Source organism: Hylobates moloch, unplaced genomic scaffold (genome assembly GCF_009828535.3).
Source record: "Hylobates moloch isolate HMO894 unplaced genomic scaffold, HMol_V3 SCAFFOLD_4, whole genome shotgun sequence".
Taxonomy (NCBI): domain Eukaryota; kingdom Metazoa; phylum Chordata; class Mammalia; order Primates; family Hylobatidae; genus Hylobates; species Hylobates moloch.
Window position 1 is genome coordinate 6,696,433 of NW_026652279.1, and position 144,179 is coordinate 6,840,611.

The following is a 144,179-nucleotide window of genomic DNA, read 5'->3' on the forward strand; positions in this document are numbered from 1 at the left end:
TGGCTGCGTAAAACAGTTGGGTTGTTTTCATAAATATTTTCAGCCTTCAGATGTACCCTCCATGTCTCAATCCTCCTGCTAGATAAGAAGTCATAATGCAGACATGTCTTGGATCAAAATTCTGGCACATGCACGTATGTTTAATAGCCATTAAGCACAATACAACAGTAACACATATACGTTCTTGTCAGCTCAGGGAAGTCCCACACTGTCTTTGGGATCTTGCATAAACCCCTGCAGAAAATGTTCACTCTGCCTAAGACAGAGACTGTGACTCTCTGGTGGCTAGACCATGGCAAGTGATAAAGCCTTCCGTGAAGTGGGAATGCAGGACTCTGAATAAAGAGATTAGGCTTTTCTGATTTACACACTTTGTTTGTAAAAGTGAGGGGTGGTGGGGGGAGGGGGCTATGCAATTATTCTAGCCTACAACATAATTAGCCATCATCCATTTTAACAATGAAAAAGCATTTCTAATTTTCCTTGTGCAAATTAAAAAAATCTATGGTCTCGATTATAATGGCGACATTCAAAATGTCTGAGTAACTACCTTTGCAGTTAGAGTCTTGCTAAGGACGCTTCAAATGCTTTCTACATTTACCTACTGGGTAGGCTAATGGTAGTTTATACATGCATGTGTCCATATACAAAACGCTACCCTGTTTATGTTAAATGCTAATTAAATTTAATCACCACACCGATCCTGTAACACAGTCTTAGGTAAGTTTGGAAATCCTTTTGGGAATTCAAATAACTCATAAACATGCCTAAAGCTCTGACAAGTCCTGCAAAAAGAAAATGCACCTTGACTATATCCAGAGGATTTCAACTTATCTGGCCTCAGAAACCTCAGGACACATGCATCTGAGGAAAATGATGATTCTGTATTCAGACAGCAACCTACTAATCTAAACAATATTTCCAAAGTCAAGACAACCCCTTACATATGAATAAATGAACACTCCAATTCATAAATCACCCTCTCGTGAATTTAGTGGGTGAGAATCTGTCCCTAACATGGTAAAACGAGTTTCTGAATCAGCAAAATTCAAGGTCACAGCAACCCCTCCTTGAGGGCGCAGTATAGTATCTACTAGGGATGTGCTATGATAAAAAACAAGGCATCTACCATTTAATTTACTCTTCTTAATAATATACAATGGAGATATTACTATCATCCTTTTAAAACAGAGGAAATGGAATCTTTTTTAAGAGACAGGGTCTTGGTCTGTCACCCGGGCTGGAGTGTAGTAGCATAATCATAGCTCACTGCAGCCTCAAACTGCTGGGTTCAAGTGATCCTCCCACCTTAGCCTCCTGAGTAGCTAAGAACTACAGGCGTGTGCCACCACACCCGGCTAATTTTTAAATATTTTTGTAGACCTGCGATCTCACTATGTTGCCCAGGCTGGTCTGAAACTCCTGGCCTCAAGCGATCCCCTCTGCCTTGGCCTCCACAGTGCTGGAACTACAGGTATGAGCCATTGTACTCAGCCAGGAAATACAATTTTTGAAAGACTAAACAAGTTTCTAAAATCATTGCACAATTAAGTAGCAGAATTAGAACAAAGAGTGGGCCTGTTTGAAACCATCAACTATTAACCACCATGCCATACTTTTGAGGAGCAGACCCCACACTTGTAACTAAGCACTTGAATTTATCACTCCTGCAAGTCAAGACTTCACCTATGAACCAGCTGCCCTCTGCCAGCCCAGCTTCGTGTATGTGCAATCTCTACAGTTGCACAGGGCCCCATGTTTGGTTTAGTACTTTGCTTTTGCTATCTTTAAATACTTAAAAATTTTTAAACAAGTTCCCTTATTTTTATTTTGCACTGAGCTTCACAAATTACAAAGTCAGTGCTACCCACAGTACCTAAGCTATAATGAATACAAAGCTTTAAAAGCTGCGTAGAGTTTAGCTGAAATTGTTGCCCAGTCTGAAGGAAAGTCCTAGGAGCTAATTTTGGAAGATGCTGTTCAGTCCTAGGTTATGAAAAAAGGTTCTGCCCTTTTACAACTCTAGCAGGAAGAGCTAAGCTCCCAATATTCCGTCCATTAACGTCCCTGGTGAGAGTCTTCAAATCTCACGAGCAACAATGCAAGAATTTCCCAGCCTCCAACATGTGACCCACTTCTACATTATTAACTCCAATAAACTGACCAATTAAATGTTTTTCTGGTCACAGAACTTGTAATTATGTGGTTAAAGATGCTTCAGATATGTCACATTCTTTCACATTGTAGCAGAAACTATTGGTTAAATAACTCAGCCATATCTATCTTCCTTGTCCATTCTGCACAAAAGAGACTGGAAAAAAGCTGGACACTTGCTTCTTTCCCATCCTCCTTTGCAGCGAAGCATCGCTGTGTGACTTAGTTCTGGCCAATGAGATGGGAAGGAAGTCTTCTGGGATGCAAAAAGCTTTTTTCTTTGTTAATAAAAAGGAGAATGCCTCTACAGGAACAGATCTTTTTCAATACCACTCTGTTGCCCACTTTCGACATTGATGTTGTTTGGAGCTACAGCACCCATCTTGAAATAATAAGGTAAAACACATCACGATGAAAAACCAACAGCTGAATTTAGAGTAGACAGGATGGAAGGGACCTGGTGACATTGTGGAGTAACTGAACCAGTGCTGTGGACTGCCTAGTTAACCTACTACTTGTTTAAATCTCTGATGGGCTATATTTTTAAAATTTTGTAACCAAAGTTATTCTTAGTCTAAGCATACAACTTTGAAAAATGTGATCCCTTTGACAAGATAACAAGCCTTCCATTACCTGCTGCAGGTGGCCCAGTTTGCTGGCTGTTGTGGGTAGCTCAGAAAAGGACTCTAAGGCACCCTGACCCTCCCTCTGCTTTAAAACTCAACACCAAACTGTATTCATCCTTGTGGTACTGCCTGTGTCTTAATATGCATCCCAACACCTGGCACAGAGCCTGGCACTGGCAACCTCTCAGGAAATTTGCTAAATGAACTGATAGTGTAGCATTCTGTCACTTTCCTCAGCGACGAAAGTCTAATTCTTCAAAAAATTTTCCTTTTGCAACTGAATTTAAAAATGAAATACCTACCACCTACCACTTAAAGTTTTGCTAGGTGATGGCTCACCAAAAAAAAAAAAAAAAAAAAAAAAGGAAAAATACTCTTGTATGATGATTGAGGAATACTGAGTGGAAAACTGATTGGTTTCTACAAGGCGTCATTGGTCCTTGCCAGTGGCCAGTAGGATGTGGTGGGTGTGGTGTGGTGTGGAGTGGAAGAGAAGTCAAAGGCAAAGGCTATGGTGCCAGAATACTTGGGTTCAACTCCCAGCTCTGTCACTTACTGAATGGGTGCCTTTAGCAAGTTTTCTTTCCTCTCTGAGCCTTGGCTTCCTTATTCTAAAATGGGGAGAGTATCTAAGAAAGGTTGTAGGAGGATTAAATACATGAGAGAATGAAAACCTGTAAAGTGCTTACAACAAGCATGATACTTAGTAAGTATTCAATAGATTTTAGTTATTGCTTTTCATCTCAAGTGCTACCTGGGACTTACCTCTCAAAAATTTTCAGAGCATTGAACACATCTAATATCTATCTTAGAGAAAGCATACGATAAATATTTAATAAAAATTAAATTAAAAAAACAGTAGGTAACCATGGATCACCTCTAGAGATGATCATCGTATCAGACCTACATAGTATGTTAGAGCTTGGGGTCTGGAGTCTGATGGCCTGAATCTTCCTCACAGTCCAGCTTTCAGTTAACCTCACCGTGCCTCAGTTTCCTTAATTGAAAAACAAGAATAATAATAATGCCTTCCCTACAGGGGCTTTAGAGAAGTGAGTGGGTTCTGCAGTGTCTGACACAACAAGTAGTCCATAAAGGTTAGCTCTTTTTAATCCATCCCACAGGAAGCTCTGATGTGCTACGCTGGGTAGAAAAGTATATTTTATAAAAATATCCCTGTTTTGCTCTCTGAAACCCTGTTGAAACCTTTTGACATTCAGCTATATGTTAAGCACTGGGCAAACTTGGAGTTCTTCCGCCAGCTGTGTAACTGTGAATCTTAATGTGCTAAGTATATAACATACACACATCACCTCTCAATTAATAAAGCAAATTGTTCCACACAAGGGTAGCAGAGTTCTCATTTGCAATCTCAGATCTAATTAGCTCTCTCAATACAATTTGCAAGTTGGATCCAGGCAGATCATTGGGGAGCACTTGCTCTGGTGAGCTAAGAGGAACTGTAGGCCCATTCTGCAATTTGCTGCAGATACTGCATATGGTAGCAAAATGGTGTCTATTTCTTCCCCTGTGAAATCCTAAAAGCAGCTCTTCCCAGCTGGCCACAGCTACGGGCATCTTCCTTCCTTCCACAGTTAGAAGAGGATTGTGGGGGTTTAGTAACAAAATTTATGGAGACTGGTAAGGCGAAAAGGAGCAGGTGCAAAAGAACATCTTACACAACGGGTGAGACAGTCAACAAGCAGAACCAACCCTCACTGAGATTCCTGTGGCACAGACAGAGAAATTAAAGGGAGGCCAAATGAATATCATTTGTGGACAAGAGGTAGATCTCTTGCAGGTAGATGACAATGGTGTGTGAAGGAACTTTATTCTAGGACAACTAAGCATAAAGAAATAGTAGGAAGCAGAATCCCAACTCAGAGGGAGAGGATGTAAGAACATTTATTACATTTCCCTACCCAGTGTTCATGCTGTCCCTGTTTTGATAGCGAAACCTCGGTGTCCTTTGAGGAATCTTCTAGGTTATGTGTTTAAGGTGTTGCAGAAACTGTTCCCTCGACTGGTGGGGGTGGGAGGGACAAATGACCCAGGTCCAGCCAGAGGGAATTTTTTCAGCTTTTGCTGAAGTAATTTAGAAAGTCATTTTCATTCTCTGTGTAAGCTAAGCTGGCAGGATATGCCCCCAGGGCTGCTGGGGACATCCCAGAAGGAATCTGCTTGAGAATGAAACCAATGCAGAGGAAGGAGTGAAGAGGTGAAGAGAGACAGGTCGGTTGGATCATTGTTCGGGAATCTGCATCCAGCCAGCCATGCATCCCCTGGACTTTTCAGTCACAAGGCTGGTAAATTACCTTTTTACCAAACCCAGCTGGAGTTAGTTTCTGTCACTTCTGACTCATCATTGAGGTAAATGTGAAGACATACCTATTTATACTATGTGGCACTTTTCCCTCAATCACCAAGTCTTTAATGGGATCTCTATCTTGGTCTACGGTGACCATATTTTCCCAACCACTTCCCTATAGAATCAGGAAATCTGCTCAAACAGAATTTTACTAATAGAATCGTGGAACAGAATGTTCGAAAATCAGAACTATTCTGAAAATCCGGGACATGTGAAGGAAACACGCGTCCTAAGAGTCATAATCACACAGTCTTGTTACCCGAGTGAACTCCTGAGGCATGCATTTCAAACTCACATTTCTCCATTTAGTAATTGGGCTAAAAATATCTTGCTGATACTGTCTGGCTACAGAGTGAAACACACTGCTCAAGGAGCCCTTGCCCCACCTCTAAGCGAGCTAGTCAATGTTTGGACCCTGCAAAGAGTCCCAGATGGAGAATTCAGCCCTCCTGCCATCTTGGCCATTTAGGAGTGACTCAGCTCAGTAACTTGGTTCCTCAGCATCTCAGTAGCTACTTGACCCTGTAGAGGTGACATGCTATGCCTTAGAAAGGTACTTGTAGGAAGCATGCAAAGCCACATTTGTTCATTGCCATCCTACGGTCTATACATTGTACATGACCACTTCAGAGATGATCTATCTTCAGTTCTTATGAGTAGGCAGTTGGCAAGAGGAGCATAATACTTTAGCTTCTGGTATAACTGATGGAATTATTATTATTATTATTATTATTATTCTGGAGATGGAGTCTTGCTCAGTTGCCCAGGCTGGAGTGCAGAGGAATAATCTCGGCTCACTGCAACCTCTGCCTCCTATGTTCAAGTGATTCTACAGCCTCAGCCTACCAAGTAGCTGGGATTACAGGTGCCCACTACCACACCTGGCTAATTTTTGTATTTTTAGTAGAGACAGGGTTTCACCATGTTGGCCAGGCTGGTCTTGAACTCCTAACCTCAGGTGATCGGCCTGCCTCGGTCCCCCAAAGTGCTGGGATTACAGGCGTGAGCCACCATGCCTGGCCATTATCTTGCTTTTGGGATCAACATGACGATTGCTGGATTAAGCACTTACTGTGTACCAGGCTCCATGTTAATCATTTTACATTTACCAGTTAAATATTCATAAAACCCCATGACATAGGATCTACGGATGTCCCCAATTTACACATGAGGAAACCAAGACTCAGAGTAGCTGAGCAAAATTTACACATTAGCAAATACTGGAGCCAGAGCTATATTCTAGGGTCATCCCCTCTTCCTCCCGTAGACCATGTTCTTAATGCTTACTATTATATATTCAGACTCTTAAAAGACCTTTGCTACTTTTACTTTGGACCATACATTTTTTACATTTTTAAAAAATTTTCCCTGCTTTTCCTGAGCTGTAGAATTTTTATTTTTATAGCTTGAGAACTTTTAATAAGAAACTTTGGAAGTAACTGATTAGGCCCAAACATAGCAGGAGTACACAACAGTAATATTTAGTTAGTGCCTTCCCTGTGCCTGGCACTGTGCTGGACTTTGGGAATACAGCAGAAAACAAGGTCTCTGGCCTCATAAGCAGCACAGATAGAGAAGCAATCACAAACGCAGGCCAATTGTGTTCTAGGGGAAATCAAGGATTAGAAAGTCAGATGCTTTCATTCTGGTATCTGCTTGCCGTAAGGCCAGGTGGTGACAGACACTTGGCAGAATTGTTTGCCCTTTGGGACCTCCGTTTTCTAATCAACCAGGGTAAGCTAGATGATCTCCAAACCTCCCTCCGGCACTGCCAGTTGTTGAGTCTCAGATTCTCTTCCTGGGTTCTTCAAGAGTAAGCTATGTAAGTAAACACATGCTAGAGTATAGTTGTCAAATATAGTGAATATCAGAAAAACCTGGGAGCCTGTTAAAAATAAAAACCTCCAGACCCATAACCAGAGAGCTGGATCCAGAAGCTCTGGGATGGGGCCAAAAATCTGCATTTTTAATAAGTCTCACAAGAGATTCCCATGTACCAATTCTGGTTTGAAACCCTGGTATTCAAAGCAATGGCAGCACAAGGGACCTTATCAGAAATGCAGACCTGGGGCCCTGTCCCAGATCCACTGAATCAGAATCTACATTTTACTTTCTTTCTGTATGGATGCTAAGCTGGTAGTGTATGTGCCCGGGGCTGCTGGGGACAGTCTATGGGAACGATGCTTATGTACACTGAAATGTCCTCAGAAGGGGTCCAGCCTGGTTAATCTCAATACCATGATCAACACTGATACCAAAGAAACCACACTACCCCTTATCTATCAGTCATTAGTTTAGCTTTTCTGATGGGAGGCTTTCCGAACCAGGAGAAATGTGCAACTGCTTCTCTTGAAAGCATGGTCTGGAACAGTGTTTTTCAAATTACATTTGGCAGAGCCTTAGGCTTGAGTCTTGCAGGGCCACCTGGGGATAGGGATTGTGTGAGGCAGCCTGGACTGAGCTGGCCTCCAGGCTACAAACTCTATTTCAAACAGAACTGCTCCTCTTTGATCAGTTTTAGAAACTGGGATTACAGTTTGATTCCCTTTGAAAAGAGAGTTTTGCTGCTTTAATATTTTTCTCCATCAGCATGCTGCTCCACAGGCTCCATCAATGCCATTGGTACCTTTCCCATACAAGCCAAGAGATGGGCTTAGGGAATGAACCTGCTTCCCTTTTCCTCTGTGCTTCCCTTGGGGACAGAGATGTGACCTTCAAAATGTCAAAACCCACTCCTGTTCCCAGGAGGACTGTTAAGTTACTCTCCCTATTCTATTTTAACGTTCAATGACCAAGGCAGACGCTAATGTGGAAAATTCTGAATTCGTCTCATTTACCATTCCTATGTTTGTCCTCTAACAAAAGTTCCGTATATCTTTTCTTATAAACCAAAAAGTTCCCACCAGTCATTGGAACCTTGATATTTAAGGTAAAAAGCAGTAGTCTGGATCTTTCTTTTTAGACCAAGTGTTTTGGGGATATCTTCAGTGATTAGTATTGCTTGGTGGTCTAGATTTAGAGCCTCGGAATTCACTTAAGTGAGAAAGTGCAAGAGACCCACTGGAATCTTGGGAGTAGGATCCAGGTATCAGCACTTTATTTCAAGGTCCCTAGATGATTCTAATGTGTAAATGAGGTTGAGAGCCATTGCCCAGTAGACTAGATTTGGAAGCACTGGAAATTTAGTCCTGTAAGACACATGCTCACCAGTCCTCCTCCTTCCTTTCTTGGTCCCCTCTCTCCTGTGTCAGGGGATCATTTATTCATTCACTCACCCATACATTCATTCACTCAACAGTTACTTAAATAATCATCTGCTATGTACTAATTTGGAACTACAAATTAGAAATTCAAAAGTCTTGTCCTTGTAGAACTAACAGTACTACAAACAAAATGATAATTTTTTAAAAGGTTTTAGGTATAAATATGTAGCTATAAAGAAGGCAAAATAGAGTGTCGGTATAGTATGCAGACATAGCCTCTCTAAGAAGGTGACATCTGGGTTTAGGGTTGACACCCAAATTCTAAGACAGGAGGAGCTACAGGAAGATCTGGGGGAGCAAAATCTTAAACAGTAAGAGTAATAAGTGCAAATGTCCCCAAATAGGAATGAGCCTTGTATATTCAAAAGACACATAGAAAGGTCAGGGTGGCTGTAGCAAAAGGAATGAGTGAAGAGTAAAGCACAGAAGGAAATGACATCGTGTGGCAGCTGAGAACCAGACTGCATAGGTCTTTACAGACCATAAAAAAGATAGTGGAAGAGATAATATCTTAAATAACTTTAACAGTGGGAAAATATCTACTCAAAGACCGTACCAGTCACATGAATCATGGCCTATATTCTAATGCAATGGTTTTCAGTTACATTTTACTTGAGTTTTGGAGGAGGAGGAGCAGAGTTGGTACTGTTCTTGGGGACACATATGAGAATTGCCCAGAAGAGGAGTTCTTTCAAGTTCTATGGCACACATCACCCGTCTTCCCCATAGATGTGTTTTTTTTTTCCACCGTGCCCTAATGATGGGACCCCTACCCATATTGAGCAACTACTCCTCACAGGAGTGGGATATATCCAGTGGCATCCAAAACCAACCATATTCATGCTTAGGATTTTCATTCACCCTAAACTGCAGTCCAGTTCATTCGCTCTAAGCTTTAGACACCTGTACTCTCTGAATCTCTCTACCAGGAGGTCCCACAGCACCTCAAACACAACAAGACCAAAATTCAACTTATCTTTATCCATAAAATGGCTGATTTCTCCTCCTATAATCCTTTATGTTGTTATCAATATGACTCTAAATTAGCACGTAGTGGATGTTCACTAAATAACTGTCACATGAACAAATGAATCAACTTCTGGACCCAAGAGAGAGCAGACTAAGATAGGAAGGAGGAGGGCTGGTGAGCATGTGTCTTACAGGACTGCATTTTCAGTGCTCCCAAATCTAGTCTACTGGGCATTGGCCCTCAACCTCAGCAGCACATTCGAATCATCTAGGGACCTTGAAACCAATATTGATGCCTGGGTCCCACTCCCAGAGATTCCCATGTAATTTGTTGGGATGTGGCCAAGCCATCATGAGTTTTCAGAACTCTCCAGGTGATTATCATGTACATCCCAATTGAGACCCACTTATTAGTTGTTACTAAACCTGAAGTGATCTTTTCCTGGGCCTCTTGCATCTTCTTTCTTAGTTGAATTCAGTGACACTCTAAATCTAGAGCTACCAAATATTGCTAGTCACTAAAGATAGCCCTAAAATGCTTGGTCTAAAGAGAGATCCAGATGTTGATATTACCTTAAGTATCAAAATCCCCATTGACTGATGGGAGCACTTTGATTTATAAGAAAAGGCACATGGGGCTTAGGAGACAAACTAGCATGGTATATGAACTCTCCCTTACCGCCTCCCTCACCCTTTTCAAATTTTCACAGAAGTCTCCCTCACTACATGCAGTCTTAGAATAGGAACATAGTTTATTTTTGTAAAATCAATCAAATTCACCAAATATTCCCTCCTTTGCTGTCATTATTATCATTTTTATCTTAGCAGGCTGCAAATATCCTATGAGCACAAACCAATACTGCTTTTATATCTGTTAAAAGAAGGATCAAAATTGCTGCACCATGCCTGCTAAACACCTGCAGGCCTTGGAATCACATAGGCTGGAGTTCAAATCTCAGCTCTATTATAATTTAATTGGACTGGAGAAAATCACTTAATCTCTGTTTCGTCATCTGTAAAATAAGCATAATGATAGAACTATCTCACAGAGATTTAGTGAAAATGAAATAACAAATATTCTTGTTTTCTGTTGAGGCATAAAAATTACCGGCCAGGCGGGGTAGCTCATGCCTGTAATCTCAGCACTTTGGGAGGCCGAGGCGGGCAGATCAGGAGGTCAGGAGATCGAGACCATCTTGGCTAACACCGTGAAACCCTGTCTCTACTAAAAATACAAAAAAATTAGCCAGGTGTGGTGGCAGGTGCCTGTAGACCAAGCTACTGGGGAGGCTGAGGCAGGAGAATTGCATGAACCTGGGAGGTAGAGCTTGCAGTGAGCTGAGATTGCACCATTGCACTCCAGCCTGGGCGACAGAGCAAGACTCCATCTCAAAAAAAAAAAAAAAAAAAAAAAAAAGCAGAACACATAAAACCTCTGCTCCTCAAACGCTCAGGGAAACTGATTTGAGTAATAATAAAACTCTGGGCGGGGCACAGTGGCTCACGCCTGTAATCCCAGCATGTTGGGAGGCAGAGGCAGGTGGATCACGAGGTAGGGAGATCGACACCATCGTGGCTAACACAGTGAAACCCCGTCTCTACTAAAAATTCAAAAATTAGCCAGGCGTGGTGGCGTGTGCCTGTAGTCCCACCTACTTGGGAGGCTGAGGTGGGAGAATGGCTTGAATCCAGGAGGCGGAGCTTGCAGTAAGCCGAGATTGCACCACTGCAGTCCAACCTGGGCGACAGAGTGAGACAACTACTCAAAAAAAAAAAAAAATTACCCCAATATTTAGTGGCTTAAAACAATTGATCTTGTATGGTTCTGGGAGTTGATAGGCTCGGCTAGGTAGTTCCCCCTTAGAGTCCTTTACATGGTTGCAGGCAGTTGGCATTTAAGCCTGGATCATCTGATGGCTTCTTCACTCACATGTCTAGTGTCTGGGCTGGGATGGCTAGAATAGCTGATGGTGTCTAGCTAGGTTTCTCTGTTCTCTTGTGGCTACCTTGGGCTTCCTCACAGCATGGTGGGCTCAAGGTTGCTGACTTCTTATATGGCAGCTGGCTTTTCTCTGAGTGAATGTTCCAAGAGATAGGAAGTAGAAGCTGCTAGTCTATTAAGCCCTGGAAATAGTCACAGCATCACTTCCTCCATATCCTCCTGCTCACTGCCGTTACAGTGCTCAACTGGCTCCAAAGGGAAAGGTCAGAGACTTACCTCTCAATGGCAGAAATGTTGATAAATTTCTGGCCATGTTTTGTCCACCACAATGTATAAAGCCTATGGTGCAATGTCTGGCACACTTTAAGTTATAGTATTTCAAACAGAATATATTATAATAGTAACTAAATATTATCCTAATTACCTTATACTAAAGTCCCTTAACATTTTTATAAACATAATGGAATATAGTATCAGCAACTGTGGGCAGGAGGGGACAGGAAAGAGTGATGATTATAATCATTGAAAAGAAACATTCACCTCCTTGTCGGAGGCACTGAGTCACCCTCAATTTGTTGGGCACCATGGGACTGTAGGAAGTTGCTGTCATAATCTTTCCAATGCAGTCACTGTGAGGTCGCATAGAGGAAGGGGCAGCCAGGGAGACTCATCTCATTGCCAGTGCAGGATGTGCTGAGTGCCTTTGTGTAAAAGGTGGCACCATCAACAGGGAACAGGATGTGCCCATGTTGACAGTGAGTCACTGAGTGAAATCATGGCTGCTAAGTCTCTGATGCCTGCCAGGCTGAGAGCAATGAGATTGGCCCAATGTCCTATCCCCTCCATGGAGAAATCAAGGAAGTTTAGTCTCAGGACATATATTCAGAGAGGAGAGAACTGGCTGTTTCAACTACTTTCATCATATAAGAGTATTGTATTAGTCCCTTTTCACGCTGCTTTGAAGAACTGCCTGAAACCGGGCAATTTATAATGGAATGAGGCTTAATTGACTAACAGTTCTGCATGGCTGGGGAGGTCTCAGGAAACTTGCAATAACAGCAGAAGGGGCAGCAAACATATCCTTCTTCACATGGCAGCAGAAGATAGAAGTGCAGAGTGAAGTGGGGGAAAATCCTTTATAAAATTCTCAGATCTCCTGAGAATTCACTATCATAAGAACAGCAGGTGGGAACCACCCCAAGATCTAATCAACTCCTACAAAGTCCCTCCCCCAACACGTGGGGATTGCAATTCAGATCACAATTCAAGATGAGATTTGGATGGGGACACAGAGCCAGACCTTATCAAGTATTATACTGGATTCTTTTTAGGGCAAAGATGATTTACTATTTTTCTTGAAATGTACTATGATAAAAAAATCAAAATGAGCCAAGCTAAGGAAGTAATATACTAGGCTTAAAGATAATTCTTTGTGATGACCAAGTTGGGTTTGTCCCAAGTATGTAAGGTTAATAGACATTAGAAAAGCTAACTGCTATAATTCACCACATTAATATATTGTAATAGTCTCTAAAGGTGACCTTTGGCATCACATCCCTATGAAATTCCTCACTCACTGAATATGGGCTGGCCTGTAACTTCTGTATCTAATTGAACATGGCAGAAGAGAAGCTTTGCCTATTCCAGAAACATGCCTCAAGAGGGCTTGGCAGTGTTACTTCTACACTTTGGGATCCCTTAGCCACCATGTAAGAAGTTCACCTATCCAGCTGGGAAGACTTTGTAGAGACCACGTAGAGAGAATGAGGTCTGAGACTACATGGAAAGGACAGCCTCAGTCATTTCATTATACCAGCTATATTGAGACTTCTAGCCATCCCTACAAGGCACCAGACATGTAATGGGCCATCTTGGACAGTCCCACATCCAAATTAAACTTCCAGATGTTTGCAGCCCCAGACACTGTCTCACTGCAATGGCAAGAGAGCACCCAAACAAAAGCAAAAGAACCATCTTGCTGACCCTTTTCACTCGCAGATTTGTGAAACATTATAAAAATGGTAGTTATTTCAATCCACTTACTACTTGCATAGTTTGTTGTAAAACAATGGACAACGATAACATATTAAAAGAAAAAAATGTATAAGGTTATCTTTAAGCTTACAGAGAACCCATTTGGAAAAAAAATCTACATTTATTCATGATTTTAAAAAATTCTGAAGCAAAACTTGGGATCAGAGAGTTAATTTCCTTCATCTGATAAAAGGTATCTACAAAAAATCCACAACACCTATTATACGTGATAGCAAATTCCCATTCTGAGATCAAGATAAAGACAAAAATGCCCACTATTACCCCTTTTTATCAGAATTATACTGCAGGTTCCAGTCAGTGCAGTGAGGCAAAGAAAAGAAAAAGCATAAAGATTAGAAAGGAAAAACCAGAATTGTCATATTAAAATGATACTATTTTATATGTATGAAATCCAAAAGAAACTTCAGATATATTATTTTGATTAAGAGATAAAATCTGGATAGAAAATCAATACACAAGAATCAATTATAGTACTATATACTAGAAACCAGAAGATAAACAATTAAAACGACAGCATTCATAATGGCATCAAAAAATATGCAAGACTAAGTCTAACAAAAGAGTTGCAAGACTTCAGTAAAATTATAAAATGTTATTAATAGGTATTAAAGAATACCTAGATAAACGATCATAGATTGAGAGCCTCAATATTGTAAATATATAAATTGTCCTCTGCTGAAATCACAATGAAATTCCCCAACTTTTTTGCACACAACAGACTGATTCTAAAATGTATATGGAGTTTCAAAGGATAAATAAGAGACAAGAACACTATGAGGGGACATCCCCTACCAGGTATCAAGAGTGACTATTAAGTTAGAATTAACTGCAGTCAGAGATAGGCCAAAATACCAGCGGAACATTGCAAGTTCAGAAACAGACCTGTGTTACAGCCATTTGCTGTATGGCAGCGGTTACACGGCAGTTTGGTAGGGAAAGTACAGACTTTAATAAATATTGCCAGGAAAATTGAGTTTTCATGTATTTTTTAAAGGAGAAAAAATCACACATCTATTTTACACAATATAAAAAATGATTTTCACACATTTTTATTTTTCAAAAGATGAGAAAAAAGTTACACCTGTTTCACACAATATACAAAATAATCCAACTAGTTTAGAACAGAAGAGGATAATAGGAGAGGATAAACTATAGAACTCAGAAAATAATACAGAGGAACATTTTCATGAGTGAAAAGTAGTAAAGAATGTCTTAAAACACAAAAAGTGCTGACTCTAAGGAAAAGGTTATAGATTTTACTATATTTTTAAAAAACTGCTCATCAGAAAGATACTATTAAAAGATTGAAAAGATGAGCCATCGATTGGGAGAAGATATTTGAAACCTGTATAACCAACAAAGCGCTCCTTTTGAGAAGATATGAAGAACTCTTCTAAATCACAAGAGGGACAACACAATAGAAAAATATCTGCAAAAGACTCCAGTCTCTTCCTTTATAAAAGAGGAAACTCAAATGACCAATAAATTCTGTACATGAAAAGGTGCTCAACCTTACTATGAATCCGGAATGTGTATATAAAAACAAAATGAAATACTCTTGCTTATCTAATAGTTGACAAATCTCTTTAAATTGAAAATATCAAATGTTGAGAGAATGTAAAATATTGGGAACCCTCATACACAGCTGGTGTAAACGGCACTTTTTTTGTTATCTACTCAAGCTGAAGACAACTTATCTTCAATTATTTCAATCTTGGGTGTATACTTTAGAAAAATGGGTACACACATGCCCTAGGATTATTGTAGCCTGTAATTGTGCAAATCTGAGATACCCATCCTGCATAGAATGGAAAAATTATGGCACATTCATACAATGGTATGCTATGCAATAATGAAAATGAACAAGTTACATAGATAAGTTTAACAAACATATATTGAACCAAAGAAACCAGACACAAAAATATGAATCCATACCCATAAAAGTTCAAAAATGAACATTTTGGGGGATTCATTGATAAGACGTAAAATTAAAAAGGAAACAAGGAAATCACAATGGTGGTCCCTCCAGAAGAACAGGAGGGAGTTTTGATGGAGAGAGGCTCATTGACTGCTGGCCACGATCTTTTACCAGCTGGGGTTGGTAATTATATTGGTATTCATTTTTATAATTATTTCAACTAACTATAAAAATGTATGTATACGTACTTTCCTGTGTGTTTGTTATATTTTATAATAAATGAAGCAAAAATAGTACAAAATCAAGGATGCATACACAAATATTTTGTTATAAAGTATTAACTATATGTTTATTATAGGGGGAAATCCCATGCTTTGAATCACTACTTTGGATTATGTAAAAGAAGGGATCAAATACATCACTGCACACAGAAGAGAGGTTATACAGCCTCTAGAAATTATAGAAAAATATTTCATGGCTTCTAAAGATAATTGAGATATATATTTAGGTGGGAGATGATGTTTATCATACATTATGCACAGATATTTCAATATTTCAAAACAAACTTTGAATGCTAATGCATGAAAAAAGATTGGGAGAAACACATTATAATGTTAACTATGATTCTATTTGGGTGGTGACTTTATGAGCAATTTTTGTTTTGTTTTGCTCATTTGTATAGTTTTAATTCTGAGCAATGAATATGGATTACTTTTGAAGGAAATAAAAGGAGACAATATATTCTATTGGGAAACAATGATGAAAAAAGAGCCTAGAGATCTCAAAATGGAAATAAGAAATGTGGTATTCGTTAACATGCGTGTTTGGAAAACACCTGGAATCCTACCAGCTCCGATGAGCCCATTTGAATATAACTTTTCCCTAACAGTGGCCACCCACTTGGTTCCCATTTCCCAGCAGGCGTAGCTCTGATAGTGAAATCAAATTCTGGCTGTCTGCTTTGGAAGTAAGTAGGGCAGTGGGGTGGGGGAAGGTGAAGGGATCGTCTGAGAACAGCCTGCTCCAAATTGAAAGGAAGTGAAAATCCTCCACATGTTGCAGGGATTGCTGGTAGATCATCCCCCAGTTCTCCTCCATCTGTTCTGCTGCCTCTTATAGAAATCAAGACAGGAAAAATGAAATGTACCTAACACAGGAAATGAGGGTAGTCATTTGAATGATACAGTACCAGAACCCTGTAAAGTGTTTTGGGTGGGGTGGGCATTGAAACGAAAGGCACCAATCATAGTGCTCAGATCTGATCTCACACTGGGAAGAAGTAGGTACTGAAGACACCAAACGATGGTGAGTGGAGAGAACTCCAGAGTCAGCACACACACATTCCCAGTAGCTGGGGGGGTTCAACAGCTGCATACCTGTTAGCTCCTCAGGGTGGAATTTCCCAACTGCTGACCCATGGTATGCTGGTTTTCCCTATGCTATTGATCCCCTCAGCCCTAATGGTAATGGTCTCACCTCTGGGCCAGCACTTCTGACAGCAGGCACTTCATAAATTAGTAAAATAGAGGAATTCACAGAATATTTTTATAGCAGGTAAAAAAGTAAGAACACATTAAGTGGAAAAAATATGTTAATAGCCATTAGCATGCAACTACTATGATTTTTTATTATCCTTTTCCATGTAAAAGGACATATAAAGAACTAGGAAGCATTAGAACTACCATAGATCATCCTCTCATTAAATAAAGTCCAAAAAAAAAAAAAAACAAAACAAGGACCAGGGGGTGGGAGTTGGAGAGGGGCTTATAGGTCAAGGTACTATTTTTCAATGGAAGGCCAGTTACTGTTAATAGGTGTGCTATAAAATAAAGAGGAGTCAGATGAATTTGGGGAAAACCAAGTTTTTTAAAAGGCATATGTCATTTCAGGAATTCCTAGGGCCTGCAACTGACAAAAATACATTGTGACTTTCCACAAGTAGAAATAGCAAAGAATTATTGGGCTAAAGCTTTTTGACCATAGAATATCACCTGAGGAATACACTTTGCAAACTGCTACAGTAATCTCTCACTGCTGCACCCACGCTTCACTGAATGTGTGATACAGAATGGGTTTTGATCCTCTCCCACCTGATGATATGGTTGTCCCTACACTGGCTTTTTTCTTTTACTTATGGCAAGCGATCAGCCTGATAAAGCTGAAACTACTAATGGGCTATTCCAGGGCTTTCATCCACCTGAGTCCAAAGCCTTTGCAAAGTGACTTCCCGGAACTCAGAGGCAGTCTGTTGCTGGAGCAGTTAGCACTTCGCCAGGAAATAGTTTGTCTTCGTTTTCAGTGTATTTTTCTTTTCTCAGAAGAAAGAAAACAAATAGTCTCAAGTAAATGAATAGAGGAACGTGCAGAATTCTCTTTAAGATGGCATCTCCATGACTTTGCCAAATAAACGAAGATATATTTTAGACATGTATACTCGCTTTACATATAACTGTGATTTCTTGTTACTTTGCTGATTTTCTTTGAAAATGGAATATAAATATTCAGTAACAGGGATTGTTCTGTTGATGAAGTCCAGTTAAGTTGTAATAAGAACTAAATTGATTAAGAACATAGGGCTAAGAATCACGTAGCCTCTTAATCTCACTTTTTCTAAGCTTCCAGGTAGCCCTTTATTTTGCAGTAATGGAAACTCCAGCCATCTGAGCAGAATTCATATGAAGTCTACATGCCAAAAGAAATACAATTTTGCATTTATTTTCTGTTTCTACTTCCACTTGGAAAGTATCTTTTTCCCCCAAGAAACACATTTAAAAGGATCTAAAAGGGGCTGTTTGGGGCCAGAAGCAGAAAAGGAAAGACAATGGAGAAAAAAAATATTAGCTCAGCTTTTCCAGACTTGAAATAATGTGTGATTTTTGCAGTTTCTCCAACTTTTGAGACTGGGTCTGGTAGAATGCTTAATTCTTTCAGCTGGCGAATCACCTTTCCTCTATGGGGATATTAATGCCAAGTTAAAATTTCTCCATACAAATAAAGAAAAAACATTTGAATACAGCAGAGCTGGGACTAGATTGATAAATAAAATCATTCTGTCCCTACCCCATTAATTCTCCCTTTCACCGTTTGGAGGTCCTGTGGGCTGAAGCAGTACATCATTTAAATAGTACCTTCAGGTGTTTCACTGAGACCTAATTAAAATTGATATTGTCATCTGGTGTTGCCTTGGGCAATTTGTCTAGCTCTATGCAAATTGCAAAACAGAGCTCTTCATTAGGACTTTGTCCTTCTTCAAGAAACTACCCAAGATCTCCTTTAGGTGCTCCAGAAAATGATTTGGCCAGTTGGGGAAAAAAAACTTAAGAGTCATTACATTCACTGATTTCCTTGGGAAGATATCCAAGTGGTCCCTTTGAATGGATCGGCTGTGACAGGTAAGGCGGTATCCCCCAAGACTTTCATTCCATAACCGAATTTAAAAAAATTCTTACGATTATTTGTTCTCACAAAATGTATGTATCAGTCTCATACTATGAACCTTGGAAATAAGGCTATGTATAGGCAAAAAGACCCCATCCTTTGGTGGAGCTCAGACTAGCAGGAAGACAGACATCAACTAGTAATTAACAATAACACATAATGAAGGCATCAGGAAGAAGGAACTGGCGCTGTGTGTTTAACGTAGGGGTCAGGAAGGCCACTTCCCTGAGGAAAGAAAATCAAGATACCTCCAGAAGGATACTGAGTGGAGATGGGGCTGGAGAGGGTACCACACTCTCCAAGTATGTGCTGTATATCATCAGAATAACAGAGCTAGACATTTGCTTTCTATCCTTCATGCTTTCATTCAAGTTTTGCCTTTAGATTTACAAACTAAAGACCAATTTCTCCTCATAGAAGACTACTAATAAGTTTGTAGCTACGGTCCTTTCTTTTGTGTTTCTTTAGAAAGCAATGATTTAAAAATAAAACCTACCACTTATTAAATGTTCACATTGTGTCAAGCCCATTGAATTCTCACAAATGTTTTCATTTCACCAACTTTTGAGAGAAACTGGAGTTCAGAAGTTTTACTCAACTAGGCAGTGGCCTAGCTAGGAATCAAAGCCAGATCTGAGACATTCAAGTGTCCAATTTTAACCAGTTTACTGGGGTTTTCTTCATGTTCACATCTACAAACCACTTCATCAAAATGATGAGGGGAGTGTTTGTTAAAAAGACAGAGTTCCAGCCCCGCTCCGTGCAACACCCCACCCCCCACCCCCGGCAGCTGTTTTGAGTCTGAATCTCTGAGGATGTGGAGTGGGAATTTGCAGTTCAACAAGTTCCCCAGGTGCTTCCCACGCATTTGAGAATCAACACACTCCACACAGCTATGCACTTGTAAGATGGGGGTGTGGGGGAGACAGACCCCTGCTAAGGCAGTTTACTGTACTCTTGTCCACGATCTTGGATTGTTCTCTTGGCCATTTGATGAAACACTACAATGCAGAATGGTTATGATTTTCAAACTGCACATAGTTGAGCCCCACATTTTGGCAAGATATCTAGGCAGGGCTCACAGAAGAGCTGCTTATTCAGACTTCAGCCAAGCTGTGAAAAGTGAGGCCTTTTGAGAGGAAGTGAGATAAGACAAAAACTTAAAAAAACAAACATTCTGAGGCCGGTGTTTAAAAAGCCATTGGCAAAATCTATAGCCTAACTAGAAGTGAGCTAAATAAACACATTACTGGGCCATCCAGGAAACATGAAGCAGATGCCTGGAAGTGGGATGTGTGTTTTCAACCTGGGTAGAAATATCCCGGGGAGTGATGATACGGAATAGGACACAAAGTTCAGATCAAAACAACAAGGGAGATTTGCAACGGGCAGTGCACCCAGGATGGACAGGAGATGTTCCAGTCAAGTGGTTCAGAGCAAGTTCAAGATAGGAGGGAGACCTGTGTCCAATCTCACTTAAACTTATATGCCTTAATTTGTGCCTCCTCATGGAATTATCTTATGGCCGCTATTTGAAAAAGGAACGGCAATGGAGACCTAGTGGCTAGGGCCAAAGCTTCATAGCTTTTGAATAACGAAAAAATTGTGGTGCTGCCTACTCTTTCCCGTTACATAATATAAGATAAAAACAATACCAATTCAGCAACATTCCAAGTTTTCCTCTGAGACTCATTCAATGCTTTTTTAGAAATGCAAACTATCAATTTCTTGAAGAAAAAAAGGATTTTGTGTGCTTGGCTAATGCCCTCCACACAAGATTAATTCAGTCAGACAGTGTTCAGTAAAGTGCTTAGCAAACTCCCTGGCACAGAGGAGGCACTCATGCATTGCTAGTTATTATTATTTTTAATAATAGCAACATATGTTGGCAATTAAATTTACTGTGGTTTCCTTCCCTTTAAAAGGACGCTAAAGCTCCCCTTCTGTGGATGCATTTTTGCTAGTGTTTTACTATTTGGTATTGTTTGAACCTGGCTCTGCAGTAGTGGAAGTTGCCCTTAACTTTCCGTGGAGGCCTCTGTCCTCAAATTCAGATTCGAATTCTCTGGTACAGTTTCCTACAGAGCTCTTTCTTTCCCACAGTTCCCTGTTGCATCATGACATTTAATTAGTTACCATTTTTGCTTGCTTTTAATTAAAGAAACACTGTGCTCCTCCTGGAATCATTCACTGAATGCCACCTAAATTCTTGATATTTATTTGGAAACTTGCATTTTGCGGGGTTTTTGTAATATGAATATTTGATTAGAGTAATTCAAGGCTCTCTGTAAAGAGAAGCTCCTACCTCTTCTTTCCAAGTAGAAACCACACTGAAGGACCTGCAACAACGTAGAACTTCCTATCATCCGTGATGACGCACCAGCCTTTCCAATTCCATTATCTAGAGCTGTGGTTCTCGATCAGAGGCAACTTTGTCTCTCGGGACATACACAATGTCTAGACACATTTTGATTTCCCTGATTGGGAGGTAGAGGTAGGTAGAAGCCAGGGATGCTGCTAAACCTCCAAAAACGCACAGGATAGTCTCTCACAACAAAATTCTCTGAACCAAAATGTCAATGGTGATAGTGCTAAAGTTGAGAAACCCATGTCTGAATTGCCCCTTAACCTCATGACCAAATATGTCTGTTTCTTGGGATTGTAAGCATGCTAAAAGAAAAAGCTGGCTGGGTGTGGTGGCTCATGCCTGTAATCCCAGCACTTTGGGAGGCCAAAATAGGTGGATCGCTTGATCCCAGGAGTTCAAGACCAGCCTTGGAAACATGACAAAATCCCATCTCTATTAAAAATACAAAAAATTAGCTAGGCCCGGTGGCATGCACCTGTGGTCCTAGCTACTTGGGAGGCTGAGGCAGGAGGATTTCTTGAGTCTGGGAGGCAGAGGTTGTGGTGAGCTGAGATCACGCCACTACACTCCAGCCTGGGCAATAGAGACTGTCTCAAAAAAATAAAAAAAGAGCTAAAAAATTAATTTAGATTTTAACAGGGTACACCAATAGCTTTCTAAAGCAAAGTGCTATCTACTTTGTAAAATCAAATGTAAAACATGGTCCATTTACAATACAAATGATATCTTTTATACGTAGAAAGTATTTTATAATATGCAAAAACAGTCACATATCACATTAAAGAATTATACCTGGCATAACCATTTTATAGAAAGAAAATTATTTTTACCTATTGCATCCCTTGAAATGGCTTTTCAACTTGTTGTAACACCTTAATTATTGAGGAGTCACCAACAAATCTGTCATGTGTCAAGTATTCTAGAAGGAAATAAAGGCAGGGTGTAGGCTACTCATGTGTCTCTCACTGGTCATGAGTGAATGAGTGAAATTTCCCAGGAGGAAATGGAATTTTAGGGACTGACTTGCAATTGGTAAATTATATGGTACGTGTCACAATTGTGCCACATGCCTGATTTATAAACATCCACATTTTTGAAGGGCAAATAATGAATTAGAAGTGATTTTCTTTCCTGAATTACCTTGTTTTATAGAAACTCGTACTGAGGGGGTGATGGTCATGAAAATTCCCAGCCTCTGATCTACTCTTTGTATGGCTTTTACTGTGCTGTGATCCATAGAGCACAACTTGAAAATTTAGTAAAGAAAAGATCAGGGAAATCAGATGCTGAGCTGTTGTTCAGGTCCCCTTGGCAAACTAAAAATATATGAATATAAATGTGTCAAGTTCATTAGACACTCAAAGGGCTCCCTTTGATTCTGGAAATGCCTTAAGGGCAGAAATCACTGAGAGAGAATCAGGCCAGAGACAGGGCTTCAGAAGAGTCTTTGCTGAATGTGAAATGAGTTCTTGTCTCATTCAGGACTGGCACTGAACACATTACTTTTTGAACCCTGGCTTTAGGAGGAGGCAGGCTTGGGATAAAATGTCAGTTTGACTGCTTGCTAGTTATTGGAAATTGTTGAAGTTACAGAATCATGCTGCTCCCTCATCTGCTAAGTAGAGATGATACTTCTTGGGGCAGCAATGAAGATTAAAGTTGTGATTTAACAGGCTTAGCATGGAATTTGAAATCCTTCTCAAAGGGGCTGTGAAGTTCTGATTTATGGTCTTTCTTGCTGGTATGATCTCTTTTTGTGATACTTCTTCAGTGTACATATATATTCACTCTTCCCTGAGACCAATGCCACTGTCCTCAATCGGACCCTTGACAAGTTTTACAAACCTCCTGTGAATGTGATCAAACCCTACCTCTACTTAAAAGCCTTCAAAGACTCTCATTTTTCTAAAAGAGCATCTTCCTTTGCCTGCCCATTCAGTGTTGGGGCTCCCTCTCTCTCACACTCCCTGTTGCTGTACTTTAGTAAAGATAGTATACATCAATGTTCATAGCAGCCCATTCACAATAGCCAAAAGGTGGAGACAACCCAAATGTCCATCAACAAGTGAATGGATATACAAAATGTGGTATATTCATCCATTGGAGTATTATTCAGCCTTAAATGAAATTGTACACATGCTACAGAATGGAAGAACCTTGGAAATATTATGCCAAGGGAAATAAGCCAGTCACAAAAAAACTAATATTGCAGGATTCCACTTAAAGGTGGTACTTAGAATAGGCAAATTCATAGAGACGGAAAGTGGTTACCAGGAGCTGGGATTGGGGGAAGGGGAAAGGGAGAGTTATTACTAAAGGGCACAGAGTTTCCGTTTGGGATAATGTAAGAATTCTGGAGATAGATAGTGGTGATGGTTGTATAACTATGCAAATGTACTATGCCACTGAACTGTACACTTAAAAATGGTTAAATAGTAAATTTTGTATATATTGTTCCACAGTAACTTTATTTTCTAAGAAAAATTGTTTAAAATTATGCTTAAACAATTTTATTATCATACACTAAATATTAAACTCATTTATATAAGTTAATTTAATGCTTACATTAATTAATTTAAAGATTTTTAAAACTCTTGGAGGTCAGCGATATTGTCATTACCAATAAGGAAACTGAGGCCTTTAGAGGTTAAGTAAGCCTAAGGTCACACAGCCAGGAAATAGCAGAGCTGAAACCGAAACCCAGGTATCAAATTCCAAATGCTTAATCGCCATGTTTACTCCTGTACCTAGTTTCTGTGTATTGACAACTGTCATATTTTGAATCTCTAGCCCAGATCTTAGAACAATGATGAGAATATTCATGCTTAATGAACATTATTTTGAGTCTCTTAAAAAAATTGGGAAGGAGTTCCTATCATCCTGATTTAAAGATGAGAAATATGAAGCATAGGGAGGTTAAAGAACTTATTCAAGTTCATCCATCCATGGCAGAGCCAGGATTTAAACCCAAGGTAGTCGAATTTAAAGCTATATCCTTAATGTAATTGTTTCCAGTAGTCCACAAGTAGCTTATCATAAAACAAACTTTTTTCCCCCACATTTTTAAGTTTCTGAACTGGGGATCCATCTCACAACGTATTCCTAGTTCGGTGTTTTCTCTGCACTTTAGTTTGATGAATGGTATCTGAAGAACTCGGGAAATAAAGAATGTAGCAGATGCACAGGATCAGTTTGTTAAAATCTGATCTGCCTTATGATGACCAAAAACTAGCCCTTAGGTACAGATCTAAATAAAAGAATCAGGAACTCGGGTGAATTGTGTGCAGGAAAGAATTTTCTAGCAGCCCTCACTGAGACGCCCCTGAGGTCAGGAAACCTTGGCTATCCAAGAACAGACTTAGAGAATACGCCTATGTGATTTTAGAAAGTTTAAGCCCTTCTGGTGATCATTAAAAAGTCAGGAAACAATAGGTGCTGGAGAGGATGTGGAGAAATGGGAACGCTTTTACACTGTTGGTGGGACTGTAAACTAGTTCAACCATTGTGGAAGACAGTGTGGCGATTCCTCAAGGATCTAGAATGAGAAATACCATTTGACCCAGCCATCCCATTACTGGGTATATACCCAAAGGACTATAAATCATGCTGCTATAAAGACACATGTACACATATGTTTATTGCGACACTATTCACAACAGCAAAGACTTGGAACCAACCCAAATGTCCAACGATAGACTGAATTAAGAAAATGTGGCACATATACACCATGGAATACTATGCAGCCATAAAAAATGATGAGTTTATGTCCTTTGTAGGGACATGGATGAAGCTGGAAACCATCACTCTGAGCAAACTATCACAAGGACAGCAAACGAAATGCTGCATATTCTCACTCATAGATGGGAATTGAACAATGAGAACACTTGGACACAGGGTGGGGAACATCACACACTGGGACCTGTCATGGGGTGGGGGGAGGGGACAGGGATAGCATTAGGAGATATACCTAATGTAAATGACGAGTTACCGGGTGCAGCACACCAACATGACGCATGTATACATATGTAACAAACCTAGAACTTAAAGTGTAATTAAAAAAAAAAAGAAAGTTTAAGCCATTCTATTTACATTTTGGTTACCCCTATTGTAGCCACATTTCTCTATGGCATGTGCTTCTTTCCCTTCTTAGGGGCAGTCTCTGCCTCTATTACTAAGAGCTGAGACCCTCTGTGGCCCCTGGTTCTTTTCATGGGTAGCACCACCTTGCCTCAATTCACACTGTTGCTTATTTGCCAGTTCTACAGTTGCCCTCAGCGACTGCAGAAAGTAGGACTGAACATCTTGGAGTTCAAACACAAGGAAAGATCTAAATCTACGACCCCCGTAAAGATCCTAAGAGATGCTGTGGAATGCAAACTCCATCAGTGAATCAAATCTGCTGTGTTCTGAAACAGTTATCTAACAACCATGAATCATTAGGCATCGTAACTGAGAGGTGAGCCAATTTTCCTGCTGTAAAACCAGCTTTTCACAAAAATAGGCATTCTTGATGTCATGGGTAGAATTAAATGACCTGAATGCAACCATGCAACAAAAGAAAGATGGGCTAAGACCTTTTACCACTGATTTTTCTTTCTTGGAGAATGTCTTGCATGTTCACAAATTCAGATCTGGAGAATTTACTTGTAATAATAATTAGACATTACCATGACAACAGCAATGTTTAAAAATTGCTAGTAGCAAAAGAAGTCACTTCCCAAGGAAAGATTTTTGTTGAGAAAATAGATGTAATTTCTCAAAGTATACAAAGTAATATATGGCTACCTTAAAATATCCTAAAACCTTTCCAATTATTACTGATAACATAAATAAAAAATGCAGTAGAAGCAGGAGTGGTGGCTCACACTTGTAATCCCAGCACTTCGGGAGGCTGAGGTGGATGAATTGCTTGAGGTCAGGAATTTGAGACCAGCCTGGCCGACATGGTGAAACCCTATCTCTACTAAAAACACAAAATTCACCAGGCATGGTGATGCATGCCTGTAATCCCAGCTTCTCAGGAGGCTGAGGCAGGAGAATTGCTTAAACTCAAGAGGTAGAGGTTGCAGTGAGCCAAGATCGCACCATTGCACTCCAGCCTGGGCGACAAAGCAAGACCTCATCTCAAAATAAAAGATAAAAAAAGCAGTAGAAATTTCAATGTGATGGAGTCACAACAAATTTACAGATTGACCTGATATGTGACTCTGTTTTTGCATACTATAAAATATCTTATATGTATAAAAGATATCATTTGTATTGTAAATGGACCATGTTTTACATTTGATTTTACAAACTAGAAAGCACTTTGCTTTAGAAAGCTATTGGTATACCTGTTAAAATCTAAATTAATTTTTTAGGTTTTTTTTTGGGGGGGAGGGGACAGAGTCTCTCTCTATTGCCCAGGTTGGAGTGTAGTGGTGTGATCTTGGCTCACCACAACCTCTGACTCCCCCACTCAAGAAATCCTCCTGCCTCAGCCTCCCAAGTAGCTAGGACCACAGGTGCATGCCACCAGGCCTAATTTTTTGTATTTTTAATAGAGACAGGGTTTTACCATGTTGCCCAGGCTGGTCTTGAACTCCTGGGATTAAGCGATCCACCCGCTTCAGCCTCCCAAAGTGCTGGGATTACAGGCATGAGCCACCGCACCCAGCCAGCTTTTTCTTTTAGCATGCTTACAGTCCCAAGAAACAGACATATTTGATCATGGGGTTAAGGGGCAATTCAGACATGGGTTTCTCAACTTTAGCACTATCACCATTGACATTTTGGTTCAGAGAATTTTGTTGTGAGAGACTATCCTGTGCGTTTTTGGAGGTTTAGCAGCATCCCTGGCTTCTACCTACCTCTACCTCCCAATCATGGAAATCAAAATGTGTCTAGACATTGTGTATGTCCCGAGAGACAAAGTTGCCTCTGATCGAGAACCACAGCTCTAGATAATGGAGTTGGAAAGGCTGGTGCGTCATCACGGATGATAGGAAGTGCTACATTATTGCAGGTCCTTCAGTGTGGTTTCTACTTTATAGGGTGAACACACTTTTATCCTTCTCCTTGACAAATCTGAAAAATTAAATTGAGAGTTCTGTAAAGTGGCACTGAATTACGTGGCTGACTGCTGAGGCTTCTAGAGGATTAGCCATACTTGACTAAATTAGCATTTGGGATTATGTCAGCATGGGAACTCAGAAAGTAAAAGCCAGTGAGGTCGGGCTTTGATTCCTGTGTTCTAAGTGCTTTTTAATTTTGGTGTAAAAAAAGACAAATGGCTAACAATGCCCACATTTAACTCAACATCACACACACACACACACACACACACACACACACACACAGACACACACTCTCTCTCTCTCTTTCTTTCTCTCCCTTTCTCACTCTCTCAAGTTCCCAAGTTTATATGCTCATTTTCTAGGTGAGACAGCAAAAATTCAGAGCAAATAAGCCCACCAAACAGCAATTTCTTTTTTTTTTCTTTTGGAAACAAAAAACCCCACCAATTTCTCAACCTCTAGGGAGAACTTTATCAAAGTTATTTGCTGTGACTACCTATTAAATGATACCAAGATCTTTGGAGATTATCTGTTTCAGAGATATGTGAAATATAATGTATGTGTCATGCCTAGCATTTTGATTACATCTCTCCCTTAAAGGCCACTAAAGACTCTGTAGTTTAGTTAAGGCTTCAAATTTAAAGTGATCAACAAAAGCATAGATTAAGTGACTCATCTAAGGTGATGCAGATGGAAAATGAAAGACTGAGAAGTGAACGCCAAGGGGATTTTAAAGTTCCTTTTCCTGAGTTATTTTTATCCGTAAGTTCTGTCTTCTGCCCTTTTTATTTCCTCATTCTGCTCCCCTTAGCTTATTTTGTCCATACAGTGTTTGGCTCAAAATAGATGCTCAAAAAATATTTATCACTCAATAAAAGAAAACCTCAAACCACAGATACCATAGACAATAAATCAATTTCCTATTGAAGATATTATTTGCCTTAGAAGACATTGTAGCTATTTAAAAGCAAAACTGCTGATTGGCATCACTTTAAATTCATGGCCACAGATCTCAAATATATGTTCAACCAGTGCCTGGCAATTCTATTGTGCAGGGCTTCCAATTCCCTACTTTCTCCAAAACAGTTCACAAATAAACATTAGAAATTTCACGGACATCTTTGGTGTACAAATACTAAAATAAAACCAAGTTTGGCCCACTACAGCTTTTAAAACGTCTGCTTGTGATGGAGCATATCCACAAACAGTGGGATATGTAAAAGCCAGTCAAAAATCTCCACTGGAGCTTTCAAATGAACAGCTCCTAAGCCCCCACACACTGCCATTTGAAAAAAATAGATGTCATGCCTTCCTTTCTTTTCAGATATTCCATGAGCATAAGCATAGAAAAATTAGAATCTCATTACACTTGTTACTCTCTGCCTTCTCCATTCAATCTTATGTCAAGGAAATGGAAAAGAGACTCAGGCAAGTATACCTCCTAATATCCTTGCCGGAGGAGCTCACTGCCATGGCAACCTCATGCACCACATGTCACATGGGAACACTTGCAAAATCTCAGAAGTTCTGCACATTGCTATAATCACAGATCAAGGCACTTTGTATACTCTGTCTCTGACAATCGTCAGAGCTTGAAGCCAAAGTAATGGCCTTCCAGCTTACCTGAGTATACTTTCCTGAGAAAGTATACTTTGCTATACAGTCAGATTCATATAGTATTTCACTTTCATGGTAGCTTTGACAGAGGTCCAAATGAGTACATCCAATGACAAAGGAACAGATACATAAATACATCTCACTTTTGCTTCTCTGCCTTGCAGTACTTCAACTATTTCAGTCACCCATTATGTCAATTCCCTACCTCCATCGTACTTTCTCAACCATCTTTTCCTTTGAATACAGTGTGAGCACTGCAGCTGGAGTGATATTTTTAAAATGTGAATTTGACTGTGTCATCTCTCTGATTAAGACTCTCCAGGATCATTCCACTCTCTGGAACTCCTTGGCTCCTGCTTCCCTCTCCATCTCCTGCTTGAGCCACTGTCCCAGTATGTTCTAGCCTCCAGTTACCCCAAGCTCTTCCCTGTCCTAGAGTCTTCATGTGAGCATCCTCCCAGCCTGAGAAATTTCACCCCTGACTCATTCTGCATCTGTCTCCATTCAAACTGTGCCTCTGCAGACACGTCTCCCTTGAGGACTTTATCTACATAGGTCTCTCCTTTCATTCTTCATTGATGTACCCCAATTACTTTTTTCATAGCAACTGTCTCAGTTTGCAAATACTTAACTAGGAATAGTTGTATTGACTTATATATTTCATCTTCTGTCCACTCAAAGACTATAAGTCTATGTTTATTTCACCCCCCGATGTAGAACAAGTGTCTAACTGTGCCTGACATGTAGTAAGCAAAATAGATGTTGGCTAAATGAATGAATGTATGTCATTAAAGAAAGAGGATAACAGCATTAAAGGGACACATTTGCCTAAGAGACCAAATTTAAGCTTTCTGCCCAGCAATTATATATACCCAATTAGCCCTTTTTGTCTTTTTCTGCTCTGCCTTCTTGCCCCTTAACAAATTTGGTATTTATAGGAACTCAGGGATTTTCAACATAGTAAGACCAAAGGAAACCCCAAATTTGTCCATTGCTTGTTTCATGCCCAGATTTTTGACCCCTGCATATTTTAAGAAAAATCTAACTTTGATTCATTTACAGTTAGTGAAACTATTTCATCTAATTGCCTCATTTTTTTTTTTTTGTAAATCGAAACCTTCTTTCACTGACACAGGAAATCATATTTTGTCAAAACTAGATGAACATGAAACCAGAGAGACTTGAATTCTATTGTAACCTCAAAAGCCACAAAAATGGAAGGAATTTGGGAAGTCAAATGTATCCCTGTGCCTTGTCTATAAGACCTAAAGTTTTGTTCATCTTGTGAAGATTTGTGTGTTTCCAGTTTCACCCCTGCCATAGTTCTTGGTACAGGCACGTGACATGATGGGGAGATTCCCACTTTAGAAGGCAATTTTCACAGTAACCCCCTTTAGCCTTTGAGTTTCTAATGTAACCTTTGAAAACAGCTGGTCCAAATTCCATCTTGTCCCAGACCCACACAGACCTCCTCTGCATTATGTTCAATTCGAGGACAAAGGAAGTTCAGGGAGGAACACTGAGCAAGATGTGATTTGGCCAAGTAATTACAGCCACTTTGCAAGCAGCCACCCAGAATGCAGATTTTATTAGCTTTTGTTTTACTTATTGTTTAGAAAAGCCTTTTAAATGACTTATACATCTATATACATTTATACTTATTTTTTCAAAGCTGAGATGGAAGGCTTAACCCTCCTGCATACTGTCTGACCCATGAAAATAAACCCTTGACATTTATGAACGATACCTCCTCATGACCAATTAATCCCCATACACAAAGACTACTACAGTCCTTAATTCTCCCCAATGAAGTATAACATTTAATTAAATAATTTGCCTGACAGCTTCTTTGAATGAGAATTGTATATAAGCAATATAATGTAAGAGAAAAGAAATCTAGCTCTAAATCTGGAGTCAGACAACCTTAGGTTTAGACCTTAGCTCTTTCAGCTATAAATTATTGACCTCAGTTTTCTCATCTGAAAAGCAGAGCTAAGTAATAGAAATGTACACTTCAGAGTTACTTTGAGGCTCAAATATTTTAAAGGCAGGTAAAATACTTAGTAGAGTCCCTGGCATAGTCCCACATTTGAAAGCTATGAGAAAGATATTTCCATGCACTCCTAGTAGGAATACAAATTGGTATAACCACTTTGGGAAACTGTACAAAAATATTGATTGAATTTTAAAGCTTGTGTATTTCAAGACCTAGCAAGTCCACTTCTGTTTTTACTATTTACACCACAGAAACACTTGCACCCAAGGAGACGTATACAAAATACTCAGAACAATGTGTTTTGTAATAGTGAGAGACTGGAAACAGCCAGAGAGTTCTCTCGCTTTTAAGTAGGAGAGGCTAATTCCTTTAAGAAATGCCCCTACATATTTCAACAGGTTAACATTTTGAGGTGGAGGTTCACGGGTAGCCTTCAATGTGCTGATTCAGTGACCCAACTTCCTGTGGCTCTGCTATCCCTAGGACCTTGGAAACTTCTGCTAGATCCTTTGCATCTAGTTAGCACATGGAGGATGAGAAAGGATGTGGAAAATGTCACGAAGTTTCAACAGATTGGGCCTGGGAGTGCCATATATCACTTCTGTCCACAGTCCATTGGCTAGAACACACTAATTTAGTCATAGTTAATCATGATGTAGTCTAGATGCAGGTTCAGGGACATAGGGAACCAGGGCTTTGATGAACAACATCTCAGTTCTGACACAAATGCAAGATTAAAATAATGAGATAGGTCTATGTTTACTAACAAACGGGGCTTCCAGGACATATTCTGTGAAAAGCTAAGCAAGTGACATGTCATAGGATGGTTTCCTGGGAAGCAGACTATGAGATGGAAGTTACTGTTCTGGAAGTTCGTTAGGAAAATTCTTGGCATCAGCATCTAAAAATGCAGGATCGGGCAAAGGGAGAAGCTGAGTTATGATGTGGGCTCCACAGCAACCTCAGCCACCCCACAGGCAGCTCTGAGGCTAGGAGGATCTTTCTGAGTTGCCCCAGTTTTGGCCAACATGGCAAGACATTTAAAGTCTTACAATGAGCTTGCATGGGAGCTAGTACATTGGTACCAAATGGAACTGGATCAGTCACTGACTATTGCCTGTCTCTGCAGGGGTGAACATGAGGGTGAGGGGGCTATTGCAGCAGAGGTGGTCCAAGAAGGGGCTGAGAGATGCAGACAGTCTGCTGGAAGTGCCCCCTGATGAGGCAATGGGTCCTTCACTGAAGGATGATTTGGGCAATGCGTAACAGTGTCACCCCACATAGCTAAACTATGTAGGTAGGCTATTATTCCTGTAAAAACAAAAGAACATGCTTATTTTCTCTAAATTTCTATGTAAATTCATAGAAAAAACCTGGATAAAAAACTGGACATTTTGTATAATAATAAGTAGATATCAGAGTGATGCGGCTCCTTCTGAGTACAGAGGCACGTCTGAGAGATTGAGGGTAAATGTCAAAAGAAACTTCAACCATATCTGTAACTTTTAATATTTTTGAACAAAGAAAATGAATTGCTATTTTGCTTACCTATATGAATTTAATAAAACTATTGAGGTGGGTTTATTGTACAAGAATGTATGATAAGAATATTAACCCAGACAATATTCTAAATGTGGCAGGACCTTCCATTGCAGAAGCATCACATAAAAATAGCTTTTATTTATTTGAAGATTGATCGACTTTCCTTCTTTCTTCTTCCTCCCACAGCTTTTTGGCCAATTCACTGCTCACTAACATCTCCATCAAAGGGTGACTGGGTTGGGGCACCGGGTGTGGGAAGGAGAGGAAGGAAACGAGAATCGGCAGTTTCCATTACTTGCTAGCAACTCTGGTAAATAGGTTTAGTAGGGGGAAATGTTGAAAACCAGTTATTCAGATTATCTGGGCCTGTCAACCATGCATGTTACACCCTCCTCCCATTAGCATAGACTCAGGAGAATTGGCCCTAATTGCATTTGCAGTGATAGTGACTGAAACAAGATAGTTTAATGATTTTGTGGCTCCTTAAACTGATTTTTTTCTTTCAAATGGCACATCCCAACAGAATACTTTCAGGAAAAAGGCATTTTCTACTTTATTCTCACCTATTAAACATCTACACATCTTTCAGGATAATGGATAGTCTAGACAGACCAAAGACAACTTCTTTGAAATTGAAAAAATATATTTTATCTTTTATTTTGGTCTGGCAATAGAACAGTTTATTTGGGATATCCAGGTAGCAATAAAAAACATAATACAATCAATAAGAGACATTCAAATATTTGAATGTCACTCAATATTTGAGTAAATATTTGTTGAATTTAGAGGATTTAAGAGCAGAGTTATAATACTGGCATTTAAAAAAAATCTTCTAGGTTTTAACTGTAAAAACACTGAGTTTTGACCAAACAATTCCAGCCAATTCAATTTAAATCATTTTTTTTTCCTGGAATTAAAATGCTGTGTTGAAAAGAAGCTTGGAACAAAATTTGAAAGACTAGGATTCTAATTCAGATCACCACTTTAGTTAGTGATTTTGAGACAAATTTCAGACTCTGACTCAGTTTGTTCAGCTACAGATGACTGTATGAGGAAAAACCCTACACTTAATGTTTTACACATATTTTTATATTTATAATTTTTACCCCAACACTTATATTGATGAGCTGTATTGTAGAAGGCTTTCACTGGTAGCAAATGGAACTGGATTTTGACCCAATCACATACTGGTTATTTGATGTTAGTGAAACTAAGTGGCCTCTCCAAGATTCTACTTCCTTATTTGTAGCATGAGGTCACATATAATTCATGTATCACTGGATTGTTGTGAAGGTGAAAATGACAAAGTGCATAACATCATGCCTGAGACATAGCAATCCCATAATAAAAGGGAGTTATCCTCAAATTTTAGCTATCCCACTAACAAGATGCACTCTGTTTTTCTCCTTTTCTAAGGAAAAACACACATTGTAAAGTAAGAATTCTTCAAAGACAACTAGAAGACGTCTGGGAATTCTGAAGACTGAAAATTCCATGAGTTCATAGCAGTGTTCACTAATTCCACTGGTCTAAAGACAAAAAGGAGTCAACTGCGTGCCCAAACTCATTTCTGATGATTTCTTCCATCCTACCTTTTCTGCCTCTCTGGGGGTGGTTATGCCTGTGAAAAACATCGAAGCTGTCAGGAACATAGTCGGCTTTCAAGATTGGAATGTCAAAGTAGAGTCTTCTTTCCCTCAGACCAGAAGAGGCTTGGTTGGTTAAGAGTTTCCAGATCTAAATGGAGACAGGACTGGGATATAGGAGCTTGTACAGATAAACAGCACCAACACTTGGGTAAGTGATACACCAAGAGAGATCAAAATAGGGTAGCAACACGATCCTAAAGCTACATGAGATAAGAAGCCAAGAGACCCTGTCTACAGGCTGAAAATGTGTTGCAACCAGAGGCCAACTACACTCAAGAAAATTCTAAATGATGTAATTGGTCGTGGACACTTTCTTGTAAAAATGATCAATTTTTTGGGGGGGATAAAGCTTAAAAGCATGGGATGTAGCTCCATTAGGAAATATGAAGTGAGTTGGTATATTCCAGGTAGGTTAGACTGGGATAATTATAAAATCGGGCTGATTTTACATAGAAAAGAACTTGATTCCTAAAGGTGTTGAAGGACAAGATGGGGACAGTTATTAAAGTGTTCAGGTGCTGTCCTTTGTAGTCTGTAGCCTATTAAAATAATACACAACTGAACACAGACCCAAGGAAAGGGGTTCTACTCATCGCTAGAATGTAAACTCTAAGAAGATAAGGATTTTGTCTGCTTCATTTACTGCTGTATTCCCAGCTCCTAAAAGAGTGTCCAGCACTTAGTATCTGTTGGTAAGTACCTGTTGAATTAATTAACCAGTGGTGAGACTTTGGAAAGCAGCTAGTCCATCTGTAAGATTGTTTCCTCATCTGTGAGATGAGTCAGTTAGATTAGATGTTTTCTAAGCTTATTCTAGTTTTAAAATTGTATGTTTCTATCAGAAATGATAAATGAAAAATGTCCATTCCTTTTTCAACTCCATCACCCATCTCACATCTTCCTTCAGTGCCTATGTGATCTGTTTGAGTATAACCAGGTGTAGAAAAGTACTAAGTGATATGAGATGACTTCGATAGTCCAGGGACTCTCTTTTCCCCCTCTGTAAAGAGTCATTTGCTTAGTTTAATGTACATTATAAAAACAGAATTCGTTTCTCAATTTCATTTGTAATCATACTATAGTTTACTTTTCACATAAATTTAAGGTACAAGGAAGTCAATTTAAAGAAAATATTTTAAGTAAATTATAATGCAAGTTCTACACAGATGTAGCACAAACCACAATGGTAGGACACAAGCAATTGCTATTTGAGAAATAAGCCTCTTTGTCAGTACTTATGGCACATATCTTAAAACCCGACTTTCACTAGTGCTTTCAAAGGAACTAAGTCACAATTCAAGTGACCATACCATTTAACTGAGGGCCCTTTATTCCTGTTTATGGTAAAACAATCGCCTTACTTGCACTTTTAAAAAATATACTTTTTCTGCTTCTGACCATAATGGGCTGACTGCCATTAAAGAGACCATCTATCATAAACAATTAGAGAACTGGATAGAATATATGAAGCCACAGTTTTTGGACAATAGGCAGCACAAAACTATGATCCCTGAGAAAAAGGAAGGAAATGAGGTGATGCCTATAATTGCCCTGATTTTTTGCCTGGAGATACTGTCCAAACTGCTACTCTGGAAAGGAAAACCCAGGTGAAACACGGGGCCTCACCAAGTAGAGGAGACAGGGATCAATATTGGGAAAGCTGAAATGACTGGAATTTGTAGGGCAGAATATGGGGAAGGAAGGAGCTATGTAGGGAAAGAGCTCAAGAAAAACGCACAAGGGGGTTGGGTGCGGTGGCTCCTGCCTGTAATCCCAGCACTTTGGGAGCCTGAAGCGGGCGGATCACAAGATCAGGAATTCGAGACCAGCCTGACCAACATGGTGAAACCCTTTCTCTACTAAAAATACAAATATTAGCTGGGTGTGGTGGTGCGTGCCTGTAATTCTAGCTACTCAGGAGGCTGAGGCGGGAGAATCGCTTGAACCCGGAAGGTGGAGGTTGCAGGGAGCCAAGACCGTGCCACTACACTTCAGCCTGAGAGACACAGCAAAATTCCATCTCAAAAAAAAAAAAAAAAATTAGTCGGGCATGGTGGCAGGCACCCGTAACCCCAGCTACTCAGAGGCTGAGGCACAAGAATCACTTGAACCCAGGTGGCAGAAGTCACAGTGAGTGAAGATTGCATCACTGCATTTCCAGCCTGAGTGACAAAGTGAGACTCTGTCTCAAAAATAAAAATAAAAATAAAAGAATATGCAAAGGATGTTCTTGAGTTTTTGGCTGATTATGAAACTATATAGGGTAAGACTCCACAAGTGAAAGAACAGTACTTGGAAAGACAATTACTGAAGAACTATCAACTGAACAACTACCAGATCTCCTCCTGAACTGAAATATACTCAAGTTCCAGCCAAAGTGAGACACACTATTGAATTTATGCATAATTTAGTAAAGACCCCAAAATATTCATGCCTCAGTAGTAAAGCAAAATTGTCCCTACAATAAAAACTAAAGTAGCTCCCCCTTATCCACAGTCTTACTTCCTGGAGCTTCAGTTACCCACAGTCAACTTCAGTCCAAAAATATTCAATGGAAAATCTCAGAAATAAGCAATTCATAAATTTTAAATTGTACACTGTTCTGAGTAGCATAATGAAATTTTAAGCCATCCCACTCTGTCCCACCCAGAGCATGAATCATCCCTTTGTCCAGAATATGCTACCCTCCCATTGGTCACTTAGGTTATCAGAATGACTGTGGCAGTATCACAGTGCTTATACACAAGTAACCCTTGTTTTGTTTAATAACAGCCCCCACATGCAAGAATAGCGATGCTGGCAATTTGGATAAGCCAAAGAGAAGCCACAAAGTACTTCCTTTAAGTAAAAATGTGAAAGTTATTGACTTAATAAGGAAAAAAAAGTCATATGCTGAGGCAGCTGAGATCTACAGTAAGAATACATCTTCTATCCTTGGAATTGTGAAGAAGGAAAATGATATTTGCTAGTTTTGCTGTCGCACCTCAAAATGCAAAAGTTACCACCACAGTTCATGCAAAGTGCTTAGTTAAGATGGAAAATGAGTTACATTTGTGGGTGCAAGACATGAACAGGGAGGCATTCCAATCAATAGCAATCAGGTTCAGGGGGTACTGTCCTCAGTTTCAGGCATCCATAGGGGGTCTTGGAAAGTATTCCCCAAGGGGTGGGAGGGGGGGCGGCTACTGTACTCCATACTTGTTCTAATAAAACTTTTTAGAAATCTCAAAAAGATTAAGCTAATCTACATGAAATTTAAATGCTTGCTAGAACAAAGCACAATGCTCTTTAAAGAAGCAGAACTAAATCCAGACAATCAATACTGTAACACAATGTTCAGCAACATCCAACAAAAAAATTACTAGACACACAAGAAATTAAGAAAAAATGTCCTTTCCATAACCAGGAGAAAAAGGCATCAACAGAAAGAGACCCAGAAGTGAGAGAGATGATAAAATTAGTGGACAAGGACTTTCAAATGTGTATAAAAACATAAATGCAATGAGAGAAATGGGAACTGTAAAAAAGAACCTAGTGAAACTTCTAAAGCAGAAAAATATCTGAAGTGAAAAAATTCACTAGATAGTTGCAATAACAGTTTGATATTGCAGAAGAAAAAGGTCAGTGAGCTTGAATAGAACAGAGAGGAAAGTATAGTCTTTTCAACTATTAGTGCTGTAACAATCAGACTGTATTGAAAAAGACTAACTTTGGTTCCTACCCCTTACCACACACAAAAAGTAAACTAGACACAGATCGTGGAACTAAATGTAAAACCTAAAACGATAAAATTTTATGACCTGGCCATAATGGATTTCTTAGACTATAAAAAGTACTAACCAAAAAAGACCAAATTGATAGATTTCCTCAAAAGCAAAAACTGTTGCTACTGACAAAGCCCATTAAAAAATAAGTCAAAGATTGAAAGAAAATATTCACAATGCACATCATAGAGTTGTATCTGGACTATAAGAAGAACTTTTATAATTCAATAATAAAAAGACAACCAAATTTTTAAGAGGAGAAAAGATTTGAACATATACTTCACAGAAGAATGTAAGGGTCAGTAAACACTAAAAGATACACAACATCATAGTCACCATAGAAATGCAATTTTAAACCACAATGAGATACCACTACACACCTACTAAAATAGCTAAAATGTAAAAAGGCAGATATTACCAAGATTTGGAGAGGATTTAGGAGTACTGGAAATGTCATACATGGGTAGTGAGAGTGTAAAATAGTATAAACGTCTTAGAACACAATTTGGTAGTTTCTTATAAAGTTAAAGACACGCTTATCATATAACTCATCAACCCCTTTTCTAGGTATCAGTCCAAGAAAAATAAAAAACATATGTCTGCTACACAGACTGCTTGTCTACTTATGTATGAACACTTGTTGAACACAATATGAATGAATCTCGAAAATATTTTGCTGAGTAAAAGTGCCCAATCCCCAAAAAGTACACATCACATGACTCAATTTGTTTGAAGATCTGAAACAGGTAAATCTAGTCTTTATTGATAGAAAATATCATGGCAGCTGGGGTTAGGGTGGGAGGTTGCCTGGGCAGAAACAGAGGATAATATTTTAGTGAACTGGGAATTTTATGTGTCTTGATTTTGGTGATCATTATACCTATGTGTGCATATATCAAAACTTAAACTGGACACTTAAAATAGGTACATTGATTTTGTCTCATGTAAATTATGCTTCAATAAAGTTAATAATGTGTGCATATTTATACCCTTCTAGGGAAAAGATACTACAGACTTCCACCCACACATCTTTCATGTCACGCATCTTTTCAATTTTTCTTTTCAGATTTGTGTTATGCTGTCTCTCCTTTCCTACTCCTAGTTTCAGCCCCACCACCACCACCATGCTTCATGACCAGCTCAGACAAACATAATTAGTGACAGTTGTCATGACAGTGAATAACCTCAGAGGTACAAAAAGAAAACTGCACAGACTGTTCCCAATTAGGTGGCAAACCTGTGAAAAGCTTGTAGCATATGAATTGAGATCTACGAATCTATCTATATAATCCTCTCACATTAATGCCATGATGCTTCGTTTAATTTTTGCTTACACAGATCTCTAACAACTCTATTTTTTTTCTTCTGAATAAAAACTAAGAATGTTATTCCAAGTCTATGCATCCGAATGTCATGGGTGCATGGGTGAAGGAAGGCAGAAAGAAACTTGGAATAAGATTCAACAGCTGTAGTCATGCTTTCATTATTTGAAAGCGTTTTTGGACCAAAGATAATACACTGTGGGTTTTGTTGCCAAAGACGTCAGATTTTTGGTTTCAGCTCATGATCCAGAAGCTGAAAGTGTGTCAACTTGGTAATAGTATCCAACAATAATTCAGTTCTATAGTCTTTGTAGAATGATGGACAAAATGAATGTCAACAACATTAAGCAGCCAGAAACCGAAGGTACGTTGTGACCTAGCAGCAAGGAATAAGAGAATCTTAACAGATGTAATTTATAGCATTACTGTTGATGAAGTTAGTAACCTTTAGCAAGGAGACATACAATCAATAGCAGCCTGGCAGTTTGCAGCTGCAGAAATTTATATGGGAATTGACCAGGAAGTAAGGTGCAAGAGGAGTTGGCAGAATATTTAAACCAGATGAAAAAATTTCAGGTTAATTATAAAGTGTCCAAAATGTGGAATTAGAATGATTTCTTCAATTTCCTACAAAATGGACCAATGTTTGTGAAAAGCATCCCAAATGTAAAGAATTATACATTGATAAATGTACAGAAAGAACATTTGGGTGTTTAAACTGTGGAACTGAAAGTGCAGAATGAGAGAATACATTTCAGAAATTCAGTGCACGCACTTACATTTATCAGTGCACCCTCTCTTTCTCTGCTTAGATTTTATGGTATTATTACTGAGATGCTTATAATACAGCCTACTCAATTGGAATATTGTCATACAGAGTTAATCAACAGACTAGGTAAGTGATAAAGCCTCAGAGAAGAATATTAGAGCTCAACTCCAGCACGATGAGTCGTTAACACCCTTGGGAATGTATAGCTGTTAAACAAAACAAGGAGACCATATTGCCCTGTGAATTCCATGGGATCTAATGGGAATTTCAGAGTAAATTTATTTTAAGGTGTGTAGGAAGCCTAATCATTTAAAGTGCTTTTTCTATTCCGAAGCAATTCATCCCACCACATCTTTTCATTTAGTACTCATCAGTTTGCTTAAAAGATTAGGAGGTGAAAGGATGCACTCCAAAAAGAGTGATCCTTCTTAATACTGTGCATTTAAAACTCCTTTCACAACCTCCTACAAATCTGTATTAGCTCTCCTGTCACAACTTAATGTATATCTTTTGGCTTCAGAAAATTTGGGGGTGTTCAGGATGTTTATGTTTTATACTAGTAAAACCTATCTAAAAACAAGCAAAGTGCTCACCAAAAATAGAAGGTACCATCAAAGTGACAAAACAATCAGGTAATTGTGGGCAACTTAGATGCTCACAGGAGACAGGTTTATATTCTCAAACCTGTATACTGCTGTTCAAAATATTCATTTAAAAACTGATAGTAAATAAATCCAACTTTTTCTAATTTTTTTGCTGTTTACTCCCTCATGAGTGTGTCAACTTGAAGTCAGTGATTAATTTTGGAGTCAAGGTCCAAATGCAATTGGACCTGCCTGTAGAAATAACAGTAATACTTCATAGAAGTCTTTCTCACTTTTCACTGTCATATTCAGAAACCCCAAATAGAACATTACATTAAAACTAAATGAGACTAAAAATGACTTTTATGAAAGGGGATAACATTTTTAGCAGTGACTCTTTTGACTTGGGAAGACTGCGAGTTTGAATCCTGTGCTGTGCACACTAGCTCTTTCCATGACACCAACTCTTGTTAGCTGCCTACATTTGTCCCAATAATAATAGCAACCGCAACTACAACTAACGTTTATTTGTTGTCGTCAATGTTCACATGGATATGGAGAAAAGGTCACACATATATATTGCTGGTGGGAATGTAAATTAGGTCAACCTCTATGGAAAACAGCATGGAGATTTCTCAAAGAACTAAAAATAGAACTACCATTTGACGCAGCAATCCCACTACTGGGTATCCACCCAAAGGTAAAGAAATTATCATATCAGAAAGACACGTGTACTTGTATGTTCATCACAGCATTAGTCGTAATAGCAAACAACCTATGTGTTCATCAATGGTTGACTAGATAAAATAGGGTATTGTGTGTGTGTGTGTATACACACACACAATACCCTATTTTATACGATATAAACATACATAGAATAGAATACTATGCAACCATAAAAAAGAATGAAATCCTGCTCTTTGTAGCAACATAGATGGTGCTGGAGGCCACTATCCTAAGTGAACAAACTCAGAAACAGAAAACCAAATACCACATGTTCTCACTTATAAATAGGAGCTAAACAATGGGTACATATGGACATAAAGATGGAAATAATAAACACTGGGGACTCCAAAAGTGAGGAGGGTTGGGGTGAGGGTTGAAAAAATACCAACCTGGTACAATATTCACTATTTGGGTAATGGATACACTAGAAGCCCAATCCCCACCAATATGCAATATACTCATGTAACAAACAAGCACATGTACCCCCTGCATCCAAAATGTAAACAAACAAACAAAAGAATAAAATTGACTGTTGTCTCTGTTCAAATCACTATTCTAAGTCCTTTCCATACAACCCACTGAGTTCTCTGAATAATCCTACTCATTAGTTATTTCCATTTCTATTTTGCAGTTGAAGAAACCAAAGTACAAAGAATAACTTGTCCAAGACCACAGAATTTAGGAAGTAATGAAGCAGGGCTTTGAGCTCTGCATAAAGTGATGACCCGTAAATGCAAAGGGAATACAACAGGAGTGGGTCCGTAAAGTCCCACCCAGAGAATGCCCTTCTGCCAAAAAGTTTCAGATTGAAACAGCAAAAACCTAAGCAACTGATAGTCAGGTATGGTACTTTTCGATGTCCAACTATAGAACTGAAAAGATCTTTTCTATGGTTAGTCTACATGAATTTCTGTTGAAGAAAGAACAAATGCCAAACGTAGGGTAGGGTACTGTTTGACAGAAAAGAAGGAAATTTAGGAACTGCTTTCTGGTGGTATCACTTATTGCTTATTGTTCTCCACCAAAAAGCAACTTTTAAAAATCAGCAACAATTTAAGACTGTGGCTTGCTAAAGAGCACAGATTTTTCTGGTTTATTAGTCTGGAGTGGGGGCAGAGTGGATGTTTGCTTAGCAGGCAGAGAGCTCAGTACTTTACATGTGGCATGGCATGGTAGATAAGGTTAGGAATTATGTCTTTTTTTTGTTGCTTTTTAACAGATTTGGAACCTAGGCTCAAAATGTGCTAAAGGTCACATGGCTACTAGGTGCTAAAGTGATGATTCAAATCCCTGGTTTATCTGACTACAACAGCTCTTGCTCCTTCCATGATCCTACCCTTGCGATCCCACCACAGAAATCCTAAATACAAATAAGGACAGATATCATTGTCCAAAATGAGTTTCGATTGTCGGTTTATCTGTTGAGATTGACATTTTGGCTTCGAAAAAGAAAATTACTGGTTAGTGTTTCACCCTATTTCAACCTCTCTTTCAGCTTCCACATGAGATGATTCCCTTAAAATTTTAATACTTTCAAACAAACCACATCTAGAGATATTAGATTAGCTACATTTTTCAAACAAACAAGGTGTAGGAAGGGTGGGAAAATAACCTGACCTCGTTCTTGAGATCAGAAATGCTTAAAGGCATGTGTAAAAAGCCCGAGGGAGAAATATTCAGTATTTTTCATGAGTTCAGCTCAGGCTCCATCGCCTAATCATTTTCTTATCGCCAAATATTACATATTTACACAGGTGGTTCTCTGATTTAATTGTTTGAAAGCAGTCACTGGAAGCAAAGCTATGTGACTCAGCTTTGGTGATGCACTCCAGCTGGAGTCTGACAGGTAAATAATTACCACTAATCAAAGCCTAGATGAATTCAGGTTCTTCAAAGTCAGATGGGGGAGAAGGGGACAGGGATTATTAATGAACTGTTAGGAATATCGGGAGAAATAAGAGCAGGAGTCTAGTCTCAGATGAAAACAACCAAGAGAACAATTAACATCAGTAAGACCTCGGGTGCCATGTGTATTACAGCACAAAGATCTTTGGCTGGGCTCCGTTATTCCCCATTCAGGCATAACTAGTTTGGGTATCTCAGGAGCCTCTCTGGGTCTATGAAACTGAGTTGGATGACGAGCTAGGTCCTTTTCGGTTCTCACAGGGTATAATTGCATGATTTCCTTAAGCAGAATTCAGATTTCTTGACATCAAGGGGGGAAAATCTCTTTCTCTTGCTTCTGCACGAGTAAATATTGTTTAAAATAAAAATTAAGAATGAACACATTTGCTGCTTAAAAGCAAATCACATGCGATGAGTGCATATTAAGTGAACAAACTTAGATGGGAGGGGGACTAACCATCCCTAGGGGGCCCATGGATTTCAATAGAAATTTCCATGGAGTTATTATGAAGGATAACTTCCCTGAGGCTTTAGCCCCTGCATGATGGATTCAAGAGCTTTACTTAAAAGTCAGCCTGTACTGACTTGTAGAAAGCTTTTAGCCTCTTTTTGCAAGTCATTTTTCAGCTTCCTGGTAATGAACAAAACAGGTCTGATAATTTTCAATAATAATCTCAGGAAATGTGTGGTGTAGGACTGCAGCTTTCAAGCAGTTGACACAGAAATCTAGTTCAGTCAGTGTGGAGAGTGGTGCCTAAAGACGCCTTCTGTGTTTTGGGACCAGCCAGGAGCACTGTATCAGCCACAACAAGGACATATTTTGACTGGTTTTCATCAGTTTGACTCGAGTGGATTTTTTTTTCTTTTTCTTTTTCTTTTTTTTCTGCTTCCTGTAAAAGCATTTGGCTCTGAAGCAGAAAAAGAATTTTTTAGTTGTAATTCAAAGTACTCTTATTGTCTCATAAAATGTGAGCTGAAAGATTTACCTTATGGTTTGGCTGCTGGCTGGAAGTAAGCAAGAGTCCAGTGCATCAGGGGAAAATATTAAATGACCCCTTAAGATTCTCTTTGCCTGAAATTATGGTCCGTACTCTTTTCACCCTGAGCAGAATTCCCAAAAGGTCCTTGTATGAGGAGACCTGGGAGAAACATGCCCTCTTTGGTCAGAATGAGCACCCCAAATATAACAATCCAAAAGAAAAATAGCAACATCTTAAGGAAATGGTTTTGAGTGAGATCTTCCAAGACACAATAGTATGTGCTGACTCAGGGAAACAGGGCGACATGCTGAAAACATTTGCAGGCCTGGAAAATAACTGGTTTAATAATTCAAGATGCTTTTAAGTTACACAAAACTACATAAAAACAAATAAACCTCCATTCCCAAAGTGATGTTATATGTGAGCCAATCGTGAAATGAAAGAAACAGAGCTTACAGTCTGATGCAAATTCAGCTTTGTGAAACTCTTAAACTGACAAATTTACCACCCCACACCACATCCCAAATGGACTAATGGAAATATTCTTTTCTTGACTTCAAAATATTTAGATGAAAAGTGAAATATTTAGTCAATACCCTAGATGTATTTTCATCTGGGTATCATGCATCTGAGTGTTTCCAAGGGGATTTTCCAAGTGTTCCTAGGATATACATCAGTGTGTCTCAACCCTGGCACTAGTAGCACTAGTAATGCTTTGGACTGGATAATTCTTTGTTGAGGTAGTTGTCTCCTGCAAAGTGGGATATTTAGCAGCATTTTTAGTTTCTACTCATTAGACACCAGCAGCATTCCCCAAGTTGTGACAACCAAAAATGTCTCCAGACACTGCTAAATGCAAAATTGCCACAAGTTAAGAATGTACTTCATTTTTACTCATTAAATCCCAAAAGCATCCTATGAGATAGTGTTTCTGTTATGATCCTATTTGTTCCAACTTTATAAATAACTAAATGTGGCTTAGAATGCATTAAGTGACTTGTTCGACTTCACAGTCTACTAAAGACAGGACTTCAACAGAGCCTACACTCTTTGTTCTAATACTGTAGGCACTCACAATTTGACTTAAAGAATACTGTAGATGCTCTATGGTCTATGAGTTCCAAACATACAGAAATAAACACTTTCTTCAAAGAGTCACAGAATGACTCTATTCAAATGTCTTCTCAGTTCAAAGATGTACATTGGAAGTCAGGAAGGACCACACAGTTGTCCATGCCTTGATGTGGGTAGCTGAGCCGTATGTAATTGCTTCCATTTGCTGCTTATTACTTGTACATTCTTTCAGTTACCTGAGTGGATAGCTAAGTCTAAGAGCTCATCAGATCCATCATAAAGCAGATGGTCAAAACACTAGTTGACAGTAAACATACTGTGACAATGGAAAGGGAAGAGAATTTGTGAGATAAGCATGCCTAAGGTTTTCTGTTTACTAGCCCTGGAAATTTTTGAAAATTAACTTATTTTAGCTTCTCATTCCTTTATCTGAAAAATAATTGTAGATATCTTACAAGGTTGTTGTAAGAAGATAGTACATGCAAAGCCCATGATATAGAACTTGGTATGTAATAGGCACTTGATATATGGCAGCCATTATTGTGATTCATTTAATGGCTATGAGACACAACAGGAGATCCCTCTATTTTCATTTTCAGTAATAATCTCAGGAAATGTGTGGTGTAGGACTGCAGCTTTCAAGCAGTTGACACAGAAATCTAGTTCAGTCAGTGTGGAGAGTGGTGCCTAAAGACGCCTTCTGTGTTTTGGGACCAGCCAGGAGCGCTGTATCAGCCACAACAAGGACATATTGGTGCAGGAGAGGAACCTGATAATGTTTACCAAGCTTTTACTACATGCCAAGCAAGAACTGTACCAAGTGCTTTACATGAATTATTGGATTTCATTCATGAAGTTGATTCCTTGCTGGTCATATTAAGCACTCTTTCTTTTGGTTTGTTTACTTGTCTATTATCTTACTTACAGGAGGGCAAGGAGCATGTCTGTTTTCTCTGCTACATACCAGTGCCTTATATCTCAATCAATGTTTGCTGAATTCATAAACTAATGAATCTGTGAAAGAAAGGATGAGCCCCCTAGAAATGATCTTTGACTCTCTTCTATCAAGTGCTCTTGATTCTTTCACAAGCAGCATTTCTGGGATGCATTCATTTCTTTATCATTCCTACAGCCATAGGCCTGCTCCTGACTGTCAGGGCCTTGAGTCTGGACTGTGGCAGCTACATCATAATTCTTATGTGGTTCTAGCTTCTTCTCACTCCCAGCCAAGCTCCTCACTGCTGCCAGTGTAATATTCCTCCCACACCCTCATCAAGAAGCCTCGGATGGATCATTGTCATGGACTAGGTCCAGACAAGCATCTTCCACTCAGATCCAAAACCTCTCATGATGAACCCCAGCTTGCCCTAACCCACCTCACCTTCTACCATTTACCAGTCCCGCCATTTGGTGTATAGTTTGTTAGATGCCTCTCAGTACCAGGTACTGTGTCCTAGGTACACTTCAATCAAACATGCTTCCTGTCTTATAGAGCATAAAATATATTTGGGGAGAAAAGCATAAAAACAATTGCAACACGGTATCAATTCATTTGAAAGGAGCTGCACAGGGTGCAAGGTAGGTTCCTGGGAATGTCTGTAACCCTCACTTGGGAGGCCAGAGAAAGCTTCTCAGATGAGAAAAGATACCACCTGACATCCAAAAGAGCTTTGCTAGAAAAATAGCACAGAGAGAATACATGTGTTAACCCTTGAGAGGAATGAGTATGGCTCTCTCAAACTGAAAAAAGTTATTATCTGGAGAGTAGAGTGTGAAGTCGGTGGAGGAGAGGAGAGGAATGACAGATGCTTTGAAGAAGCGAGTGCCAATCAGAGAGAGGTGCTGTTACCCACTTGAACCGTACTCTGAAGACAATGAGAGATCACAAAGCTAATTTGAATAGGTTAATTGAGATGTTACTGCTTGAGATTAAAAGGTGATGGTACTGCAATGGACACTTAAATAAGTTACCATTTCTTCCTTATAAAATATAGGCTTATAAAACAAATTCATACCCTGGTTCCAGAGCTGTAAAGGAAATGTCAACTACAGTGTAGAAAGCTGATTTTGGCCTTGGAGCCTGGGAGAGATCTGAAGAGCCCACACTTAGGTCTTGCCTGAGCTCTGTCAACACCTTTGGTTCTGCTCTGTGCCTCGGCTTCCTCATCTGTCAAATAACAGGGATTAACTGACTATATGACCTCCCAGGCCTCTCCCAGCTCCTCCCTTCTCTGAATCCTGGCCAGTGGTCATAAGGCTGAAGATTTGCTAAGAAGACTCACCCTTGAGGAGCTTGTTAAATTTCTAAACTCACTCTCTAAAATGCAGGTATTGTAAATGCTGACATTAAAAAAAAAAAAAGGTACTCCAGGTGAATCTCAGGCAGGGATTCCTCAGACAAAACTTTGAGAAACTCTGAGAAAAATGAGTCTCTTCATTTAAACAGGAATGAAGCCTGGGAAGGGCCCACTCCTTCAGGCATTGGCCTGTGAATCATCAAAAGGAGACTCAAACCCCCAATTACACCTTTAGAACGTAGAAGCCAAATAAGAATAGATCATCTCAAGGAATTGAAATTGACAGAATAAAAATTCCCCCTTAGTGCTGTAGTGCTGTGCCCTGCCCCGTGCCAAGCACTTGATCCTCATTAGTGCCTGTCAGTCACAGCCAGCTGCATGGGCAGATGGGCTACATGGTCAGGTTCTGAAGCTAGGGGGCACAACCAGGGAGCAAGGACGCCTTTGGCCTTTGTGGTGAGGAGCATGCATCACAAATGATGACAGGCTTTGGTTAGCTTTTCTAACATCCCATCATTTGGTCATCGATGTTTCCACCACATATCGAACAGGTTTGCCCTTTGCTCTCATGTTGCTTCCCTAACATCTTTTCATTTTAACCGAAACAACATGTCAAGATATTACCATAATATATGATTGAAAATATGCCAGTTTTTGAGAACGTGCTCAAGGGAATCGATCTCCCCCATTCCCCTTGCCTTCCAGCTATGCCATGAAGTAGGTAAGATCAAAATCGAATGCTTCTAAGAATTCATCTATGGAAATCTTTGCAGGAAATGATCCATCAACCTTTGAGATAGGCAGGCCCTTAAAACCAGGGTGATTCCCTGCATACAAAACCATAACTAACGTCAAATTAGAATAAGCCTAACATCTGGTACTCTCAATCAACAGAAAAAAAAAAAGGAACCTAAGGAGAATTAGATTTCAATGGCAAAGTGCAGATTCAGAATGAACCAAGGAAATAGGTGTTCTGACATTAAGAAATATTTCTTGTTGTCACCATCAGAATATTTTTGGCATTGAAGAAGATGACACAATAGCCTAAATAGGTTGAGAATACTGAGCTTTTAAGGAGCATTTGCCTTGATTTTTACTTTAAATTCACTGGACCCTTCTGCTGCAAAGATTAATTTCCAGTGGGAACTTATTCACCAAGATCCAGTACTAATTACTTTGTCAGTTTAACTCCCATGGAGAAGAAAGCTCATATCTTAGAAGACAGGGCAGCATAAGTGGGGCAAAATGGACTTCGGAGGCAGACAGACCTGGATTTGAATGCTTGCTCCACCACTCTCTAGCTGTGTGTCGTTGTCAAGTTGCAAAACTTCCCAAAGCCTATGCTTCCTCAGCTGTAATGGGAATAACAACCAGGAATTTAAAAATGTATTATAAGAATGAGAGAGAGGCTGGGCACAGTGGTTCATGCCTGTAATCCCAGCACTTGGGGAAGCCGAGGCAGGTGGATCACTTGAGGCCAGGAGTTCAAGACCAGCCTGGCCAACATGGTGAAATCCTGTCTTTATTAAAAATACAAAAATTAGCCAGGTGTGGTGGCACGCACCTGTAATCCCAGCTACTTGGGAGGTTGAGACATGAGAATCACTTGAACCTGGGAGGTAGAAGTTGCAGTGAGCCAAGATCGTGCCACTGCACACCTCTACCACCTCCAACTCAGAAGCCTGTTAGAAAATGAGCTTCTGAACCTGGAAAACTGTGCACTATTCTATAAACTCAGCCAAAACAGGCCACACCTCTCAACAATCTCCATAGTAGTACAAAGGTTTCCTTATAGTTTAGTAGCAGGCATTGTTTAATGCAGGGATTTTCAACATTCTATTACCAAAAATTCCATTAAATCATGTTTTTGAAGCTCTTTCATACCAAATAGGTGATATTTATTCAGCAAATTATTGTCTCACTTCTTATTAATCTAAGGTATGAATAATTTTCCCATAGAGGTTTTGAATGAACACCATTCATTCATCAGTAAATGTCTATGCAGTACTATGTGTGATGTGCTGGGGACACAATGCTGACAGAGACCTGATTCCTGCTCACAGTTTGTTGGGAAGAGGGACAAGTGAAAGCCATGACAGTGAGAAACAGCCATGACAAGGCAAGTGCAGAGTGTTAAGGCAATCTATTGAAGAGGCACTGCCTGTGACTTGGAGAGTTAGGAATGACTTTCTGGAGGAAGTACATCAGTCCCAGGACTTGAAGGATAAGTGAGAGACAGCCAAGAAAGACAACACAGGGAGAAAGCTTTGGGCAAAGGGAATGATGTGTGCAAGTCTTTGGAATGAGTGAACAAGCTGAATTCCATAAAGGAAACATTTTTGGCATGGCTGAAGTGTGACCTTCCCAACACATTTAGTCCTGTGCTGCCTCACGTTGGTCAAGTGGTTGATTTCAATTAGGCTTTTTGCGAATATCTTCCAGATGACTGCCACCCTCACAGATCTTCCAGGGTTTGTAGAATCCCAGCTGAGAATAGTCAAGGGCTTTGGTCCAAACAAACCAAGCTAATTTCCCACTCCACAGTTGAGTGTCTACACTGCCCTGGGCAGTGCCCTTATTTTTGAGCCTCAATTTCCACATCTATGAACGAAAGAATAATATCTAGCTTGTCGAGTAGTTCGGACCATTAAATGTATTGATGACTCTCTACTGAGGTACCTAATGGATTCCCTGACACACGGTAGGCACTCAATAAATCACAACCATCCCATTAGCCACTAGTGAGAGCTGAATTCTGTAAATTTCCAACTGGCAAATGCTGTTAATGGTTAATGCATGCAGTCAAAACCCAGGTGTATCAAATTTAGTTTTCTGTTTTTGAAGACAAAAATCCTCAATAATAATGATACACTGATAATTCTCGCTAGTTTTGATTACTATGACCCAGATACCGTGGAAAGCATTTATATTAAATTTTTTATTTAACCCTTACAACCATGCTATGAGATTATTTGTATTTCTACAAAAGAAAAAGCCTCTTGATCTTAACTACATTTTCACATTTGGGGTTAAACAGTTTCATTTCCCTGCACAAGTTCCCAGGGACTTTAATCTGAAAATATGCATTATCAAATCTAAGATAGAGGAAAACAGTCTAAACGGTTTTCCAGATGTATTTGACAATTAAATCCCATTTTGATTGGATGCAAATTAAAATTTCATTGAGATGTACTTTGTGAAATGCTAAAATATTATCAGTGCTATTTTATACCTGAGAAAACTGGGCCTCAGAGAAGTTAAGCAACTTTCTTGTTGTCAAACAGCTAATAAGCACAAGGGATTATGATTTGAAACCACGTCTTTCTAGCTCCAAAAACATACACTTGGCCACTGGACAATTATTTTAACAGAGCTCCAATCCTTAAAAAACATGTAAGGTACAAAACGGTAGGTTGCTATACTAAAACCCTAACAATTCTGGGTAGAACAGTCTGAACAAAAACCAAAAAAATACCTTTGCATACCAAGTCAGCAGTCTTAGTTTTAAATGACAGCACCCACTCCTAGTACCGGAAAAAGGCAAAAAAAAAAAAAAAAAAAAAAAGCCACTCCAGTTCCACACGACCAACCCCTTCCTGCTATCAGGTGATTGAGCCCTTCACACTGCACTCAGCCAAACACCTACCTTATGGGTTCTCACACGTAGCATAGTCTGTTAGTCCCGCATCGCAAAGCTCAAACGCCACCTCTAGTGGCCCCTTTTTTCTAGATATCTCTCCCTATTTTAGTGGTGTTTAGTGACAGCTCACATCTGGTTGTTCCCTCAGCACAGGCAACTGCAGCCCACTGCTCAGCATATTACTAAAGCAAATAATTCATTTAGCCCAAACCTAATAATCCCTCCTCAAAACTCAGAGAATATGAAAAAGAATTGCCCCATCTAGTTCCCTCGGCATTATGGGAACAGGCAAGACTTTCATTTACTTCAGCAGTCCATATGTTTGAAGGTCAAACAACACCTGGGTATTTCTTTGAAATGAACTAATTGAGCCCGGATGATTTAGAGTTACTCTTGCTGAAAGACTCACTGGATCTCCAATGGTAACGCAAGACCTGCTTTTGAAAACTCTGGATTCCTCCAACCCCAGCTTTATCAAATGGCAAAGAATATTTGATGCTGTTCAAAGATTAAGGCCTGGATCAAACGGAGTAAAAAGAAAGAGAAAGGATTGCTTTCAAACTACTATTAAAAAGAGCCTTGGCCCCAGGTGTTCAGAGTGGTAAAGAAATCAGAGCCAGCCAAAGGGAAATCAGGCAGAGGGCCTAGAAAGCAATAGTTTTCAAATGCTAAGTGTGCATAGAAAGCAACTGGGAGGCATCTTGACAATGCAGGCTTCCCACCTGGCTTTTCCCTTATATTCCTCCCCACTTCCTTTTTTTTTTTTTTTTTTGAGACAGGGTCTCGTTTGGTCACCCAGGCTGGAGTGCAGTGGCACAACCATAGCTCACTGCAGTCTCAACCTCTTGGGCTCAAACAATCCTCCCACCTCAGCCTCCCAAACAGCTGGGACTGCAGATATATGCCACCATGCCCAGCTAATTTTTGTAATTTTTTTTTGTAGACACGGGGTTTCTCCTTTCCCAAGCCTAAACCCCTGAGCTCAAGTAATCCACTTGCCTTGGCTTCGCAAAGTGCTGGGATTACAGGCGTGATATGGTTTGGCTGTGTCCCCACCCAAATCTCATCTTGAATTGTAGCTTCTATAATTCCCATGTGTTGTGGGAGGGACCCTGTGGGAGATACTTCATTCATGGGGGCAGTTTCCCCCATAGTGTTCACATGGTAGTGAATAAGTCTCACGAGATCCGTCGGTTTTATAAGGGGAAACCCCTTTTGCCTCACCTCTCTCTTGCCTGCCACCATGTAAATTGTGCCTCTCGCCTTATGCCAGGATTGTGAGGCCTCCCCAGCCACGTGTAACTGTGAGTCCATTAAACCTCTTTTTCTTTATAAATTACCCAATCTCGGGTATGTCTTTATCAGCAGCATGAAAATGGTCTAATAAAAGGTGTGAGCCACTGCTCTCAGCTCTGTTCCCCTTTTAGCCAGTTTTCATGGAAACCTCATTCATAGGAACACACCAAATTAACACATACTGAGACCAGTTTGATTCACATTGGGAGAAATGCATTGACTTCAGCTATTTGTTTGCATCACATGCTGCCATGAACACCAATTGGTTAGTTTGGTTTATGTCAGGTGACTTCTATCTGAAAGCCAAAGGTGGTCTCAAGGTGGAAAATCCCCTCTTTGCCTATTGGCCCTCCAGTTTCACAAACACATAGGACCTTGTACTTGTCTGTATCATTTTCACTGGCACTGTGGTGAAGTATTTCCCCACTGGACTATTAATATCTTATTCTGCACTTGACTGTGAACCCCATGTGGATCCATGCCCATCTTGGTCATAACTGCATTAATAACTGAATTAATAAATAATAACTGAATTATTAATAGTCATAACTGAATTAATAAATGAATGGCATTAGAAACCAGTGACCGGGCTAACAAGAGCTTTCTGGGGCAAATACATTGGGTGATACATAATTTTTTTAAAAAATTGAGAAAATGTATAACCATTTATTTTCATCTTATAATTTTAAAATGTACATATTTATCAAGAATTATACTGTTTGGTTTCAACCACACTCAACCATTATGATTGAGGGAGAGTATGGAAACTGAAATAATAATAATAGAGTTTAATAATAATAATGATCAGAGCTAAGATTTATGAAGGACTTGTGTGTCTGGCCCTGTGCTAGGTTTTGTTTATGTATTACCTCATATAATTGCCTCAACCAGTCTATGAGGTAGGTATCTCTACTTTATAAAATGAGGGGACTGAGAGCTGCCCATGAGGATTCCAATATGCCTGTGCTCTCAAACACTATGCAGAGACTATATGGGAAGGTTCATTCATTCATTCAACAAATATCTGAATATGTACTATTACTATCCTAGAACTAAATAGTGCAGATAATAAACAAAAACACATATCATCTCAATTCTTTTGACGTTTATAGCATAGTAGGGGAGATAGATGTTAATCAATAACCACACAAAAATGACAAATACACAGCTGTTTTAAGTGTTATAAAGGAGCAATATATATCATTAGGAGAAATTGGTCCTAGGCAGCTTTACTGAGCTGAGACCTGAGGGAGGAGTAGATGTTAACCAGAGAAGGAGAAGAAGGAGAAGTGTTCAAGGAAAAAGGAAGAGCTGTGCAAAGGCCCTGTGGTAGGGGGAAACGTATGCTTGATGAGGGAATAAAAGCAAGCTATGAGAGGCTGGAATGGTGAGAGCAAGAGACTGTATATAGCCAGAAAGGTAGGTGGGCCCTAGAGCAGTGGTTTTCAGACTTCAGTATATACATCAGAATCACTTGGAGGGCTTGTGAAAACACAATCTGTTAGACCCCTTCCCCAGAGTTTCTGACTCAGCAGATCTAAAGTGAGACGTAAGATGGTGAATTTCAAAGCACACTACTGGGTGATGCTGATGTATTCCAAGACTACACTTTGAGAACCATTGCCCTAGACTAGGTAGCACCTGGTGAGCTATGGGGCTGATTTCTGACTGTGTCCTAAGAAGAATGAAAAATAATGGAAGGATTCTAAGCTTGGGAGTGACATGATGCAATTCACATTTTGAAAAATGCAGGGTAGAGACAAGATGGTAGAGACGCCAGGGTGGATGCACGTAGATCAGTCCAAGGGTAAGCTGCAGTGCTCAGAAAAGACACCACTGTGGCGTGGCCTAAGGTGATGGCCAAGGAGGTAGACAGAGGTAGATGGATTTAAGAGAGATTTAGTCAGTGAAATCAGCAGAACTTGGTGATGAATAAGGGGGTTAAGGGAGAGATTAGCTGTTTGGCTTCTGCGTAAGCAAGTAGACAGAACAGTGGTGTTGTTCAGCGAGAGAGACCCTGGAAGAGGACCAGGCCTGGAAGAGAAGATCATGAGCTCAGTCTTGGACATGCTGAATGCAAGGTACCTTCAAGGCATTCAAAAGATGGTAAGTAGGGAGTTGATATATGGGTCTGGAGTTAAGGGCAAGATCAAGACTGGAGATAAAACCATGAGTCATCTAAGTATATATGCAACTTGAAACCACGAGGGTGGATGAGATCACTGGGTAGAGAAATTAGAGTAAGAAGAGAGGCCCTAGGACCTCTAACAGCTAATGGCTGGGTAAAAGAAGAAGAACCTACAAAGGAGGACAAGGAACACTAGGAAAAAAAACAGAGAGAATTGTGCCCAGAAATCAGGGAAAGGGAAGAAGCAGTAGGCAATAGTACCAGTGATGCTTGGATGCCAACTAAGATGAAGACTAAAGAATGTCTGTTGGATTTGGATTTAGGAATGTGGAGGTAGGCATGGTGAGAGGTAATTTGGTGAAGGAGGAGAGGAGAAGTTGGGAGTAGGACACCATTGACATTGGGAGGAAGAGAGTGTTTAATCTCCAACCTTCACTTAGTATTATTTTCAATATCCTTCCCTCCCAGTTATAGCCCAAACACGTTATTTTCCCTCCCTATTCACTGCCAAATGAATCAGAAGTTCACTCTCCTTTTTTTACCTTCCACTTACTCTTCCTGCAACCCTAATTTGAATTATGGCCTATGAATATTTTTACTAAATATTACAATTTATCTATTTTTTATTTGTTTCAATACACAGAATAGTTGCAAAAATTTACCTGCTCTTAACAAGAAAGATATCATCTCTGATTCATCACTAAAGGAGATCTCAAGAATATGAGGCTGTAGGTCCTGATCTTATTTCTCTCACTGGCCAATTAACTTTGGAGAATGGGCAATCATGGGACTATTTACTGACTAGACCAGAGTAATGTAAAGGCAATGTAAAGTTAAAGATCTCACAAGTCCTTTACTTATGTGAGAAGTCTGCCTACGTGGGAAAACAATTTACTTTCCTAGTGCAAATCACTCTCTGCTCGACAGCAAATTTAGAATCTGGAATTCAGAGCCTGTTAAATCAGGACACAAACCTTGGATTTGTAACTCTCCACTGGTGCAAACTTGGACAAGATATTCAATATCTCTGAGCCTTATTTTTAAATTTATGATTTAAAAAGCATAACAATACATACCTTAAAATATAATTGTAAAGTATTAACTGCTCAGCATACTTTGTGTTAAACAATTCCATTATAACAGTGTCACTATAGTGGTGCTCAAGCAACCACAAAGGAGAAAAATAAGAAACAGTCGTATAAGAAAGCATGTTTTCTAAATAATATCCTTAAATCCTGAATAATTTGGGATTTTCTATATTAGCCCCTGTAAAACACTTTTAAATCTATTACACTTTCAAATTCATTCACCACGAATTGTGCCCTCTTCAACGATTACTGAACTCATCCAAAAAGGGGTTTGTTGAAGGTGCTTTTCAAAATTCAATACTCCTTTCAGGTAAATGTTTATTTTTTTAAAACAATCTTTAATTAAGTAAAATTAAATACTCCAAAGTTTTTACTATTTAATTTCTGTTTAAATAAAAATAAGAAATTAGGTGGTTATAAAACAAGAGAGAAATACATGAACGGAACTAGTTGATTTAATTTAGCGTTGTGCAAATAAAACAAACATATGAAAAAAAACAGCAAGGAAATCATGGCCTAACACAGTTCCCTAGGCAAAAAAAGCAGAATAGACAATGGAAATTATACCATTCATTCATTTTTTCATTCATTAAATCAGTTCTGAATACTTAGTAAAAGGCCCAGGGCTAGGATCAAAACCAAAATAAATAGCTTTCATCGTTGATTTTGAACTTCCACCTTGCCAGGTACAGCCTTGACTCATTGTTGAAAGTAGATGTAGAGCCAGCAGGTTGGATGCCAAGGAGAAGAGAAGAGGTGTGCTTTATGTATGGGTTCCACGGAGCTCCAGTGGCGCAATCAGTTAGCACACAGTACTTACATGTATGGATTCTCTGCAATTTGGTACAAGAAAAGCAAATAATTACTGCATCAAAATTTCCATATTGAGTTTACCTGCCAATGTCCAAGCCAATGGCAAGAGAAATGCCATTCAGAAAAAGTTCTCCAGCCAGTAGCATCATTGATCAACTCACCAAAATAGTAATAATACTAATGATGACCATGATGATGACTGTGATGATGATGATATGAGTCTTTACCTAGTATTTAAAAGCAATGCACATGTATTTACCTGTGTTATCTCTTTCTCCCTGGCAAAAACCTCAGGGTAGGAAGACTATTATAATCTCTATTTTGTAGACAAGGAAACTGAAGATAGGATAGGTTAAGGAATTTGTTCAAGGTCACTCCAGTATAAGTGGAAGGATAAGACCTAAAAGTATTTATTCTATGGTGTTGTTCTCATTTTAAAATTAACTTGCTTTTGGCTCCAAAATAAATAACCCAATTTGTGGATTTTTTAAATTCTATATCCTTATTTTCCCTACCAAAGGACTCTTTGAAGGTCATAATAATCGCTACAAATCAAGGTTAAAACTACATTTCTCCCCCCAGTGCACCCCCTTTTCTGATCTGCTCGGCAAAGCAGCTCAGTTTTCATCTTAGAAAACTAGCCTTCCCCAACACCTCTCCTGGCAGGGGAGCCCCATCTAATAGGCCCTTGAGTGCTTTCTGTAAATTAATCACTCTGGATCCTGAAGCTCAGCAAAACTTTCTCAGTCTAACCCAAGAGCAGTAACTGTTTCTTGCGCCAAAAGAATGCTCTCCCTCACTGCCATAAAGGCCTCTGGGAATAGCCAAAAGGAAATGGCAGGACTGCTATTCACTGTGAGGTCATCTATAGCACTGGTGGCCTGTAGACCTGAGCAGAAAGGATATTCCTTCACTGGGGTAAGATTTTCTAGCCACAAACTTTTTGTTTTATTGTAACAATTTTTTTTTTCAAGGACAATATCACCTTCTTTAAGGAAGTTTTTGCCTTTCATGGGTCATTTGGAATTTTTGCTGAGATGCAGCCTTGGCTAGCTCAGCATCAGATCCCTGTACTATCTGGGGGGTTATTTTTTAAATATAAGGTCTAATCATTTTATGCTAAGGGGCAATATTCTTTGTGAAATTCTAAAGGCCAGTAAAACCACAAAGATCCTACTTTTCATTCAGCATAGGTTGCTGTGTCTTTAAACCAGAGGTATTCCTAGTTCAAAATGGAATAAATTTTGAGAGCATTTATCATATTCCAGCCTCTGTGTTAAAGGTCATATATATACTATTGCTTTTATAATCCCTACATGAACTCTTCAATGTGAGAATTATTATGAATTCCATTTTACTGATGAGAACATGGTTAAGTAACTTGCTCCAAATATTGACAATTTTTGAAGCTAATGATGGGTACACAGAGGATCACTGAGTTATTTTCTCTAATTTTATGTTTAAAATTGTTCATAATATAATATTGTCATTGTTGTTGCTTTTATAGTAACTTCCCAGAAGACCCCTAGCCTGCAAAGCCCAAGCTCCTAAACATGACCATACTTTTGAATATTGCCCAGTTGACAGTTTTAGCCAACATCTACCTGATGCCAACAAAACTTCCTAGAAAACCAAAACCCAAACCAAAGTCAGTCTATCTGATGTACTCAGCAGCAGGCAACCATCCTGAAATGATTCTTGGATCAAAATTCTTGAGTGTATCACATTACAAAAAGCATTTTCTTGGTGAAAATGCCTAATTTCAGAGCAATCAAAGCTGCATCCTCACCACCAATAAGCTTTATTTATTTAGCATACCATTTGTGGTTTAGACAACCTCTCCTTAATGGGTATGTCAGGCCCAAGAACAGCAAAGATGGCATCTGGCTGCAATCTCAACATAAAATGAGCACCACATTTGCTGTTTCCTGGTTATTTAGCCCTCAACATGGAAATCCATCTTAAACAATGACGGGGGGATCTTTGAGCCTGGGTCTACATGATCTTTTTATTAAACACCTAACCAGCAATATGCAGTTCGTGTTTCTGTAACTGATCACTATTGCTTTTATGGCTTTATTCTCTTGTTTATTAAAGTGACACATAAAATATACTTGTTTCCTAAGTGAAAGCAACACGTTTATTTTCTCCTGATAGAATCTTACAAGACCCTGTGATACATCCTGCCATCCTTGAATATTGGGAAACCAGGCTTAAGATTTATCCTGACACCAAATCTCTCACTGTAATTATGAACAATTTCTAGCTCCAACTATTGGAGACTTTACCCCCATGCCTTGACACTTCATTTTATCTTTGAGGAAACATGAGATTTCTCCCTCTTGCTAAAGTTTGGTTTAAGTGGACCTCAGACTTGCCTGAGGGATAGTTTCTGGAGAAGCATGGAGTTCTGGGAAGCCTCAGCCATCTCTCAGGGGAAAAGTATTGCTTAGTTTGTAAAAAGAAAAGAGAGAAACTTCTCTGTAGAGCTTAAGAACATAAGCTGAACGGGGGAAAGTCTGTTGGGGTGTGTTCTTATCACAAAGATGGCTTATTCAGATAATACTTCTCAGTGGAGACCCCTCTGCAGCTATGGTATTTAAACAGAAGGAAAGCATTTTGATGCATTGAAGATGCTGATAAAGAAGCCATACAACAGCCATTTCCTTGGCCAAATCCATTATTCCATAAACATCCATATCAGATATAAATAATTTAAATATTGAAAAAAATATAAAAAGCCTATCTACCTCTTGCTAAAATAAATTACTAAAACTTGATGTATTTGAGCAAACCAGTTATCGTGGCACTAGGGAGAAAGATGTAACGCTGAACAAAAGTTCACCCCAAACCATGTCCATCCCAGCCCCCACTACAGTGAATGTAAGCAAATATGACATTGGAATTCTCAGATTTGATTTCTTAATCCAGGAGTTTTTAATGCTTATCAAGCCCTATATCTCCTTTCTAGTATGAATATTTGACAACATAACCAACAGTTTGAAAAATATTAACATGATGACTTCACTACAAGATAGAGGAGAAATAGAGAAAATTAACTTATAATAAAATAACATTTTAAAATATAAGTGCTCAGGCATGATTACACTAGAAGACATACTGATCTGTGCATCCATTTATATAAAATCATTGTGGATTTTTAAAAAGTTAGAATACACACAGAATATTGTTCCTTCTTTCACTTTCCATTTGACAGTTTGAAATAAGAACTAAGGACAATCATATATACATGCATAGAATTACCGTGAGTCTGACAGCTACAAACTCAAACCAATTCTCAAAGTGAAATTTCCATGAGTGGTGCTGTCATTGTTGATTGGTGATATGATATTCTGAAATGGTGAACAATGCCTGGTAAAACTCTGAAGGTAGTCAACTATAATCTATCCTCTGTAGTTGCAGTCCTGGAAAATAAAATAATACTAAAGCATTGTGTATCTATATCTGTATCTATATATCTATATCTATCAATCATGTAGTCTAGGTTATACATAAAATAAATATATGCAGGTTTTCAACCACATGAATGTCCAGCAGGACATTTGAAAGTCATTCAGGACTCAGGAAAATTTACTGTTTTCTGTGTCTACTTCACATATTGTAGGATGCCTGCAACTTCGAGACTTGACTCATTAAATGACAGTAGTATCTCCCCAGTTGTGACAACCTAAATCATTCCCAAAGACTTCTGAAAAGACTTCTGATAGTCATATTCCCTTTGAGAACCAATGTCTGTTGGAATTATCAAGCCAATACTCTCCAATGCTTTCCCACAGAATTTGTGCTGTGGTCCCCACAAGGGATGCCCTAGTCTCACTTTCTTCCCAGATACACCCTTTATCCCTTATAGAGCACATACAGTCCCTCACCTTCAACATGGCCTGCCTTTAGCCTGCTGGCTGGACCAGAACTCTCCTACTTCTGAATTCCCATTACATTGATTATTTCTAGGGTTCATATCAACAACTAATTATCTGCTAACCCACGCTGATATTTAAAAGCCTTATGAACATGCATTATTCTCCCAAATCAACAGAAAAGCCCTTGAAAGAAGTCTTTTCAGTATTTTCTATCGCCACAGTGCTATGGAGGCACTGTGAGACCAAGGTTGAGTTAATAAAGCTTAAAGTTTGAGGAAATGGATTCCATACTTCTGGGATATACGAAAATGTAAATGTGGAGCAATCCAGACTGCAACTCAAGCTTCCAAGTCATTTATCCATCTAGATGTAATTCTCACTGTACAAATTCACACCCACTCTCATTCAGATTGCCTAGTGGTGTTGCTCACAACCATTTTGACTATATTTTTATGACTTTCAGGAATTAAATCCATCTACCTTTTCTAAAGCAGTATTTCTCAAACTATACTCTGTGTATACTACCTGTGCAGAATCAACTGGAGATACCTGTTAAAAACAAAACAAAATCAAAACAATACTGGATGCTGTCCCCTGGAATCCATACTTTCAGAAACACTGCTCCGTCTAATGTGTATCCAACCAATTAAGCTAATTCCTTCATCTTAAAAACCATTCACTAATATTTCTTGAATGTGACTAGGCCTTTTCCATTAAATGCAGAATCCAGTCAAAATGATAAGGCAGCCTCTAAGTCCAACCTTATAATCCTGCAGACAACAAATCTCATGAAAACCAGGCAGGCCACAAGGGGTGGAATTATTCTGGTAGCTGACATTTAGTGATGCTGCCTAATTGATTTCAGGGCTTTGGCATTTGCCATTCACCCGTTAGTTCATCAATATTTTGACTATGTCACTTATCGTTTCGCTAGACAAGTTCTATATTTTATTCCCTGATATGCTCAAATACTGTGTGTGTGTGTGTGTGTGTGTGTGTGTGTATTTTTAAGTAAATTTGTGCCAAAATTCCATGAGGAGACAATTGCACAGAGGAAAAAAATCAAGAATGTGAAATTCCCTGAATTATATTTCTTCTGCTGGATTTGAAACTCCAGGGGGCAATGACTATCTATCCTCTTTACTCCTATATCCTCTTTCCCTTCTTGAGTCTGGCACAAATTAAATGATCTCTAAGAATGTAGAACTATTATTTGATCCAGCAATCCCACTGCTGGGCATCTACCCAAAGGAAAAAAATTATTATATTCAAAAGATACATACATATATCTGTCACAGCACTAAGTGCTGCAATATGGAACCAACCTTATTGTCTATCAATGGATAATTGGATAAAGATATATATACACACACACACCACATTTATATATATATATATATATGTACATATATACACACACACATATATACACAGGGGGTGGGGATGGGTGTGTGTGTGTGTGTGTGTGTGTGTGTGTATATATTAACATTTTGCTAGACAAGTTCTATATTTTATTCCCTGATATGCTCAAATACTGTGTGTGTGTGTGTGTGTGTGTGCGCACGTGTGTATTTTTTTAAGTAAACGTGTGCCAAAATTCCATGAGGAGACAATTTCACAGGGGAAAAAGTCAAGAATGTGAAATTCCCTGAATTATATTTCTTCTGCTGGATTTGAAACTCCAGGGGGCAATGACTATCATCTATCTATCTATCTATCTATCTATCTATCTATCATCTATCTATCTATCTATCTATCATCTATCTATCTACCTATCTATCTATACACACACACTATGGAATACTCTTCAGCTGTGGAAAAGAATGGAATCATGTCTTTGCAGAATCATGGATGGAACTGGAGGTCATTATCTAAGTGAAACAAGCCGAACACAGATAGACAAATATCACCTGTTCTTACTTATGAGTGGAAGCTAAATAATGTATACACATAGATGTAGAATGTGGAATGATAGGCAATGAAGACTCAGAAGGGTGAGGGAGTGGATGATGAAAAATTATTTAATGAATACAATGTAAGTTATTCGAGTGATGAATACCCTTTATAAAAGTGTTGATTTTACCACAAGGCAATCTATTCAAGTAACAAAAGTGTACTTGTACCCCATAAATTTATTGAAATTAAAAAATAAAAAATAAAAGGCAAATGTAAGTATGGTTTGTTAAAAATGTATGGAATGAATGCATCATTCATATAAAATATATGGACTGAACACTCAACATTAATGATGAGTGATAATTCATTCACTGGATAAATATTTGTAAATTTCGTACTGTGTAGATTTAGCTCTGCAATGCCACTGCCACTGTTCATAAGAAGTTAAGCATCTTAATAATAACAACAGCTACATTAATAGAGTATTTAATCTGCCATGTGCTATTCTGTGTATTTCACAGACATTACTCATTTAATCCTCAGAAACCCCAAGGAGGCAGGCACTACCACTCCCATTTTGCAGATAAGAAAGTTAATTCTTAGAGAAGTGAAGTGTCTTTCCCCTTATAAGCAGAAGAGGCAGAATTCCAGCCTAGATTTGTCTGCCTCCAAAGCCTGTGCTCTTAGCCACACCACCCTTCTATTCTTAGTTGGGTGATTGGAGGTGGGGATACAATAAAAGACAATGATCAAAGATCTTGGGGTCCCAGAGACATACACGATAAAGTGTCAAGGGGCTATTGGTAAAGGTATAAGGGGTGAATTCAGAGCCAGGAGTGACAATAGAAGGTGGCAATGGAGGTGTAGGGGTTGAGGTCACTCTTGGAAGGAGAATGGGGTACCTCCTGTAAAATGAGGCATTCCAGGGATGGAGGCTAAGGAGGAGGCAGCACTGTACCCTCCAAGCACACAGGTTGGAGTAGAAACCCATGGAGAAGAAACATACAGACTCAGGAGTATATGACTCAGGAGCTTGTAGGAGATTTAGCTGGAAGCAAACCACACCAGGGAAGCCCATGCAGCCCCCTGCACTGATGCCTCAGGAGTATCCTGCAAACAACGCTCATGTTCCTCACACAAGCTGGTCTCCTTTGTTCTCTAGCTTAGCCAACAAAACCCTGTGAGTCATGCCCTGGCCCCCTCATATCTGTTCTTAGCCAGTTGTCTGCAGACACTCAGGAAGGAGGACAGATGAAAGATGAAATTACCTATCTGGGTTTCAGGGCAGGCTGGGCCAACTGTGATAACTGACAGGGAAACCTCTGGAATTCAGATTCAGTTTGGAGAGTCACCAGGAAGTGGATTACAACTAATGAGAGGTTATAAGACTCAACTCCAGCACCATGCGCAGGAACAGCTGGAACAGAGGCGATGGCTAATACAGAACTACTCTCTTGGTAGCTGGGAACACTTACCTGTGGTCCTTGTCTCTTCCTTGAGTCTAGGGAGCCATGGCTGCCATTTCTCCTCCCTGCCTCCTCCCCAGGAAGAAATGGTCTTCAGCCTCCCCTCTCAGGCCTGTTTGAGAAACAGGAGTAGGAGACCCTGCATAGGTATCATGACTGTGTAGGTTTGTGAGCCTTTGTCAGGCTCTGCACAACAAGTTGAATTTCTTGCTCACCAAGAAGTAACACTTATCCTCTAGTAAAAAAAAAAAAAAATTTGAGACAGTCTCGCTCTGTCACTCAGGCTGGAGTGCAGTGGCGCGATCTCAGCTCACTGCAACTTCCGCCTCCTGGGTCCAAGAGATTCTCTCTTGCCTCAGCCTCCTGAGTAGCTGGGACTACAGGCACCTGCCACCACACCCAGCTAAATTTTGTATTTTTAGCAGAGACAGGTTTCACCATGTTGGCCAGGCTGGTCTCGAACTCCCGACCTCAAGTAATCCACCTGCCTCAGCCTCCCAAAGTGCTGGGATTACAGGTGTGAACCATCACACCCAGCCCTCTAGTAAAATTCTTTAAGTCAAATTTAACATAACATGGAATGATAAATGCCCAGGGGAAAGACACCAAATCTATATGCCAGACCCAGTGCTAAACACTTTACCTGGAACCATCTAGTGTAATCATGATTATAACAACCCTACAAGGCAGGTGCCATGATCATTCCTATTTACAGATGAGAGAACTGAGGCAGAGCAAGGATAAGCACATCTGATTCTGCTACAATGCATGTTTGTTCCAACATAGTTGATCCGTGTTATGAGCCACACCATCCTCACCTGGTGCTACAACTTTCCCTAGGATTCCGGATAACCAGCTCCTGCCACTTCACAGTAGCTCGCAAGTTGCAACCCTTTCCACCCCACTTCCATAGGCAAACCCTAGGTCTTTTTCCAGGTGGAGTGCCATATTTATTGTTGTATTTATCTTATGTTTTAGCTATTTATCAAGTGTAAAGTTGTCTACTGTTTTTTTTTAGTGTTAAATTTGGCCTAAAGCTGTCTCCATATCTTGAGTCCGTATGTATCAAAATGCAACCTAACTTACAGGTATATTCTTGTGACAAATAGCTGAGTCTCAGCCCATCATAGCAGCTGAGCTTCAGCCAATTACAGGCTGCCAAATGATCACACCATGTCAAATAAGGCAAACTACCAAACTATAACCAATCAGGCTATTGTTATACCTCCCTTCCTTCCTCTGTCTATAAATGCTGACTGCCCCCCACATTGCTGCATGAAGCCCTCTCAAGCTCTCCTGTGTAACAAGTCAAATCCCTTGCTCACCAAGAAGTAACACTCATTATCTAGTAAAATTACTTAAGTCAAATTTTGGGGGCTTCCCAATTCATGAATCATTCTTTGCTGAAATAAACTCTACTAAATTTAATTTATCTAAAGTTTTTCTCTTAACATTAGGTTTCTATCTTTTTTTTTAATATGTCATTGAAAAAGTTGTTTTGTGTTGTGCCCTGAGCCCCATTTTCCTCATAAGCTCTGTGGTTTGTATTGTCCAATTTAGCATAATGCAGTGATTTTATGGAACATATATGTCGTATTAAAGAATAGCTATTGGCCAAGGTTACATGGCTACGTAGTGGCCCAGCAGGGATTCAAACAAAACTTGCTAGGGAACCCAGCCTAGCTTCTTAATCCCTGTGTCTTCCTGCACTGGTACACATGTTCTCTTTTAATCTTCACAGCAGCCTTAAGAGGTCTTATTATTCCTTTTATACAGTTGAAGAAATTGGGATTCAGAAATTAATACTAAAAGCTTCAATGGAATTAACCAAACATGGTAACTGAAATTTACACTCAAGTCTGTTTACTTCTGAAGCACTTACCCAAACCAGGACTTCAGCAGTCTGTATAGATAGTAAGGATTTGTGCTAAAGGGATAATGCCACAGGTCTGTGCAAATCTTCATTGACAGTTACCAATTCAGCTCTTCCTGACTGGGTAAAGAATGAGTCCTCGACATCTAGAGCCATTATCTGAACTATTTATCCATTCCCTTGCTTCTTTGTTGTTGCTTTTGTTCATTCATCCAGTCCTTCATCAAGTATTGAGTCCACAGATATCATATACCTAACATTTAGATCTTACCTTAAGTATCGCTTTAGAGCTGCCTTCTATAATTCATGCCCTACCCAATCAAGTAGAAGGTTCTTTTATTAATAGCACCCTTTGTCTCCCTTCCGCAGTACTTACCACTAGCAATGATGGTATGACTATTTGTAAAGAGTTCTTGATCATCTCCCCCGCCCTGTGATGGTACATTCAATGAGAAAAGAACACGTCAGCATCCAGTGCCATAACCTGACAAATAGTAGCTGCTCAATAAATCCTTGACTGTTTTACTAATGACCTTAGATCTGGCACTGATATAAAAAGAAGCCCACAGAACATCTTCAACCTAGACAAGCGCCTCTTCAACAAATAAAGTTTTAAAGGTTATTGAAATTCTTGAGCTAGAAGGATATATCCCTGCAGTGAGTTCACAAAGAAAAAGTAGCTGGCAGACAGAAAACTGATCCACAACAACTTCTATAAACGGACCATGAAATAATCAGATTCCTTGGTCTTTTATTTGTTTCTGGATGGAGTCCCAGGCAGGGAAGATAATCTTCGCCTCAGAACAATGTGGCGCATCATCTGTAAATGTAATGAGATGATGAATTATTCCAGTGTCATTATGCTCATGATTTATGGGGCGATATTATCTGCTAAAAGCCCAGGCTGAAAGAATATTGATTTCACTTTTACTGAGACAGCCATTTAGAACTTTTTAAAGACAGCAAATGATTGCTTAAAAGACCAACTTCAAAAAGGCCAGTTTCAAACTGTTCAGTGGGGAGAGGTAGGGAAGCAGAAATGGTGATGCAGCTGCTTTAAGACCCAGGTGAGCAAAGTTAGGTCCTCCTGCTCTACATTCTCCAGCAACACCTTGTACTTCTCCTTTGCAGCACGTGGCTGCACGCACAGGATTTTATACCAGATTATTCTTTAGGAACCTTACAGGTTCAAAGCTGAATTTTATTTTGTCTGGGGAAATAATTTTCTGTCCTTTATCCCAATTTACTTTGAAATCCAGGCCAGGTGCGGTGGCTCACGCCTGTAATCCCAGCACTTTTGGAGGGTGAGGCAGGTGGATCACCTGAGGTCAGGAGTTTGAGGCCAGTCTTGCCAACATGTTGAAACCCCGTCTCTACTAAAACTACAAAAATTAGCCAGGCGTGATGGCGGGCACCTGTAATCCCAGCTACTCGGGAGGCTGAGGTAGGAGAATGGCTTGAACCTGGGATGCAGAGGTTTCAGTGAGCCAAGATTGCATTGCTGCATTCCAGCCTGGGTGACAGAGTAAAACTCCATCTCAAAAAAAAATAAAAAAATAAAAAAAAAGAGAAATCCAGAGGCAGCAGGTTGGTGCTATTTGGTAGTAGTAGTGGTGGTGACAGAGAATTCTTCTTTCTCCCTTAGATGAAATAACACTATTTTCTAAATCACATACTCTTATGCTGGTAACTAATTAGGCTTCCCCTAGAATATAGAAAGACCGTACATAGTGAATTTTTTAAAAGGGAGAAATGACAATATGGAACAGGATTGTAGATTTGGATCCATGCTAGTGAATTGGAAAAAATATTTTTTCTGTAGCATCTTATACTCTACTGCTTGGTTTTCTACCACACAAAAGGATGGATGGAAATTAGTATGTCAGGCACTTACTAACCATATTTATTTAATCCTCCCAACAAGTTTTCAGAGTAGCAATGATTGTCTTCTTTCATAGATAACGAAACTGAGGCCTGGGGACGGTAAGTCCAAGTTTATAATAATGGTTGGCAGTACCTGAATTTGAACCAATGGCTTCTATTTCTTTTTTCTTTCTTTTTTCTTTTTTTTTTTGAGATGGAGTCTCACTCTGTCACCCAGGCTGGAGTGCAGTGGCATGATCTCGGCTCACTGCAACCTCTGCCTCCCAGGTTCAAGCAATTCTCTGCCCCAGCCTCCTGAGTAGCTGGGACTACAAGTGCCTGCCACCACGCCCGGCTAATTTTTTTGTATTTTTATATTTTTAGTAGAAATGGGGTTTCACCATGTTGGCCAGGCTGGTCTTGAACTCCTGACCTCATGATCCACCCACCTTGGCCTCCCAAAGTGCTGGGATTACAGGCGTGAGCCAGCGTGCCTAGCCAGGACTCCTATTTCTAAACTGAGTTGGCTTCTAATCCCAAACTTAACACAACATGGTCTGAAGACTAAAATTTTCTCCATGGTTGAGAACACCTGATCAACACAGAACTGCTCGCTCTTCCCAAGAAATCCCTTCCTGTCTCTCAGCTCGTAAGATCAAGTGTTCTCAGCCATCGAGAAAATTTTAGTCTTCAGACCATGTTGTTTTAAGTTTGGGATTAGAAGCCAAATTTTTTTTTCCTCTGCTTGGTCAATTATGCATAGCTTTTATTCCTTGTTTTTCTTTAAGGCTAGTCAGCTGAATAAATATAATCCCTTCTTGGTCTTGTATACCAAATATTAATTCCTTTTTTCCTAGGTTAGGATTCTCTACCATAAAATGAACATCCTGAAGTTGAAGGGGATCTTATAAAGACTCTACCTTAGGCACCACAATTTGGTTATGCATGGGCTGAATATAACCCCAGATGTGTTTTTCCTTATTGTAGTTTATTTAGTTTTCTTTTAGCTAGCATATTCTCTTATATATACATATAAACTTACACGTAATTCACATATGATACAATTCACCCTTTCACAAAGTGTAAAATTCAATGGTTTTCAGTATATGTACAAGTTTGTGTAACCATCACTACAGTCCATTGTAGAACATTTTTATCACCCCCAAAAGAAACTCTATGCCAGTGAATAGTAGTCACTCCCCATCTACCTTAACTAAATCCCACAGGCCTAGGAAATGACTAGTCTAATTTCTGTCTTTATATATTTGCCTATTCTGGATATTTTGCATAAATGAAATCTTACAATGTGTGGGCATTTTTGACTGGTTTCTTTCACTTAACAGCATGTTTTCAAGATTTATCTGTGCTGTAACATGTTATAATTTTTAATGGCCTAATAATATTCCATCATATGGATCTACCACATTTTATTTGCCCTTTCTTCAATTGATGGACATTTGGGGATTTCTCCCCCACTTTTTGGCCATTATGAACAATGCTGCTATAAACATTTATATGTATACAACTTTTTGTGTGAATATGTTTGCATTACTCTTGGGTATACATCTAGGAGTGGAACTGTTAGATCATATAGTAACTCTGAGTTTAAACTTTTGAGGAACTGTCAGACTACTTTTCAAATCAGCTTCAAAATGTTAAAGTCCCTTTGGTAGTGTATGAGAATCCAGATTTCTCCACATCATCATCAACACGTTATTATTTGTAATTTTTATTATACCCATCTTAATGGGTGTTAAGTGGTAGCTCGTTATAATTTTAATTTGCATTTTTCTGATAACTAATAATGTTGAGCATCCTTGCATGTGCTTATTGACATTCTGTATATCTTTTTTGGAGAAATGTCTATTTGCATCTTTACCCATTGTTTAATTGGGTTGTCATTTTATTGTTGAGTTGTAAGAGCTCTCTATATGATCTAGGTAAAAGTCACTTATCAGATACATGATGTGCAAATATTTTCTCCCATTTCATGGGTTGTCTTTTTACCTTCTTGATGGTGTCCTTTAAGTGAGACAGCTTTTAATCATGATTAAGTCCAAGTTATTTATTTTGTTGTTGTTGCTTGTGCTTTTGGTGTCACACCTAAGAATCCATTGCTTAGCAAAGTTACAAAGATTATTTTATTCTAAGAGTTTTATAGTTTTAATTCTTACCTTTAGATCTGTGACCTATTTTGAGTTAATTTTTGTGTCAGATGTGAGGGAAAGGGCCAACTTAATTCTTTTGCAGGCAGACATCAAGCTTCCCAGCATCATTTGTTGAAAAGATTATTCTTACTACCATTTAATTCTTCTGAGGCCTTTGTAGAAAATCGGTTGACTATAAATGTGGTGGGCTATTGCTAGACTCTCGTTTCAACTCCACTCATCTATATGTTTATCCTTATGCCAGTACCGGACTGTCTTGATTACTGGCATTGTAGCAAGCTTTAAAACTTATGTGAATCCACTAACATTTTTCTCATTTTTTTCTAGATTGTTTTAGCTGTTCTGGGTCCAGTGAATTTTCATATAAACATTAGGATCACCTTGTCAATATTTGCAAAAAAAAAAAAAAGCTACTTTGGATCTTGAAAAGGATTGCATTGAATCTATGAATCATTTTGGGGAGTAATGACATCTTAACAATATTAAGTAATTCAATCCATGAACATGGGATGACTTTCTATTTATTTAGATTATCTGTAATTTCTTTCAACAGTGTTTTATAGCTTTCAGAGTATAAATTTTGTCTTTCTTTCATAAAGTTATTTCTTAATATTTTACTCTTTTGATGTTATTGTAAATGGATTTAATCTGTTAATGTCATTTTCAGTTTGTTCACTGCTACAGTGTGCAAATACAGTTGATTTTTGTATATTGATCTGTGTCTTGCAAACTTGCTGAACTCATTTATTAGTTTTAATAGTTTCTTTAGAGTTTTCTATGTACAGGATCATGTCATCTGCTAATACAAGTAGTTTTACTTTTCCTTTTTAATTTGGATGTCTTTTATTTCTTTTTCTTGCCTAATATCCCTGACTAGACCCTCAAGTATAAGGTTGAGATAGAATAAGTAGATATTCTTGTCTTGTTTTTGATCTTGGGGGGAAAGCTTTCCATCTTTTACCTTTAGATATATTGTTAGCAGCTGGGCGCAGTGGCTCACGCCTGTAATCCCAGCACTTTGGGAGGCTGAGGCGGGCAGATCACTTCAAGTCAGGAGTTTGAGACCAGCTTGGCCAACACGATGAAACCCATCTCTACCAAAAATAGAAAAAATAGCCAGGCATGGTGGTGTGTGCCTGTAATCCCAGCTACCTGGGTGGCCGACACAGGAGAATTGCTTGAACCCAGCGGGCAGAGGTTGCAGTGAGCCGAGATCATGCCATTGCACTCCAGCCTGGGCAAAGAGTAGGAGTCTCTGTCTCAAAAAAAAATTAAATAAATAAATACATAAATAAACTGTTAGCTGTGGAGTTTTTGTACATGCCCTTAGTCAGGTAGAGGAAATTTCCTTCTATTCTTATTGCTTTTCTTATGAAGGGATTTGGAATTTTGTCAAATACTTTTTCTATATCTGTCAAAATGCTTATATGTTTTTTGTTCTTGATTCTACTGATATATTAATTGATTTTTAGATGTCAATCCAAACTTGCATTCCTGGGATAAATCTCACATTGTTATGGAATATAACCCCTTTTATATATTACGGAATTCAGTTTGTTAGTATTTGGTTGAATATTTTGTGTCTATATTCGTAAGAAGTATTGGTCTGTAGTTTTCTTGTGATGTCTTTGTCAGATTTTGCTATCAGAGTAATGCTGCCCTCATAGACTGATCTGGGAAATGTTCTTTTCTCTTCTATATTTTGGGAGAATTTGGTGAATAATTGACATTAATTTTTTAAGTTTTGATAAAATTCACCAGTGAATTCATCTGGTTCTGCCTTTTTTTTTTTTTTTTTTTTTTTGTGGGAACTTTGTTACTCCTGAATTCAATCTCTTCGTGTTTTATGGATCTAATCAGCTCTCCTATTTCTTCTTGAGTAGTTTTGGTACTTTGTATATTTCTAGGAATTTGTCCATTTCATCTGGGTTATCTAAGTTGTTGACATAACACTGTTCATAATATATGTTTGTAATCATTTTTATTCTGTGAAATTAGTGGTAATAACCTCCCTTCCAATCTTTAATTTAGGAATCAGTGTCTTCTCTCTGTCTCTCTATTTTTCTTGATCAGACTTGCCAAAGGGGGCTTGTCAACTTTGTGGCTCTTTACTAAGAAGCTTGGGCATGCCCACAGTTAAACTGGGATGACAGTGTTTTTAGTAGGGCTGTCTTTCACTGTCTCTTTTTCTGAACTTTCTGTTAAGCTCTCTGCTTCTGTTGGTATCACACCCAGCTGTTAGGCTCCACTAATTGCTGATTTATTGCTCTATTATTTTTTGGCAATTTCCTGGAGCATAAAGTGTCCCATAGTCTGATGCAAATAAATTTAGGCCCCCTTTGCAAGGGTAGGCTTTAAATCCAGGCTTTGAGGTTTGTTCAGATCCAAGTAAGGCTCTTCTTAGTTTTTTCCCTTGTTCTCTTCAATAAACTAGTTGGTCTATAGTTTAGTTTGTTGTTCTCATGTTGCAACCAGCCTCCTTACCACTAAAAATCTCCAAGTTTTTGAGATCACCCTTAGGCTTGAACTTTCTTTCCCACACTTTCTTCCAAATAAAGTCAGTTCCTATGAGGAAGACTTCAGAACTCTGTTCTTATACCTATCCCCCTTGGCAAAACATCTGTACCTATTCTATGGAGCTGGGGTTGGGAAGAGCGGCTCATTTCTCTTGAAGAGACACTCCTGCTTTATGAGCAGGACACTGAGTGAGGGAAGTAGCCTCTGGTCTTCCGGCCTAGCCTCTCCTGGCAGCTGGCCTAAAACCTCTACCTATGAGAGATCTGAGGTGAGTGTCATCTGAGCTATAGTATTCTCAGCTTGCTGTAACTGAGTAGAGCCTCTGTCCTGTGATTGGCAGCTAAGTAGAGAAACGGAATCCCCCAATCTCTCATTCACATTTACCTGGAATTTAGCCTCTGTAACACAGAGCACAGGAGAATCAGAAATGCTAAAACCTGCCCCTCCAGGGAAGATTCTACACCACTTGACTTGGAGCTTAGAGAGGAGGGTACCCTATCTTCTTGGCCACATCTGTTTGGAATGGAGTTTCTGCCACATTGAACTGTGGGGCAGGGGAGGGAGGATAGAGAGACAGTGGGTCATCACTCAAATGCTACAGATGTTCATTGTTCTTAATAAGATTTAGTCGATTTTAAAAAATATTTCATCATCTGCTATATGCCATTATAACAATTTCAGAGACTTTAGCTTCTTAAAAAATAATTTTTATCAATCATGGTTGTTCCACTGGGCAGAGAGCCACAGAGCTCCTCACATTGTCATTTTGGAAGCAGATTCTAAGTTTGATTTCAAATACCTTTAGTCACAGCAGTTACTATCCAGTTGACCACCTGGCCTACTACACCCTATTATCTTATGACAGGATGCTTCTCATATTCTTTTGTAAAATCTTTTCCAAAATAGCCATGAATTTCCCAACTCTATACTCAGCCCCTACTTTATTTCTTTAGTAGCATACATCCCTTTTTACATTATACGTTTATAGCTTTGTTCATTTTCTGTCTTCCCTCTCTAGTATATGAGCTACATGAGAACAGAAATTTTGCCTCTATTGTTCACCAGTTCACCAATGTATAACCAGAACCCAGAACATGCCTGACATTTGTTAAATGTTCAGTATATATTGAATGTACTTTGACTACTATCTCTCTATCTGTGGCTGACATGATGAGTTGTTTTCCAACAGCATTCACTTCTTCTTTAGGAGGCACAAATGACATCCAGGAAAAAAAAAAGCCTTTCCCAGGCACCCTTGCAGCTATATGTAGCCATGTAACCAAATTTTGACCAAAGAGTTAAAATGGAAGTATTATATGGAACATCTAGTGAGTCTCTGCTTTAGTTTCCTGTGGCTGCTATAACAAACCACCACAAACTTGGTGGTTTAAAACAACAGAGATTTATTATTTTACAGTTCTAGAGTTCAGAAGTCCAAAATTAGTTTCACTGGGCTGAAATCAAAGTGTCAGCAGGGCATGCTCCCTTTGGAGACTCTAGAGAGGAATTCATCATCTCCTTGCATTTTCCAGTTTCTAGAGCTGCATTACTTGTCTCCTTTCTCCATTTTCAAAGCCAACAGTGTCATATCTTACTTTGGTCATCATGTTGCCTACTGTCTCTGCTGCAATCAATTCTCCCTCTCCCTTCCTCTTACAATGACACTTGTAGTTGCATTATGCTTGCTTGTGTAATTGAGGATAAACTCTCAATTTGAAGATCCTTAATTTAATCACATCTGCAAAGTCCCTTTTGCCATATAAGGTAACATTCACAGGTTGTAAAACTTAGCACATGGATGTCTTGAGGGACCATTATCCAGCCTCCTGCAGCCTCCTGCTGGTCAAACTCAGCATGTAATGGCTGGAACTCCAGCAGCTACTTGGACCACGAGGATGATGGCCACAGCCTAGGGATGGCTTGGTGTAAAACTAGGAGGAATATGGAACCCTAATGAGTTTTGGACCCCACCATAACCACTCTGAATTGGCACTGTAATTTTGTTTAGCCAGTAAAATGTGGGAGAGCCTAGGTTGTTCTCCTTCCAAACCTAGTCCTCCAGAGGCCTTGTAACTTCTGCTTTCTCTTAGAACCCTAAACCCTATCTGGGAACATCTAGAATAGTCTATTGAAAGATGAATGCCATGTGATCCAGTCACTGCATTGCCCTAAGACAAGAGCTAGACAATCACCAGGTATGTGACTGAGGCCATCCTATACCAGCCAGCCCCAGCCAATCTGCCAGCTGATCACAGACATGTGACCAAGGCCAGCCAAGATCAGCCAAATCTGGCTCAGAGCAGCAGAATTGCCCAGCCAACCCACAGACCCTTAAAGAATAATAAATGATTATTATTCTATACCTCTGTAGTTTGTTACACTACCATAGCTCATTGATAAAGCTGCCAAAAAGAATAGCATCAAAATGTGTTATATATATAAAATATAAATAATCTGGAGATTATATGCAGTTTTGAATGATTTTTTACTTTTTACTTCATCTAAATATGATATGTATAAACTATTGATATGCAAGATAATTTTTAAATAACATGAATAAACTTTTAAAATTTTGAATAGATATGTACTTAATATATATTAGAAAACACTTGTTTTCTTTTTGTTAACTTTTATTTTAGGTTCAGGGGTACATGTGTAGGTTTGTTAAATAGGTAAACTTCTGTCACAGGGTTTTGTTTTACAGATTATTTTTTCACCTGGGTACTAAGCCTAGTACTTAATAGTTGTTTTTTTCTGATCCTCTCCTTCCTCCCACCCTCTACCCTCAAGTTGGCCCCAACGTCTGTTTTTCCTCTCTTTGTGTCCATGTGTTCTAATAATTTAGCTCCCACTTATAAGTGAGAATATTGGGTATTTGGTTTTGTGTTCCTGCATTAGTTTGCTAATAATAATGACCTCCAACTCCATTTATGTTCCTGCAAAGGACATGATCTTGTTCTTTTTTCATGGCTGCATAGCAATCCATGGTGTACATGTACCACATTTTCTTTATCCAGTCTACCGTTGATGGGCATTTAGGTTGATTCCATGCCTTTGCTATTGAAAAACACTTGTTTTCTATGAACAATAGTCACATGAAGTTTTTGCCCTAAATAAACTTTTTAAGGCAAATAAGTATCCCATTTAGAAAATATTAAACAATGGTACAGGTGGTAAGCAGAAATAGTAAAATCTATGAAATGGTGAAATGAATACCTGAGTTCTGGGAAACACTGTAAGAAGGTAGGTGACCTAAAGTTGGCTGGGACACTTAAAGCTTTACCAAGACAACTTATCTAAGCATTTGGCAATTCTTGGAGTATACTGGCCTGAAGGAATTTTTGTTCTAAGTCTGGGGCAACAAAACTAGTGCGAGGCAGGTTGATGGGATGAAAAAAAATCAGATAAATTCAATTTTGCAGGCCTAGCTTATATCTGTATATATACAGACATACATTACTTAGTGTTTACACAGAGTCTTATCTGCGGATCTCAGTACCCTTCACAGGCTTTAATTAAACACCACAATACCCCTGATGAAACAGCTATTATTTTAGATGGGTAAATTGAGACACTCTTAATCAAGGCTCCTGAAACCGATGAGGCAATCTGCCTAAGGACAAACAGGAAATGATTATCTAAGCTGTGAACAGAAGCTGCTAGTCTCTCTCTTTGGTTCAGACTTTAACCACCTAACCACAGAGCCTGAGGGAGGAGAAAATTGCCTGCTTTTAACTGTTTCTCAGAGTAGTGTGAGATTGTCTCTCTCCCTGGACTTTACTCTTATTAAAGAAGGAAAGAAGTTGCTTGCTTACCCTTTTCTTTTCTTTTTCGGTCACAGATAAATAAGCTCCTTGTTCCTTTCCAGAGAGAGTATATCCCAAACAAAGACATTTTTCACAAGTGATTTGGAATGATCTACCTGTTGCATTGAGGCAGACATCAAGAGTTTCTGCTTTTAGGGAGCATTTTAATCCCTTATCTTAAAAAGCTTTGTCAGCATCAACAGGCTTGAAGCTGTGTGTTTTCCCTGCCAGGGGGAACGATTCTCCGCCAAACATAACCTTAGGCTCATTTAGACTTCCCGGAACCTTGGGTTCAAATCCTGCCAGGTTTCATCTTGGACCTTCATCTCTTCACATTAGATAAATGGAGCAGAAGATAGTTTACATGTCAGATTTCTCAGCCAAGATTTTGGAAGCCAATGATCTAATTTAAAAGTCTTGGTTCTTTGAGAAAAGTTGTTGAGTTTACTTTGGATCATGAGATCAAGGCTAAATACTGCTAGTTAAGCACCTCTTTAAAAGGGCTAATAATATTTTCTTTTGGAAGTTTTTGCCAGGTTTTTAAAAAATGGCAGCTGTACATGAATGTTGTCTAGATTATCAGATAAGTTTTTTTGTATTGTTCATCTTACACTGAAAGACACATATACACTTGAATTATTCTTAATATACATTATTTACTTGTATCTTTTGTTAGACGGTCATAGCAACCTAGAACCATTGATTCATGGAGTTTCTAGCAAAAGGTCATTAGGAACTAATGGAAGTGTTAGGAGGAGGATGAGCTGGGTTTTGATGACGACTATTCACATGACTTTCATTGACTTTGAAGAAGTCTCTGCATGAAGCTGGATGAAGACTGACAATCACTGCCCATCTTATATAGCAACTGTGAACAGAACAGACTGTATGTGAAAGCATTCTATAAACTATGAAGAGTTTAAAGCTATAAAGGATTATTTATTTATGCAATGATTCTTAGTACATTCATTACTTACATTTAATATCTGCTGTCAATGTTATACTGAAAAAAAAAATGTATACTCCTAAATAATTCAAACTCTTCCTATTTTGTTTTATTCAGCACACTACTTGGTTGTGAGTAACAGAAACTTTATCTTAAACTGTCTTAAAAAGAAAAAGAGAATTGGTTGGCTTGTGACGGGGCCAGATTCAGTGGTAAAGAAGGTATCATTGGCATAATGCAATTATTACTGTCACTTTCCTTAATGCCATCTAAAATTATCTTTCTAGATTTCTCAAAGAACTTTAAACAGAATTACCATTTGACCCAGCAATACCATTACTGGGTATATATTCAAAAGAAAATAAATCAGTCTACCAAGAAGACACATAAACATATGTTCATCGCATCACTATTCACAATAGCAAACACAGGGAATCAACCTAGGTACCCATTAACAGTTGACTGGATAAAGAAAATGTGCTACATATACACCCTGGAGTAGTACACAGCCATAAAAAAGAAGGAAATCATGTCCTTTGCAGCAACATGGATGTAGCTGGAGATAATTATCTTAAGTGAATTAATGCAGGAACAAAAAACCAAATACTACATGTTCTTATTTATAAGTGGGAGCTAATCACTGGGTACTCCTGGACATAAAGATGGCAACAGTAGACACTGCAGACTACTAGAGGTGGGAAAGGGCTGAAAAACTAACAACTGGGCATAGTACTATGAGTATACTACTATGCTCATTACCTGGATGATGTGATCATTCATATCTCAAACCTCAGCATCATGCAATAGACCCATGTGACAAACCTGCACATGTACCCGCAAATCTAAAATAAGCTGAAATTATTAAAAAAATAAAAATTTAAAATAAATAAAACTCTCCTCCTAGGAATACTCATTTACATGCAGATAAAGCATTTATTATTAGTTTTATCTATTATGAAAGTGGGCTTGAATGGCATTTGAGCTCTGAGAACAGACAGACTGCCTCCTCACATGGGTCCCTGACCCCCGAGTAGCCTAAGTGGGAGACACAGTAGGGGCCGACTGACACCTCATACAGCCAGGTGCCCCTCTGAGATGAAGCTTCCAGAGAAATGATCAGGCAGCAACATTTGCTGTTCTGCAATATTTGCTGTTCTGCAGCCTCTGCTGGTGATACCCAGGCAAACAGGGTCTGAAGTGGACCTCCAACAAACTCCAACAGACCGGCAGCTGAGGGACCTGACCGTTAGAAGGAAAACTAACAAACAGAAAGGAATAGCATCAACAACAACAAAAAGGACATCCACACCAAAACCCCATCTGTAGGTCACCATTATCAAAGACCAAAGGTAGAAAAAACCACAAAGATGGGGAGAAATCAGAGCAGAAAAGCTGAAAATTCTAAAAACCAGAGCACCTCTTCTCCACCAAAGGATCGCAGCTCCTCGCCAGCAGCAGAGCAAGGCTGGATGGAGAATGACTTTGACGAGTTGACAGAAGGAGGCTTCAGAAGATTGGTAATAACAAAATTCTCTGAGCTAAAGGAGGATGTTCGAACCCATCGCAAGGAAGCTAAAAACCTTGAAAAAAGATTAGATGAATGGCTAACTAGAATAAACAGCATAGAGAAGACCTTAAATAATCTGATGGAGCTGAAAACCATGGCACAGGAACTATGTGACACAGGGACAAGTTTCAGAAGCCGATTCGATCAAGTGGAAGAAAGAGTATCAGTGACTGAAATCAAATTAATGAGATGAAGCGAGAAGAGAAGTTTAGAGAAAGCAAAAAGAAGCAAACAAAGCCTCCAAGAAATACGGGACTATGTGAAAAGACCAAATCTACGTCTGACTGGTGTACCTGAAAGTGATGGGGAGAATGGAACCAAGCTGGAAAACACTCTTCAGGATATTATACAGAATAACTTCCCCAACCAAGCAAGGCAGGCCAACTTTCAAATTCAGGAAATACAGAGAACGCCACAAAGATACTCCTCAAGAAGAGCAGCCCCAAGACACATAATTATCAGATTCACCAAGGTTGAAATGAAGGAAAAAACATTAAGGGCAGCCAGAGAGAAGGGTCAGGATGCCCACAAAGGGAAGCCCATCAGGGTAACAGCAGATCTCTCGGCAGAAACTCTACAAGCAAGAAGAGAGTCGGGGCCAATATTGAACATTCTTAAAGAAAAGAATTTTCAACCCAGAATTTCATATCCAGCCAAACTAAGCTTCAGAAGTGAAGGAGAAATAAAATCCTTTACAGACAAGCAAATGCTGAGAGATTCTGTCACCACCAGGCCTGCCTTACAAGAGCTCCTGAAGGAAGCACTAAACATGGAAATGAACAACTGGTAACAGCCACTGAAAAAACATGCCAAATTGTAAAGACCATCAATGCTAGGAAGAAACTGCATCAACTAACAAGCAAAATAACCAGCTAACATCATCATGACAGGATCAAATTCACACATAACAATATTAACCTTAAAAGTAAATGGGCTAAATGACCCAATTAAAAGAAACAGAATGGCAAACTGGATAAACAGTCAAGACCCATCAGCGTGCTGTATTCAGGAGACCCATCTCATGTGCAGAGACACATATAGGCTCAAAATAAAGGGATGGAGGAAGATCTACCAAGCAAATGGAAAACAAAAACAAAGCAGGGGTTGCAATCCTAGTCTGGGATAAAACAGACTTTAAACCAATGGAGATCAAAAGAGACAAAGAAGGCCATTGGGTAAAGGGATCAATTCAACAAGAAGAGCTAACTATCCTAAATATATTGTTTATTTAGGATAAATAACTGCATCCAATACAGGAGCACCCAGATTCATAAAGCAAGTCCTTAGAGACCTACGAAAAGACTGAGACTCCCACACAATAATAATGGGAGACTCTAACACCCCACTGTCAACATTAGACACACGAACAAGACAGAAAGTTAACAAGGATATCCAGGACTTGAACTCAGCTCAGCACCAAGCAGACCTAATAGACATCTTCAGAACTTTCCACACCAAATCAACAGAATATACATTCTTCTCAGCACCACATCACACTTATTCCAAAACTGACCACATAGTTGGAAGTAAAGCACTCCTCAGGAAATGGAAAAGAAGACAAATCATAACAAATTGTCTCTCAGATCACAGTGCAATCAAATTAGAACTCAGGATTAAGAAACTCACTCAAAACTGTACAACTACACGGAAACTGAACAACCTGCTCCTGAATGACTACTGGGTACATAATGAAATGAAGGCAGAAATAAAGATGTTCTTTGAAACCAATGAGAACAAACACACAACATACCAGAATCTCTGAGACACATTTAAAGCACTGTATAGAGGGAACTTTATAGCACTAAACGCCAGCAAGAGAAAGCAGGAAAGATCTAAAACCAACACCCTAATATCACAATTAAAAGAACTAGAGAAGCAAGAGCAAACACATGAAAAAGCTAGCAGAAGGCAAGAAATAACTAAGATCAGAGTAGAACGGAAGGAAATAGAGACACAAAAAACCCTTCAAAAAATCAATGAATCCAGGAGCTGGTTTTTTGAAAAGATCAACAAAATTGATAGACCACTAGCAAGACTAATAAAGAAGAAAAGAGAGAAGAATCAAATAGACACAATAAAAAATGATAAAGGGAATATCACCACCAATCCCACAGAAATACAAACTACATCCGAGAATATTATAAACACCTCTACGCAAATAAACTAGAAAATCTAGAAGAAATGGATAAATTCCTGGACACATACACCCTCCCAAGATTAAACCAGAAACAAGTTGAATCTCTGAATAGGCCAATAACAGGCTCTGAAATTGAGGCAGTAATTAATAGCCTACCAACCAAAAAAATCCAGAACCAGACAGATTCACAGCCAAATGCTACCAGAGGTACAAGGAGGAGCTGGTACCATTCCTTCTGAAACTATTCCCATCAATAGAAAAAGAGAGAATCCTCCCTAACTCATTTTATGAGGCCAGCATTATCCTGATACCAAAGCCTGGCAGAGATACAACAAAAAAAAGAGAATTTTAGACCAATATCCCTGATAAACATCAATGCAAAAATCCTCCATAAAATTCTGGCAAACTGAATCCAGCAGCACATCAAAAAGCTTATCTACCATGATCAAGATGGCTTCATCCCTGGGATGCAAGGCTGGTTCAACACATGCAAATCAATAAACATAATCCATCACATAAACAGAACCAAAGACAAAAACCACATGATTATCTCAATAGATGCAGAAAAGGCTGCCTTTGACAATATTCAACAGCCCTTCATGCTAAAAGCTCTCATTAAACTAGGTATCAATGAGACGTATCTCAAAATAATAAGAGCTATTTATGACAAACCCACAGCCAATATCATACTGAATGGGCAAAAACTGGAAGCATTCCCTTTGAAAACTGGCACAAGACAGGGATGCCCTCTCTCACCACTCCTATTCAACATAGTGTTGGAAGTTCTGGCCAGGACAAGAGAAAGAAATAAAGGGTATTCAATTAGGAAAAGAGGAAGTCCAATTTTCCCTGTTCGCAGATGACATGATTGTATATTTAGAAAACCTCATCATCTCAGCCCAAAATCTCCTTAAGCTGATAAGAAACTTCAGCAAAGTCTCAGGATACAAAATCAATGTGCAAAAATCACAAGCATTCCTATACACCAATAACAGACAAACAGAGAGCCAAATCATGAGTGAAGTCCCATTCACAACTGCTTCAAAGAGAATAAAATACCTAGGAATCCAACTTACAAAGGATGTGAAGGACCTCTTCAAAGAGAACTACAAACCACTGTTCAACGAAATAAAAGAGGACACAAACAAATGGAAGAACAGTCTATGCTCATGGATAGGAAGAATCAATATCGTGAAGATGGTCATACTGCCCAAGGTAATTTATAGATTCAATGCCATCCCCATCAAGCTACCAATGACTTTCTTCACAGAATTGGAAAAAACTACTTTCAAGTTCATATGGAACCAAAAAAGAGCCCGCATTGCCAAGACAATCCAAAGCAAAAAGTGCAAAGCTCGAGACATCACACTACCTGACTTCAGACTATACTGCAGTAACCAAAACAGCATGGTGCTGGTACCAAAATAGAGACATAGACCAATGAAACAGAACAGAGCCCTCAGAAATAATACCACATATCTACAACCATCGATCTTTGACAAACCTGACAAAAACAAGAAATGGGGAAAGGATTCCCTATTTAATAAATGGTGCAGGGAAAACTGGCTAGCCATATGTAGAAAGCTGAAATTGATTCCCTTCCTTACACCTTATACAAAAATTAATTCAAAATGGATTAAAGACTTAAATGTTAGACCTAAAACCATAAAAACCCTAGAAAAAAACCTAGACAGTACCATTCAGGACATAGGCATGGGCAAGGACTTCATGACTAAAACACCAAAAGCAATGGCAATGAAAGCGAAAATAGAAAAGTGGGATCTAATTAAACTAAAGAGCTTCTGCACAGCAAAAGAAACTACCATCAGAGTGCACAGGCAACCTACAGAATGGGAGAAAATTTTTGCAATCTACCCATCTGACAAAGGGCTAATATCCAGAATCTACAAAGAACTTAAACAAATTTACAAGAAAAAAATCAAACAACCCCATCAAAAAGTGGGCGATGGATATGAACAGACACTTCTCAAAAGAAGACATTTATGCAGCCACATGAAAAAATGCCATTATCACTGGCCATCAGAGAAATGCAAATCAAAACCACAATGAGATACCATCTCACACCAGTTAGAATGGTGATCATTAAAAAGTCAGGAAACAACAGGTGCTGGAGAGGATGTGGAGAAATAGGAACACTTGTACACTGTTGGTGGGACTGTAAACTAGCTCAACCATTGTGGAAGACAGTGTGGTGATTCCTCAAGGATCTAGAACTAGAAATACCATTTGACCCAGCCATCCTATTACTGGGTATATACCCAAAGGATTATAAATCATGCTCCTATAAAGACACATGCACAAGTATGTTTATTGCAGCACTATTCACTATAGGAAAGACTTGGAAGCAACCCAAATGTCCATCAATGATAGACTGGTTTAAGAAAATGTGGCACATATGCACCATGGAATACTATGCAGCCATAAAAAAGGATGAGTTCATGTCCTTTGCAGAGACATGGATGAAGCTGGAAACCATCATTCTGAGCAAACTATCACAAGGACAGAAAACCATACACTGCATGTTATCACTCACAGGTGGGTATTGAAAAATGAGAACACTTGGAGACAGGGTGGGGAACATCACACACCATGGCCTGTCGGGTGGGGTTGGGGGGAGGGATAGCATTTGGAGAAATACCTAATGTAAATGATTAGTTAATGGGTGCAGCAAACCAACAGGGCACATGCATACATACGTAACAAACCTGCACATTGTGCACATGTACCCTAGAATTTAAAGTATAATAAAAATAAAAATAAAAAAAAGAAAGTGGGCTTGATAAGATTTTAACTTGGTAGACTTTTAACTACTGGCTATACAATTCTTGACTTAGGAAATTAAAGCCTCAAGTCTTCTGAAAAGCCCTTTAATTCAGTTATTTCATTAATTTTGATAGTTTTGCACCATCATCTGCTGAGAGACTGTAAGAACTTTGAGAGTGAGGACTGCCTTATACATCTTTTTTTTTTTTTTTTTTACTTTAGCATGTCTTGCACAAAGTATTCATTCATTCATTCAAGAAATATTAATCAGCTGTATGCCTGGCCCTGGGAATACAGTGGTAAATGAGACAGCTACAGCTTATGGCTTCATGGGTGATATATTTAGTAGAAAAAAGGACAATATTAAATACAGAAAAATAACTTAGGCTACAAGAATTCCAGAGAGATGTGAGGGCATCTACTTTAGTCTGGGAGTCAGCAATACTCTCCTGTGGAGAGAAGGTTAGTGGAAATTTGAAGCAATTGGTCTGGGGAAATGGTTGCAGAAGACTCACTTTAGGCAGAAAGAATGTGTGTGCTTAGGAACACATGAGCAAGAGCCTGGAGACTGGGAAAAACTGAAAGCACCTCATAATGTACAATGTAGGAAAGAGAATGGTCAAAAATATTCTACAAGATTCCTCTAAACTAACAAGTATTTTACCCTATCAGTCATGAAACACTTCTCGGATGCAGCTCATGGCATAAGCAGCCCTGTCTGTTTTCTCCAAGTCCAGGACAGCTTAGGTCTAACCCAGATGTGCTGGCCACGTACATCTCAGACCCCCTACTTCATGGAGGACAGATGTCATTGATCACCGGCCATAACTTCTAAGCCACCTACTGCATATTTACACTGAGGCCATTCTTCCCAGTGGCTCTTAGCCAGTGATTGGGCACAGAACAGACACTCAGACAGACTCATTCCTGGGATATGAGAGCTCGTCTAACGGGCAGCTTTAGCTGGAAGATCCCTCTTCAGCCTTGCAGAAGAGCACTGTTCCTTCCGCCTCCTCCAGCTCCTCCCCATTTTTCTTCACAGGCATTTCCCCCAATAAAATGCTCGCACATCTAATCCTGTCATAGCGTCTCCTTCTCAGAGGACCCAAACTAACAATTCCAGACAACCACGTATCTTATCCTGTAGGGGGAGATGGCACAGTTACAGATTTTTTTTCTGTTAGTTAGGCACAGACAAGGAATCCCAAAGAGTATTTAATGAAGTTTTTTCTTAAACTTGAAGAAATAATCATGGGCTGAGTTGTAGAGGATTTTGTAATCAAAGAAATAGCAAGAGAGAAAGAGAGAGAAAAGAAGAAATAGGTGAAAGTGAAAGGGGGAAAATGAGAGGGACGCTGGGGTTGGGGAGGCAAACTTCAAAGAATGTTGCTGGAAGAGGGGGAAGGAAAAATATAATGCCCTCACTAATTCTGTTGGAATAACAATCTCTTATTCTTGGAAGACCCAGTCTTCTCTTTAAGAACCAAGTTCCATCACTAATGGAAGGGTACTCATATAATCACAAGTCTAAAACAGAGAGAGAAACTTTTAGCAAAATTACTTATAGAAGATAGGCTATATATATCATACAGATTTGTAAATTCCAAGAGTCTAACTTTGGGAGTTCAAAATATCTGATTTTTTTTTTTTTTGCAGATATTTCTTTGGAGGCCAAGTCACATGGGAACCTCTTTGTCCACCTTCCCTCTCAGGGCCCAAATATCCCTCTCCAAAGATTCAGAAGCAAAATGGGAGGAAGTTGACAATGATGACAATCTATGCCTGACTTCAGCCCCGAGGAAGGTTTGACCTAGAGAGATGTGAAGATGTCAAACCTACACTGTCCAATATGGTACCCAGTAGCATGTGTGGCTCTTTACATTGACATTTAAATGGACTACAATTAAATAAAATTTAAAAATCCATTTTACGGGCATACCAGCTACATTTCAAGTATGTCATAGCTGCATGTAGCTAATGGCTACTATACTGGAAAGCACACACAGAAAATGTGTCATCATCACATAAAATTCTGTTGAACAAATCTGGGTTGAATAACAACACACTTAGGACTGTGTTCAATCCTAAGTTGAACATAATCCTTAGGATCTTGTTGAATGGACAGAGCTGCAGTGGGAAAGGAGAAGAGTGAGGCTCTAGGAAAATCCTGCCCTCTAAAAACTGAAGGGCTCGTTCTATGGTTGGCCTCTGTGACATGACCAAAGATCATGGACAGGTTAAATCGATTAGGAAAGCACTTCTCACATATCTAACCTGCCCTGCCATGGGTTCAATTTATGTAGTACACTGGACAATGTAGCTTGAATCCTAAATTCAAATGTATTAAATATTCTTAGTATTCCATCTGTATACTAACAAAGAAAAAAATGTTAACTGACTGTGCCACGCTCTCCTTCCAGAGCAGTGTTTCTTGATTTCAGCACTACTGACATTTTGGGCCAGATAAGTCTTTGCTGTGGGGGCTTGCCCCGTGCACTGCAGGATGTTTAGCAGCACCCCTGGCCTCCACCCACTAGATGTTGGGAGCACTCTCCACCTCCACCCCCATTGTAACAACTAAAAATGTTGCCAGACGTTACCCAGTGTACGCTGGAGGGGAAAATCACTCCAGGGTGAGGGCCACTGATCTAGAATATGATACATGGCATCTGCAATATGAGAAAATGACCTTGGGCCTGGTCATAAAAGAATGTGCCACCTCCTGACCTGAAACACAACCAAGCAGTGGCCTGTGACTGACTTGGCAAAATAACACTTTGTTCAGAGGAAGCTCATAAAACAGTTTTGGCCAGGAGGAAGAGCTAACCTCATAAGAGGTACTTGAGAGAAGCCACCCCGCAAATGCATGATGTGTACCATAAGGATTGACTTAACTAGGGTGAAGAAATCATATAATTTGCTGTGTCTACAGATATGTAAGTAATCCAAATGTGTGTTTCTTTTTTGGGTATCAAAGGATAATTCTAGAATAAAATTCATAGACAGTCATTTTTTAAAACATCCACATTTTCAAAAGTCTAGTGACATTTTTCACTCTCCTCTAAAAATAGAAGGCACTAAATAATACAACACTGTGTTCCAACCTGAAGATTTTCATACTCAATTCTAACTCAAAACTCTATCTGCTGACATCCATGCTTCGTAAATAATTCCCATGTGATAATTATGTATCTTGAGCAGAATTACCAATGCATTTGTCTTGAATGCTTAATAAATTTGATGGGAAATATCTCGGGAATTTTCAGTTCTGTCACTGCCAAGAGGAGGAAGTATTAACCATTCAGAATAAGATACTTACATTAGATTTTGTGCATGAAGAAAGTCACAGCTGAGGCTGTAAGACTTAAATAGATGTTTCTCCAGAGAAACAATAGTCACTACTACACTCCCTTTCCTCCGTTAAAAGGCTGTCCATTCCTAAAGGGTAGGGACTGTATGTTCTTCCAGTACCTCTATTAGTGTCCTGTGCATATTAGGCACTTAATACAATTTTTGTGCATGAACAGACAGACTCAGAACTAAGCCTCTGAGTATACTGCTATCCAGCTTGGATGAGGATATAAGTCTCTTAATCCCCAACTTATCTTGTTTTCTAACATAAGCAATATATGGGGAATTATGCTTAAGAAGCTGTGCCATTTTGTATTTAAAAACCCAACTCTGTTTTTTAGACTGGTTTTTCCTTAAGCTGGTTATGTGCTAGGTGACCTTGCTAGTTCCCTAATTTTTCCAAGTTTCCCTTTTCTCACCAATAAATTGAGACTAATTAATAATGACACATTAATTTGAGATCTAAATGAGAAAATCTACACAAGGCTTTTAGCACACTGCCTGACACATAGAAAGTGTTTTCTAAATGCTAGCTATTATTTTTATGGCATAGTTCTCTCATAGATCCAAAAAGACATTTTTATTTTTAAAAAATGATAGTCGCATTTTTTTAATTATTACTTGTCTTCTCTTTGAAGTCAATCTTCTCAACACAGCTTGACAATTACAATGAATTTGGGGATCTGAGAAACAATCTTTTCTAAATATTTGTATGTTATTTGGAAACAATTACAGTGGCAAAACAGAACAAGAGGCTACTTTTTAGTATCAATCTAGCTGTACCCTTTTTAAAAAAAAAAAAAAAAAAAAAAAAAGCAGCCCATGACAAGTACATGCTGATTTTTAAGAAGAGGTGAGGTAAAATTGGTACAGCCTTATTAAGTACAGGAACTTAACAATCCCTTTTATTAAACAGATCTTGAATTTGTATTACATTGAATTTATAGATCAATTTGAGGATGATTGATATGGGTATGATATTGAGTCTTGTTAGTTAATAATGTGGTTTCTCACTTAGGATTGTCTTATATGTTTCAATAATTTTAGAATTCTTTTTTAAAGGTTCTTGCATATCATTTCTAGGGTTTGCTTCAAAGGGCTGTACAGATTTTTGAATGGAGTATTATTAATTGTTCTAATTGGTTAAAGCAAGAATGCTATTGCTTTTGTATATTGATCCTCTATCCAAAAAATTTACTGAATTCTCTAACTACTGCTAGTTTGCAGATTCTCCTGGATTTGCAAAGTTAAAAATCATACGCAAATAAATAATTTTGCATCTTCCATTTTACTTTTGTTATATTTTATTTCTCTTGTCTTATTTAGTTGACTAGAATGTCCAGTTAATATTAAATGTGGACAATGTCCAAGGGCAATATTTGTTTATATTTTCCTTAAAAGGAATGCTTCTAATGTTTAACCATTAACTATGAGGTTAGCTATATATTTTTTTATTGACTAAGAAAGTTTATTTTTTCTTAATTCAAGATGGATTAAAGACTTAAATGTTAGACCTAAAACCATAAAAACCCTAGAAGAAAACCTAGGCAATACCATTCAGGACATAGGCGTGGGCAAGGACTTCATGTCTAAAACACCAAAAGCAATGGCAACAAAAGCCAAAACGGACAAATGGGATCTAATTAAACTAAACAGCTTCTGCATAGCAAAGGAAACTACCATCAGCGTGAACAGGCAACCTACAGAATGGGAGAAAAATTTTGCAATCTACTCATCTGACAAAGGGCTAATATCCAGAATCTACAAAGAACTTAAATTTACAAGAAAAAAACAACCCCATCAAAAAGTGGGCGAAGGATATGCACAGACACTTCTCAAAAGAAGACATTTATGCAGCCAAAAAACACATGAAAAAATGCTCATCATCACTGGCCATCAGAGAAATGCAAATCAAAACCACAATGAGATACCATCTCACACCAGTTAGAATGGCCATCATTAAAAAGTCAGGAAACAACAGGTGCTGGAGAGGATGTGGAGGAATAGGAACACTTTTACACTGTTGGTGGGACTGTCAACTAGTTCAACCATTGTGGAAGACAGTGTAGTGATTCCTCAAGGATCTAGAACTAGAAATAACATTTGACCCAGCCATCCCATTACTGGGTATATACCCAAAGGATTATAAATCATGCTGCTATAAAGACACATGCACATGTATGTTTATTGTGGCACTATTCACAATAGCAAAGACTTGGAACCAACCCAAATGTCCAACAACGATAGACTGGATTAAGAAAATGTGGCACATATACACCATGGAATACTATGCAGCCATAAAAAAGGATGAGTTCATGTCCTTTGTAGGGACATGGATGAAGCTGGAAACCATCATTCTCAGCAAACTATCACAAGGACAAAAAACTAAACACCGCATGTTCTCACTCAAAGGAATTGAACAATGAGAACACATGGACACAGGAAGGGGAACATCACACACTGAGGCCTGTCATGGGGTGGGGGGAGGGGAGAGGGATAGCATTAGGAGATATACCTAATGTAAATGACGAGTTAATGGGTGCAGCACACCAACATGGCACATGTATTCATATGTAACAAACCTGCACATTGTGTACATGTACCCTGGAACTTAGAGTATAATTAAAAAAAAGAAAGTTTATTTTTTCTAGTGCGAGTTCCATCACTTCAGTTCCTTATTAAAAATATTAAAAATATTAATAAAGTACAGATATCTGAGGACTTGTACACAAACTTTTAAATGACAGTTTCAGTTTAATAGTAGAAAAAAAGGATAAAATGATAGAAGAGAAAGTAGAAGAGATAGAGATGGCTACCTTAATTGGCAAAAGAATATTTTGTTTATGTTTCTTTTTTAAAGGTTAGCTTGGACCAATGCTCCTCACTGAGTCATTCCAGGGTGGTGAGTAGAAGTTCTCCAGGGATTGGGAGCTGGGCCTGTGGTACTGTTTTGCTATTTTCGGTGCTGTGACACCGTACTGGTCCTAACATGGGGCAGTATACAATGGATTTCTGGCTTGGGTTGGCTGTTTTCTTGGCTTTGTTTCCACTTGCAGCATGGGATTATCCACTAGACGTTGGTAAATAACTCTTCTTGTCAAAAGATACAAAAAACTATATTTAACAAGTGATCTCCCATGATTCTTTCCTTCCCATTTGGCCCTAACTGCCATATTGTTTCTTAAGTGTGGGCCATGCTCACACCTGCTTTCGCCACTCCTGTCTAGCAAGCCCCAGAGTGCTGCAGCCTGACCTATACGTTGCAACTTTAGTTCCCTTCTCACATTCAACCTCATAGGGCTTCCTAGAAGTTCCTTTATTTATCACTTTACCATTTCCTAGCATGCTTTCATCATTGCCATTCCAGGCATTCTTTTCTTCTGGAGGCCCCAGCACCCCTGTACCCTCCAGCCTCAGAGGATTTAGTGCATGACGCCATGAAGATGGTGGTAACCAGCCTTGTCCACAGTTCAACACACTTGTAGGAGGAGTGGTCCCTCTTGGGGCTTGCCTGAGGGGTAAAATCAGCCTCCACATGGACTCCTAGGAAGAATGAATTCCTCCAAAATCCTTCAAATAGAGTATTATTTCAAGAAAGGCTAGACCTTCTGGGAGCACTTAACATAACAGGAAATCCTCCCATTATCATTTGCGAAGACACTGGCTTCTAGAATTGAGGGGCAAAGTGAGATTTCAAGAAGCAGTTCCATGTGCCATTGAGTTGCCTCACTCTCGGTTCAGCGCATATCAGGTAGTATCCTAGGGGTCGCTCTTGGCTTTGAAAAAGAAATTTCTGATGCAATATTTGTTTATGATAAAAATTTTAACATAGAAAACTATAAAGAAGATATAATCAATAGCAGGTCATATTAATAGATTTATTGAATGCTCACTATATGTCAGGTTCTGTGCTAAGCACTTTATAAGCATTATCCTTTTTTTTTGTTGTTGTTGAGGCTGAGTCTCACTCAGTTACCCAGGCTGGAGTGCAGTGGCAGGATCTCAGCTCACTGCAACCTCCACCTCCCGGGTTCAGGCGATTCTCCTGCCTCAGCCTTCCAAGTAGCTGGGATTATAGGCGCCTGCCACCATGCCCAGCTAATTTTTTTATTTTGAGTACAGACAGGGTTTCACCATGTTGGCCAGGCTGGTCTCGAACTCCTGACCTCAGGTGATGCACCCACCTCAACCTCCCAAAGTGCTGGGATTACAGGCATGAGCCACTGTGCCCGGCCCTATAAGCATTACCTTATCTTCAAAACAAGCCAGATAAAAACAGCCACTAATATTGGTATAATTCCCTTCAGTCTTTTTTTAAAAATAGATTTTGTTAGGACATTTCAAATTTACAAAAAAAAAAATTGAAAAGCTTGTACAGACAGTTCTCTCATACCCTACAGCCAAGCTCCCCTCTTACTACCATGTTACACTAGCATGAAATATTTGTTACCATTAATGAATCAATGCTGATACATTATGATTAACTGATCCACAGTTCATTTAGACTTCCTCAGTTTTTGCCAATGTCCTTTTTCTGTTCCAAGATCCTCTTCAGGATCCCACATTAGATTTCTCATCGTGTCTCCTTAGGCTCTTCTCAGCTATGGGTTTTTCAGACTTTCCTTGTTGTTCATAACCTTGACAGTTTAGAGGAGTGCTGGTGAGGTTAATGAAGGATGCCCCTAGATTAGAATCTGCCAGGCTTTTTTCATAAGATGGGGGTAAGAATTTTTTAAAATTCTGATTAATTGAAGCTGAATTATAATAATTCTTTTTCTGCTAGTGAGACAAACATCCAGTCTTTCTCTTTGCTTTTGCTGTTGAAGTCCATTACCAGATTTCAAATGTTACATTATCTAGAGACCTGAGAAAAAAACCAACTTAATCACAATGTATTTGTTAAACCAGCCCAGAAGTTTCCTTCCTCCTACTACCCTTGTCCAGTTTTGTTATTGTCTTCAGTCATGTTTCCCAGGAAGCAAACTCTGGGGCAGACATGTAAGTGCAGGAACTTTATTAAGGAAGCTAAGTTCAGTATCAATCCCTATCAGAGCAAGGGCAGACGGTAGAGTTAAACTGTGATGTAGGCGCAGTAGAAGCCTCAGTGATAGAACTAGGACGGTCTTTCAAAGTTGTCTCAAACTGATTCAAGGGGGCCAGGCCCTTGTGCCATTACATCTACCAATAATTGGAAGTTGGCTCTCCCCAGGGAAAGAATGGAATTTTGGACAAGGCAGGTCCTTCCAGCAAAATGCAGTTCCTGGAAAGAGACTCAGCTGTGTATGGCCGGCAGACACCATTCCCAGCAGCTGGGGGAATGTATGCCCTGTTTGTAAAAGGTAGATCTAGGCAATTTGCCACAGCATTAACTGAATATTGTTTTCTCAAAACCAGAATTGGGGAAGTTTTTCCTTGGTAGAGTCAAACAATTTGTAGAAGCTAGAAGTTACCTATTCTTTTGATTGTGTGATAAAACTCAACTTAAAAATGGTCTGGGCCATGAGTTGCAGGGGACTGGGTGTAGTCAGAAGTGAGGATGGATAGACATTTGACTCCTAAATCAAGTTCTTTGACAGCTTCATAAATCCTTTTTCTTCACTCATGTCATATTGGTAACCTAAATTTTTTTCTAGAAAAAGAGTCAACTTTACATAAGTTTTCAGATTTGTTAGCATCAAATTATAATTACCCTTCCAATATTTTAAGTCACTATTTTATATTTAATTATACTCCCTGTTTTTTCTGTGCCTTCTTTGTTTCTAAGTTTTGCCAGATGTTTGTTCTCCTTCTCCACTTTATTCTTTTCACCTTTTCAAAGAACTGGACTTTGTTTTTGTTTACCATCTTTATTGTTTGTTTTCTGTTTAAGTGATGTTTGCCCTTTATTAGTTTCTTCTTTCAACTTTCTTAGGAAATAAACTTCTTTTTCTAGATTGAGTTGAGTTCTGGGCTCACTACTTTTCTGTTTCGTTTTTGAATAGATATATTAATGGCTACAAAGTTCACCCTGGAGTATTGATCTGGCTGCATTCCATATGTTTTGGTTAAATATAATAGAGATTGTAAGTTGTCCTCCCATTTCCATCCTGATCTTTTTTTTCTATTAAAAAAAAACCCACCCAAAATGTTTGATGAACATATGCTTTCCAACTAAGGACAGTATTTCTCAGCCTCTCTTGCAGCTAGGGTGGCCATACGCTGAGCATACACAGACTCCAGAGCCACCCAGGTGTTTGCTCCAGAAATTTCTGAGGATGAGGTCTAATTTGCAATCAGTAATGTGTTACAGAAACTCCAAGGTGATCAGCCACACAGTCTGCCTGGTCAGCTTTGAAACATAGTTGGCAGGCCAGAAAAAGGTACTGGCTAGATTCTACTACTGCAGCAAGGAAGGCTGGAGAATGGAGACCGTCACCTGGAAGCCATTTATCAGTCTAGCTAAAATTTGGAGAATCCATTATTGAAAAGGTAAAGGAAGGATGGATACTGGGAAACTATTAGCACTATCCACCATAACTCTACACCAATACACAGGGATACAATCAAGCAATTTTGCTTTGGGTAGTAGAAAAGTGACCAGAAGTCATACAGGTATCCTTTAGTTTGCATATTTAAAGGAAATGAACCTGCCCTCTTCTTCCCCTGTTCTCATTCCCTACTGGCTGGAAGTCAGCATGATGGCAGGAGCTGGAAATTGTCAGATCATGACATGAAAGGAGCACAGTGAAGATTGTAGAACAAACAGCTAAGAGGCTCTGAGAAAGACAGGATCTAGTTAGAGTCCTCCTGGAGACCTTCTCTAGACTTTCCCAGCCTGAGAAATAGGTGTCAAGCATGACCAAGATGAACCTTAGGGGCTGGTGAGGATGGAGTTCCAGCATAAAGGAAGTGAGGGAACAAGGTAGAGATGGTAGACAAAGCAAACTCAAGACATACTTGCAGGGTTCTATTTTATTTTCATAAAATAATGTATTTAATTGCTTACAAAATAAACATTGATTTTCAATACCTAAAAGAAATCAAAACAGAAAGACTTGAAAACAGGAAGCTACTTCAAAGTCCACCTGACAAACTTTGGTTACACAAGAGGAAAACACAGCATCCTAGCTTCTGGCATAATGTTACAGGATGACGTTTGAGGGTACTGACACTGTATCAAAATATTTAAGAGCTATGATATACGTGAACAGATCTTGTCCCATCTCTTTCCAGCTTTGAAACCTTAGGGAGGCCTCTATTTTTCTCCAACCAATAAGGCTATTCTGAGGTCTTAATGATATCATAACTATAAAGTACTTTATTGTGTCTGGCATGCAGTGCATACTCAATTAGTGACAGCAATTATTATTTCCAGTATGTTTTAGCACTTTCTCAACTATAGAACCCTCTCTTTGCCATTTTCTCAAACTCCTTAGCTTTTCTTTTTTCCCCTCTTGACATAGAAAGGATTGAACTATAAGTGCCACTGAATTCTAACAATGTCAGAAGGTTTATTAAGTTCAAGGATTCAGCGTCTATAAAAATAAATCAGTACCCTGTTTTATGGGAGCTCAGGGCTCAAAATTCTATAAAACAGATTTACATTTAATGACAAGTACCTATGCCATGAACATGTCACTGTTAATATTTCTGTGGCAAATTGCACTGAACAATAAGCTATTCCAGACAAATAACCTGATGTCACGCCGGAGGGAAAAGCTTTCTTTACTTACTAATTCTTAGCTCCAAATGCCCTTTGAGCCTCTTGGCTCACCATTAGATCAGAGTAGTTATTATTACTGAAACATAAGGTTAACATTTCCACCATCACTGGGGTTACAATTTGCATACTTCTGCATAATTCTTGTGCGCAGCTGCTGCTATGCTTCATCTTTCATCTTGGTTTGTACCAGTCATCTGGAATTTCTTAAAACTGAACTATTCATAATAACAGTCTTGAAAGAACTTCAGGGGGAATGTTGAGTTCAAGATTTTAGCAGCATCCTTAACTTAAATAAAAAAGCTTCACAGCCTCTTGAAGACATGAACGGTTTTGACTAACAAGTTTAATATTGACCGCATGGGCTAAATGATTGCAGAACAAATTTTTTATTGCATTATAAATCTGCTGGAAACAACAACAAAAAAAGGTCATCAATCCCTTCCTTACTTCTTGCTGGTTTTCAAAAATTACTCTCTTTGCCTTTCTTGTTTCCCAAACTAAACTAGGGTATTCAATGTTGTCATAACTTCCATTTGTCAATAATTTTTTTTTCATAAACTGTTGAAACTTGTAGGCTAGATGAGAGGAAATCACATAAGAACTCAAGCCATCTTTAAAAATCAAAGGTGCAATAAAAAGAAACTGGTCAACAGCCATTATGTGAATGAAGCAAAGTCAAAAAAGAGTAGTTTAAAAGAAGACATGAATTCTAGCCTTGACTTTGCTTAACACTTGACATATTTCCATTAGCACATCATTTCACTTTTCAGTAGATGGGCTCCTTGGTTACAAGTTTCAGAATCCAATCCAACTGGCAAAAGAACAAGTGAAAGCAATGGTAGGGCAGAGCCATTTACTGGCTTACATACAAACATACAAACATGGGAGTATATTTGGTTCAGGTGCAGCTAGATCTAGGCACCTAAATGAAGAACATGTTCCCCCTTACCCCTATTCCTCAGCTCCTCTTTTTCTGTAGGTTGGCTTCGCTTTCAGGCAGGCTTTTCGGATCCCATGGGAACATAGTTACTAGCACTTCCAGTTTATGTCTATTAGTTTAGCTATCCCAGTGGAAAGACAGCACCCCATTCCCAATAGTTCCCATGAAAGACCCATGGTCTTTGGAAAACCCCTTTAGATCTCAGACTCAAATTCAAATCAATGCAAAATTCAAATTGGCCAGGTTTTGGGTACGTGCACCACATATTATATGAACTACAATTTGGGAGGGGGTGTTTGCCTGAAGGAAAATCAGAGTAATGTTACAAGAAAAAGTGGGGAATGAATAATAAATGATGGACAGGCAAAAGAAATTTACTTTCACTCCAATGTCTCTTGGATCTCAAAGTACTCAATGAAATGCAGAACTTGGAGTTGATGATGTGAAGCTTTTTACTCTAAGATTCAAACTACAATACCTTAACCCCGTCTCTACTAAAAATACAAAAAATTAGCCAGGCGTGGTGGCAGGCGCCCGTAGTCCCAGCTACTTGGAGAGGCTGAGGCAGGAGAATGGTGTGAACCCAGGAGGCAGAGCTTGCAGTGAGCTGAAATCGCGCCACTGCACTCCAGCATGGGTGAGAGAGCGAGACTCCGTCTCCAAAAAAAAAAAAAAAAAAACTTCTGAGAAAGAAAATTGAAACCCAATATTTATTCTCCTCCTCTATCTTTACTGAAATAATCCCCTAAACTATGATAGATGCATAGATGCCCAGCAAAAGACTATTATTCCCAAGCTCCCATGTAGCTAAGTGTGGCCAAATCACTGATGTGGTAGGCTGAATTATGACCTCTGTATTAGTCTGCTCTCATGCTGCTAATAAAGACGTACCCGAGACTGGGTAATTTATAAAGGAAAAAGGTTTAACTGACTCACAGTTCTGCATGGCTAGGGAGGCCTCAGGAAACTTATGATCATGGCAGAAGGGGAGGCAAACATGTCCTTCACATGGTGGCAGGAAGGAGAAGTGCTGAGCAAAAGGAGGAAAAGCCCCTTATAAAACTAAACTGTCAGATCTCATGAGAACTCACTCACTTTCATGAGAACAGCAGAAGAGTAACTACCCTCATGATTGATTAAATTACCTCCCACTGGGTCCTTCCCATGACATGTGGGGATTATGGGAACTATAATTCAAGATGAAATTTGGGTAGGGACACAGCCAAACTGTATCAGCCTCCAAAGATAGCCAGGTCTTAATCCTTGGAAACTAAGAATGTTACCTCATAAGGTAACAGGTGCTTTGCAGGTGCGATTGCGTTAAGGATCTTGAGATGGGAAAATTATTCTGGCTTATCCAGGGAGGCATTAACTGCAACCACAAATGCCCTTATAAGAAGGAAGCAGAGGAACATTACATACAGCAGAGGAGAAGGCAATGTGACCACCAATGTGGAGACTGGAGTGATGCAGAATGCAATAGCTACCAGAAGCTGGAAGAGGCAAAGAGGAGGTTCCCTTCCACAGTCTCCAGAGGGAGAACAGCCTTGCTGACACCTTGAGTTCAATCCCTAAAAAGGTGAACTGTGAACGAATAAACTTCAGTTGCTTTAAGCCACTAAATTTATGGTAGTTTTTTACAGCAGCCACAGGAAACTAATACAAATTAGTATGAGTTTTGGCAAATAAAATATGAGAAGAAAGGAGGTGCCCAACTACCAGCTCATGCCCTTCAAGGGAAAGGCAATAGGCTCCCCTCCGCTCCCTCCATTTTATTCAGTGGGCTGGAAGGCAGACATGGTGGTGAGCTATCTTGGACCACCACCCATTATGTGAATAATGGTAACAACCCTACAATGACAGAGCAGCAAGACAGAAGGAACCCAGATCCCCAATATTCAGCTTGAGCTTCCAGTTTGAGAAATAAATAAAACTCTCTCTTGCTTAAGCCACAGTATTTTGAGGTCTCTTATGACAGCTAATCTGTATCCTAATGAAATCACCATTTTTGACTGCCATGAGATACTCCTTGCAGACTTCAACTACAAGGAGTATAATTCACCAGTAGTCAGTAGACACAATCTGAAATCCCCCACGTCTGCACCCAGCCCATGCTTTCACAAGCTGCTCCTGGATAGTGAGTGGGCATGGTAGAGATACTAAAGCAGTCCTATTCCTGGGAGACACGGCACTCCTATAACAGGCATCTCTGGCTCAAAGATTTCCCCAATGTCCTTGCCAAAACTTCATTAGACAGCATGGCAGTCTAAGAAACTTAGACCCAACCTTCCTTCCCTCTGCGGTCACTCAGGGCAGATTTATTTTACTCTCTGATGGCTCTCCCAGCCTTACCAGCTCCTGCCCCATTTTCCCTCACAGATGATTCTGCTAATTAAATCCTTGCTCAATTAATTTCACCTTGGCATCTGCTTCTCAGATTAGCATACCACCTTTTCTGAGAAATTCAAGAAAAATTGGTCTTCTGCAAAAGTAAGAAAATACAAGAATTTGATCGAGCAGTAAAAATAACTTGCTGTAAACATATTTTGTAAATACCCAAGGTACCTCTCTGTGAAACCAAGAAAGAAGGCTTGACCATCTTATACAACTTCACTTTCCCCAAACAACCTCTTGGTTACTTCCAAATTCCCCTCTGCGACTTGGAAATACATTAGGAGTGCGATAAAGTATTCTCTCAATATTTAGCAAATTGTAAGTTATTGGCTATTCTGAACAACTGAATTAAAAGTAAAATCCCATCAATTACCCAATTGCTTATTTAAATATCAAACATGTAGTTGGTTGATGATAAACAGGTAAACATTCAGAATGATCAAATTTCTTCATTAATATTTGACCTGATTTAACATAGTGTAGATGGAGTCCATTAGCTCTGCGTCTCCACGTGTTTGCATGTTTTCATCTTGGTGAGTGCTAATCTGTCATCCTGGATGTGCGGATGTCCACACAATGTGAGACTTGCTGGACTCTCCTGATTAGAAGTTACTGCTCTATTCCACTATAGTCTACTATTTGCACTATTAGTCATAACTTATTTCTTTTATATATATATTCTTTAAGTGCTGGGATACATGTGCAGAACATGCAGGTTTATTACATAGGTATACACGTGCCATGGCAGTTTGCTGCATCCATCAACCTGTCATCTACATTAGGTATTTCTCCTAATGCTATGCCTCCCCTAGCTCCACACCTCCTGATAGGCCCTGGTGTGTGATGTTCCCCTCCTGTGGCCTTGTGTTCTCATTGTTCAACTCCCACTTATGAGTGAGAACATGCAGTGTTTGGTTTGTTCTTGTGTTAGTTTGCTGAGAATGATGCTTTCCAGCTTCATCCATGTCCCTGCAAAGGACATGAACCCATCCATTTTATGGCTGCATAGTATTCCATGGTGTATATATGCCACATTTTCTTTATCCAGTCTAACATTGATGGGCATTTGGGTTGGTTTCAAGTCTTTGCTATTGTGAATAGTGCTGCAATAAACATATGTGTGCATGTGTCTTTATAGTAGAATGATCTATAATCCTTTGGATATATACCCAGTAATGGGATTGCTGCGTCAAATGGTATTTCTGGTTCTAGATCCTTGAGGAATTGCCACACTGTCTTCCACAATGGTTGAACTAACAACATTGTAAAAGCATTCCTATTTCTCAACATCATCTCCAGCATCTGTAGTTTCCTGACTTTTTAATGATCGCCATTCTAACTGATGTGAGATGGTATCTCATTGTGGTTTTGATTTGCATTTCTCTAACGACCAGTGATGTTGGGCTTTTTTTTTTTCATATGTTTGCCTTGGCCACATAAATGTCTTCTTTTGAGAAGTGTCTGTTCATATCCTTTGCCCACTTTTTGATAGGGTTGTTTTTTTCTTGTAAATTTATTTAAGTTCTTTGTAGATTCTGGATATTAGCCTTTTGTCAGATGAATAGATTGTAAAAATTTTTTCTCATTCTGTAGGCTGCCTGTTCACTCTGATGATAGTTTCTTTGGCTGTGCAGAAGCTCTTTAGTTTAATTAGATCTCATTTGTCAATTTTGTCTTTTGTTGCCATTGCTTTTGGTGTTTCAGTCATGAAGTCTTTGCCCATGCCTATGTCCTGAATGGTATTGCCTAGTTTTTCTTCTAGGGTTTTTATGGTGTTAGGTCTTTACATTTAAGTCATTTATGTCATCTGCCTCAATGTCCTGGACAATCATTTGAGTGTGTGATTCCTACACTCCATGAATTGAAATACAATTGAGAGTCTAAAAACTTATATGTATAATCAATTGATTTTCAACAAGAGGGCCCAAAAACTCAATGGAGAAAAAAAAAAAAAACAGTATTTTCAACAAATAGTACTTTAAATGGACAACTTTGATATCAAATGGACAACTTGATATCCACATGCAATAGGATAAAGTTGGATCTTTTTCTCACACCATACACATAAATTAAAATTGATCACAGACTAAATATAAGAGATGACACTACAAAACTATTAGGAGAACCTTCAAGATCTTAGGTTGGGCAATATTGTCTTATATATAACATGAAAATACATGTAACAAAAGAAAATAGATAAGCGAGACTTCAAAATTAAAAACTTTTGTGCTTCAAAGAGCACCACTGAAGAAGTAAAAAGACAACCCACAAAATGATAGCAAACATTTACAAATCATATAGCTGATAAAGAACTTGTATCTATACTATATTAAAAACTATTATAATACCACAATAAAATGACAACTCAAATTTAAAAATGTGTAAAGGATCTGAACAGACATTTCTCCAAAGACAAATACACAAATGAGGATATACAAATGACCAAAAAGCACTTGAAAAGATTCTGAATGTTGTTAGCCATTATGGAAATGCAAATAAAAATCACAGTGAAATATGATTTCATAGTCACTAAAATGGTTATAATAAAAAAGAGACACTGACAAATGTTGGCAAGGATATGGTGAAACTGGAATCCTCACATACTATTGGGAACATAAGATTTTGCATCCACTTTGAAAAATAGGCTGGTAGTTCATCAAAAGGGTGAACATAAAATTATCATATGGCCCCCAAATTCCACCACTAGATATATTCATCCAGGAGAAATAAAAATATATGTCTGCACAAAAACTTGTACATAAACGTTCATAGCAGCATTATTCATAATAGCTTATAACTAGAACCAAGTTTTCGTCAATTGAATAATAGATAAACAAAATGTGGTATATCCATCCAATGGAATACTATTTGGCAATTAAAACAGAATGAAATACTGAAACATAACCCAAAATGGATTAACTCTTAGAATATTATGCTATGTGAAAGAAGTCAGACATTAAAGGACGTATATAGTAAGATTCAATTTATATGAAATGTCCAGAATAGGCAAATTCACAGAGAGAGAAAGTAGATTGATGGTTGCCAGGGGATGGGGGTAGGGAGAATGAAGAGTGACTGCTTAAAGGTATTGAGTTTCTTTTGGGGGTGAATACTGTGTTGTGAAATTAGATAGTGGAGATGGTTGTACAACTTTGTGAAAATGCTAAAAAACATTGAATTGTACACTAAAAAGGTGGATTTTATGATATGTGAGCTATATCTCAACTTGTAAGTCTATGAGCCTCCAATAGCATGTAAACCTTCATCTCCATTATCCCTATTAACACTGCCAGTATCCTTAAATCATTTTCCCCAGTCATCAGTTAACCAATATGAGCTTCCAGCTTCACCTTAGCATATAACATGATGAATTAAGGCTAATGTTGAAATAAATTTTACTTATGAAAAAATAAGACATGAGCCTCTCTTTTTTTTTAAAAAGGAAACTGGGGGAAATTTTTAAAATATGTATTTTACTCATCTTTTGAAGATTAAAATTTTTGTATTTTTTTTTCCATAAACATCTCAGCTCTATGTCACCATATGAAATCTCTCTCCTTTTGTTGACAGGCTTGTTGCAGGACAGGGAAGACAAATCCTAATCAATGACAAATTGGTTTAAGTTTTCACATCCTTTTGTACAATCACCTTTGAGATTGAGCTCATGGTCTCTTCTGAATTTCAGATCAAGCTGGGGCAACTGATAAATTGGCAGCCCCTACAGGGGCTCATTTTAAGCCACTATCCTCCCACCCCAGTAGTTGAAGATTAAAGTGGCAGTTGTCTTGTAATATGACTATTAAAAAATTAATCTCCTTATTCAAGGGGAGGTATGCAGGCAAGTGAATTATCCCAGTTCTTCAGTATGTCTCTCTTACACCTCAGCATGACTGAAGAAGAGAAATACATTACCAAAACAACAAGACGCCAAAAAAGCTCCCCCCAAAACATTATTTTCATAGCTGTAAACACAGTTGAAGTTTCAGAAATATCTTCTCACTATATTGACCAAGCACAAAAGGTAACAAATTATTTAACATTAACCAATCAATCTCAGCAAATTTCTGCTATGTTTCATCATTATTCCAGCATTAAAGATGAAAACATATTTGCCTTTAGAAAGCGGTTCCTATGGAAATGACCATAAATAAAGATAAGTGTGAATATTTAACGAGAAGTGGGAAAAATATATTTTTTTTAAGTTGGCTACTTTGAATTGGTTGACTTGAGAAGAGTGCAGCTTCTCTTCTATGGCAGAAAATTCTCCTTTGTTTAGAAAAACACATAAATGTGTTTCCTTGTATTGTATATATTTTTTATTTTCTATATATTCTGATGTTTTGACATGTTAAAAAAACCTTTCTAGCTGGGGAGGGACTGCCCCTCCCGGGAATAGCCAGCTCTTAGAGATAGGGAGAGCTCAGCCAGGCATGCCTTTGATATGCAAACTAACCAATCTGCAGCCCAGAGCCCGGGATTCTCTATTTGGCCCAGACACCCCAGGAGACTATATTCCTCTGCCCTAAATATCCCAAAGCCAGATTCCAGGCAACTAGGGACCACCTCTATAATTTAGAACCCACCACAAATTACTCAAACCCGCTAGTCCTAAATCGTTCACTTTGCCCTGCCTTGCCTTTCCCATGGAAATCCCCATGGACCATGGCCCCGGTCCACCCCCTGTTTTGTGTTTCTGTTTCCTGCCTCCTGACCACCATGCTCTCTTGCCCCTGTGTCCCTGTGTGGTATGCCCCATCTTTAGGACCTGTGAGTATAACACACTTTGCTTTCCTGAGCCGCTCCTTGTCTCCTCTTGTGGTTGCATCTTACTGAACATCACATAAAAGAATTGAAAATACCCCTCAACCCTCTGGACCAGATAAGAGAGATCTAGAAAAAGAAAAATAAAGCTCATCTACATAATAAATAATTAAAATTTCCCCAGTGGCGATGGGCAAGGGAATCCTCCGTATCCATTTCCCCACCCTGCTCTGCCCTGTGTTTCATCTGACCACAGGGGACTACATTCAACAGACTCCCAAGCCCACTGGCTTCCAGCGGGGTTCTGCCAACATGTGATAACTGCCAGCTACTGGAAAGTGAGGTCAGGGTGTTTATTCCCCAGGCTCTCCATCTGCTGCTTCACGGGCTAGCAGCACTTGGCATTTGTGGAAGCAAGGCATCCTTCTCCTGCAGGGTCCCTCTCCCCCTCAGGATTCCCATGACATCTTCTCTGCTCTCCTCCTTCAGACCTAAGAGTGGTAATAGCTCCCTGCTGTTGCCAGCCACAGGGTGCTTCAACATAAAGTCAGTTCTGCTATAAAGCGATACAGGCATTCTTGAAAATCATCATACTATGTAAAACTGTGCAATAAAAACCACAGGACTTAGGGCAAAATGGGGCTAGAGGCAAATAAGCAAAAACAACATCTGTGACATGTTTTAAGAAGATAGGAACCTAATAAAAATGGTACAGTGTTATACTTGTTGAATAAGAAAGACATAAATACTAGAAATATGGCACTCAGCCTTAAGAAAGACCCTGCATTTTCTTATGGAGTGGGCGTGGGGAGAGATGCACCTTGTGAGCTATTGTGAAGTGGTGGGAATGGGTTATCTGGAGTCCCAGGGAAAGCTGTCACATAGGATGTGTGTGGGTGTAGCTCACAAGAATGTGATGAACTGAGGGTGGACGGTGGTGGACGCTCGAAGTGCTTGCATTTTGTGTATCCCTACACTGCTTGGCTCGCCTGGTTGTAGTTTTCTATGTTCACTTAATGTTTCTTATGGGTGAAATCACACATAAGCAAATACAAAATTATGCTCAAATTTTCCCTGAATACATCAATGACTTTGGAACTAATCTGTATTTTCAAAACAAGTGTTAAGAAAGAAATGGTTGTACATAATTTGTTCCCCTATACTCGGCCTATGACCTTTACTAAATTCTCCTCAGTTTTCAAAGTCGAGTGTATTCTGTTTCCTCTCAAAACACCTAGAAAGAGAATTAGGGGAGCCTGGGGAAACTCAGGAGCCCCACTGGGAGCTGTAGCAACGTAATGGGAATTCAGAACCTAAGACTCTAACAGCCTCTGTAAGAAATTCCTGTCGGGAGCATGAGCCAAGAGAACTATGACATGGGCAATGTCCCATCAAGCCATGGGGGTGACGTTGCCACCCTGTGGGTCTGGAAGGCAGAGCATCAAGGCAAAGAAGATTATTCTGAAGCCTTTAAAATATCATAGGGCTTGGCTGGCTAGGTTTTAGATTTGCTTGGTACTAAGACCCCTTCCTTCTTTCCTATTTATCCCTTTGGAGTGAGAGTGCCTATCCGACCCCTGTACCACCAGTGGATTTTAGAAGCACATAACTTGTTTGATTTCACAGGTTCACAGGTGGAGAATGATTTTGCCTCAGGATGAATTATACCTCAAGTCTCACTCATGTCTGATTTAGACATTTAGATGAGACTTTGAATGTTAGAGTTGATGCTGGAATGAGTTACAAATTTTGGGGCTGTTGGGATGAAATGAATGTATTTTGCATGTAGAAGAGCATGAATTTGGGGTGGGGGGCTAAGGATGGAATGCAGTGGAACGAATGTTTGTGTCCCACACATAAAAACATATGTTGAAATCCTAACCCACAAAATGATGGCATTTGGAGGTAAGGCTTTGAAAATTGATCAGGTCATGAGGGTAGAGTCTCCACGAATGGGATTAGTGCCCTTATCAGAGAGGCCCCTGAGAACTCCCTTTCACCTTCCCCCAGTGAGGATACAACCAGAAGTCATCGGTCTGCAACCTGGAATAAGACCCTCATCAGAACCCAACCATGCTGGCAACTTGCTGTAGGATTTCCAGCCTCTGAAACAGTAAGAAATACATTTTTGTTGTTTATAAGCCACCATAAGTCAGTGGTCTCTGTTATAGCAGCCGAAACTAAGACAAAGCAATTGCCAAAGAACTTTGAAAGATGGTGATGTCTCTCTATAAAATTCTAGTTGCTCCATGTTCTACACGATCTTGCAATCTCCACCACAGCCTGCCCCACCTTCCAGCCTGGGTACCTGCAATAGCTGTGGCTTTGTGAAGATTGGGGTAAGGAAAGGGGAGGAGAATGGCATATGAGAGACAAAGACAGGCAGAAAAGACAGGGACCACCTTTGCCAACAAAAAATAATTGAGACACAAACCTCCTTCCCCAGAATCAATCAAGGAAAGGGACCTTGGAAGGAAACCAGGCAGTTCACACTGTGTTAGTGTGTGACTAGGGGCCATATTCCTGTTGCTAGAGAATTGCACTCTACACGCAGAAAAAGTGAATATGATTTTACTTCCACGTTTTTCACGAAGAAAAGCTTCCCAACTATATTTTTCATTCTAAAAGCACTTGTTCTGCAAGTAACAAAATTTTAGGGTGAAAGTATTCTATTTTTTTTTCTTCAACAAGCCATTTTCTTTTTTACCTAAGCCAGAACATAAATATAACCTAGTCTTTGCTCAAAAATACTACATTAGCCAGAGAAACACACCCGTGTGAAGGAATTATTAACCCTCAAAAAAACTGTAGCAGAATTTGATGAAAGCTGAAATGTATTTTTACAGATGGTTGTGCTATGATGTATTTGATTTGAAAAATATTAAAGAAAGCAATACTCCATTTCTGTTTTATTCCCTGAAAGCAATTACTACATGAAAAGGTGGACAGGCAGGAGACAGTTAACAAACAAAGACTAAAGAGTTGTCATCAGGTTCGAAATGGTCTGGAAAATAAATGAGGGCCACTCGCCAATAATATGACTATAAAATATAGCAATGAAAAATCTATATTGCGAACATACACATACTTACATCCCACATCACAGCTTGATGGAGCAGGAGATAAATGATCCAACATTGATTGTTTTTACAGGAATATGACAACCCCCCCAAAGAAGAGAAACAGAACATCTCTCCCTTCACATAAAAAGCAAATTACAGATGAAAAAAATTCACTACTCTCAAAGCAAGACTCAATTAAAAAAATATGTCTGTCTTTGACAGGGCAAATTCCAGGCGTGGTATATTTTCATAGAAGTTGGTCCTAAAGGAAAGATTTGAGTGCAACAAAAACCTATGGAACTTTTCACAGCTTGTCATAATTTCTCTGTAATAGTAAGCAAGGATTTCTGCCTCCTTAGCTCATATTTTTCTTAACTGATCCTGCAAGGTGGTGTTATGTTTGTGATAGTGTATGTCCTTCTTGAAATTCACATTGTATAATAGCTGCACTGCAGACATTGAATAATAACTAACACTGCCTTACAGCAATACTGTAATGGGTAGTGTTTTACTGAGGAGTGTGTGTGTGTGTGTGTGTGTAAATGCATGTGGTTAAATGGCAGGATGAAACTATGGGAAGGAAGAGCAGAGGGAGCTCATCCTGTCCCATGAAATGCTGCAAGGACATCACAAATGGCGTTATTTAATTAGAAGGCAATCCGAACTCTGGGACTTCCACTTCTATCTTCAGAAACATTAAACAGGAACTATATTGTCTTTGTGTTGTGCAAAGGTTCAAGCCAACACAAAGAACCTCTGAAAGTCACAAGATTTTTGAGCCAGAACTTCTGCGCACGTTCCCCTCTGCCTTGTCACCTTTCATCCACTTTGTCCAGAGCATCCTTAGGGTTTCTAGACACCCTGTTCTGGATCTTGTTATAATGCTCAGAATGGCTGTCAGCGGACAAGAACAGAGCTCCAGTGGTCAGGTTTGAGTATGTGAATAAATACACCCATTTGGGTGTTATCCAGCTTTTCCATTTGTCTTACCATTTCATTCTTCAGTTGACTCTGTGACCCTTGGGAAGTCAAAGAAGGCATTTCTCTGGTTCTTTACCCTTGACCTCAGGGCACTACAGCCTTTATTCTCTGCCCCCTATTGCCCTTTGGAGATAATTGCCTACACTTTGGTGCCTATATTACATATGTTTCAACCTGTTCTCCAAACGTTAACTGTTTGGGATTAAAATAGTTTCTAAGAAGTATTTTCAGCCTTTCCTTGAGCTTCTGCCAAATCTATGGCTCTCCACAGAAAGGAAAATGCTGAGCATCAAAAACAAAATGAGAGTTAGTCAGAAAGAGATAATAAATAGCACATGACTACATGTGGCAAAAGCTAAAAAAAAAAAACCAACTTCTTTGTGTTTTAATGGTTTAACCATGACAACAGTTTGAGGTCTTAGTAAAGGTAATAGGAATATAGGTTTCTCATTTCTATCAAGAAGTGAGAAAAGATTGGAAAGGCTTTACCATGGAAGTCATATCAGATCATTGATACTGTTTATGCGACCAGATTAAAAGATTCCAATTAAACATTTCCACAATGCATTATTTGCAATGTAAATAGTAATAGCAGCAATAAATGCTGGAAGAAATTGTGATGTGGATAATTACAAAATAGGAGTTGGACTGAGGTCTGCAGGACTCTAGTTCTCTCAATATTACGCTAATAAAGGGGCAGGGCAAACTCTACCAGTACCTTTGTCAGAGTTGCTGCAGGTTTGGATGGAGAGTGTCCTGGCTACCACTTGGGAAAGAGAGAACCATGGTGCTAAAATCATAACAAACATCGCTACCACAACTTATTTCATCTTATAAAAAGAAAAAAAAAGCCAACCCATGGCTGGAGAGATTGGTGGAAGAAAAACAGGTTACCTGCAGAGCTATGGAGGGAAATACTCGCAAGTAGTTCTGGAAGGTTAATATGCCTCAGAATTGCCTAGAGGGTTTATGAAAACATAGATTGTGCCCTCCCACTCCACCCCACCCCCCACCCCCACCACTGCTACCTGCAGTTTCTGACTTAGTAGGTCTGTGTTTGGACTTAAGAATTTGCATTTCTAACCAGTTCCCAGATGACACTGATACCGCTGGGCTGGAGACTATAGTTTGAGCATTGTTGCTCTAAGGGGTATTTGGTTGAGGGAGAAAGACTTCCTCATGTTGTATTTTACATCTCTTGGAGATAATCCTCTGCTTAAGAAAAATAATTACTAACTTTTATAGATACAGTATGAGGCCTACCAGAAAGTGTCTCTCATCCTGCCTTAAAATATCAACACGCTCTCTAGGATGGGTAACATTCAGCCACCCACAGCATATGGGATCTGATGGAACCGGACAGAGGACAGGTAAGTTGTTGTTGTTGTTTTAACAGCCTTTACTTTTTAGAGCAGATTTAGGTTCACAGAAATATTGAACACAAATACAGAGCTCCTGTATATGTCCTACCCCACCTCACTCCAACAGCTCTCACTGTCAGCATCCCCCACCGGACTAGTACATTTGTTGCAATTGATGAACTTCCATTGACACATCATTATCACCCAAAGTCCATAGTATATATTAGTGTTCACTCATGTTGTACATTCTGTGGGTTTGGACAAATGTATAACAACATGTATCCACCATTACAGTATCATACAGAATAGTTTCACTCCCCTAAAATCCTCTGTGCTTTGTTGATTCATCCCTCCCTTCCCCCAGCCCATGGTTTTGCCTTTTCCAGAATGTCATATAGTTGGAATTCTACAGTGTGTATTGTTTTCAGATTGGCTTCTTTCATTTAGCAGTTTGCATTTAAGATTCCTTCATGGTTTTTTGTGGCTTGATCGCTCATTTCTCTTTGTTGCTGAATAATATTCTGTTCCCTGGATGTACCATTGTTTATTTATCAATTTACTTACTGAAGGACATCTTAGTTGTTTCCAAGTTTTGGCAATCATGAATAAAGCTGCCATAAACACTTATGAGTAGGTTTTTGTGTGGATATAGATATTTACTTTTTAACCATTTGGCAAAAATGTTCCTATAACTTGTATTTTTGTGTATTTCACAATGAAACATCTTTATATTTTAATTTTTAATTTTTTTGTTTTATTAACTATTTAAACTTTTTTGGTTTTTTAAGTTGGTAAAATGATATGTAATTATCATGTACACCATGATGTTTTGAAGTATACATACATTGTGAAATGACCAGTTCTAGCTAATTAACACATTTTATTGGCTCTCATAGTTATTTTTGTGGTGAGAACACAACATTCACCCTCTTAGCAATTTTCAAGAATATAATATATTGTTATTAACTGTAGCCACCATGTTGTACAATAGATCTCTTGAACTGATTTCCATGTAACTGAATTGAGACATGTTTAAATGAGCTAACACATGCAAAGCATAGTACGTGGCACACATCAAAGCTTAATAATGCTACCAGACGGGTAAGTTTTGACAACATAGACTTGAAAGGAAAAGCAAAACGTGAAGCCAGGGTGTGCTATCTTGAGTATACTATTGAGGAATCAGAAGTAATATACAAAATATTGACACTCTAAGGGATGGAGGTGCTAATGGCAAGATGAGAACCACTACAGAGGCATTTTTTACTCATCAATTCAAGAAGCACATCTCATTTGTACAGACAGTAACACCCCACCATTTAATTGACATGATGACTAAAGTTGTCTCCAGTTTCCTGGGTCTGGTTTTAATACATGTTAAAAAAAAAAAAAAAACCCTGAATATATTTCTTGTCTATGAAAGGGCGTTTTTCCAGATTCATGACCTTTTTGTCTACTAGAGACATACATGGCAAGAGTGAAAGGAAGTGTTGGGAAAGAGACAATTGCTTTGAAATCCATATGTGGATAGAAAGTGCAGCATTATCTGTGAGAACAATGATATATGTATGTAGGTACATATACATGTGATTTTTTTTTTCCAAAGGTTTGAGTTGTCAGGCTGAATGTTACAGAACAAGAGGGCTTGTGGAGTCAGGTTATAAAACTGTGAGATGCAGAAAGGAGAAATACACGGGTTGGCATTTGGATAGCTTTCCTCCAAGATCAAGTAGAATGAATTTCTGACATCAAGAGTCCGTTTTGCTCTGCTCTGGAAATAGCTTTACACTAACACCAAGTAACAGCATAACAAGTTGCGTAAGTAAATATCCAGCCTTAAAGACAAATGCGAGTGATGTGGAAAGTCATTTAGGAGTTGGTTATCCATAATATCAGCTATCTAAATGGCCTGTTCCTTAACCTGGCCCAAATAATTAAAAGTTAGCTGGTTTTCGAAGCTAATGGCCCACAGGTGTGATTCGTTCAACCTGCATCTCTTGCTGCTAGTTGTTGTGCCTTTAAATGTTGAACTTGAATGAGTTAAATGGAGCACTCAGTCTCCTGTGTGCAACCTTGCCCACTGGTCTCTGATATCTTTTGCCTGGACTGGGTGAAACCTTTAAGTCGCTGACCAATCCCTTGGAAAGACTTCAGTTTTTGACCCTTGCTATATAGTTTACCAAGTTTCTCTTCAACAACAGCATTATTTTCCTACTAATCTAACTGCTTCTTATTTTTTCCTCATCTTGCTAGTGAAAGGCCAGGTTTTTCCATAAGAATTTAATTGTTCCTGGGTGGGTGATATAATAGTATGTGAAACTTAGGGAGGAAATGTTTCTCAATGAAAGTACAGAATTACTTTCTGGCATGGTTCACGGTACGGTCCATATTATTGACCTATTTGGGAGGGGCTTGAAAATTTTGAGCTCAATAAATAAAACGGGTCAAATCTGTGAAGTAACTTGATTTTTAGCAACAGAAGCATATTACCACCAGACACAAATTAGCTCAGAGAATACATTAAATTTTAGGAGGTACAGAAGGGGCTTTTTTTTGACAAAAGAAGGCTGGGAGAATGTGAAATACCCGAGGCATATTCATTTTTATTCTGTAATGAATAGGAAATCTACTGCAGTAAAAGCAGAATTAATGATTCAAAAACAGCTGGAGATATTGAAACAGAAATTTTTTTTCAATTATAAATTATGTTTATTTTCTGTCTTCTTTTTTTAAAATTTTATTATTATTATACTTTAAGTTTTAGGGTACATGTACACAATGTGCAGGTTTGTTACATATGTAGTCATTTAGTATTAGGTATATCTCCTAATGCTATCCCTCCCCCCTCCCCCCACCCCACAACAGTCCCCGGAGGGTGATGTTCCCCTTCCTGTGTCCATGTACCTATGAGTGAGAACATGCGGTGTTTGGTTTTTTGTCCTTGTGATAGTTTGCTGAGGATGATGGTTTCCAGCTTCATCCATGTCCCTACAAAGGACATGAATTCATCATTTTTTATGGCTGTATAGTATTCCATGGTGTATATGTGCCACATTTTCTTAATCCAGTCTATCGTTGTTGGACATTTGGGTTGGTTCCAAGTCTTTGCTATTGTGAATAGTGCCGCAATAAACATACGTGTGCATGTGTCTTTATAGCAGCATGATTTATAATCCTTTGGGTATATACCCAGTAATGGGATGGCTGGGTCAAATGGTATTTCTAGTTGTAGATCCCTGAGGAATCGCCACACTGACTTCCACAATGGTTGAACTAGTTTACAGTCCCACCAACAGTGTAAAAGTGTTCCTGTTGAAACAGAAATTAATCCTACTTACCTAACTCTTAAAACTGGCAAAAGGGCGAGACAGGCTGAAAGCCAGCACCTGAAGGGAGGTGGAATGTGGATGTTAAAAATCTGTGACGGGTCATTTGTAGGACATTCACATACAGCTACGGTAAAGCCCGCAAGTAGCAAATCTCACTAGTTAGGAAAAACGGGGTGATGGCCCCTTGAAATCACTGGAAAACCTGAAATGTGGACACTTTTGAAGGACATGTAGTGGTACTGCTTTCAAGACAGAGACTGACAACAAATGACTTTCAAAGGACCGCAAGGTCCCACTGGAGCTGCTAAGAGATAAAAATCATTTGCACTTAGCACATTCTTTATAGACCAGGGGCTGGTGCTTGGGTTGTACCAATCACTTTAAAACAGTTTGATTTTAAAAAGCTATGCATACCTCCTGCTACCTTATCTATGCTGTTCATTTGACCATTTTTCCCAAAAATGGTAGAAAAGTTTACTTTAGTCCAAGCGCTTTCCTGAGTGACAAATTCACGTTGGTAGTATATGTCATATGGAAATGGTCCCATTGATCTTAGAAATTCTTACTGTCACAGTTGGGGAAAGGCTGAAAATTGGAATATATGTATGTATGTATGTATCCACATGTGGGTGTGTATGCACATGTGTATAAGGCCATATTTGCCATCTTCTATGTTGCTCTAAGTTTTTTTTTTTTTAAATTGAATTCTAGGAGGCAAGTATGCAAACTTGAGCCTCAAACAATTGATTTTGTGGTTTTTCTTTTTCAGGGTACTGGGAAGATATAGGAATCATGACCAGGGCTTTTCTTCACTAGTAAATTTTGCTGGCGGATTTTAAGCAAATAGAAAATTCATCTGGCAGCTCTGTTTTACCATCACATATATATCTTCAAACCTATTCTGGATAGAAAAACAGCATTTATGTCCAAATCCATTTCAACATCAGCTCTTAACCAAAAGAGGTCTTTATAGAGTTTCCAAGGCTAAAGCACTTGCCTATTTCCATACTTAGTGACTTTCAAGAGACAGAAGCCTATGAAAGAATACACTAATTCCAGGATATTTGTGAACGTCTACGCATTTGGGGGCCAAGGTACAAATGGCTTGTACATTTGCTAGATGAAACTGCCTGAGATTCCCTCAGGAGGAAGGAAAAGAAGTTCTATTAAGCGCATTCTCAGTGTCAGTCCCTGAATAAGCTTTATGTTTGAAATATATTAAATGGTGTCCCTATTTAAAAGTAGGCCATGCCCCCTCCTACTTAATTTCTCTCCTTAGCATTCATCATTTTCCACTATAAAATTTACTTGTTTTGTCTATTTTCTGTCTCCTTCCACCAAAATATAAGCTTCATGAGGGTAAGGATTTTACCTGTTTCTTATTGCTCAGTCTCCACTGCCAAGAATTTCGTCTGGAAGATAACAGGTACTCGATAAATAAATCATTGTGGAGTGAGTGAGTGAACGACTGAGTATAAACAACTAGGATATCATCTCATTATCTTGTGTTCTAATGGACCCAACAGGAAGACCTGGCTGGAACCTAGCTCTGCCACTTATGAACTGGAAGGCCTTAGATGAGTGACAGTCTCTCTGAGTGTCAGTTTTCCTCATGCCTGAAAAGCAGATAATGATACTTCCTTCTCCATGAGGTTGTAACAACAAAAAAGGAACATGTCAAGACACTGTTTGGCATGTTTCTCGGCATGTTGTAGGTGCTTCAAAAATGTTGGCTATTATTACTGCTTTTGTCTTTATTTCAAAACCATTAACGAATGCAGAATAATACTCCCATGAATATAACAGAATTCTGCACCTACATATTTTGTCACTCATCTTTTCTAAGAGCTCTGACGCAGGACGAGGAAGAAACTGATAGGTGAAGAAGCTGCCTCACTCTTGCTGAGTTTTGTAAAACCACTTCTTGGGCTTGGGGAATGGAAAGGGCTTCCTAGACCTGACCTCACAAAGGACCGTGTGCAGCAGCTGGCCTGCCTATCTCCAAGTTGCATGCTTAAGAAATCAGTAGGGCATTTGGGTCTCAGGCTGTCCATGCTATTACCTTCCTGAAGCCCTAAATACATTTGAAAAGCAATCGTTTTCCTTATAGCTTTGGAAAGGAGAATGTGAAGAGATGCTTGGTGGAGGCAAGCTCATATTTCAAGGCACGTCAAAGACCAAGATGGATGATGTGCAGATAACAGTGGAAACGGATAGAAAACATAACGACCAGGCCCACATAGATGCTCCCACTGCCTGCCCCCCGACCCCACTTCAGGATCAAGATGAAATGGAGCCATAACATTCAAAAACAGAGACACTCGCTTTCAGAATAAAGGATGGCTTGACAGTGCCTGATATTCAGGTCATCAATGCCTGCACTGGGATTTTGAATGCATAGCTGCTTCCAGATACGTCTATTTTTCTACCTCTTGTTCTGTGATTCCTAGTCTGCTTGCCTTATTAGAATTATCAGTAAAGAATACTGTTTAAAGGCACTTATTCTATGGATAAGTGCTTGTTTCGTCTTTGCAATAAGCCATCGAAATAGGAAATATTTATTTGTGTGCCCATTTCACAGATGAAGTCTTGTCATAAAACCAGTAAGTAGTGCAGTCAGATCTGCCCCCTAGGCCTGCCTGAATCAAGCTTAAATGCTGCTTGGTATCATAACACCACAAACCAAATTAGTTCTTCTGTGATGCTCTCACAGCTTCTTTACTTTTTCTTCATAACATTGAACGTAATTTTCAAAAATATATGTACATGATTACTTGCCTAATTCTTGACTCAGCAATAAACAACTTTTTTTAATATCACTGTATTTGTAAAGCAGAGCCCAAACATAATTAATAAGAGAGACTCAGAAAATAACTGTCAAATGCGTGAATACAAAGTGGACATAAGTTAAAATTTCACATTAAGATTGAAATTTAGTTAGTTTTTTAAATGAATAAAGAACATTCAGAACTCTTGTATTCAGTGATCTTTCCTCTTCTAAGGATAAAATCAATGTGTAAAAGTTTCTAATAATCTTTAGCAAAATTATTCCACAATCATATGGAAATTCATACACTTGTGCAATTTACCTATTATTTTACTCTTCCATTAAACAGCCGCCAGTATGTATCTACCCTCTACATTTTTTTCCTCCTTTTGATTCTAGTTCTTAGTAGGTGCTCAACAAATATTTATGGGACAAACTAATTAAAAATACTGCTGACCAGCAGTTGCAGATATTTTAATAAAAGTAAAAATGCTGACACCTTTATAACCATACATAAATCTTTTCTGAGTGATGTGAACTTAGAGATTTTCAGAGTGAGTTACTTGTGACTTTACAACATTCAAGATACAACAGAATGATGAAAATCTGATTCAAGGGAGAAACTCTGTGGTCATGTTGGAACCAAGGCTAAAGAGAAAAAGCCTTGCTGTTTTAGTTTGTTTTTTCCAAACAAAGTTGGGAGGTAAACCACAGCTTCTGACCATATATTTAAACATTTGGAAAACTGACTGAAATTGCTTACATGTAAACAGCAAGAGATTAATACTGTGTTTTCGAAACTGGCTTGAATGAAGCCTGTGAGATTTCACCACAGAAAACGAGAAAATGATTGTTCCCAGAAATAAACAAAAACAATGTAAGAATTTATATTTCTTCTTTATCTTTCTCATAGCCAAAAGCAAAGCATAAAAGACAATGCAAACAAAAAGCAAATGAACAAAAGAATCTTGAAAGGAAAGAAGTGGTGACAAAGTCTAAGGATGGGAAAATGTGCTACGAAGCAAGAAGCGAAGGATTCCAGTGAAACGTAAGGGAAATGCTAAATGAAAGATGGGTGTACAGCGTGAAACAGAATCAAGAAATAGTAAGAGGTTGGATAGAGAAGAATCAAGCTGCCGGGTGGTGAGTCCAAACACTGCTAAAATCCAATTCTAATTATACACAAGCCTCTTCTCTGCTTTTGTTTAATTTCATTCTTCTCTGCAAATACAGAAACAGCTGTTTCCCTTTTGACACAATTATCTAAGTCCAGAAGCTTTTGAAACGTCCCTTTGAAAGGTTTGCAGACCTTGCAAGAAGCCTAAACATATTAAGTAACAGATCTTTTGGATTTTAGACAAGGAAAGCATTTTCCTCAAGGCCTTGAATCTACCAGCCAGAGGACCTAGGGTGGTGGAAGGAACCATGGTGTGTCTCAAAGTCAAGATGAATGGCAATAGTTATTTGACCTTAAAAGTCAACAACTTGACCATTAGCTTAACTACATTATGAGTGAAAAATTGACCCAGAGTATTCATCCATTGGCTGACCAGCAGCTAATCAGATTGTCTTTACTGAACTTAGCTTGAACTAAGATATTGATAATCTATGGTCAATTGTTGATGGACACCAGAATGCAGTAAAGTAGATTTAGGATTAGTGGTTCCATTGGGCCGTGTCAGTCAAGAGACACAAATAGAAAACTGAGTAGTTCCCTCAAGAAAGAGAAAATACTAAAAGAAAAAAGGGAAAGACTACAAAAGAGACAAAAATGAATGAATGTGTGGCCCCACAGAGATGGAAGTGAGGGGTGAACCCAGCTGGGCTTCTGGGTCGGGTGGGGACTTGGAGAAATTTCTGTCTAGCTAGAGGATTGTAAATGCACCAATCAGCACTCTGTGTCTAGCTAAAGGTTTGCAAACGCACCAATGACCACTCTGTAAAAACAGACCAATCAGCACTCTGTAAAATGGACCAATCAGCACTTGTAAAATGGACCAATTGGCAGGATGTGGGCGGGGCCAAATAAGGCAGTAAAAGCTGGCCACTTGAGCCAGCAGCCGCAACCCGCTGAGGTCACCTTCCACACTGTGGAAGCTTTGTTCTTTTGCTCTTCACAATAAATCTTGCTGCTGCTCACTCTTTGGATCTGCACTACCTTTATGAGTTGTCACACTCACTGTGGAGGTGTGAGGCTTCACTCCTGAAGTCAGCAAGACCATGAACCCACCGGGAGGAACAAACAAGTCCAGACTCACCACCTTTAAGAGCTGTAACACTCACTGCAAAGGTCTGCGGCTTCACTCCTGACGTCAAGCGAGACCACAAACCCACCGGAAGGAAGAAACTCTGGACACATCTGAACATCTGAAGGAACAAACTCTAGACACGCCATCTTTAAGAACTATAACACTCACTGTAAGTGTCCACGGCTTCATTCTTTTAAGTGAGACCAAGAACCCACAGGAAGGAACCAATTCCGGACACAGAAGTATTTTCCATTGCTGTCAACTTTTCATTTCCATCTTCATGAAGACTCAGTATCCAAACTCAGTATCCAATAAACAAACAATGGCTAATATTTCTGAACACATAACCATATAGCATTGTGCGTACATTGTTTCATTTCATCCACAAACAACCCTATAAAGAAAGAACTATTACTGTTCCCACTTTACAGCTGAGAAAACTGAGACCTGGAGAGCTTAAGTAGTGTGCGCACACAAGTCCCATGGTTAGTGACTGGTAGCGGTAGGATTCAAACTCAATTCTGTCTTATTCCAAAGTTCATGTTCTTCTTAAACCAAGTGTTTCTTGTACCCTGAAATTACCTCCCTCTTTATTTGAGAAAGCTTGAGAATTCTTTTTATAAACGTCAGCCATCCCTGATGAAGATAGAAATAAAAAAGTTAAAGATGTTGGCAAGGAGGGGATCCTCGCTAAGCACTGAAGTTGTGACATAGAGGCAATTCTGTGACTTAAAACTCCATTTCCTTTGGGTATAAGAATTCAACTTCAAATGTTTTTTCCCTCACTTTACTTTCCTCCTTTCTGGTTTTTACATTAGGCAAGTTACTGATATAAAACTCTTGCTGAACTTAGAGTCTTGTCATTTTCCCCAGTGTTCTGACATTTTTAAAAAAATATAAAGTAATTTAATGGAAATTTTTAAACTGGGTAAGAGAAAGACAGAGGAAAGAGTATACTTTGAGTAATGAGCAAACGAAGCTGAGGAAGTTGGATGCTTATGTTTACTACCAAGTAAATGTCAGAGGACATTTACATTTGCCAAATTCTTTGCGTGTATATCTTTAAAGCTGTCCAGATGCATTAGATGAACACAGCATGATAATGGTCATACCCTGCTCTACGCTTCACTTCTACACATTAAATTGCCTGAATATAAATGAAGGCCACAACGTTCATTTACATGCAATACTAGGTCTATTTTTTGAACAAGCTGTCTAAAGAAATATCTGTCACACGATAGATTTTCACATCTTTGGCTATTTTGGTTTTATGTTGGAAAGAAGTGAAGAGATATGTGAAGGATTTTTTCAGAATATTGAATTTGGGCCTGGGCTAGGCATTGGCTAGCTGTGTGACCTTGAGCTATGCATTCACCTGATGACATTGAAACCATGCTATTTATGTCATAGGGTAATTAAGGTCATAATAAGATCGTAACTGAAACAGAGATGGAGAAGATTATCAGAAGTCTTTAAATGTTTAAGGAATTTATTGAATGATTTTTACTAATTGTTTTAAGGAAGAGCCACTGTAAACTCCATTTTAGTTGAAGGAACACATTTGGGTACTTACTGTGTGTCTGGCACATGCTTTCTTATGAAATGATCTCCCCAGTTCTGTAATAGGACTTTCAGTTTAGATCTTTTGAGTTGAAAATGGCAGAAGGTGCTGGACCATCAAGATCTGAAGCTGATCTCAAGAAAAGATGCTCCCTGCTTCCAAATCTTTAGCCTCAGGCCACTGGGTGCATGTGGAATGGGCCAGCAAAGGGGCGGGGTCGATAGAGAGGCTGCTGTTGCCTTGCAGCCGAGTCCCCAGGGAGACACAACAGGGTGCTGACCAGAAGCAAAGAACTCACTATTTTACCCCTTTAACAGGTAAAAATTACAGGTAATTAACAGGGTAAAAATTAACAGGGTAATTAACAGGGTAAAAAAAAATTAGGGTAAAAATTACAGGCTCATTGTTTTAATCTCACATTCTTTTGTTTGTAACATCAGAGGCAAGTCTTTCATAACCTATTCATACACACATACACATTTATGTGAAACAAATATTTTGCAAAAGAATAATTTTTTTTAAAGTGACACTTTCAACAGAAAATATGTAGATATTCAATATTTTCCTTCCTCCTAGAGGGTGAACAGCCTCTTTCTAGGGAAGGGCATCCAGCTGGAGAACACTTGTCATAATTTGCAATCATCAGCCTCTCCTGAAAAGAAACGTAGTCACAAAGCCAAGCCAGGCTGTTTCAAAACCACAGTAGAGAATTTTCTGGAATCAGGGGCATATGAGCGCATGGAACTGAGGAACAAATGCCAGATCCAAAGTGGATGCTGAGATCATTCCCAAGCAAAGACCACCATGTGAGTAGGGGGAATCAAGACATAGTGTCAGAGTGGGCAGAGAAGCCCAAAGATGAGTGAAGGGTATCATGGTGAGAAGAGGGGTAGCTACAGCGTCTGCAGGAGCTAAGGCAGTTCTGCTGGCATTTGTAACCATCTGGCCTTGAAAGGTGGCAACACAGAGGAGTGGAAGCAGCTCAGGGCATCATAAGGCCCTGGGGGCCTGAGGGAATGGTGATAAATGGAGGTATGAGGCCCAATGAGAGATGAGGATAAAGAGTAACCAAGGATGAGGAAGACCATAACATTTATGGTCCAAACAAGGCCAGGACAATTTGGAAAGTGCAAGGGGGTGCTGTTAATAACTCACCAGGCATATACTGGACTGTCTCAGGCAACTTGGGACGTATGGACTCTCTATTAAAAGCAATTAATGCTTTGGCTTAATGTTGGCCTTGATCAAGCCACTGAGGGTAAGAGTTAGGGCTCTGGAGTCATTTGCCCTCGTTCAAACACAAACATTGCTGCTTATTGACTGTGTGATCTTGGGTGGATAATTTAACTTCTCTGTGCTGAGTTTTCCTTCATATTCCCATTGTACAGGGTATACCCTGAGGCCCTAGAGAGGTTTAGTAAGTTACCCTAGGTCATGGAGTTAGGAATCAAACATAATCCAGTCTTAAACCAAACTCATGCTCTGAACCTCTACCACAGTAACTGTACATACAGTCAGTGGCAGCATTTGTGTTCTCAGATTATTCACTATGAACAGCACTGAATAGATCTCAGCAGGTTTCTAACTATTTTCCTCCTTGACCAGTATTTTTGGAACCACAATATATATCTGTCCCCAACTTTATAATGCCCTCAAGCAATACCAGCTCCCCAAGAAATGTCTAGTTTAATGTCATTTTGGAAGGTTTTACTTGAAATCTGCTGTTTCTTCTACCACTAATTCCTCCCGCCTTAAAGAATGTTCCCTCCCTGGCCACAGAAGAAGTTATCTGTTTGATTTTAATCACTCTCCTTAGAACCCCAGCTTAAGGGGATACAGGTAAAAACAAGAAAAGGAATCAGCTGAGAAGACAAAGTTCTTGGCTCCAAATTAAAAACAATCCTGAATACTCCATATCTGAAAAAAGTGCAAATGATTCCTGGGAGGGACTTGGAAAAGAGCTTGGCTCTTACGGTAATCTATCAACTGTCGGCCTCTTAACACTAGAGGTTTAAAGACACACGCTGTTCTTGTTACAGAGGACATGTTCTTGTGGGTACGTCCACAGCAATTTATGACTACTTCAAAATCAGTTGTAAGCTTCATCTATGTTTGAAATCCAGCATTTATATGTGCTTTAGGAGACACTGAAAATGCTCTTAAATGAGATATGTAAAAGCCAGTGAAAAGTTAAAAGCAGCTTATAAATGCAAGGTATTGTTATTATTGCAAGAACATTAGTTATGCAATGCCTGTCAGTCTCTTCTACAGTATTCTCCTGGATAAATGCATTATTCCTTTAAAACTATTCCAGCAAATCTGACTTTAGATAATATGCAGGCAGACATTATTTTCATATCCCTTGTTTTCATTCTCTGAGTGTTGACATATTTCAAATCGGTGAGTGAATCCATAAGGTACTCAAAGAGGCAGTGTGGTCTTCTCACCCCAGAACACCATCACTAATTACTTGTAATGCAGCTGACCAGGACAAGAAATGCAGAACATAATTCTTTATTATTACCTGTACAACCATTTTAGCTCAGATCCCACTAATTTGGACATTCCAATTATTCAACTGAGCCTGTGCTGAATTTTTTCTCTTTGTTTTTGTGCTGAATTTTTTTCTTTCTGCTCTCTTTGATAAAACTAGTTGTGAAGCAAATGGAAGTACAAATATAATGAGTTTGGAGGAGAAAGTTAAAAATATTTTAAAAGTTTTGAATACATCTTCATGTAAAAGAACAAGAAATGTGATGAATAAATATAGCTACTCATGTATTACCTAAATTTTATACCTCTTTAAAAGAATCTTTAGTGGTTGCCCTAGGGTTACATCTTTAATTAACCAATCTCCTTTCAAGTAATGTTATACTGCTTCCCATGGCATGCAAGTTGGCATTTGAATCACATTCCTTATTTGATAGATGGAAATTAAAATATACTTTAAGCTATAATTCTCTATATTTTAGTCTATTTTCACGAATTCAGACTGACCAGTCAATTTTCTTCTCTTTACTCTTATGTTCTGGGGTACTGGCAATGTTCTGTATCTTGATTTGGGTGATAGTTATGTGGGTGGATACAAGTGTAAAAACTTATCATATACTTAATTGTATATGTGTTATACTTATATATTTTTTTCAATATGATGCACAAGTTAAGCCTTCCCCATTGTTCACCCAGCAGATATTTCTGTAATGGCATTAAGTATGTTACAGAAAATATAGGTAGGACATATTTTGAAGGCTGTCTGGATGCCTTATGTTACCACTCAGAGCTCAAGAAGCTGGAATCTCTACAGATCGGTTATCATCACTCTAATCCTAGAATGCCTTTTCATCCCAACCAGCCATCTTTCAGACACTATCTGTTGCCTGGAAAAGCCAGAGTCACATCAAGGAAGATGTTTCTCAACCAATAAAACAGCCCACATGCAACTGGTGGCGAAAGTGGATTTTTCTGTATGTATGCCAGTGAGGTATGAAGAATGGCTTCATTAATGATGGCAAACTCCAGCAAATTAAGAATTGTTCATATTCATTTATTCATCAAGAATTCATGAATGATTATTTATGCAATCATTTATTGCATGTCCATATGTACAAGACCCTGTGCAGGAATACGCAGTTATTGTTTTTAGGCGCTCATTGTACTGGGGGATATAATGGCAATTACAGTGCAGTTGCACAGTAACTGTACTATAGCAGGAACTGCAGCATGGCATTGCGGTGCAGAGTTGGGCTCTCCACCAGCTGAAGAATAGCAAGGAGCAATGGGTATGGAAGTCTTCTTGGAGGATATGAAGCATAACCATTGGAAATAGCCTATCAATCTAGAGCCAGAATTCTCAATTCCCATCCTCTTCCCTCTTCTAACTATATTCCTTCCTTAATGGATGCACCTTGGAAATGTACACCATTATTTTTTTCAGTTGCTAAAGTAAAAAATCTAGGAGGTCCTGCAAAGGAGCACAAAGAATTGTATAGAACTGGTAAAAAATTTGATATTTCTGTATTATAGTGGTATGGTTTCATAGGCATATATATCTTTCTATACTCATCTTGTTATGTTTTAAATGGATAAAATTTCATCAATAAGGTTGATGAAAAGTCTAGGCATTATCCTTGACTGATCTTTTTCCATCATCCTCAAGTCATTTATAAATGCAGTCCCTTCAACATCTAAAAATCATCCTAATCCATCCACTGCTCTCCATCGCCATTGCCATCACTGTTGTATAAGCCCCAACCACACGTGGCTAGGATGACTGTGGTAGCCTCCTGACTGGTCTTTCCTCCATTCTTGCTCTCTGTAGTCCATTCTCCACATCTGTTTATAATGCAAATGTGGTATGTTATACCCTTGCTTAAAACTCAGAAAGCTTCCAATTGCACTTATAATGAAACTGAAATTCCTTACCAGGGCCTTCAAGGTGCTACCTTAAAACTTTTAAAACTTTTTGGCCTCAGGACTGTCTCACACTTTTAGAAATTAGTGAGGAAAGCAAAGAGCTTGGTTATATCTATTGATATTTACCAGATTAAAAACTAAAGCTGGGATATTTTTATATCTCTTTTAAATACATTTTTAGTGGTTGCCCTTCCAGGGTTTTATATATACATATGTGTGTGTATATATGTATATATACGTGTGTGTGTGTATATATATATGTATGTATGCATGTATACACACATATATGTCTTTAATCAGTTTACCTTCAAATATTATATAGTTTTACATGGCAGGCAAGAAAGTTTAGAACAATATTCTTTTGGTTCTTCTCCCCCCTCTTTTTACTATTGTTTTATACATTTTACTCATACATATGATATAAATATACAATAATTACTATATACTTTAGAAAGTTATCTTTTAGAGCAATTTAAAATGAAGAAAAAATAATTTTATACTTACCTTCATTAATGCCATTTCCAGTGCTCTTCATTTCTTCATGTATGTCCAAGTTTCTTTAATCTGGTGTTACATTCTGTCTGAAGAACTTCCTTTAACATTTTTTCCACAGAACAAGTCTGCTGGTCATGAGTTCACCAAGTTTTTGCCTGAAAAGTATTTTTGAAAGATATTTTTGCTGGATATAGAATTCTGGATAGACAGATTGGTTTTTAAATTTTTTTATTAATACATAATAGATGTACATATTTCCAGGGTACATGTAATAATTTTGTAAAATTTGTTTCTTTCAGCACTTTAAAGATGTCACTCTTTTCTTCCAGCTTGCAGAGATTTAAGGGAAAGTGGCTCATAATTTTTATCTTTGCTTCTCTTTATGCAATGTTTTTTTCTTTCATGGCCTTCAAGATTTTCTCCTTATCTTTGGTTTTCAGAAGTTTGAATATGATGTGTCTAGGGTGTTTAACATCTGTATTGTTCTCCAAGCTTCTTAGAGCTGTAGTTTGTCATCCATCATTAATTTTAGAAAATTCTCAGCCATATATTTCAAATATTGCTTCTTTCATGTTTTTTTCTCTTTCTAGGATTTCAATCATATGGTATATTAGACCATTTGAACATTTGATATTGTTCCACAACTCTAGGATACTCAGTTCCTTTTTTTTATTTGTGTCTCAAATTGGGTAATTTCTATTGGCCTATTTTCAGTCGCACTGATTCTTTCCTCAGCTGTATTGAGTTTACTGATAAATTTGTCAAAGGCATTTAATCTGTTTTTCACTTCTAGCATTTTGATTGTTTCTTATAATTGTTATCTCTCTGCTAAAGTTCATCATCTGACATTGCATGTTACTCATTTTTCTAGATCCATTAGCTTAATAATTATATTTAAATTATTTGTCTGATATTTCCAACTGAAGGACCTGGGTGGGGCTTCATGCCTTTCCTAGGGATGTTGCTGTTCCCCTCCTCCATGCCTTGTACCACAACGGAGGTTTCCTCTGGACTCTTAACCTGCCTCTCGTCTTTCTCATGAATATCCAGTAAAGTCCACAAAAAAGAGCCTGAGAGTGAGTGTCAAGTCCCCTTGTGGCTGAAGCTCCCAAGGATTCTATACTCTCATATTAGCCACCTTCTATTTTAGCTCATTCATTAAAATTTTTAGCTGAAACTTGTTATCAGCTTGTATGGCTAGTAGTCTGTCTCTCTTTATACGTACTTGTCTTTGCTTAAATTTCAGATGAGTTGATTTCCCTGAGACCTCAGCAATCTGAGAGATTTAGGAATGATTCTATGTAGCATCTGGAAAACTCTACTGTGTGCTCATCAGAGAACAAACGTGAAAAAGGAAAATAATATTTAGCAATATTATGAAAATTATTTTAGCATTGTGGACTCTCCAAAATATTTTGGTAACTTCCAGTAGAGTCTTTGAGACCCACTGTCCTCCATGATTTAAGCTCCACTCACCTTTCTAACATTACCACCAAACACTATCACCCCTTCCGTACTATATTCAGCCACACTGGTCCTGTAGTTCTGCCTGCACACCAAGTTCTCTAATGACCTAAGTTTTTGGCCTCATTTCTCCCACAAGGAGTGCTGTTCCCTAGGTCTTCAAATGACTAGCTCCTTGTTATTCTCCAAATTTCAGCATGGATGTACCTCCTCAAACAGGTCTTCCATGATGACCTTGGTCTAAAGAACCTATACACATATGCCTACTCTAAGATGTTTTCTATCACATCACACTCTTTATATGAAATGGTATTTATACTCTCAGCCATGCTTTCATGTCTCTTGTGGCTATGCCTATCCTTGGTATGAGTCTGACTGGGCCTAGATAGAAAACCAATTCAGTTCAAAGAGTGTTTGAACCTCGATATGAGCTACACTTGGCCAGTGAAACAACCCCACGGGAGTCTTCTTTTTAAGTGATTTTTAAAAACCACAATTAGCTTGTTAATGATTGATACAATTTAGTCATTCTTTTATCAAAATTATTTTCAATATATTTGCTTCTTTTCTGTCTTCCTTCAACTTTTCTGTCTCCTACAATATCTATAGTACCTATAATAGCATCTGTTGTATAGTAGCTCCTCAAAATGTCAATAAAATGGCTGAGACTATTTTAATGACTAAATTGTACCAATCATTATCAAGCTAATTGTGACTTTTACATCACTTAAATTAAAAAAAAAAAAGTCTCCCATGCGGTTGTTTGACTGGCCAAGAATAGTTAGTATTTAGATTCAAATGCTCTTTGAACTGAATTGGTTTTTAATCTATGCCCAGTTGAACTCGTATCAGAGGCAGGCTCAGCCACAAGAGACATGGAAGAATAGCCAAGAGTCTAAAATATGATTTCAACACATGATAAAGCAAGGCTGTTTCAACAGCATGGGAGGTGTACTTCTTTGAACAGCAAGCCCTGGCTTTCCATATCACAGTACCTGGCAAAACTTTGTTTTCTTTTCAGTAATCTTTAGCTTATCTTCCTTAGGCAATGTGAAAAACTAAAAAGGAAACTTCAAGCCAGGAAGCTGTCAGAAATCCCCTGGTTTTCATGTCTGCTCTACTTGGTTCCCCAAAGTAATATTTCCACAAATAAAGATGTCAGGAGTTAATGTGGACTCCAGAACTAGGCAAGAACCCCTAATCAGGTGGTGCCTGATCAGTCTCATGATGCGCTTTCTCCCTTATGGAAGGCTATAGAACATGAAAAAAGAAGAACCATGGTTCTTTTTAAATTTGGGATTGGGGCAAGAAATTAAGTGCTGGTAGTTTGGAGTTTTTCACAAATTGAATGGATGTTTTAGAAAAAGCTCTTACTCAACACTCAACTCCCCTAATATAATTGATGACATTTTTCCTCAGCTGTCTGATTTTAAATGTATGTTACCATCTGGATGAATCTTTTCTCTAAAGCCTTATTAAGGGCACATATCAGGGGTGGGGAATAAAACAAGGGCACTGATCTGTGCAAGTCATCAATGATCTGAAAAGTCTTTAATTCAGTCCTAGAAAAAGGGCATAATATGGTGGAGAATGAAGAATATAGGGCCAAAATCTAAGTCATATTCGTGTGTGTGTGTGTGTGTGTATTCATTAGTCCAGTATACATTTGATGTGGTTTGGCTTTGTGTCCCCACCCAAATCTCATCTCAAATTGTAATCCCCAGGTGTCAACGAAGGGACCTGATGGGAGGTGACTGGATGGTGAGGGCACATCTCCCATACTGTTCTCACGATAGTGAGGCAGTTCTCACGAGAGCTTATGGTTTTTGAAATGGCAGTTTCCCCTGTGCTCTCTCTCTCCTGCCACCTTGTGAAGAAGGTGCCTGCTTCTCCTTCACCTTCCAAGATGATTGTAAGTTTCCTGAGGCTTCCCCAGCCATGCAGAACTGTGAGTCAATTAAACCTCTTGTGTTAATAAATTACCCAGTCTCGGGTAGTATCTTTACAGCAGTGTGAACATGAACTAACATTAACATTATTGAACTCCTACCATGTGACAGGTACTATACTAGGTAAGCAATGGTAAGGAAGATAGACACAGTTTCTTCTTAATAGGCTTCAGAGTCTAAGAAGAAAATGAGAATACAATTAGATATGCAAATAACTATATTAAATAGAATAGGCTATGAGAAAAAAACTAATTGAATATTTAAGACTAAGACTCAGAGGAGAGATTTTTGACGAAAATATGGGAGGAACCAACACATGTATTTTATTAAGGCTGTGATGGGTAGACTGGTGATCTAGGATGAAAGAATAAATGTAAGACACAAAGAACTAGAGTCTTTATTGTGGAACCTTATGATTGTGTGAGTTAATACTTAATAAGCTATATATATCTCTCTATATATGTGTATATATACATATATATACACATATATATGCATTTATATATACATATATATGTATTTATATATATGCATATATATGTATTTATAATCCATATATGTATTTTTATATATACATGTATGTATATATGTATATATATACAAGATTTTTGATGAAAATTTGGGAGGAGATATATATATATATATATATATATATATATATATACACATACATGTATTTATATATCCTATTAGTTCTGTCCCTCTAGAGAACCCTAATATACCTGGGAACCTGACCAAGTCAAGGGAAAAGAACCTAAAGATAATTACGTTGAGAGTTCATCCAAAAATGACCTACCCAGATTCCCCGAAGTAAAGCTCAAAGTTGACAAGCCGTACCTACACACTCAGTTCATCCAATCAGGGCATTTTCCCTCTTTTAATCAGGAGCACACGACCAAGACATTGGGAGGAATGATTCTTACAAAGAAGATGGAGATCATTAAAATACAGTCATGTGTCTCAATGACAGGACTACGTTCTGTCAGTAGGTGATTCCATCATTGTGCAAACATCATATCATGTATGCTGCGAGAAAAATAAATAATTGAATATATAAGACTATGAATATGCCATGAGAAAAATAAGTAATTGAATATATAAAACTAAAACTCAGAGGAGAGATTTTTGATGAAAATTTGAGAGGAAGCAATACAGGTATTTTCTTAAGGCTATGATGAGTAGATTGGTGATCTAGGATGAGAGAATAAATATACAAGCACAAAGAACCAGAGAACGCTATGATTGAGTGTGGCTCAATCAAATCTGAGTGATATAGCCTACTACATACCTAGGCTATATAGTATATAGGCTATTGCTCCTAGGCTGCAAATCTGTACATCATGTTACTTTGCTGAACACTGTAGGCAACTGTAACACAATGGAAAGTATGTGTGTATTTGAACACATCTAAACATAGAACACATGCTGTAAAAATACAGCATAAAAGATAAAAAATGGTTGACCTGCATAAGCCACTTAGCATGAATGGAGCTTGCAGGACTGGAAGTTGCTCTGGGTGGGTCAGTGAATGGGTGGCGAGTGAACGTGGAGGTCTAGGACATTACCGTACACTACCGTAGACGTTACGAACACTGTACACTTACATTTATTTTAAAAATACCATACTTGTGCTATAACATTATGACGGCTATAACGTCGCTAGGTAATAGGAATTTTTCAGCTCTATCATAATCATATGGGCCCACCATCATACATGTGGTGCATCGTGACCAAAATGTCTTTATGCAATGCATGGCTGTATCTCTACGTAAAGTTAACCAGAGGATTCATGAATCAGCATAACAGATATTGGAAATAATTTGTACATTGGTGAAGTGGATGGATTAGATTTAAAAAGCTATAGAGGAGCTGTCACCCTTGCCAAGACAGGGCGTAAGAATCTGGTGAGCCAGGAGCCTAACGATGCTGCCACAGTGGTGTTGCTCAGTCTTGTGTAGGCGCACAGTGTGGACATTCCTGCTGGCTGATGCAATTAGGTTAGTTACTGCTACCTCAGATCATAGCCACATCTGTCTCCAAGTGACCCTTTCATATATGATATTGGAGGACCGGAGACAACAGAGAGCAGAGTCAGCCATTGGATTACAGAGACTTGTGAATAACCTTTGGAAGTGTGGCAGAAATTGGTTTGAGCCTTGCTCTCATGAACGTACCACTTGGCAGAAAAATTTATCCACAAGGAAGGGAACATCTAGCTTGCACCCAACTCTCATTATCAGGGGCTAACAATATTTGCTCAAAGACCTTGACAAATGTGAACAAATAAACGACTTCAGGTCTAATTGCAACACTTGTCCAGCTCGCTTACTGGATAAACCATACTTGGATTCAACTTTCTTTTTGGATTTAAGCCTTTCTTGTGCTGCCCCCTGCTCAAAGAGTCCTGCCTTCTCTTGTACACTAAGCCCACTCATCTTATTGAAGCCATTCATATACTCAGATGATTCATATTGTGTCTTGACAATTCAACTGTAAGCTCCCAAATAGGAATTCTGTTGTTCAAGTTTTAGAGTAAGAACTATTATAATGGTAAGACTCCCTCTCTCTCTCTCACTCACAAACACTTACAATGTACCATGCACTGCTCTATGTGTTTAATGCAAATCAACCTCTATAATTTTCACAGCAACCCTAAGGCGCAGGTACCATCAATACTCATATTTTACAGAAAGGAAACGGAATTAGAATACTTAAGTGAGTTGTCTAAAGTCACACAGCTATCATTCAAACCGAGCCAGGTGAGCTCTAAAACCCAAAACTCTTTACCACTATTGTGAGATTTCTAACCTGCAGAACTGTAAGATAGTTATTATTATTATTTTTTTTTTACTATTTTAAGTCACCTGGTTTCTCACTATTTGTAATAGCAGCAACAGAAAACTAACATAACTGTGCTACCCCCACTGCTATTCAAGCCACAGGCATAATTCTTTGCATATAAGCTTTAAAAAGTAAAGGTGTTGGCCGAGCTCAGTGGCTCATGCCTGTAATCCCAGCATTTTGGGAGGCCAAGGCAGGCGGATCACTTGAGGTCAGGAGTTTGAAACCAGCCTGGCCAACATGGTGAAACCTCATTTCTACTAAAAATACAAAAATTAGCTGGGTGTGGTGGCAGGCACCTGTAATTCAAGCTCCTGGAGAGGCTGAGGCAGGAGAATCGCTTGAACCTGGGAGGTGGAGGTTGCAGTAAGCCAAGATTGTGCCACTGCACTCCAGCCTGCGTGACAGAGCAAGACTCTGTCTCAAAAAAAAAAAAAAGGAAAATTGTTAATGAATATATATTTGTTGAATTTGTTACAACTGTCAAAAATGACCTAGCGATGCAGAGAAACACAAAAATTACCATGAGAATTAGCAGGAGAGAAAATTACATATTCATGAATTTCAAAGAGGTGACAAGGGCACCAATCTTAGAGACCAGAGACCTTGATCCTGGACCAGATTTTGCCTAGAAATGCCTACGTAACATGAGCAAGCCTTTTAATTTCTCTGAGCCTCAGCTTCTATGTTGAAGAATAAGGGAGTTGGACCGGGTCATCTTGAACTTCTTTCTGGTATAAAAAGAATGATATTTTGATTATAGTTTTCTTTCTTCCCATTTATTTCAGTCAAATAATGATGTGCCCCAATATTTCTCTGAGATAGCCATACTATATCATCATGAGCAGTGCTAATAATCAGATTCATGATGAAATGCACAAGGAAGTACTCAAAGCTGACTGTAAAAAGCACCATCTAATATAACCCTGAGGTTTCCTCTCTCCACTTTAACTGATCCTTCTTAGTGGCTTGCCATTCATCACAGAAACCAATCACAGAAACCACAAGGGTGTTGATCATATTTCTTGAGTCTATGCATTTGTATAACCTCATTGTCTTTATAGAGTGTGCAGAATAAGAATTTCTGACAAAATCTTTTTCTCTGCTGAGAAATAATAGATGTCTGTATAATACCAGTGATACTGGTCTGATGGCCAGCCAGTGGTTTACAATTTCCAGTAGAATTTGCCTTTGTGTGTTATTTTTCTAACAGTACTGTTACTATAAAATATAAGGAAGAGTGTACTGGGGAGAAGGGTAGTGGTAGGGAAAGAATAAGAGACAGGAATGGAGGTCGCAGGTGAGGGAGCTGCAAGGTGCTTGGAGCTATTTGGCCTTTTGTGCACAATTGACAAAACCATTTAAATTGTGGTGGGTTGTGCTCCTCCAGCTAAAATTCAGTGGTGAGGATTTAAAAATATAAAAATTAGATGCAGAGAACTAAGCAAAGCAATCAGTATGTGCAGAAGGTGGAGATACCAGGACCAGCTTTTGTTGCAAATCTTTGGGCAGATGACATAATTTGGGCATAATATACATCTTTCACAGCCAAACAACATAACCCGTGATGAACAGAGCGTCCAGACAAAGATAAACCCTGTGAGTCACACCAATTCTTTTCTCAGCAAACAATGGAATTACATCCAGCTTGGTTGGTAGAAAAGACAGCCAAGGCATTTTCCTTTCTTTGAGTATCTTAAATATAATGAAGGGATAACATATGAGAGGGAACATAAAGAAGGAGAAAATTTTATTAGAGAAGGAAACATTGTCAGATAACTAGACAGCAAAGAGACATAGGGTAACAGATGTCCTGAGCTATATCCCCTGGGTACCAAAGAAAGTACAGGATTGGAAGAAAAAGAAAGACCAAGATGAAACTTAATGGAGGAGTGTAAAAATTGAGAAGAAAGCTACAAAGAGAAAGAAAAATAGAAATAGGAAAAAAATTGAGAAGAGAAGAAAACACAAAAAGAAGAGGAGGTGGAAGCCTGCTTTGTCCTCCTTTCATTGGTGCACATCAGTAAGGGTCAGTCTCTGTACGTTTGTTTCATCAATACTTCCACTTTCTCTTCTTTCTCACTTTTTCCCACTTCAGAATTGGGAAAGAAAGGAACTGCCAGAGATGCTTCCAGGCTCCCCTTTACTGCCGTGCACAACTTGGATTTTCTTTGTCCTGCCAAGACAGCATAAAATAGGGTTCCCCGAAAGGAAATCAGGGTACTGTTAGGAAAGGACCATGAGGTTGAGAAACCAAAACACAACAGTATCCACACAGAATTGATTCTGTGAGCTAGTCTTATCTTACATTGAGCGCCAACCATTCACAACTTAATCAAGGGGAGCTGAAAAGCAAAGATGCTAAAAAACAACAACAACAAAAAGAAAAAGTATATATATGCAATGTTTCATAAAAGATGAAGCTTTCCCTAACCTCATAGATCAGAAATAGAAATAAAAGCTCGATGTAGATTTCCTATCCTGTGAGTCTGCTTCAAGAATAAAATCGCTAGGTTAATTGAACTCTGACCGCTTAACATGTTCACTAAAAATGTAAAAATATTGTTTGATCATCTCTTGAAAACTAAAATGAGCTATACTTTCAGTCATTTTTGTAGTTGTCATATTTATGTTTTCATCTTTTATTATGCCCCCTGACTTTAAGATTTAGGTATACTAAATTTTATCCTCTAAAAACAAATTGATGCTTTTCTATGACATTTCCTAAAAGACAAGTGGCTGTTTTACTTTTCCTTTTGGCACATTCTTTGCTGCTGCTTAATTTTTTTAATCTTGAGAAAATGTCTTTCAACTTTTTTTCTTCATAAGAATGCTCTTCAAGCCTCTTTGAACCTGTCATGTTATACTACTTTACATACAAAATTATACATAATTATTATAAATGCATTTACAAATGACTAAATGGCAAGTGCTTACAGATGCATACTTACAGACATGTATATATTCAATATTTACCTTACACATAAATTTAGTCAGACTCTGTTAAGTGGATGGTTATTAACATGTCAAAATATGGTTCTGAGAGTATGATTTTATAACATCTGGATAGTTGATATGTACTGACAAAGACTGATGTCTAGAAATGTTAAGTGAAAAAAATAAGCTGCAGATCAATACACATACTATAATCATTTGAATTTTTAAAAAATATCATAAGTACAGATTCATGTATTAGGTTATAATTGGTTTTGCTGTGGTAACTAGCTTATTCTGAAATCTTAGTGATTAAACACAATGAAGATACAGTTTGCTTATGGTACATATATAACCCACACATGCACGATGAGAGAAGAATGCTAATCCATATAGTCATTCAGGGACCCAGGCTTCCACCACATTGTACATGTAACATTTAGAAGATGGAGCCTCCTCAGTCTTTGCAAGAAAGGAAGAAGGCTCATGGAAAACTCATTCTTACCATTATGCATCAGCCCAGCAATGACAAATATTACTTCTTCTTTGAGACAGGGTCTCACTCTGTTGCCTAGGCTGGAGTGCAGTGGTGTAAACATTGCTTGCTGTAACCTTGAACTCCTGGGCTCAAGTAATCCTCCCACCTCAGCCTCCCAGAGAGCTATGACTACAGATGCGTGTCACCACACTGAACTAATTTAAAATTTTTTTTGGTAGAGACAGGGTCTTGCTATGTTACCCAGGCTGATTTTGACCTCGTGGCCTCAAGCAATCCTCCTGCCTCAGCTTCCCAAAGTGAAGGGATTACTGGCATGAGCCACTGTGCCTGGCCTCACTTCTGTTTATAGTATATGGGCCTAAGCTAGTCTCAAGGCCAATATGAGCTGCAAGGAAACTGGAATTGGGAAGAGCACATGGATATCCAGTTAACAGTAAATATTTCTAACAGTACACACACACACACACACACACACACACACACACACAGAGAGAGAGAGAAAGAGAGAGAGAGAGACATGCAAAATGCAAATTTAAAAGCTCTAGAAAGAAAAAAATATCTATCTAGTAAGTACCTTTGAGGAGAGAAATGAAATTAGGGAAAGAATGAAGAAAAATTCTATTCTTTTATATTACATGCTTCCAAATTTTTACATTTTTAAAATAAAATCAGGTCTTACATTTGTTGTTAAATAAAAATATTTTTTAAACTGTTAATGATTAGTTATTCTGAGACAATCCAGTTGAAATAAAACTGGTAAACAAGTGGTTAAAAGGCAATACAAAATAGTTTCCACCAATGGCCCAGCATCAAGCACGGGCATAGTTTTCAGGGATCAGCCAGGGCTCTCTATGATTTAGTGGCTGTTGTTTGATCAATGGTTGAAATGATAGAGTGGAGAGCTTGCTGATTAAGTTCATGGATAAAGCTATGTTAACTAAAACTTTGGGAGCTGTGATTAAGATCCACACTGGCCTGTCAGAAGTGAGCTATGGCCAAGTGTGGGGTGTGAGTATACTTGGGAGTGAAGAATGAATCTCTCAAGACCGCAAGGGTCAGACAGAAATACTTGAGTGCCTCTGGATTCAGTGTAAATCACATGCCAGATGGATGTCTGGAATAAATGGAGTTGCTTTAAGAAATGTAGCACTGCTCAGGCATTTCAAGCTTTAAGAGAAGACAGGAAAGGAAAGAAAGGAACAGATCTTCAGAGCTTGTTGTATTCAAGATCATCAGGCAAAAAAAAATAAATAAATTACTGAACAGGGCGGACTGTGTATCCGACCATGAGCTACAGTGGTAAATAATGCAGACACTGTCATCATCTTTATGGAGATCATGTCTACCTGCTCTCTTTACATCCAAGACTTCTCTCTCTTGGTCTCTAGGCTGACTTGTCCAGGGACCAGCAGCAAGAGACTCTCTTGAGAACTTATTAGAAATGCAGAATATGAGCTCAATCCCAGACCTAACGAAACAGAATCTGCTTTCTAACAAGGTCCCTCAGGTGGTTCCTGTGCACATTCATTTGTGGAAAGCACAGGTCCAGGTTATATTTTCCTCCTCCAACTTACCTACCCTATTAAGGAGAAGGCCTCCTTACTCAATTTGCAATTGCCTTGTCTTTGATTTTTATCTACATGTGGATAGGCAAGAGAATTGAAAGAGATAGGAGAGGCTAAGCAGACATACATAATGAAGGGGTAAATAGAGAGGGGAAATGCAAAGAGAAATATTCAGGCAGGGGGAGATTATGGGAAAGTTCAGGGAAATGTAGAGACAGGAGGAGGAGAGAGAAATGGAGGGCAATTGCAAATAAATAAAGAGATGAGGGAAAGCAAATTTGAAGAAGTCTTGCTATACAATGTCTCCATCAGCTATTCTTTGAAAGACTTCATAAGAGATTTAAATTTCTTTTTAACTATCTTTGGGTGTCACTACTAATATTTTTTATGTGAAACCAGATGAGAAGGGGCTACTACTACAAACCCTAGCTTTGTATTAGGTATATATTAGTTGTCATTTCTTAGGTAGGAGGGTGGAAAAGGCAATAAAAATCTAAGACAAGTCCTGTAATCTAGCAATATGCAGTTCCCATTCTATACCATTTCCAAAAAGGAAGAATTATTTCTCATTATTTCACAATGTTTCTGTTGACTTTCATAGATCTCTGCACTGAACTATTTAATGATGCTAAATTAGAGCTAAATCCCCAAATAGCTGTGATTTACCAGTTACACTAGAAAGAGATGGACCAGATAGATCCTTCAAGCTGATTTTAGCTCTGTATTTCAATGTCTAGTATGAATGGAAAAAAATTGAAAATAATCTCCAGCTTGTGGAATTAAATTAGCAGTAAGAACATTCCAGCCTTGGTTTTTAGCTAAATGAATTGCTTGAACATAAACGATCATTATCCTTTCTATGTACATAACAAAGAGGATCAATTTTGAAGCCCAAATGAATGATAGTGATAGTAAAAAAAGGAATTCATAAATCAAACTTGATAGAATATAATAACCTCAGCACCTATGGCTGCTCTGTATAATCTCCATATCAAACAAAAATCACAAAAGAAAAAATAATTTGTTGTGGAAAATCTTGAATGGTATGAGAGATGAAGTGATGGTTCTCCTTGAAAAACAACTCTCATAAACATTTATTTTAAAAATAGTTTTTAGATGAGGAGAAAACATCAGAAGTAAACTCTACCTGGCTCTTTTGCTCTTTTTGGTGTTTAATTTAAACTCAAGGTTGGGGTATTCTTTTTTTTCTTAGACAGAGTCTCACTCTGTCGCCTAGGCTGGAGTGCAGTGGCGCAATCTCGGCTCACTGCAACCTCTGCCTCCGGGTTCAAGCGATTCTCCTACCACGGCCTCCCGAGTAGCTGGGACTGCAGGCACCTGCCACCGTGCCTAGATAATTTTTGTATTTTTAGTAGAGGTGAGATTTCAGTATGTTGGCCAGGCTGGTCTCGAACTCCTGACCTCATGATCCGGCCACCTCGGCCTCCCAAAGTGCTGGGATTACAGGTATGAACAACCGTACCTGGCCGAGGATTCTTATGACAACAAAAATAAAGAATTTTGTTTTAATTTAAGCGTAGTCTTTGATGCTGCATTGCCCATGTGGTAACATGCAACCCTGCTTGACTTAGATATAGTACCATGCATTCAACTGCAGAACAATTTCAAAGACTGTCAAGAGACTAGGTGCCCTTCCTTTCTGAGGCAGAATCTAATTAGCCCACGGTAAGAGGCCTTTAAAACACACACACACACACACACACACACACACACACACACACACACACACACAGAGAGAGAGAGAGAGAGAGAGAGATGGTGAGAAAAGTGCTAAACTTTATTAAAATACAGTACTTGTCATCAGTTTGTATAGCATTTACTTCTAATTGCTGGTGTGAATATCATGAAGTCTTCCACATTTAAAGAGAGAGAGAAAGAAAGGAAGGTTGCTGATCTAAATGTGCTTTACAAACGCTTTATCAAAGCTACAACATTTCAAATGTTTCACGGGCTATAATACAAACGCGATGGCAAGAAAATAGTGTTGAGTTGATTGCTGCCCTCAACCCTCACTGTATAAACCTCCATAACATAAGCACCATATCTACTAGCAGACATGCAAGTCCTTGGGCCATGCTCCAGGGTCAGTGTGTTTTTCTGGCTTGGGGCATCAGTATATGAACTCTAATTACAGTTAATACACTATTCCTAGGTACTAATCTCCAATCCCACAGCTGCCAGATCCATTGGAGAAATTGGCCAAAAGTCAAGGCCAGGGAGCTTTAAGGGAAAGCAAAATGCTGAAACGAACAAGATGCTGTCTATCTCCTGCTTAAATGTTTTCTCATGGCTCTTGAAATTAAGGTCAAGATCTGCAGGATGAATTATACAGTCCTGTGCAGCCTGGCAGCTCCCTAGCTCCTGCTCAGCATTTTTCCCTTAGCTGACTATTCTTCAGTCATGCTGGTTTTTCCCGTCACGGGGCCTTTACCCACATCCCTGCCCCTTGCCCACTGCATTTCACCTCTCTCTTCTCTTCATCCATCAAGTCACAGTGCAAACATCAAGGCATTAGGAGAAGCCCAACTTCAGCATTCAAACTAGGGAGTTTGTTTCCCCTGTTATGCGATCCCACAGGACCTGCAACCTTTCCATGAGAACATCTACCACGATTGCAGTTTTACTGTTATATATACAATTTTTTTTACTGCCTTTTCTGCTAGGCTTTAAACTCCGTATTTCTAAGTACTATCTGTCTGGCACATAGAGACTCCATAAATATTTGTTAACTGAATGAATGAATGAATGAAACAGAGAAGAGATAGGAGTCAGATAGTCCCATAAGTCAGCTTAATCATTTCTGTCTGTCAGAGTCCCTTTTACTAATACTGAGATTTCTTATTTCTGAATTGGTCTCCCCCATTTAATTATGTGATCTTCAGGTAGAGGGCTCTTGTCATGGCCTGCCACATATGAAAGAGGTCAAAGATCAGCTGCTTGGAGAAGAATGGGAGGAAGACATGGAGACAAAAGATGAATTATAAGAAGGGAGAAGAAAAGGTGGCAGAGAGAGAAAAAGAAGACAGAGGAAGGGTTAGTAAGTCCTTAAACACGTCAGATGAAATACAAGGGAAAAATCCCTGATTAAAACCTTCCCCTGGAAGAAGAAAAGGTTTATGTAATCTTTTTGGAGGATATGCCAAACAAATGTGGCACACTGACAGCATATTATAAATAATACTGATTTTAAAATTGCTTTTATAAAGACAAACAGAACACTAAATTTCCTGTTGGCAATACACAAACCATTAATAATTCTGATTTCAGGTTAATACATTTTTGGGGGAAGAATAGAGGACTTCAGAGGGCATTTAGAATCATTAGAAGTTGGTGTATTACCACTGACATTAACAATCTTTGGGAAAACTCATGATGTCACTTGCTTTGAACAATATGAGGACCAGCTGTAAGTGGTACAGAATGAAGACTAATGACTAACTGTTCACATGCAAAACTCAGACTTGTGGGAGAGGACTTCTTAGGCAGCACCAGGCTGTTAGGCCAAATTATTAGCTCATTTTAATTGAAAATGTGAAAAGACATTACACTTTGCAAGATGGTACTCAAGACAGCCATGATTTTTAGTGGAAAGAATCTCATTCAGAGAATCCCCATGGTGCCAGGCTTTCAACTGTATATTACAGATATGTTACTGTTGATATTCTGTATTTTTGTAAGATCTGGTCCAAATGCATTTAGCTCTACATTCAATAAATGGTCCACATCAGAAAGTCTTTAGTCATCCTGTATTTTAGACTTTTTACTTACATTTCTGTTATTCAAGACAATGAATTTGTTCACTGTTCTCTTCTAAAAAAGATGAGTATCATTAACATGTCACAACTCATTTGTCTGTTTTTTTATTCCAAAGCCATAAACTTTTATTGAAAATGTTGTGATCCATTCACCTTCAAGATACGCTGTTGGAACATCTTGGTTTGACAGTCTCTTAAGTCAAGCCCACTATATTCCTGATATGGTGAGTCAGACTTTTGCCAAAAACAGGCAAAAGCTAAACTCTGCATGTTAGCAGCAGAAAAGGCCAACAAGCTGGCTTTCGAAATGGTTCTCAAAGTAGCCACATTTGAATCCTGGATAATAAGAAAGGATACCTCACATAGAAGCTGATAACCATAAATCAACCAAGGTTCCTCTGTCCCTCATTTCACCCCATGTCCAGTCTAACACTTAACCCCATTAATTTTGCTTCCAATCTTCCCCACACTACCTGAGCTACTCCAGTGGTCTCCTCCCTGGGCTTTGGGCTTACGTGCTTGGCCTCTTCAGTGCATTCTCTACATGGAGACCCAAGTGATCTGATAAACACTAATTGGATAAGTATGGATATCTGTTGTATGATAGTAACCATAGTTGATAATAATGTATTGAATACTTGGAAATTGTTAAGAGATTAGATCTTAACTCTTTTCACAACAAAAAATAAGTATGTGAGGTGATGGATATGTTAATTAGCTTGATTGTATCATTTTACAATGTATACCTATATCAATACATCACCTCATATGCCATCAATATATGCGTTTTTTGTCAACTGTGCCTTCGTTTTAAAAGAATAAAATTAAAAATAAGCACTCTCCAAAAAATAAAACAAAACAAAAACCAAAAATATGATCATATCACCCATCTGCATGAACCCTTCAATGATTTTCCTTGCACTTAGGATAAAGCAAAACTCTTTATTCTTACTTAAAATGCCTTGCCATCCTCTCCAAACTCATCCTGTATTACTTCCCGTCAGTATCCTTTGTATTTATTATCTTAAAAGTTAAGGTGCAGTAACACCAACACGCACTTTCACCCTGGTGACCCCGGTCATCCTGGCTCACTCACCAGGTAAGCTGGGCACCATTCAGGAGTTCTGGACTGTGGAGACATGCACAGAGGTGCCCTCACATCTTCTCATTGGCCTACATATGACACTAAAGTCATATTATCTAATGATAACTAAATTGCCGAAATGAACAGTGGACTATGTAAGCTGATGCCTACCAAGAAACTCCAGTTAGAAGATAACACCAAACAAGGAAACACAAGCAACCACAAGAAAACAGGAGAACAGACACTTCTCATACTCCAAATCCATACTGCTTTCATGTTAAAAACGATGACTGAATCAGATTTGCCAAAATGCCAGGAAGAAAGTGATTATCAAAAAAAGCGTTTGAACTTATTTTCATGTTTACTATTGTTAATAATGTTCCTTAACTTTCATATATACTGAACCTTGACCTACTGATAATATGAAAATATAATTAGCAAGAACATTTCAAAGCTAAGCACACAGATTATTAATCTACTTAAGAATATAAGAGATTTTATGTTAATAAAATGACTTAAATATAACATAACATAGTGATATAGGAACATAATTTGTAAATAAGTAAATACATACAGTTTTGTATTCCTTCCTCAAAACGTTTCTATTGCTGGGGTGCTCAAAAAGTTTAGAGACAACTAGACTCTTATGTATCAGAATCATTTGTGGAACTGCTAAAAGCAAGGATGCCTGCGATTCACCTCAGGGTCTCCAAGGTGGGATGCAGGAATCTGCATTTTTAAACATATCCTTTAGAAATATTGAAGTGTTCCTAGGATTCATTAATTCCATGCATACTGAATAACTCCTCCTGTGTACCAGGCACTTTGAGATGCTGAGGGGACAGCAGTGAACAATTTAGACAAAGCTACTGCTCTCTTTGTGCTTACATTTTAATGTGAGACAAACGAGAATACTTGACATCAATATGTGATACAAAGTAAATAAAATGGGATATTAAGATAGAAAGTCAGGAGCTGGACGCAATGGCTCGTGCCTGTAATCCTAGCAATTTGGGAGGCCAAGGTAGGAGGACCGCTTGAGCCCAGGAGTTCAAGGCCAGCCTGTGCAACATAGGAAGACCCTGTCACTACAAAAGAATTAAAATTAGTCGGTATGGTGGAGCGCACCTGTAGTCCCAGCTACTTGGGAGGTTGAGGTGGGAGGATCACTTGAGCCCAGGAGGTCGAGACTTCGGTAAGTCATGATTGCGCCACTGCACTCCAGTCTGGGCAACGGAGTGAGACATTGCCTCTCAAGAATAAAAAAGAAAGAAAGTCATACAGGTGTCAGGAAGGACTCTTGTGGAGACAAGGTTTAGGCTGAGAGTTGAATGACAAGAAGAAGCCAGTCATGCCAAAATATGGGACCAAAGGGAACATCAGTGCAAAGTCCCTAGGTGGCACCAAATTTGGAAAATTTGAGGAAAAGGGAAAGATCATACAGCAAGCATTGGGGACAAGGAGAAGATGCAAGGTAAGGTGAGGCCCTACTCCCGTCAGCTTTGGAAGGCAGGGGAAGGAGTTCAGATGTTCTTTTAAGTGAGATGGGGAGCCATTGAAGGGTCTTGGTAAACGTACTATCTGATTTGATTTATATTTTTAAAGCATACGCACTGGCTCTGTGTGGGGAATGGAATATAAGGAGGCTGGAAGGACATCAGGTGAGACCCATTGTGACAGTCAAGACTTTCAAACCTGGCCGGGCGCAGTGGCTCACGCCTGTAATCCCAGCATTTTGGGAGGCTAAGGTGGGTGGATCACAAGGTCACGAGGTGGAGACCATCCTGGCTAACATGGTGAAACCCTGTCTCTACTAAAAATACAAAAAAATTAGCCGGATGTGGTGGCGGGCACCCGTAGTCCCACCTACTGGGGAGGTTGAGGCGGGAGAATGCCCTGAACCCGGGAGGCAGGCTTGCTTGCTGTGAGCTGAGATCGCACTACTGCACTCCAGCCTGGGCGACAGAGTGAGACTCTGTCTCAAAAATAAATAAATAAATAAATAAATAAAGACTTTCAAACCTAAGGCCAAGCTTGGAACTAAAGAAAGTGTAGCATTTGGCTGTTGAGTGAACAAATCAACAATGAAGAATTAATAAACAGTGGAACCAAAGAATGAATCAAAGCCAGGAGTGAATTATAGTCCTAGAAACTCACCCCATATCCAGTGGTGACCCTTCCAGTTAGAAGTCAGGACCACTGACCACTCCTGTTCTGGGTGCCAGCCAGCCCTCTGCTCATATTTCAGACAGAATGCATTTTATGATTAATCTTAATCCTCCTACCTCCTGTAGAAGTAAATCATCTAAATGCTTTCCTCGGGGGAGGAGAGAAGGTAAATGATCTCTCCAAACATACCCTTTAAAATTTTTTCGATGAAAGCAAATTTTTAAACCCACACATTTGAGTGGGAACTGAATGGTGGTAAACAAACACCTAACTTCTACATGTGGGATCTTTGAGGTGACCCCATGTCTGTCATCACAGAATGAAGTTTGTAACCACAGCCAAGATTTCTACCCTCATCTTTGCCCCAACTTCCAACTAACAGGAGCCAGAAGTTGCCTAGGTTAAGATAGGGGATGGCTGTTGTCTTTTCCACTTAAGTTATTATGCACCTTCTTTTTCTTTCAGGTGCCTTACTTTTTCACTCTCAACATGAATGCCTCTCTCTGATTTGCAAATCTCTTTCCAGAGTCTGTCTAAACGGAAAGTTTTTTTTGATCTATAGCCCAGACAAAGGAAGGATCTGTATTTCCAGCATCTAGTATGGGTTGCCTCCCTGTTGACATTAATCTTCCGCCTTTGCCAGGTCTAGACAATAGGGGTTGGAGAGCGTTAATCTAAAGATTCACCAGACACCAAGCCATAAATCTGCCTGGGGGTAGACAAACTTGTGGCATTTTCTATTTGCTCCTAAGAAGACTCTAGGCTCTGTTTGGTTCTCCATTGCCTCTGCCCTGAGAAATTGAATTACTCACAACATCAAAATTCAGTTCCTCAAGAGCATCTCACACTCAGCAAAGCTGAGAAGAACAAGGCACCATCCATTTCCTTCAGGAATCAAGTTAGAAAATCTAAGGGGAGACATTGGAAAGATACAACAGATTTAGTTGTTGTGAGACATTTTGTTTCCCAATAGAATAAAGCAAAGCAGATATTTCCCATTATATAATCATGTTTCCTAGTGAGCATCACTGAGATTTTTCTAATTGCCATATCTATTTTTTCTTATCTGGGAAAGTTCCCAATTAAGACCAAAACTATAAGGTGTTCACAAGAGAATACTACCAGTAAGCTGGATATTTGCTGTACATTTTCATAAAATCCAAATATTAAAAAGCAAATCTGAAAAGTGTGCCTAATGATAGACTAGGCAGTTGTGTCTGCAAAACCAAAGACATCATTATATCTTGTCTGCATGTACAACTGATAAATGATTTCCCTTTAAAAGTTATTTTGAATTTTTGTTTTGACTTTGGTTTCCCCGAGAATAACTGGACTGTCAATGTGTGTGGGCGTACGCTTAAAGATTATTCTCTGTGTGTCTCTGTTCTTATCTCTCCACTTTCCTCCACCTCCCTTTTTCCCCCTCCCTCTCTCCCTCCCCATTTGTGTCCGTCTGTCTATGTGTCTCTCTCTCCCTAAAAACACCTTAGCCCTACGAAATAAGTTGCATCCCTTGTTCTGGCTCAAGATAATACCTATTTTAGGGTACTCATCCTATGGACAAGCCGACTACTTGACATATCTTCTAGTCCAAGAACTCCATAATTATTAGGCAATTCCCTGTATCAATTAAAGAAATGTTTTCATGCACATTTCCAGATTGAGCTTTGGCTCCATTATACTCCTGGGATCATTCATATGTTGACATCACTTGAAGTAGACACCCCAGTGTGTGCAGAAAGATAAGCTTCATTTCATGTGTCAAGAATGAGACAGACTGGACAAAGAAAATGTGGTACATATACACTGTGGAATACTATGTAGCCATAAAAAGGAATGAGATCACGTCCTTTGCAGAGACGTGGATGGAACTGGAAGCAGTTATCCTTAGCAAACTAGTGCAGGAACAGAAAACCAAACACCAAATGTTCTTACTTATAAGTAGGAGCTGAATGATGAGAACAAATGGACACATAGGGGGAACAACGCACACTGGGGCCTGTCAGTCTGGTATGGGGGGATGGAGAGCATCAAGAATAGCTAACGGATGCTGGGGTTAATACCTAGGTCATGGGTTCATCTGTGTAGCAAACCACCATGGCACCCATTTACCTCCGGAACAAACCTGCACATCCTGCACATGTACCCTGGAATTTAAAAGTTGAAGAAGAAAAATAAAAACAGATTGAGTTGGGGGCAGTTCCAAGATGGCTGAATAGGAACTGCTCCAGTCTACAGCTCCCAGAGTGAGCGACGCAGCAGACGAATGATTTCTGCATTTCCAACTGAGGTACCAGGTTCATCTCACTCAGGATTGTCAGACAGTGGGTGCAGGACAGTGGGTGCAGTGCACTGAGCGTGAGCTGAAGCAGGGCGAGGCATCATCTTACCCGAGAAGCGCAAGGGGTCAGGGAATTCCCTTTCCTAGCCAAGGAAAGGGGTGACAGACGGCACCCGGAAAACCAGGTCACTCCCACCCTAATACTGCGCTTTTCCAAGGGTCTTAGCAAATGGCACACCAGGAGATTATATCCCGTGCCTGGCTCGAAGGGTCCTACGCCCATGGAGCCTCGCTCATTGCTAGCACAGCAGTCTGAGATCAAACTGCAAGGCAGCAGTGAGGCTGGGGGAGGGGCACCCACCATTGCTGAGGCTTGAGCAGGTAAATCTGCCAAGAAGCTCAAACTGGGTGGAGCCCACTGCAGCTCAAGGAGGCCTACCTGCCTCTGTAGACTCCACCTCTGGGGGCAGGGCATAGCCAGACAAAGGCCAGCAGAAACCTCTGCAGGCTTAAATGTCCCTGTCTGACAGCTTTGAAGACAGTAGTGGTTCTCCCAGCACACAGCTTGAGAACTGAGAACGGACAGACTGCCTCCTCAAGTGGGACCTTGACCCCCGAGTGGCCTAACTGGGATGGACCCCCCAGTAGGGGCAGACTGACACCTCACAAGGCTGGGTACTCCTCTGAGACAAAACTTCCAGAGGAAAAATCAGGCAGCAACATTAGCTGCTCACCAATATTCACTGTTCTGCAGCCTCCGTTGCTGATACCCAGCCAAGCAGGGTCTGGAGTAGACCTCTGGCAAACTCCAACAGACTTGCAGCTGAGGGTCTTGACTGTTAGAAGGAAAACTAACAAACAGAAAGGACATCCACACCCAAACTCTATCTGTACGTCACCATCATCAAAGACCAAAGGTAGATAAAACCACAAAGATGGGGAAAAAACAGAGCATAAAAACTAAAAATCAGAGCACCTCTCCTCCTCTGAAGGAACGCAG

At 39.0% G+C, this 144,179-nt stretch overlaps 1 long non-coding RNA gene across 1 annotated transcript; it reads left to right on the forward strand.

The window, feature by feature from the left end:
• The first annotated feature begins 40,958 nt into the window (after nt 1–40,958).
• On the forward strand, nt 40,959–42,481 carry LOC131383208 (uncharacterized). The gene is made up of 3 exons (XR_009213039.1): nt 40,959–41,100; nt 41,758–41,967; nt 42,346–42,481. It is a non-coding gene; the product is annotated as an uncharacterized LOC131383208 (long non-coding RNA).
• The last annotated feature ends 101,698 nt before the right edge of the window (nt 42,482–144,179 follow it).